At 41.7% G+C, this 144,179-nt stretch overlaps 7 protein-coding genes and 1 long non-coding RNA gene across 16 annotated transcripts in view; 4 read left to right on the top strand and 4 right to left on the bottom strand.

Annotated features, from left to right (window-relative positions):
• The window catches only part of LOC146695375 (max-interacting protein 1-like), a 7,731-nt gene extending 2,445 nt beyond the window's left edge, over positions 1-5,286 (top strand). The window contains exons 4-6 of the mRNA XM_085477483.1: positions 433-547; positions 3,123-3,294; positions 3,390-5,286. Coding sequence (XP_085333609.1) covers positions 433-547; positions 3,123-3,294; positions 3,390-3,553 — 451 coding nt within the window. The 3' untranslated portion in view covers positions 3,554-5,286. The remainder of the gene's footprint in view (positions 1-432; positions 548-3,122; positions 3,295-3,389) is intronic.
• Positions 5,287-5,587: 301 nt separating this feature from the next.
• Positions 5,588-11,594, bottom strand: smndc1 (survival motor neuron domain containing 1). The gene is made up of 6 exons (XM_085477484.1): positions 11,444-11,594; positions 10,971-11,090; positions 9,771-9,913; positions 9,148-9,309; positions 6,400-6,553; positions 5,588-6,224 (listed from the first exon to the last, which is right to left on the bottom strand). Exons 2-6 carry the CDS (start codon positions 11,088-11,090, stop codon positions 6,087-6,089), a joined length of 717 nt encoding a protein of 238 aa, XP_085333610.1. The 5' UTR covers positions 11,444-11,594; the 3' UTR covers positions 5,588-6,086.
• Positions 11,595-30,886: 19,292 nt separating this feature from the next.
• LOC146695373 (alpha-2A adrenergic receptor-like) lies at positions 30,887-34,119 on the top strand. Its single transcript, XM_085477481.1, has one exon. The coding sequence runs from the start codon at positions 31,454-31,456 to the stop codon at positions 32,648-32,650; it is 1,197 nt and encodes a 398-aa protein (XP_085333607.1). The 5' UTR covers positions 30,887-31,453; the 3' UTR covers positions 32,651-34,119.
• A 6,254-nt stretch (positions 34,120-40,373) lies between these two features.
• LOC146695372 (BCL2/adenovirus E1B 19 kDa protein-interacting protein 3-like) lies at positions 40,374-43,941 on the top strand. Its single transcript, XM_085477480.1, has 6 exons — positions 40,374-40,522; positions 40,923-41,094; positions 41,231-41,291; positions 41,560-41,666; positions 41,860-42,009; positions 43,434-43,941. The coding sequence occupies exons 1-6, from the start codon at positions 40,480-40,482 to the stop codon at positions 43,468-43,470; spliced, it is 570 nt and encodes a 189-aa protein (XP_085333606.1). The 5' UTR covers positions 40,374-40,479; the 3' UTR covers positions 43,471-43,941.
• A 47-nt stretch (positions 43,942-43,988) lies between these two features.
• On the bottom strand, positions 43,989-50,168 carry LOC146695371 (serine/threonine-protein phosphatase 2A 55 kDa regulatory subunit B delta isoform). Its single transcript, XM_085477479.1, has 10 exons — positions 49,983-50,168; positions 49,711-49,785; positions 49,106-49,203; positions 47,421-47,586; positions 47,224-47,336; positions 46,959-47,136; positions 46,676-46,840; positions 46,257-46,426; positions 45,836-45,927; positions 43,989-45,677 (listed from the first exon to the last, which is right to left on the bottom strand). The coding sequence occupies exons 1-10, from the start codon at positions 49,987-49,989 to the stop codon at positions 45,398-45,400; spliced, it is 1,344 nt and encodes a 447-aa protein (XP_085333605.1). The 5' UTR covers positions 49,990-50,168; the 3' UTR covers positions 43,989-45,397.
• Positions 50,169-57,906: 7,738 nt separating this feature from the next.
• LOC146695370 (uncharacterized) lies at positions 57,907-64,524 on the bottom strand. Its single transcript, XR_014923577.1, has 3 exons — positions 64,360-64,524; positions 62,622-62,757; positions 57,907-60,140 (listed from the first exon to the last, which is right to left on the bottom strand). It is a non-coding gene; the product is annotated as an uncharacterized LOC146695370 (long non-coding RNA).
• A 19-nt stretch (positions 64,525-64,543) lies between these two features.
• Positions 64,544-132,209, top strand: LOC146695369 (transcription factor COE3). Of its 8 annotated transcripts, none has more exons than XM_085477471.1 (16): positions 64,544-65,288; positions 65,578-65,734; positions 66,044-66,107; positions 66,388-66,443; positions 68,349-68,422; positions 70,099-70,167; positions 104,367-104,448; positions 106,432-106,573; positions 111,321-111,451; positions 111,596-111,722; positions 122,165-122,253; positions 127,282-127,347; positions 127,575-127,746; positions 128,115-128,300; positions 128,723-128,890; positions 130,158-132,209. In XM_085477471.1, the coding sequence occupies exons 1-16, from the start codon at positions 65,158-65,160 to the stop codon at positions 130,187-130,189; spliced, it is 1,746 nt and encodes a 581-aa protein (XP_085333597.1). In that variant the 5' UTR covers positions 64,544-65,157; the 3' UTR covers positions 130,190-132,209. The 8 variants fall into 8 exon arrangements, with proteins under 8 accessions (XP_085333597.1, XP_085333596.1, XP_085333599.1 ...); XM_085477470.1 differs by having other exon boundaries at positions 111,318-111,451; XM_085477473.1 differs by having other exon boundaries at positions 64,545-65,288; positions 106,432-106,549.
• Positions 132,210-139,741: 7,532 nt separating this feature from the next.
• The window catches only part of LOC146695368 (methylated-DNA--protein-cysteine methyltransferase-like), a 19,295-nt gene continuing 14,857 nt past the window's right edge, over positions 139,742-144,179 (bottom strand). For both annotated transcript variants that reach the window (XM_085477468.1, XM_085477469.1), the window contains exons 4-6: positions 143,035-143,174; positions 140,418-140,573; positions 139,742-140,314 (exon numbers count right to left, since the gene is read on the bottom strand). In XM_085477468.1, coding sequence (XP_085333594.1) covers positions 140,445-140,573; positions 143,035-143,174 — 269 coding nt within the window. In that variant the 3' untranslated portion in view covers positions 139,742-140,314; positions 140,418-140,444. The remainder of the gene's footprint in view (positions 140,315-140,417; positions 140,574-143,034; positions 143,175-144,179) is intronic.

Genomic DNA, 144,179 nt, shown 5'->3' with positions numbered 1-144,179 from the left:
CCATTTTTTTGAAAGGATAGTGAGTGTCCTTTGCCAGTTTCTGCATTCATTCAGACCACAGGCTCAGAGGCTTTGGTGGATCAGAAATAGAATATCAGGCTGACCTCGGCAGTTTTTAAATCTGGGACCAGACAGATCCATATTTAATTGTAAGGGAGTCAGATGGCATAGCTTATGAGCAAAAGGGATAAACAGATAAAGTGCCAGGATCCATTAACACTTACATCACTCATCATCCTGAATAGAATTGATGAGGAACAATCAAGTAGTTTTTGCTTTTTCTAATAAGATACAAATCAAATTGGATGAGGAGGTAATAATCTGACCGGATGAGGATCAGTGCAAATGAATAGATTACTGTGCAAATTCATCAGTCAGTTTTCTGTTCATGTATTATGTTGAATAATGCAGATTGCTCTATGTCATTTACAGGCGAGCACATCTTCGTCTGTGCTTGGAGAGGTTGAAGTCCCTCATTCCTCTGGGACCAGACTGCAGTCGGCATACCACTCTGGGACTGCTCAACAAGGCCAAAGCACATATCAAGGTGTGGTAGTCTAAGGGAGGAGTGTGGCGCTGTAATGGGACTAAGAGCTGATTTCCTCTCAAAAGTAGTAATGCAACCATACTGACATCAAGCTTTTTCTGCCTGACTGCCGACGTGTTAATAGTTTGGTTAATATCGTTTTGGGAAAGCAGCAGCAACAAGATAACCGTTTAGTCAACATGCCGAAAAAGGCCTTATTCACAGCAGGGGCTTTGACTTGTCGTAGCACGAAAAACACAGGTGATACTAATAACATAATGTGTCCCAGCAAGCCATAGCGGTGTGACGGCGAGCCAGCATGAACTGGCCTGAAATCAAACAGAACTGTCTGCTGTGTTTCTGCAAAGTGGTGAGATTCAAAGGCCTGGATACAGGCAAAGCGTGACTAAGAGCAGGACCCTGAAACCAAAGCAACTAAATTCAGTCATGGGTAATTATCAGTAAAAAAAAAGAATAATAAAAGAAAAAGAAAAGGCCTGTTGCTGTCAACAGCAGTGCCGGCATTCTGTTTACAGCAAATTGCTTTGTATATTGGCTCAAACAGGGGGAGAGAGCTGTGTTATTTCCAGCAGCCGCTGCAGGATGAAAAGGTTTGATTTTAATTGTAACTGACTCAGTTCAAACACTAGGAAAGGAGAAGATACGACTAGATAAACACAACATTTATCATAAACTGGCAATAAAGCAACGCTAAATGCTTGCGCGCTTATGGTTTACATGTAAAGTAGGGATTTTTCAAGCAGAGTCACTTTTCCCAGAACCCCGAGATGATTGGACCTTAAGGCAGCTGCTGTGTGGTTGTTTGAGTTTTTCTTCCCCTTTGAAAAAATCTCCCTGGGGATGTTTGCAGGGCTCACTTTTGCAAGGTTTTGAGCCTTGGTAAGTCTTTGATTAGAACTTGTGTCTTTAACACTGCAGGATAACATCAGAATGGGACACTTAACCTTGGACTTAGGAGCACTGCAGCTATCCTGCTATTAAAACTAGTTGACTGACTGAACTAAAAGAGACTTAAAGATTTCAAACATTCAATGCAATGGCTCCCCTGAGTACAGCAAGCAAACTCAGATCAAACTTTGGTGGAAAGATTGGTGCTGTTTTTTTGCCCCGTCTGTACAGTTTCCAGCTGTGAGCAACAGCTAAAGAATGACTAAAGGCTACAATATGAAAGCAATCCTGGCTTGGCAACAGACTCTGAGAGTTTATCACAGTCGGGGTTAGTGAGTAAAGTACCTAAGATGTCAGCTGTTGACTTTGGACTTGCCTGTTTCACATCCAGGAAATGAGGCTTTTGAATGCTGCTGCTTTGTATTTTTGGAACCAGGGGTTGTGCAGTACAATAAAAGGTGGAGCAGGTGCAGCCAATAATAAGCTCTGTTGAGCTGCAGAGAGAAAGGCTAGCACTACTGTCACTTATGTGGAGGCTCCATTATACCAAATTCAATTATACAAACACACAAGTCTATTTAAACGTTACTCAGAACTAGCAGGTCAAAAGTCTTACCCTTCATAATATAATACCACAAATACATTTTTGTCATATTTATGTAAAATGAAGCAGGTGTCACAGCCAAATAAATCTTTATTTATATTTCAAGCTAATATGTCCCAAATGCTTATTATCTTAACAATATAATAGGGGACATTACATGAAATGTAATACACAGCTTTTGCCAATAGGAAAAGCAGTCCTTTTTCAATGAATTACTTTCCCCCAAAATCACTGTTCATTTTACACATTCTGCCACTTGGAACTATAAATGTGCAGCTGTGGAGAAATTACATTAGTTTCAATGTACACATAAGCAGCAAATCTTGTTCAACTGCTGGTTTGTGTGCAAATTATCCAGACTGTGCTGCTATAGTTCCATACATGAGCTTTGATTCATGGGACAACTGGGCGTAATGACCGGGATTATGTGATCTTATATCCGTATAATTACAGAGGTTCATAATTGAATTTCAGGACTTTGGTTATTTCTTAGCTTAACAGCTACAATTGCAGTAAACAACTTAAAGTACACACATCCAACAAAAACTACTGGAAATCATAAGTGGACCTAAACTGGACTGGAGTCCAAGTTGGCGAAGGTTAAATGCATAAATTAAAACTAAGAGGGCCAAAAGCAAAACGCTCTTGTCCAAAGCAGGACGGGGTGACCTTTAGATTCATTTGTATAGCGAAGCTCATAAAATGAATTCTCTTCCTTCTCCATCCAGCCATATTTCACTTTTATCCACCACACACAGGCACCATCTATTCCCTTAGATCCCATCCAGCAACTTGCTGTCACTGTGTTAAATAATTTATTGGAAATATCGCATTTTACAGCAGCCATATATATGTACATATTACCACATTATCAACTCGCTGCATACATGAGAATTCTGCCATGCTTTCCATATTATGTTAAACATGAGGAACATTTACAGAGGTGTAGTGATAACGATATCTTTGAAAATGCTTTTTGAAAACACTGACTGGGATGGTTAAGAACCTCACAGATCGCCTGACATTGTTGTTAGGTTTCTGCATAATGCAGTACTTTTAATTCTTACTCGTGCCACTTTTTAGAAACTTGAAGAGATAGACCGGAGGAGTCAGCACCAGCTGGAGACCTTAGAGAGGGAGCAAAGGCACCTGCAGAGGCAGCTAGCTCTGCTGCAGACCCACGGAGAGTGGGAGCGCGTTCGTACGGACAGCCTGGGTTCCCGCATGGACTCTGATCGCTCAGAGTCTGACAGAGGTTAGTACTTGCACTAAAGGCTTCATTTCATTTCAAATGCAGAGACTGATTTGTATTCATTGGCTTTTTTTATGTGTCTGTGTGTGTTTGAGCAGAGGAAATTGAAGTTGATGTGGAAAGCACTGAGTTCTCCCATGGAGAAATGGACAGTGTAAGCACCAGTGGTGCAAGCGACCTGGATGACCATAGCAGCCGGCAGAGCTCCGCCAGTGATGAGGGCTACTCCACTTGCAGCCTGAAACTGGCCTTTTCTGCTTAAAGCACCAGCCTATACTTTCATTAAGCTGCAGTCTTTTATGGCTTTTACCTGTCAAAGTACCAGCCTACAGCTCCAGTCTCCCTTACCGTTTAGCTAATCTGTCATCAGAAGAACCAGCCCCTATCCTATCTTTACCTGACAAATGAAACATCTCCACCCAAGAACCAGCCTTAAGTTCAGCTCAAGTCTGAAAGTCTAAAACAGTCTCCTTCCAAAAACCAAGCGGCTCCAATTTACACAACCACAAATCTCCAGCAATATACGGTTTCCTTACTTTAAAAGATGACTTAATCAATCACCCGAATGTCCCTTTACCCATTACCAGCTTGAAGCCGCCATACCTGCACTTGATAGTGATCCTTTAGAGGACCCATGAATGCACCTGTGTCAAACACTAAAGGCTAAACTGTACCTTTAGTGAAGTTGATCCTCAGAAACCAGCAAAACAGACAAAAAATCCCAAATACCAGCTAGAAACTCACCATTGGGAACGTTCGCTCCATTGCCTTGTAAAAACAAAAAAAACATGGCCCTTTTTCTTTGGATAATGTATCCAGATAGCACTTCTTGTCTGTGTCCAAGTCAGAGGAAAGGGCTAAAATGTCTGCATTCCAAAATGTTTATCATACTTCTATAACCTCTGCTTTAGGACCCACCAACATCATCGATCCATGTGGCGTCCCTCTTCTTAAGTGACATACAGTCAGATACAGAGAGGTGGTGCAGTCCACCCTTGTTATTCTAATTTATTTTGCATATAATATTTATTTTTGGTATATTTAATTGTACTGTAGCTAGGTCTTGGTCATGCTTGAATGGGAAAAAAAAACCCTTGCTGTTAAATTCTTTTATTATTTTCTGTTTCTAAATGTTTACCAAACTTACATGATGTAAAATCCCCACTGAAGCAGTGCTAGTTTAATGCATTACTCGAAATGCTTTCACACTGTGCGTGAATTAAATTTTTTTTAGACAGTAATAAGCTATCCCGCACTTGTCCAAGCACAAAGCTCAAGCAATAATGCCTCTAGTTTTAATAGATCTTCAGTGTTGGCTGGGTTTAGCACATTATTCTGTCCGTCCAACTCCAAATTATAGTTTTCCACTTGCTCCAGCGGTAGTACCAGCTATTCATAATCAACAGTGAAATGATTGTAATGGACTCGAAACGCTATGGTGCATGTGTATTTGAATGTAGCCTTTCTAATCATGTTGTAATGTGCTTTGGATTGAGTCTTACAACCATGTGTGTAGCATGAACCACATAAACACCACAGATTTTGGTTTGTACTTCATTGTTTAACTTTTTTGTTTGTATCGTAGCAGAAAAAGCTAAAATCCTTGAAATCTGGAGACTTGATAATTTGATGTGTATTTGACGCAAAGAATTGCACTGCTGAGCTATTCAAATCCATGAAACCAAATGAGACCATTTATCTGCATTCTTCTGATCCAGTTTCTAAGTAGATCACCACCAAATTGTGTCTTAAAGTGGGTATATGACTCTTGCACCTGTAACCCCCAACATGTTTGGGAAACTATAAAATGCACTATGAAAATGACTTTTGTTAAGGAAGTACGTTGAAGCACACCCCCAGAATGTTTTTCTTGTGCTTAATCAGCCATCCAAGGTGACTTTTTTGCAAAACATGTGCTGCTGGTCCCCTGCTTTGTTACAGTTCCTGATAACTACCCTTGAAATCTTAATAAACCTCTACACAGAAAAACCCCAATCCTGTCTATTTTAATCCCTACTTTTAACGTTCAATAAAGTCATAAGAGTTGTATTAAAACAGAGCAAGTTTCACATGCAAGTCAGGTCTGTGGTGTAGCCAGTTTGCCAATGTTGAGCATCTAACATGAGAAAAGAGAAAAAAAATTAAAAAAAATCATGTTACTCAAATGAGAAAATCGGTTGTATTCACAGCTGCAACCTGATGTTGACGACATCGCTTTGCCACCACCTACAGGACCTGACGGGGCCACGACTAAAATACACTGCTGAGATGGTGAAATGATGTAAAGGATCAAATCTTTAAAAACTGAAAACAATGTTTATTTCACTGTTATATGTACATGAGGGAAAACTTAAATTCAGCCAACTCAAAATCAACACCATTATTAATTCAGACTTTCCTAGAACACGTTAATGTTTAAAATCCAGCCTCAAATGCAAAAACCACATCTACAGGCGCATGTTTATAAATAAAACAGATGGTATTTGGCCTCAGTGGACAAACCGCAAACTCTATGGTTTTTCTAAAACACCATTTCCTTTTCTTACATAATAGATGACCTTGCTCCAATGGAGGGCAAGTCCCTCATATGGATTGTATTTGTTGTGCCTAACAATAATAATAATAATAATAATAATATATATATATGAAACTACAACAATATTTCAAAACATTGGTGTGCAAGCACTTACTTTCAAAGCTTACTTTACTCGAGAAACTTAAATCATGTATAAACACAATGGAAAGCACTGATACAGCTAGTATACAGTGGACTATTATGTACAGGTCATATCAGGTCATTGTGGCATTAGATGTCTGACATTGTATTTGGACGTGTCATGGTACTGGGTCATAGGCTTGTCTGCAATACCACACGTTCCCACTCCCACCTTGCCGTTGACGCTTTCTGGAGATGCAAATATGCTCCTCTTCACCTAGAATAAACAAAAGCACATGGAAATCAACATTAGTAGCTGTTGCAACAATGTAGTACTGGAAAATTTGTATTAATTATGCATTACAAAGAACTTAACAGTAACCTATGGACACATGTCACTAGTTTCAAGCCGATATCTTGGTTTTCTAACACTAGCCTTAAAAATAACTTACCTGGCCTTTCTTGTTCTTTGAGTAGGCTTTGTTGTTGAACTGCTGCCACTTTGACTTTTGCTCCTCTCGTTCTTGCTCCAGCTCCTTCATCCTCTGTACCTTCTTCTGAGCTTTCTTCTTTTTATACTCCCTCTGCTCTGCTATCTGCTCTTTCCTAGAGAGAGAGAGAGAGAGAGAGAGAGAGAGAGAGAGAGAGAGAGAGAGAGAGAGAGAGAGAGAGAGAGAGAGAGAGAGACAGAGAGAGAGAGAGAGACAGAGAGAGAGAGAGAGAGAGTCAATACAGATTCCCCCGATTCTAATTTTCTTTCTCAGAATTGTAACTGCTGTAAATTAAGGGTTGTTTTCTCACTTTATTGAAAATAAAGTGCTCTGCTACTGGAAAGCGGTACAAAAAGAATTAACTGTGTTGCTGTACACCCAACTGAATCTGACAGATTTTACCTTACCAGCCAAAAGCAGGTGCAGCAGATCTATTCAGCAAAAGACTTTCAGATACTTGCATCATTTTACAATGTGCCTATAAATTTGCCTGGTAGCAGGACACTGTCCCTTTTCTTGTTTATATTCATCTCCACCATTTTCCTTTTAACAGCTTAAATCCCTTGCTCTTGCTGAGACTGCTGTCTTGTGGCTGGCTTTGAGTCCTTGATACTTTGAGCTACTTTCCCTCTGTTAATTTCTTTAGTGTCCACATTTAGCTGTCTGATTAGGTTTGTTGTTACAAAGGTTTTCACAGCGGTCTTTGGCAAACTTACTTCCAAGCTTTGTTAGCATATGGCTGTGACTGCAGAAGTGACTATTTGTCTGCGCTGCTGTGCGCAAGTTGTGTATGATTGAAGCAGACCAGTTCTTAATCAGCCATATGACCAATTAATGACGACTCCAGAACAAGAATACTGGAAATTTGCCAGTTCCGGTCCCTCGAATTTTAGCCCTCGTTTATAGAAACAATCTTATTTTTCTACTTTCTTCTTTATTAGTAGAGATTGATGTGTTTCTACTAATAAAGCTAATTGCTACAGATATATGCACTGTTTTAAACTGATGGTTAAATAAGAAACTTTTTTTCATGGATAATAGTAGAATTTCCTATTGTCTTCTTATAATAATAATAATAATAATAATAATAATAATAATAATAATGGTTTGCATTTATATAGCGCTTCTCTAGACACTCAAAGTGCTTTACAATTCCACTATTCATTCACTCTCTCATTCACACACTGATGGAGGCAAACCACAGTTGTAGCCACAGCTGCCCTGGGGCAGACTGACAGAAGTGAGGCTGCTATATCGCGTCATCGGCCCCTCTGGCCAACACCAGTAGGCGGTAGGGTGAAGTGTCTTGCCCAAGGACACAACAACCAGCTACAGACAGAGTTTGGGATCGAACCGGCAACCTTCCGGTTACAAGATGAGCTTCCAGACCCAACCCCCTGAACCACGGTCATTATCAGGGAATGATAATTCCCTGAACCACGGTCACCCCCGTCATCATCATCATCATCATCATCATTATTATTATCATCATCATCATCATCATCATCATCATCAATAATTAATTTTATCTGAAAAGGTAACATGTACAATATTAACAAAATGTTGCCATTCCAGGCATTGTACCAGAGTTAGCTTAAGCTAATTTGCATATGTAGTCCCACTTTACCCATTTTATAGACTAATTAGTGTGCGCAGGCCTCTGCTACCGATTTGTACTTGCACTTGTTTCTCATCCTGCTTTCAAAAACAACTGACTGGACCGCTTCAGTCCCACGGTCCAGTCAAGCGTCAACACTAATTGCCGCAGCTGCTTTAGGGCTGCTAAGCTATCATTTTAGGTTCCTATAATTTACTGTTAGCAGTTTGCTGCCCTTTTTCATTGCTCTGTACGGTTGATGCAAAAGTTACCCATAGCTTGATAGTAAAATTCTATTTTGTTTTTTCCTAACAAACTTTTTTTCTAATGGCGCTACATCCTTTTGTGTTAAGTAGCATGCAGTTAAGTTTAATTTTGTTATTTTCTTTTAATAAGATTAGCTAAACCAGACCTTCCCAAAGTGTGGGGCCCGGCGTGGTATGAAAAGGAAAAAAAACAAAACAACGCTTGGACACTGCTAGTACGGGGCGCCCACAGAAACGCAAAGCAGGAGATGAAGCATCGCTGAATATGTTTCCAAACCAACTTCATTCTTAGCCAAAGACTAGAAAATATGGTGAAGCATATCTACCCTTTCGTTTCACCTGCACAAGTGCTAAGGTAGGTCTCAACGGCAGAATTGGTTTCCCTTGCGTCGGGAGCACGCGCTGGGCTCTTCAAATCACAGACAAACAGTATCCCACATTCTTGATTTTTAGTTCACAAACACTTGTTGTAATGACTAACTACTCTGGACATTTTGGAGATGTTAGCTCTTTATACAGTAAAGTTACAGCGGGATACAAATAATATCAGGCTCATCCTGCCACGATTTGTTCCCCCTGTCTATTCTTGTAAAACAAAGGGGGGCCCAGCAAAAAAAAGTTTGGGAACCACTGAGCTAAGCTAAGTTCGGCTTCAATCACTTTGAGTTATGCAGCACCAATTCTTCAAAGTTCTTGTGTTGTTAGTTCTAAAGCTTTAAATCATTTAATTGTGTCTCAATTGTCCGTATGGTTGATTACAGTTGTTCCCATTCCTGTCCTTGATTTAAGTTCAGTTTTATATGCACAGAGTTTCATTGAGTGAGTTAGAGAAGAGTTTGTTCATACCTCGACTTTGGCTTCATACTCCCATCCTCCTCCAAAAGCTTTCCTTCCTCTACTGCCTTGAGGTTCTGTAGAGGAATCACTTCAGCATTCCCATATCCAGTGAAGGTAACGGCTGCAGTGCCGTTGTCTCGGTCTATCTCCTCAATCTCCGCTTCATAAATCCTGCAAAAAAATCCCGTCTGTAAGCAGGTGAGTATGAGCCAAATACGCCAGGTCTACTTTATAAGTAAAGCCTAAAACTAACATATAATCTGTCTGTTAAATACAACTACACATCTTACACCATTTTCCATTTTTACAATATATATTTATAAAAAAAAACTGTACACTTGTTTCCTTGAACATGGCTAAATGTGTGGATTTAAATCTAAAATTGTTGCTTATAATATTGTTTTTACAATGCTGTCCCATATCAGTATAAATAATCTCATTTCCTTGACTCACTGAACAAGTACAGTTGGAAATGTAGGTATTTGACATGTGCGACTAACATGCATCTACAAAAATAATAAAGTAAATAATAAAACAGCTACTACAAATCAGATGAGGGTTTAAATTGCAGCGCTATAAAAAGTATGTGGACACACATAATGTTTTCATTTAAAGAGGCTGCTGACACTCACTGTCCGTCCTGACTCCACATAGCCAGACACTTGTCTCCCACTTTCCAGCCATGCTTCACAGGAACTGTGTCCGAGCCACTTGTTTTGGCAACAGTCTCTGCCGGCTGTGAGGTCAGGAGGTCTTTTGTCAAATCAATGACTTCCTGCAAAATACATAAAAGGAAATCAGATTTTCATTCTCCATCAGAAAATATAGTTAACAGTAACAAGTCGCTGCAGTTGTAACAATAAAAAGAGAGTGACAGAAAGTGCAAAAGTATCATAATATAAATCACTGTGGCACGCCCCACAATTAAGGTTTAAAACATTAATCAGTTAAGGAAATCAAGCTCAACTGTAAAGACAGTCAGACAGAACTTTAAAACATTAAAATAGGAATAACACAAAATATTGTCTTTTGAAACATTTCAGTTTCCTACAAGTTGGAATGCATGCTATTGGTGTAATTTGTTAAATGGGATATTCTCCACATAGGATAAAACCTTATCAGGAGATCATCGGTTCTTTTCCACAACACAACATCAGTCCACACACTAGGGAGCGTCAAATTATTTTTTATATATATATATATATATATATATATATATATATATATATATATATATATATATATATATATATATATATATATATATATATATATATATCTCCGATGTTATTCCCGGGATCTGCTGGAGCCACTCGCCTAGCTTGGGAGTATGTATATATATATATATATACTCCCAAGCTAGGCGAGTGGCTCCAGCAGATCCCGGGAATAACATCGGAGATCTCTGTCCAGAAGAGCGCAGTCCTGGGAACAGCTAAGATACTGCGCAGGACCCTCAAGCTCCCAGGCCTCTGGTGGAGGACCCGAGCTTGAAGGATAAACCGCCCGCAGGGGCGTGCTGGGTGTTTTTGTTTGTGTGTGTGTGTGTGTATATATAGTAAGTATTATTGTAAGTATTTAAACTGTTGTAAATGACTTGTTGAACTATAATCTGTGAAACATCTCTCCTGAATGATAGCAAATAATTTTGAGTCAGAAACAACATTATACAAATTATTTTTTTTACACAGTGTTTTTTTTTTCATTTATTCAAAACTTATAAATAATTCATTTATGTTTTCGTTGTGTTACTTTAAAAGTAACAGCAACACATCACTTGCTCACCTTGCTTTAAAAGAAGCAATTGTCTACTATGAGTAAATTAAACAAACCTGTAAGTCTTTTTGGAGTTTAAGAAGGTCTTCATTGTCTGGATCAGTAGATAGAGCGACTTCAACTTGCTGCAGCTGGGCTTTGTAGTTGCTCAACTGTTTAACCAAGTCCTCCGACATCTGTGTTGACAAAACAGGGAAAATGGCTACTTGCGTTAGCACAAATCCTATAATTCAGTGACAAACGGAATAAATATGCGTGCTAGCCTGGATTAGGCATATGCCGAATGTACAAACTTCTAACGTAGGCTGTGTAAAACCCGTAACGAGTGAAAGCTGTGTCACAAAAATACTAAAGACCATGATTTACGTTTTGTCTCATATAGCATCCGCGCTAACATGGCGCTAAACGATTAGCAAGCAGGGTTCCCTTGGCCCTAAAATTGCGTAAATTTAACGTACGTCGGCTAATGCTAACTATAAGCGGCACACTGGTTGAGAGACAAAAATAACAGATTACTGTGTAATCTTACCTCAATATCAATACTCTTTGCCGATAAATATAGTAAGCATTCAACTCTAAACCTGATATCTTTGTTCAAAATGCCTGCTTAAAAAGAAAGAACAGTCCACTCTCTGTACTTCCGTCGCGGACAACCAGCCGGAAACACATTGAACACGCTCTCGCGATAACAGATGGGCTCTGATGTCGCCAGCGCCCCTAACGGTGGTAATAATATTGTCTCTTTGCATATTACAAGTGAACCATACCCTTATCCTATAGGATGAAGATTATAAAATAAAAGCTTAAATATTTTGGAGACTCCAAGGGTAAAACGATAAATCAAAAGATTGTTTAATTCAAATACGAATCAGGTCCACAACAGAAAAACTGAACTTCCTACAACTCACATACTATGTATTATGTAGGGATGCATTTTTGTAAAAAGTTTATATATGCTCATAATGGGCATGAATGTCACGATAATTTGTGGCTTTAAATCTTTGATATCTTTGATCAGTCCTTTTTCCAGAGTGGAATGATTCTGTTGATCCTAAAGACTTTAAAAAACAAAAACAATAATTGGCTGCACAAGTTTGAATTTCTCACATTCTTACAGCATTTCTCTAAACCAAATGGGGTCAAGATTATACACCCAGATTCAAAAATACAAGCAAACTCATTTAAATCCTTTAATAAGTGGTGCTCTGTTCTACAATATATTTTAACTTGACAAGGCCAAGCCCTATTAACCTTTTATTAGTGATCATGATTGACTAAAACTTGGTAGTTTCTGTTTGCCAGCATAAAAAGGATTTGTTTGACAGCATTCATTGGACAGAGCAATACTCAGAACAATGGTAAAGTCCAAGAAACTCAGTAAAGATCTAAGAAGGAGAATTGTAGATTTTTGCAAGTTGGGAAAGTCTCTTGGAGCCATTTGTAAATAACTGCAGATTTCAAGATCATCAATTCAGACAATTTTACAATTTTAAGTACAAGTTATTCAGCTCATGACCACTTTGCCAAGGTGTGGAAAATGGTTCAAATTGTCACCTCAGATGAGAGGAAATTGGTTAGACTGTTCAGGAATGACCCAGGAATCACCAAAGTTCAAGCCATGAGGTCAAACCTAAGAAAACTGTACCAGCTGTCAAGCATGGTGGTGTTACCATCATGCTCTGGGATAGTTTTGCTGCCAGTGGTAATGGTATATTGTGACTGGAATAATAAAAATGGGGACTACTTCCAAATTCTACAACTTTACCTCAAACCAACAGCTAGAGCGTTGAAACTTGGGCACAATTTGAGGGTTCCAAAAGGACAATGATCCCAAATACACATCAAAACTGGTTTAGATTGAGAATAGAATAGAATAGAATAGAATAGTCATTGAAGATGTACAACAAAATTGTGGGTGCTTTACACCAACTCTGATGAAACAAAATAAAGCTGGCTTCATTATTCTGACCTTCCCAAAGCCTATGGCTTTGGCTACTAAAAGCATCTGGTCGAGGTGCAACATCCTAAGAGACATTTAACCAGATATTAGACCATCATAGACGTTATGACGATGCAGATGTTAAATATTAATATTAACAATAATTCAGTGTCCAACAACCCTGTTAACAACCCTCAGGTCAGTGGATCAGAGTTTAATGGCCCATGTACATATTTATTGGCTTTTGAAAAAAAAGCTTGTATTTCTATATTTTTAAATATGAATGCAGTTTAGTTAACACAATATTTGATACTATTTCACTTTCATTGTGAGAAATGTTATGAACGCCTTGAGATTAATATGGTCTAATACAGTGGTTCTCAAACTGGTGGTGCTTGGGCTCTCTCTAATGGTATGCGGAAAAATCTCCAAAAAGAATTTTAAGATTAATTAATATACCATTGTGGAGGCATTGCACAACACACAAGAGTTCCTGAGGCTCTTCTGGGAGTCGACCAGAAAAACGTCTCCCCTCCCGGAGCGTGAGTCCTCTGTGAAGAGCACCCTTTCCTTATTGCCAGTGATCGTCTCTGCTACAGAGCGCTGGCAGGCTCATTTCCCTGTTTTAACCATCATTTTTAAATGGACAAAACTTCAGTCAAGAGAACTACTGATATAATCCATCCACAACACGAGGTTAATCATTAATATACTGCTGCATGGGCTGTAGTTACATTACAGGTTTTAAAAACTGAGCTTTAAAATGAATAGTGGTAATAAAAACCGAGAGAGGCCGACAGTGATCACTGATTGTTCAGATTAAATAGAAAAAGATACAAAGCATTAAAACATGTTAAAAACACAACAGCCTTAATAAACACAGAGCAGCTCGGACCCGCAAGCAGGTTTCATCACGTCATTGCTTAAAGATTGGATAACCCACCTGCTGTGAATGTTTTAATATTGTTGTTATTATTATCACTTGTCACGTCCTGTTTATGAAGGTTAAAATAATAACATTCATATAAGAAATATAACTGTCTCGTGTAAACTGTATATGGTGATAAATAAATAGGTCTATACTACTATACTACATATATTTTATGAGGTGGTACTCATTGTGAAAAGTTTGAGAACCACTGGTCTAATACACCCCATGCCCCCCTTTAGACTTACCCCTGTTTGCTGCAGGTATTGCTTCCATGGAAAATAGGAAGGCTACTGTATCATTTAAGCACCAGCCTGTTATCAGACTAAGTTAACAGTTCATGTGCATATTTTAATAACTGGAGGCTGCAGATTTTTCTCAGTGTAAAACAAAAGGAGCAGCTTTAAGTTTGTTGCTTTAAGTTTGTGCTTTGATGAAAGACTCCCGCTAGCTTTTTCCCAGTAAACGTTTTTATTGGTGATTACAGGAACTGCGTCGCTGTTTTGCAACTTTACAAACACGTTTTCTTTCACTCGACCTGAGCTCACCGTCTTGGTACCGGCCCCGCCCCTTTGCTCTTCGCGGTGTGTAGACAGACGCCAGCTCCACGTTCAACACGTTAAACTGTGCCAACGTCATCGTCACTGCTGCCGTTGTGTTATGAGTGTTTCGGTTAAAAACTGGCGGTTGTGTGGGCTTAATGCAGTCAGACCTTTTATTCACACGCTGCTCTTAACTACGTTTCTATTACAGCTCTGTTTTTAGTTACAAATGTCCCTGAAACGTTCGCGGTCGAGTTCCCATGGTAACAGTGGCGCGCTACCGAGCCGTGCATTAAACGAAGCAAAGAATTTGTGTGGACATTTCTTTACAATCGAATTATTCGAATTACTCGATGAACCGTTGCAGCCATAGTTCTTTTGTTTGCCATTTAACCGTCATTGAGTGGATTTTGTTTTTGTTGCACAATTCAGATCAGCTATGGTTGCAGACCATCTCCCTACAGTTGTATTTTTCAAAATCAAATCAAAATCAAATCACTTTTATTGTCACAGCACATGTGGAGGTACACTGGTACAGTACATGTGAGTGAAATTCTTGTGTGCGAGCTTCACCAGCAACAGAGGTGTGCAAAAACACAATAACATAAGAACAATCGAAATATAAGAATGGCCAAATCTGAGAGTAATATGAATAAATATATGTAGCCCTGGCTATATAAGTAGCTCATTATTTAAATTTGTTCATTAATATTGATAGTTAATTGCAAATGTTTAATGTGTTCAAGAATGTATACAAATGCCTGCAAAGTATGTGATGTGTGTTAGTTAAATGCACAACCTTTTTATTTGTATTTTGAGGTTTATGTCATTATTTTTGATATGGTATTGATATGTACTACAGCTCCAGTGAACCCTGAAGTAGTCTCAGATAGAGGGGTGGAAGTAAGTGGGGAGCCTTGTGCACTCTGCAGGAAGCGAGAGAGACGAGAGCTGAACAGTGTCGAGTGAACGCGGAGTTTAACAAAACACCATATTTCTGTCATTATTTTAAGGATGTGGAAATGTACATACATTCAATATCAGACTCCACCAAAAAAAAAAGGCTCTCAAAACAATTTATGTATGTGAATTTTTGCGTGTATTCTTATAATTGTTACCTTTTTCTTTTACCCCTGGTTTTGTGTGTTCATGTTCTGTTGTTTTGTATACTTCATCTGTTCGTATGTTGTATACTCATTGTTTGTTAAATAAAGTTTATAAAAAAACAAACAAAACTGAACGCAGAGTTCATAGAAGGGCGACCGACGTATTTTCGGGTTGACGGATAGTTAACCGGAGTCGAGAACTGTTGTACCCTACTGTGAGGTAAATGTGAATTTTGTCTGACACTTGAACCCAATGTTATTGTGTAAAACGGGCTAACTGCTAACCGCGACTAGCCGCTAACACAGCCACTAGCACAACTGCTAACATAGCCGCTAGCGTAGCCTAGCATATTCGCTAAGCTCTTGTTCTGCTCATCTAGGGTTTGAGAGTAACGAAATTTCTATTCTCTGTATGTCTTGTACATGTGGCAGAATTGACAAATAAAGTTGACTTGACTTGCTCTGTTTTTATTTATTAAGCTAATGCTAAGATTGAATGTTATCGCATGTGAACTGGCATTTAGCGGGGTTGTGTGATTCAGTTGGAGGAGACGGACGTCTTGCTGGCGTGTCAGAGAGGTCCCTTCTGCTGGTGTGCTGAAGTTATGTGTTCACGTGGGAGCACGTGGAAAGGACGACTGTGAGTGCTGCTGCCGCGGCCTGCTGGTAGCCGTGACACAGTTTCCCCGCTATCCCCTTGAACTGCCTGGAGGTGTGAGTACTGTTGTTTGCACGTGCTTTTTATTTTTACTGCTTGGCAACAAGTGAAGCGACCGGGGAGAGAAAGATGGCGGAATAAGCGGTTGTACAATCTGCGGGTCTGATTAAGAAACGTGATTTTGATGTCCTGTAAAATACTTTACTGACAAACTGTTACTCCAAAGGAAGTAGAACGCAAGCGAAACCCCCTGGAAGTTACTTTGACAGACCTTCAGGCAGACACAAAGATAAACTTAGAGCGATAAAAATGGCTAACCCCAAGCTAACAGGTAGCCTCTCCGACCATGATTACAACCTTGCTGCTAGTGATGGGCAGATGAAGCCCCATGAAGCACTGAAGCTTTTCATCCAATTGGTTCACCCCAACGCGAAGCTTCATGAAGCTTCATTTGCTCTAGCAGGACACCTACTGGACGTAAAAATAATAGCTGGCATGAATTTGAAGAGTGTGGCATTTTGCACACAGCCTGTAAATGTCAACAACAAAAGGAGTGTGTAAAACACCTATAGTGTAGTGATGGCAGTATACTGTGTATATTTATGCTGGCAGTATGGAAAATGATTATTTGCGGCAAAGTTCGAACCGCTTCATGAACCAGTCACGTGGTACAGCCGGGCAGCGAGGCTTCGGACGTCATCATTTTCAGCTCCTCCCATAAATGAAGCAAGCCTCGATACGCGCTTCGCGGAAACGCCCCCTCCATTACTCGACACACGCTCCGAAGCCTCGATACAGAACGTCCCATCACTACTTGCTGCTATGCGGGAAGCATGTGAGGATGAAGATATAGAAGAGATGGAACTTCAGAAAGAGATCGGAAGACCCATAGGTGACCACACTCCGTTACCAAGTCCCAATCCCAAAAAAATGAAAAGCAAAATAACTGAGAAGCAGGTGAGCATCGAGAATGTATATGAAGTTTTACTTGGCTTCACAAAGAGATGCGAGGAAAGGTTTGATTCGCTTGAAAAGAAGTTGGAAGCCTTCGAACAACGCATTGAAGTAAATACACAGGCGACCCACAAAAACAGAGAGGAAATTGACAAGCTGACGACGAAGGTGGAGTCGCTGATGAAGGAAAACAAAGAATTAAAGGAGAGCTGTCGGGAGAGTGCACGTTACCGCAGAAGATGGGACCTCAGAATTTTGGGTCTGACAGAGAAGGACAACGAGAATACACGTGAAACAGTGATCGGCATTCTAACAAGAGTGGTTCCTGTATCAGTGGAAAAACTACAGCTCATGGTTGATACAGTACACCGACTGGGGAAGAAAGACAATGCAGTGAGCAACAAGGTGCCAAGACCAATCACCATACAGTTCAGCATGAGGACGGCAAGGGATGAAGTATGGAGGAAATCCAAAGAGGCCAGGGTCTGCAAAGAACTGAACATAAAATTTAAAGAAGACTTCTCCAAAGAAGACCGTGAAGCTCGGATCAAGCTGTGGCCCAAGGTGCAGGAAGCTCGAAACAACGGCAAAAGAGCATTCCTAAAGGAGGGTTATGCAATAATAGACGGTAAAAGGATCGATCTGTGAGATGCACTTGAAGAAGTCACTACAAGTTAACCATAAAATGTGGGTATGTATGTGTGTATATATATGTTTATATATACATATCTGTTAAAAATACACAAATAAAAAATAGGAGAGGGTCAAAAAGCAAAGTCGTAGTTAAATGTGAGCTATACAGAGCTAAATTGCCGCATATAGAAAGGGGTAGTACTGTGATAGGGTCGGAGTACTGTTATGATTACATAGGTAGGACACTAGGCTTATTCCCGCTTCAAGCACTTTTTTTTCTTCTAGTAAGTGCCAAGGAAGCCGTTACTGTTCTTGTTTTGTATTTTGTTCTTGCGTTTTTTGTTTTTGTTTTTTGTTTATCTTATAGATGGCTGTTCTATTAAGTTCCTTAAATGTTCGAGGCTTAAAAAACAATGTCAAACGTAAGGCCATGTTTTTATTCTGCAAGGAAATTAAGGCAAACATTTTGTTTTTACAAGAAACACATTCTGGTAAGGAAGAGGAAACATTTTGGAAACATCAATGGGGAGATAGTATTCTTTATTCACATGGTACTACTCACTCAGCAGGAGTAATGATCTTATTCAACAAATTTGCAGGGAGAGTTATTGATCATAAAAGCGACGGAATGGGGCATTGGATCATGGTGTTGGTAGAAGTCTGTGAACAGAAAATTATTCTTATTAACGTGTATGGATACAATAACAGGTCGCTAAATAGAAATATGATGTCTAACTTAAGTAAATTAATTGCAAAGTGGAGTACTACATATGGTTCTACCCAGGTGATAATTGGAGGCGATTTTAACCTGGCTCCTAACTCATGGCTTGACAGACAACCACAAAGAGGAAATCAACCAGAACACGAAAGCATTATTTGTGACTTATGTACGACAACCAATATGATCGATTATTGGAGGATGACAAACCCAAATACGAAGAAATATACTTGGTTTAGTCCATCAAATAAAAACGTATGTTCAAGATTAGATTATTGGCTTGTCTCCCAAACAGTATCATCATATGTTACGAAATGTGAGACCCAGTCAACCCCACTTACTGATCATTGTCTGATAAGTCTCTTATTATCTCTACGTAAACAACAATGATCTGACAACATATGGAAATTTAACAATAGTTTATTACAAAACGAAGACTTCTGTAAACAAGTTAAAGAACTTAAATCAGAAATTAACAATATGAGCATGACTAATGTCAGTAAATGGGAATGGTTTAAATATAGTGTGAAACAATTAGCTATAGAAACGGGAAAGAAAGTGTCTGCCCTACGCGTATGTGAACAGAAAAATCTAATTGAACAAATTCATTTATTATGTGGTAAACCCTGTATGACTGCGGAAGAGTCAGAATGCTTACAATCTTTACAAAATAAGCTAGATGAGGTGTACTTGATTAAAGCTAAAGGAGCATATGTAAGGTCTAGAGCCAAGTGGATTGAGCATGGAGAAAAAAATTCATCTTATTTCTATAGTCTAGAGAAGCGTAGACAAACAAAGAAAAAAATAACTAAATTGAGTAAGGATGGTAGTATAATTGAGGAACCAAACAAAATAAGTGAGGAAATTAACATGTTCTATAGTAATCTGTATAAATCAAGAACTGAAAAAGAAAATGCAGATATCTTTTTTGATATGATTAAAGATCAGGTTAAAAAATTGGAAGAGGATGATAAAACATGGTTAGAAGAAGATTTGAAAATATCCGAATTAGATACAGCTCTAAAACAAATGAAAAATGGAAAATCGCCTGGAATTGATGGTTTAACGATTGAATTTTATAAAACCTTTTGGCAAGACATTAAAGATTTGTTATTTAATGGCTTTTTGGATTGTTTAAAAAATGAAGAACTATCCCCAACAATGAAAACAGGATTAATAACCTTATTACCCAAACCAAACAAAGATTTACAAATGCTAGACAATTGGAGACCCATAACACTTTTATGTAATGACTACAAATTATTAGCCTTAGTATATGCAAATAGGCTTAAAAGCGTCTTAACCAAATTGATTGATGAGTGCCAATCAGCGTTTATCAAAGGAAGGCAGATTCATAATAACATAAGATTAATATTAGATATGATTGACTATCGATCCTTTATTAATTCAGAAAGTTTAATACTATTTATTGACTTTTTTAAAGCATTTGATTCAATAGACCATAATTTTTGATTTAGATCTTTAGAACTTTTTGGATTTGGAAACAAATTTTGCAAAGTGATCAAACTGTTCTACAAGCAAATTTATAGTTATGTTTCGCTCAATCCAGGCATAACATCTAGGATAGACATATTCTGTGGAATTCGACAGGGTTGCCCAATTTCTCCAAAATAATTTATTCTTTGCACTCAATTAATGGCTTACCTCATTGTGAACCATTCAGACATCGAAGGAATAAACATTTTTGATATTGAACTGAAAATAAGTCAGTTTGCAGACGACACAGTAATATTTTTAAAGGATAAATCAATACTCGAGAAAGCATTGAATGTCATTTCAATTTTTTCTAAAGCTTCAGGCTTGTGTCTGAACCTAAAGAAGTGTGAACTTTTGCCACTTTATGATTGTTTGGAAAATAGCATGAGGACGATTCCAGTGAAAAATGAAGTTAAGTATCTAGGCATCTATTTAGACAAAGACATCAACACTAGAGAATCAAAAAACCTGAAAGACAAAATTGATGGCATGTCCAAAACACTAAATCATTGGTTGACGAGAGATATTAAAATTTTTGGACGCAATCTATTATCCAAATCAGAGGGCGTCTCAAAGATGGTTTATCCAGCATACTCACTATACATTACCCCGAAAAGTATTAAAAAGATTAACTCTATAATCTATCAATTCATTTGGCGCAATAAAACACATTACATTAAAAAATCACAACTTGTCAAAGATTACGCTAAAGGTGGTATAAAGTCAACTGATTTTCAATCAATGGTTGGAGTATTTAAAATAAACTGGATAAAAGCCTTCCTCTTGAAACCTGACTCCATATGGTTCCATATCCCAAAAAATATTTTCAAAAAGGTGGGAGGGTTGGATTTTCTCCTGAAATGTGATTTTGATATATTGAAGTTGCCTGTGAAACTGTCAGAATATCATAAGCAGGTCTTGTCTTATTGGAAGATGGTGTTTGCCCATAACTTTTCACCACATTGCTCCACCTTGTGGAATAACAGAACAATTACAATTAATAAGAAGTCATTGTTTATTAAAGAGTGGTTTGAAAAAAACACAATCTTCATAACAGACTTACTTGATGAAAGGGGTCAGTTTCTCTCAGTGGGTGTTTTTAAGGCTAAGTTTAACATTCAGTGTTCCCTTAGAGAATATGACAAGGTTTGTAAGGCAATCCCCTTACCTCTGTTGAGTTTGATTCAAGGTTATTTGTATTACTCTAAGGCACGAATTAGTCTACCTTCTTTACATCTAAACCAGATTCTTTTGCCGGATAAAAACTGTAATAATAAAACCATGAACAAGATATTTAAAAACAAATTATTTCACGACTTTAACAGTAACACAAAACTAAAAGGGAGTAATATTAAAATAACGAACAAATATACGCACTTTTTAAAATGGCCTATCCCCCCCCAAAGTCAAAGAAATGCAATTTAAAATAATTAATGGATATTACCCAGCAGCTGAAATGCTTAAAAAAAGGTTTGGGTTTGAGGTAGAGCCATGTGGATTTTGTTCACAAAAGGTGGAAAGTATTGATCATTTGTTTTTTTCCTGCTCAGTAACAACTGACTTTTGGCAAGATCTAGTAGACTGGTCGAGTATAAGAATAGAGGGGATGACCCCACTGACTCTAACACAAGTTTTATATAATAATGGTGATCCATCTAAGGAACTGTCCATGCTACACAAGGTGGTGATAATTATGGGCAAATACCACATACACAAATGCAAATGGCAAAGTAAAAGACCTTCCCTAACTGTATTGAAAATTGAATTAAAATCTTTTTTGTCATCTTTAGAATTACTGAGGGATTCATGTAAAGAGGCTGCTTTGATATGCGACAATGGGACTCAATCTCTATCCTTTTAATGATTGTGTTTTTGGTGTACTAAGTAAGCCACATGTATGTTAAAGTGTTCGCAGAAAGGAAACTGTTATATGTCATAAAAATGGCCTTCATATATTTATGTATATGTATATATGTGTTTTTGTTTTGTTTTTTTTCCGTTTGGTTTCTTATTCAACCTTTTCAAGATGTTGTTGCACTAATGTTGTCTCCCAATGAGAGATTGTAATATGTGCATAAATTTAATTAAAGTATGAAAAAACAAAACAAAAAAAAACAAAAAAAAAAAACAAGTGAAGCGACCATATTGTTTTAGGTCCAAACGCACCCTGTCACTACCCGATCCGTACCGGAAACCCGATCGGTACCCCGCATGCGCAAAAGGGGTCTACTTCCGGTCGTAGCGTTTTACGATAGTTATGGGTCAGAGTATCTGTTAAGATGTTAAGAATAACAAGTATATCTTAAAATGTTTGCAATAATGAAGCATTTCAGTACAATGTAGACAAAAACGAAAAATAAAAAGAAAGTTACGGATCAGGACTCTCCGATCCTTACTGCGCATGTGTAAAGTCTGACCGTACAAATCGGGTCTACCCGATCCGTACCGCGCATGTGCAGATGTTTTCTTCTTCTTCTGTATTTAGTATTTAGTATTTATTTATTTATTGTCATTGTCAAGAACAATGAAATTGCGTTTGGGGCTTCCATACAACCCAAAAAAAAGAAGAAAATAATAAATACCCCTTAAAACCCAAGTGTACATATTTAACCCAGTGTGACTCCAATGCAGTAAGACAATCCTTAGCAATAATGTTCGTAGAAATTCAGACAAAGACCTGAGAAACATGACAAAATACAACAATGCAACCCATTCAATATTATTGTACTGTGAGATATGATATCAGATATGATAGTTATCTATTTAAGAAAGAGGGGGGGGGCAGGAGGGGGAAGAGAATAAAGATATGATGCACCAATGCAGACCAGTTCATTGCTATTAAGAAGTTGGATATGGTTATTGTCCGTGAGAGGGGGGCAGAGAGTTCAGGAGCCTCACAGCCTGTGGATACAGGCTGTTGGCCAGTCTGGATGTTCTGGCCTGTATAGACCTGTACCTTCTCCCTGAGGGCAGCAGATGGAAAAGGTGGCGCGCAGGGTGATGTTGGTCCCGCAGGATACTGTGCACCCTCCTCAGACAGCGAGTGGGGAAGATATTACTGATCTCTGGCAGACTTGTTCCAATAATTCTGCCAGCTTCTTTCACCACCCGCTGGAGTGCTTGCTGATCGGCCTTGGTGCAGCTGGGGAACCACACTAGAAATCCATACGTCAGAACGCTGCTGATGGCACAGTTGTAGAAGTTCAACTTCAGAGATCTGGGAATGTGTGCGCTCCGCAGTCTCCTCAGGTAGTAGAGGCGCTGTTGGGCCTTCCGTACAACTGAGGTGATATGGTTGCCCCAGGACAGGTCCTCGGTCACAATTACCCCCAAGAATTTAAAACTGCTCACCCTCTCCACCGCCTCACTGCCAATGAAGAGAGGCAGATGGTTGTTATGACCCCTCTTCCGGAAATCTACAATGATCTCCTTGGTCTTTTTGGTGTTTAAGACCAAGTTATTGTCGTGGCACCATGACTCTAGTTGTTGCACCTCTGTCCTATAGTTTGTCTCATCATTGTTGGAGACACTGTGGTGTCATCTGCAAACTTAACAATGAGATTGGACGCGCAGGAGGAAATACAGTCATGGGTGAAGAGAGTGTATAGCAGAGGGCTCAGAACACACCCCTGAGGGGCACCGGTGTTGACCACAAGGGTGGAAGAGGTGTTCTTACCCACTCTGACACTCTGTCTACGGTTAGTGAGGAAGTCCACAATCCAGTTGCACAGAGAGGAGTTAAGTCCCAGTTGGTGGAGTTTGGGACGGAGTTTGTATGGCCGGATGGTATTAAAAGCCGAGCTGTAGTCTACAAAGAGGAGCCGTGCATAGGTGTTCCTGTGTTCCAAGTGCTTCAGTAATGTGTGCAGCACTGTGGCGATCGCATCCTCGGTTGACCGGTTCTCCCTGTATGCAAACTGGTGCGAGTCCAGGGATGGTGGAAAAGCAGCTCTGATGTGTTTAATGACCAGTCTCTCCAGGCATTTGGCGGGAATGGGGGTGAGTGCCACAGGTCTGAAATCGTTCAGACATGTGACATTTGACTGTTTTGGGATGGGAACGATGGTTGCTGCTTTGAAACAGGATGGTACCAGTGAACAGGACAGCGAGGTGTTATATATAGAGGTGAAGACGTCCGCCAGGTCCGCAGCACAGTCTTTTAGCACCCGGCCCAGCACTCCATCCGGCCCGGCCGCCTTCCTGGTGTTAATGCTCCGGAACACACGCCTCAGCTCATGAGTGCTCAGGACCGGAGCAGGGTCGGTTGAGGGGAGAGGGGACAGGACAGGGTCGGTGTTCTCCCTATCAAAACGGGCATAAAAGAGATTTAGATCCTCAGCCAGAGTAGAACTGTCGGCTGAGGGTGATGGTGTTCTTCTTTTGTAGTCCGTGATAGCCCTGATGCCCTCCCAGACCTGCCTTGGGTTTGTGTTGTTCTCAAACCTGGCCTCGATACGCCTCCTGTGCTGCTGCTTGGCAGTCTTGATGCCTCTTCTCAGGTTGGCCCTGGCAGCACTGTATGCCTCCTGGTCCCCGGATTTGAAAGCGTTGTTCCTTGTTCGAATAAGTTGTTGAACTCCGTGTGTCATCCAGGGTGGATTATTAGGGAACACACGGAATCGTTTCCAAGTTGTTACATTGTCCACACAGAAACAGATGTAGTCCAAGACAGTGGAGGTGTAACTGTCCAATGTGACACGATTGTCAGTGTCCTGCACCTTGAATACATCCCAGTCTGTGCAGTGGAAACAGTCCTGAAGCATCGGAATAGCATCCTGCGGCCATGTTCTCACGGTTTTGGTTGTAATCCCAGTGCTCTTGATCTTTTGTGTGTATATTGGGTGTAGCAGAAGGGAGAGATGGTCTGACAGACCCAGGTGGGGATAAGCCTGGGCTCTGTACGCATTCGCCATGTTGGTGTACACCTGGTCCAACGTTCTATCTCCTCTGGTAGCACACTTCACATTACGGTGGAAATTGTGAAGTACAGATTTCAGGTCCGCGTGGTTAAAATCCCCAGCCGCAATAAAGACACTGTCCGGGTGTGCTACCAGGCTGTTATTGATGCTGCTGCTCAATTGTGCTAACGCTAGCTTAGCATTAGCATCTGGTGGAATGTAAACAGCGCAGATGTAAACGGCAGAAAATTCCCGAGGGAGATAGAATGGACGGCACTTTAACACCAACAGTTCTACCTCTGTACTGCACAGTCTTTCCGTTACCGTGACGTTCATGCACCAAAGGTTGTTAATATAGATGCACAGCCCCCCGCCAGTCTTCTTACCCGAGTCCGCAGACCTGTCGGCTCGATAGGCGGTGCGGCCTGCTAGATCGATAGCCGCATCGGGAATGGCGCTGTCCAGCCAGGTTTCAGTGAAAATCATGCACGAACAGTTATTAAAAGTCCGTCAAGTGGCGATCTGCAGTCGTATTTCATCCAGTTTGTAACGGATTGAACGGGCGTTGGAGAGGAATATGATCGGGAGTGGTGGTTTAAACGGACTAGTCTTTAGCCGTGCCCACAGGCCTCCCCGCTTGCCTCTCTTCTGCCTCCGATCGCAACGTCTCCTCCTGCGGCTTGCTGTTGCGGGTAGCCCCGGGGGTTGCTTAACGATCTCCGGGGGGATGAGATACTCGGATGTTAGTTGAAGATCTCCACGGCTTAGTTGTAGTAGATCATCTCTGTTGTATTGAAGTAACCCCAGACTGTGTGAAATAATACACAGTACCACCAAAAGTGCAAAAGTGTAGGAGCTCCGGGCCGCTGCGTCTGTGCGCGCCGCCATCTTAAGCAATCTGTTCGTTTAATGGCAGTTTACTCCCCAGTGTACGAGGATACCGCCACCTGCTGACCGAGCGAATAAACCCTATTATAAACTGAATTATCGTCATTACAAACGTGTGTTAAATCTGATTTAGCGATAGTCGAGTGTGTTTATGCTTGTCTGTGAGGAGAGGATTGTTGGAATAGTGATGATGATGTGCGCTATCACTGTCAGTAAACACTTAATCTGGCTGATGAATCTACACGTGAGATATTACAAAGTCTGCATTATTAACTCTGTAATTAGGCGCCATTCTTCTTATTTTACGGCGCTGTTGCTCAATCGGGGGACGCTCTCTGTTGAGGAGAAAAGCATGAATTTCTTTGTATACGGATTATCCATTGTTTAAATGTCCCGGGCAGTCGAAAAGAAGGCAGAGCTGTTGAGAAATGCTAGGAGCTAACTGGGCGCTAACCGCATCATTCAAATATATTGAATGTCGCAAAGAGAGGAAGTGACGTAAGATTTGCGCATGCGGGGTACCGATCGGGTTTCCGGTACGGATCGGGTAGTGACACACCCGAGCCACGACTGCAACGAGGGGTTTGCTAGCAGAAAGACTGTAGCACTTGAGGTGTGTGTGTGTGTTTGGTGAGAGTGCATGTGGGCCCACAATATTAGTTGATTATTTTGTTTCTGTTGAGGTAGATACCTTACCATTGTTTAACAAACTTTATTGATTTTACTTATTTTCTTTTGTGTTGTTAATTAAGCATTCACTAAAGTGGAGTTAACTTTATAATTGACCTGCTTGTGTGTGATTTATTTCCATATAGTGTAGTTTTATTGCATATTTAATACCATAAGCATTAAAAAGGGAGTATCAATAGGAAAGTAACAACAGGAACCCAGGGCCCCTCTCAATAGAACGTGGGAGGGGTGTTACATATATGTACATTATAAGAGTGTATGCATTACTAAATGTGTATATGTATATCTACGTGTGTCAGCAGTCTGATGGCCTGATGGAAAAAGCTGTCTCTCAGTCTGCTGGTTCGGGACCAGATGCTGCAGAACCTCCTTCCATTATTTGTTTGAAAAGGAGTAGGCTGAAGTATTTACTTATTTGTCCCTACCCCCTCAAGTCTACTTGTCTTTGCGGCGTTGAGGGTGAGATGGTTGTCTTGACACCAGTGGGTCAGGGCGCTGACCTCCTCCCTGTAGGCCATCTCATCCCCTTTGGTGATAAGACCCACCACTGTAGTGTCGTCCGCAAACTTCACAATGATGTTGGAGTTGTTAGTGGCCATACAGTCGTAGGTGTAGAGTGAGTACAGGAGAGGGCTCAGTACACACCCCTGTGGAGCACCAGTGTTCAGTGTGATGGGGGATGAGGTGATGCTGCCCAGTCTGACCACTTGGCGTCTGTCAGACAGGAAGCTAAGGATCCAGCTGCAGAGGGAGCTGCTCAGTCCTAGATCCTGCAGTTTCCTGTCCAGCTTCGAGGGAACGATGGTATTGAATGCTGAGCTGTAATCTACAAAGAGCATTCTCACATACGTGTCTCTCTTCTCCAGGGTGAGAGGGTAGTATGTAGTGTCAGGGCTATGGCATCATCAGTGGACCTGTTGTGGCGATATGCAAATTGTAGAGGGTCCAGTGAGTCAGGTAGTGCAGAGCAAACGAAGTCCCTGATCAGCTTCTCGAAGCATTTGCTCACGATGGGGGTCAGGGCTACAGGTCACCAGTCGTTCAATGAGGAGATGGTGGAGGATTTGGGTACAGGGACGATGGTGGCCATTTTGAAGCAGGCTGGGACTACAGACAGAGAGAGGGAAAGGTTGAAGATGTGCGTAAACACTCCAGCCAGCTGAGCCGCGCATGACTTGAGGACGCGGCCGGGAATCCCGTCCGGACCAGTAGCTTTGCGTACGTTCACCTTCCCGAAGCACTTCCGCACATCCTCCTCAGACACAGTGTGCGCACTGACGTCATCCGCGGTGCGCACACTGTCCGGTCTCATGGTGTTCGCTGTGTCGAATCTAGCGTAGAATACGTTTAGATCCTCACACAGAGAGGCCGTGGTTTGCGGTATGCTGGTTTTCCCTCTAAAGTCTGTGATTGTGTTTAGTCCCTGCCACATACTACGAGGGTCGTTTTATTCTCATTTTTATTCTAATTGAATTGCTAAAAAAAAGACACAAAGCACGATCTCCTAAAAATGTTGTGGAAAATATATTATAATTATTATATTATCATTTTACTCTAAATTTAATTTAAACTCAAATTTATCTGGTCAGTATCAAAAATTGTGACTGTACATTAGAGCCTTTCCATTCTGGGTTTTTAAGAAAGAGTTCAAAACCAGAGAGAGGAGATGTGTTGTTTTAAGCAGTGATAAGAATGATCAAAATGTCTCTCAGTGTGTCACTTGCAGGTGAAGAGCAGACCTGGATCAATTTTCCATGTGCAGCAGTTGGAAGAAAATTATAGGTTAACACCGTTAGAAACACTCAGGCTGAGTTTTGGCTGAATTGTTTAACAGCTTAACTTCCATGCGTTTGTCACCCTGAGAAAACAAGCTCCAAGAATCTCTCCCTGAAGACAAGAAGTGCAGTTCCAGAACAACGACATGGATATAAAGAGCTCACAGCAGGCCAAGAGATGGCAGTATCCTGAGCAGTGAGAGGTCTACCAGCAGCAGTTGTGCAAAACAGCATCAGCATGGAGATAAAAACCATCATGGATGGATGGATGGATGGATGGATGGATGGATGGAGATATGCGTTTCCAATTAGCTGCAACTTCACTGTGCGTGAAGGGACCTTTGAGAAGACTTTCTGAGTGTGACATTTGACACTTTTGGAGCAAAATGGCAAGATGAGACAGTGGAAAACACAGGACAAAGCTGGAAGAGAACTGACTGCCACTGGTCTGACAATGAGTGGGGAGAGGAGTCCATAGTGGGGCAGGAGGATGCATGGAGGAAGGCTGTTTTAGTGTGGGAAACTGAAATTTGGGTTTAGGAAACTGGGAAGAAAAAACGACTGCCTTGCGTGGAGAATTGAAAAGTGTCTGGAGCACTGCAAAGAGGAGAGCAGGCCTGTACGATTGGAATTGAAAGCGCTACACAACACTTCGTCGGGAAACGATTGCAAGTGAGCTTCTCCACATTAAATGGGCTCTGGAAAAAGCCACTCATTTGGGACACAAAAGGTTCAGCGAGGTAATCCAGTCTAAATTCTTCTTTTTCTTTTTTTTGAAATGGCATCATATTGCTGGCACTAGAAACTTAATGTGACATGAGAGGTTCTGCTATCAGCAATTAAAAGAAAAAAAGGGGAACTGACTGGACTGACAAAAGCTTGACTGACTTGACACCAATGTGCAAGATTGCACCTCCACCCAGACAGTGACAATAGGGTGGATGTATGTATGTATGTTTCTTTTTCACAGGAGCAGAACTGTGACAGCAACATCCTTGGTAAATCCTAGGAACTCTGGGCCATGCCGACTTAACCTTTTAAATGCCACTTTCTGTGTCTTTGTGAATTTATCAGCAGTGTGTTATTCATGACCTTGTATTGCTTGCAATGCAGAGGTCACTGTGAGAAAGTGTGCATACAGATGCGCAGAGGAAGATCAGGGTTGGAATTAGGACTCTGTAAATGGCACAGACACCAGGAGCCATGACCGTGACTGGGGAATGACTGACAACAAAATGCTGTTTCACTCTGCCATGCATACTTTGATATTCTGGAGAGGGCCTTTCCTCTGTATCATTGTTGTTTCCATTTGCATGTGAGAGCTTAGATTGTGAGCATGATTAAAGATGACCAAAGGGTGGTGAGAGAACAGTGAAGTGAGGATACACAGTGTGAAACTCCTTTAAGTGTACAATAATGTTGATGTGATATACAGAATGTCAGGAAAGAAATTCTGTTATTAATGTGATTCTTAAGGTTTGATTTAAGAATCAAAGGGTGGGATTGTATACGAATTTCGTTTATTTATGTGTTAATCACATTATATTGTATAATGCCTTGGTGCCACTGAAATTTAGCATGTCTCACACTCGTGCAGTTAGACAGGGAGTGGGGGTCTGGTAAGGAAGTTGGGGGAAGCAGACAACTCCACGGGAAGAGTCTTTTGTCCCCTGTGGACTGTGGGAGGTAGCAAGGGAGTGTGAACCTTAAGGTGTGAAACAGCTGTGTACTGCCTTTTGTTCCTGAAGAAGGAGAGAGCAGTGGCTAACCGTCTGCCCCGCGATGATGCAGGCTCTCCACCAAGCTTGGTTTTCTATTCTTTGTGTTGATTAAAGAATGTTAGCTACCACTCACCGCTTGTCTGCAGGCTTTATTTAAATGGAAAAACTTCCACAACACCCCTCAACATTCAAACACATTTTAAATGTCTTCCTGAAAGCCTGACGAGCTAATCTTGAAGACTGCTTAAAGAAGAAAATTTGGAGAAAGTTTATTTTGTGTTGAAGAGCAAAAGTGGTCATACCAAAGATTGATTTTCATGCTCTTTAATTTATCTGTTTTTCCTTTAATGTTTTATTTTCATTTATAGCTACATGTTTCATTAAATGTCTGCATCTATTTCCCAAGCAAAACATCAGGAAGTGAGTGATGGCTCAAGACTTATCCATATCACAGGATAAAGAATTTAGCTGACAAACCTGCTTTTTGACATTTAACTATTGAAGCTGTTTAATCCAATCTAATGCCATGAATTACCTTGGGTTTGTGTGCACTTTTGTTTTCGAAAAACATAGCGAACTAAAAGTGAAACAAGTAATGCAGCTTGGTGAGCATGCTTGTGACTTAGTAAAGTAGTGCATACAGGTAGTGGGTAAAACCTGAACATAATCATCACATCAGTGTATCCTACCTGGTACACATAGGTTTAATAATTTATTAGACTGGGCTTGAAAATTTAGTGCTATTAGAAGAAAGTTACAAAAGGTTAAGCATTTAAGCTTTTTTCCTCAGCTCATTCACTCTGATTTTGATATCTTGTCATTATATATTTGAAAAAGAAAAAAAAAGATTCTATAAGCAGCTTTAATCGTCTCTAACAATCCAGATATTTTTCCTTTAAAACATCTCACCATCTGTTCATGGAACAGAAATGAAAAACCCAGTGTGTACTTTTAATCCATTCTAATTTAATTTAATAGACTACATATATTGTTTCTATAAATCAACAATATTATTATTGTCACGATCAGCCAGTGGTTTCATGGTCTTAGAACAACCCCCAATCTCTTGTTAAATGTCCAGTGTGAGATGAGCCCCGCCCATTCCAGCATCACAGATCCCCAGCGTCAGATAAGCCTATATAAAAGATGAGCTCCTCTTCAGCAGCACTAGACGAAAAGATCTGCCTGCAATATAAGTCTGTTTTACAAAACCTTCCAGGGGATTTAGCAGAAGCTTTTATTCTTGAAGGTTAGTGGATAAAGATTTTTTTTTAGTACTCTTAAAACTATCTTATGTGAAAAACAGGGAATAAATAGGTTCCCTTTATTTCTTTTACTGCTTGTTTGTCTTTTTAGTTTATATTTAAAAAAAAACCCAATTCTTGCTTTTTTTGGTCTCTATTTTTTAATTGACAAAGAGAAAAGAAGAATAGATATCTTTGAAGGAAACTCTTCCAGTGAACAAAATGAAAAGCCTCAACTCTGTGCCGTGTTCTTGAATGGATGCAATTAATAGACTGCTGGAGCACAGCTTCCAAGCCTCCTGACAGAGCCCCGTTCAGACCATACCATCGACACCACAGCTCACTCTGATGGGTTGTTTTATCTTCAACAGTGGAAATGTGACTTTGCCTGGGAGGAACCCTTATACTGTGCAGACCTCTGTGCCTCTAACAATCCTGGTGGGTATCCTTATCCTGCTAACACTGTTTGGTAATGTCATGGTAGTAATTGCTGTGATGACAAGCCGTGTCCTGAGAGCACCTCAGAACTTATTTTTAGTCTCTCTAGCATGTGCAGACATCCTGGTTGCCACTTTAGTGACGCCATTCTCTTTAGCGAATGAACTAATGGGTTATTGGTTCTTTGGGAAGGTATGGTGTGGAATCTACCTGGCTTTGGATGTTCTTTTCTGCACATCATCCATTGTTCATCTGTGTGCAATAAGCCTGGACAGATACTGGTCTGTCACACAAGCCATTGAGTATAACCTGAGAAGGACACCACTCAGGATTAAAGGCAAAGTCTGCTTAGTTTGGATACTGGCAGCTCTCATTTCATTTCCTCCGCTTATCACAGCGAAAAAGGACAAAACAGACAGTCTTGAATGTGACATTAATGGTGAGAAATGGTACATCATATTCTCCAGTTGTGCCTCCTTCTTTGTACCCTGTGTCATTATGATTACGGTGTATGTTAGAATCTACCAGATTGCCAAGAAAAGAACAAGAGCCCCACCTGGAGAAAGGCAAAGACACAATGGGAACTCAGAAGACCCAAAGTTCGGTTTGGACACGCTGGAGAGAAAAGACAGAGAACAGAGGGAGGTGAGAGGAGAAGACGGTAAAGAGGCTAATGAGCTTGATGTGGAGGAAGAACCCTCCTCTTCCGATGGGAATGAAACAATCCTATGTTCACTTACAAAGAAGAAGGCTATGAAAACAGCAAAAGTGACTCAGGTGAATCCCGGAGAAAGCGCTTCAAAACCACAGCCGGAGTCCCGCGAGAGAGGGAGAAGGTGGAAAGGAAGGCAGTACAGAGAGAGGCGCTTTACATTTGTTCTGGCTGTAGTCATGGGAGTGTTTGTTCTCTGCTGGTTCCCCTTTTTTTTCACGTACACGCTCACCGCTGTGTGTGACAAGTGCTGTGTGCCAGAGACCCTGTTCAAAATGTTCTTCTGGTTAGGTTACTGCAATAGCTCACTAAACCCCGTCATATACACTGTATTCAATAATGACTTCAGGAAATCTTTTAAAAAGATCCTTTGTAAAAGGGACAGAAGAGTGTAATAAATACTTTTATGCATTCATTTCGAACACTAAAGGGCGTTTGGTCATACATTTATCTGTAATTGTAACCTTTGAAAATATTAGACAATATTGAATATTTGAAAAAGAAAAGGGCATTTTTTCTGTTATATATTAATGTTTTATTGATACTAAGTGTTAGTTTTTGCGATATTAAATCATACTTAAATCCATGATGTGCATTTGCTACACAGCTCGTATTATATTTGGACAACCTGTGAGTTAAAGCTTTGATATTGTGAAGTTGTATCAATGTTGATGATGCACATTTTCTACGTGTGTATGCTGGTATACAGTATTTAAACTGATATCCTGTGTTTGTTTTTAGCTTCAAAGATAATAGCTTGTAGAAGACAGCAGAAGCATATTGCAACAGAGTCTGCTCAACATATGCAAAATTGTCCATGTTGGTAATACAAAGGCAGACATTTGGCTTAGACGTTACCACAATAAACATGCCACGGCTTCATCAACGTGACTGTTCATGGAGTAGCTGAAGAAAATGATTACTAGTGAAAATTATACATTACTGTAAATCCACAAGAATGTCAAAGGAGTCTAAATAAGCATATAAGTATTATGTTTGAACCTTAGTGATGCGCTCACAGCAGGCTGAAGGAATGCCACATCGATGCACATAAGCTTCTCTGTCTATGCCAATTGAATTAAAAACATAAACACATTTAAGAAATGTAGATAACTGTAAATGCTACAATATTGCCAATAAAAAAATGCATACTTTGTATAGTGCAATCAATAGCAGGAAGTCATAATAACAAGTTGCACCCAAAGGACGCTATCCCCACAGCACCAACTATTCTCAAACAACAAATGCATGAACAAGACAATTATATGAAGAGAAAATGATGCCTTGGAGGTACGGGTGGCAAAACAATATCTAATTCAGTTCATTGTGAATTATAGTCCTTCATATCAGGATATCATTAAATCCTTCCCCTGAGTCAAACAGAAGTCATGGAGCAATAGAAATATGATTGGCTCCTGCAAACACTGTGAAGTTAATATCCACACATGCTTATCAATGCGTTGTTATCCTACTTGGTGTGTTATCACCATTCATTGTCTTGTCGCTATTTAACCACACTTTTCAGAACAGTAAAACCTTTATTTATAGTTCTAATTCCAAGCCACTATCAGCCTGTGAACCTGACATAAAGTAAATAAGCCATCCATAATTGTTTTAACTTAGCAAACATTTCCACCCCCAGCCACCTCTCATACAACAGAGTGATTCCCATGGCTTGTTCTTTGGGACTCTGGTGTTTTGAGATTCCTGTGGTACACATGTGTGGGTTCAGCCATGTCTCAGAGTCTTAAAATACAGCATCCATTAGGAATGGCAAACTATCGACCTGACTGTCGAATGTTCCCACGAACAATTTGTCAAAAGGAATAAAATAAAAATACACTGTAATGGAAGCTTTGTGGTAATGAGGGTTTATTCGATATAAATCATAATTTCTAAAGGGTCTGCTATAACAGCCCTAATAAGAATAGATTATCTTTTGAAACATTTTGACAGGTATCTGCTTGTATTAGTAATACAAATAAACATAAAAAACTATTTAGTACTATAAAGTATTCAAAACAAATATTTCTACTGCTGCACATCAGTATGGTTTGAACGATGAAACTGCAGTGATTGCCGTCTGAATTCATCCTTTAATTAAAATAACAATTCTCCTGGAGTCTGCTGCTATGCTTGAGCAGCAGGATGCATAAATTACATTTTTAACACACTCACCAAGCAACAGAGAAATTAAATGCCAAGAGGCCCATAACATTACTAGGCCAAAAGATTAATGCAAAAGTAGAAGTCGTGAAGTATAACAAGAGTTATATGTAAATCACAAAAATACAGACAAATGTTGACTGCGTCAAATATAGCTGGATGTTTTTTCAACGTGCTGTGGGACTGACGGTTGGTTAGATAAATAAGCACTTACATTAGCTAATCTCAGTGTATGCACACAGAAGACCACTTGCACGGTCTGCAGAGAGAATGATTTATTTCCCTCTCTACAGGCCACAGAGCACCGCGATTTATGCATCTGACATCCTTTATAAGCTGCTTCTGGCGAAAGTTCTTACAACTTTCACGCAGCTCTCTGCTCAGCTTCCATCATTTTATTCTAATTTCTCCCCACTTACAACTCAATAAGTGCTCTTTAAAGCTGCTGGCCATGTATCTCAAAGGGGTCTAACTTAGAGACAATTAAAGAGCACTGAGAAAAGTGTGCATCTTGGATAAACAAGGACTGCCAAGGCAGGATTGCACAGAGTCAGAGAAACATCAAGGTCACACTAACAAGTTTAAGTCATAGCTGGTGATGAATAGAGTGTTTTTAATTGAATGTTGGGTCATTCATTATGGTTTGAGCACAATGCATCATGCACACTGGGGCATATAATACTTCCTCCCCCCTGAATTGATAAGGATGCAAGACAATCAAATTAGATTCTCTGGGATGTAAGCAGCAGGAGCCTCCTGTTTAATTTGCCTCATGATCTCACTGTGCTCACATTGCATCCAAAATAAATATTTCAGTCCCTAGTTTTCTGAATGTGTTTAATATTTTTAAGCATAATATTTCTAGCTGTCTAATTATGCAGAGGATGGCTGCATTTTTCTTTGCGAGAAATTATAAAATGATAACCCAACATAGTAGGAGGAAAATCAAAAATATGGACGTTTCTGCAATAGCTTTGCAGCCCAGTGTTTTCTGTTTTCCAAGACTGGTGTAATTAGAGACTATTTTTGATCTCCAGAAGAAAACCCCAGGGAAAAGAGGACCTCAACGAGGAATAAAGACAGCCAAAGTGCATGGATAATGTGAAGTTGAATAAATATTTCAAATATGGCAACAAATCAAAGTTCATTCTTTAGGTCGGCCAGCACAGTCTTTACTAATTCATGCTTTACTTTAATCATATTTACCTCCTGTTTGTATTGAGCTGCAGCAGAAAATCCCTGCTTAATTATTCATCAAAACCATCAGCAAATTCAGTTAATGCGAGTTTATTTCACAGTACCTGATGGTTAGATTGTAGTTACACAAAAGATACCTTATGCAAGTGCTACTTGAATGAGAAATATGAAAGCAGTCCTGCTTTTAACATTTATCTATTCAATTCAATTCAGTTTTATTTATACTGCGCCAAAAAACAACAACAGTTATCTCAAGGTCATTTATATTTTACAACAACACAAATAAAACAGAGAAAACCCCAACAATCATGTGACCCCCTATGAGCAAATGATTTGGCGACAGTGGGAAGTGCTCTTTAACAGGACGAAACCTTCAATAGAACCAGGCTCAAGAAGTGGCCCCTATGTTAGCATTTATCTCTGCATAAATGCTAAAAGCAGAGTATAGGTGAACACTTACTGCCAACACAATATGATGAGTAGAACTGTAGTTATACAGCAGTTTGTAAATGAGTCACATTTTTTGGGTCAACTCTTTGTCTTTCTTGGATAATAAAGAGCAACTTATTTTATTTTATGAACAACATGTGCTTGAAAGTACACTCTGAAGGAACTCTTTGGGTATGAGTGCGTGTGTGTGAGAGAGGATAAGAAGGGCAAATTGATGGAAAAGGTGAAAGAGTGAGCTTTTTAGGTCCTATTATTCTGACAAATTTGTGACCTCATAAATGAGAAATAATTTAATAAAAGTCTGAGTCTGAAAACAAGTTTGATTCTTTTGGTCAAGTCAAGCTGCTCTGCCTGCTGGGAAAGTGCCATCACCGTCTGCAGCACACCTTCATTGATACCGAGTGTAGCTCTTGCAAATTTCCTACTCCGGACATCATAATTCTTCCTGAGGCATCTTGTCCTGTCTGTAGTATTGATTGTATTCAATCCTTGTCTTCCGCCAGCACCATCATATGCTCCCGGATGATGTCATCAAACACACCCACAAACATATAAGTGAACTATGCAAACACCAACTCCCGATCAAGCTTGCAATAATTTCTGTCCTCATCACTCAGACACCCAACAATTAATCTCTGAATATGCTTCCAGTTACCATACACCAATACACTGGCATAACAAGGTGGATAGATGTGTGGCTGTATAGGCAAAGTCTCAGTCTCTACCTCATCTCTTTTTAAAAGGCTCTAAGACGACGAAGCAAACTGGCCACTTTATTACTTACACCTTACCAGTACTTGACTGGAGCCCCTTTTTGCCTTAAATCATTGTGGCACAGATTCAGCAAGGTGTTGTAAAGATTCCTCAGAATATTTGAGTTAATTTTGAAATTAGAGCATTGGGCAGTTGCTACAAATTTGCTAACTGGACATCCATGCTACAAATTTCCCACATAATTTCCGCCACATCCTAAAGCCACTCTTTTGGAGATCTGGTGACAGTGGAGGCCATTTGAGCAGTGTAAACAAATTGTCATGTTCAGGAAACCAGTCTAAGATGATATGAGCATTGTGACATGATGCATTATCCTGTTGGAAGCAGTCATTAGAAAATGAATGCACTGTGGTCATAAAGTGATGGACATTGTCACAAACAATACGCAGATATTCTTTGGTGTCACTGACAAGGCATTTTCACTCAGAAAACTAAAGCTCACTGGGAATTTTCTCTTTCAGACAATTCTCTGTGACCCTTAGAGATGGTTGTGTTGGAAAATCCCAGGAGATCAACCTGTTTCTGAAACACTCAGCTCAGCCGTCTTGCAACTTTCTCTGTTCAGTGTCACTTAAATCACCCTTCTTCCCCATCCTGATGCTTGGTTTAAGTTTAAGAGTTGCTTGATTTGCTACCTAGATAAAGAGCCATTGAGCGGGTGCACCTAATTGTTTAGTCTAAGTAAGTAATTTAGTGTAAATTACAGTATCTAATTGTGAAATAAAAACATGACAACATGCAGACAGAATGATGGCAATATCAGACAATAAAAATAATTGCCAAGGATCTCACGTAATATTTGAAGATTAGGTCCAAGTTAAATCCAGTTAAATATTAATGTCATTTACTAAAAATATTTTAAAGATAAAGCAAGAATAAAGCAAAATTTAATTCCAATTAGCTGAAATGTTTTTCCAGATGCTTTTTTCAAAATGTAACATTTATATGAAAAATAATGAATCTCTTCAACAGGATGTTGGAGTGGTCCATGCCTCGTCCAGTTATGAAGAGCTGCTTTAATCTGTCTAAAAAGAACATCATTGCTTTACTTTGACTGCTGCATAACAACACATTTGTAGTAAGTTATTACCACTGCAGTAATTTGTTAATACCATGTGACGTGGAATCAAATGAGCTAGTCTACTGGTCCCAGAGTAACTCCTGAGGATATTGAGATGAGTTTCATTCTCATTTCTCAAGCTTGGAAAAATCTAGACTGTACACTAAATATCTCTTAGATTCCAGAAAAGGTAAGGCATTGTGTTGAAGTATGTTTGGGAATTTTTAATATATATATACAAAATAACAAACAAAAAACAGTTAGAGTGGTGTTAGACGCAGCTGAACTCTTATGCTAACTAAGTAGCTAGCTAAATGCTGTGCGTAATGTAGGTATTTGGCTACAGCCTAAGATTTATAATGGGATATTTGTAAGTGCAAATCTGATACGAATGGATAAAGAAAATTATAGTTTCAGTCTGTAAAAAGCATGCATGGCTAACTCAATGAAAAAGCTTGTCTGTTTTGTTGTTGTTGTTGTTGTTTTTTTTTCAATTAAAGGATAACATAATATGCTATCTATATTAGATGCAATAGTTTTATTAATGTTTATAAATGTTTGCAATGCAAAGTATTGATTACAGAAAACTGTCTGGATAGTTTACATGGCAAAATTAGAAAAAAATGAACACACATTTATTTATTTATTTATTTATATGAAGTACAGTGTCTCACATTTTCAGGTCTCTTTAGTCTCTGAAAACGTTGCTTTGGCTTGTACAGCCTTAGAGTCTAATACAGTGTCTGTGGCCTGCAGTGTTGATAGCTGCTCTCCTTGATGGCAACAGTGGATCTCACAGGTACGTCTACAATAAACAGTTGTGTAGAGACTGTCTATTGGCTTGCAACCTGAGTGGAACGATGTGTTCCCTGTTTTTGTGCCACCAGGTATTATTGTTCATGCACTAGTGATAGGTTTTCTTATACCACAATTTATTAATACATTTGCAGTCTAGTTAATGCAAACAGGAATTTGGCTTTCTTCTACCCGGAAAGCAGTCCGTCTGATAGAAATGGCAGATTATCTACACAGATTAGTGATAGGTTTCCAGATACAAATTTCTGGTTTAATCGAATACCCAAAATTGGGACTTCCTTCCTCGGCTCTTTTGTGAATATTCCTTATATCTGTCTGTACACATTAGCTGATAAATCCAATTTATGCACTTTAATTTGGAAATATGTTTGAACTGAGTTTGAGGTTTGAGATATTTTTCTGTACTTTTAGCTGACATCTACATCTAGTAGAGCTCAATGTTAAAAAGATAAAAGGTGGAACATCACGAGCACCACAAACTGAAGCACCACTCACTGCATGCTTTTGCAAACTTCATTTCTCATAAGATATCAACTGTTTGGTAACATTTTTTAACAAAGTATTTTATCCGTGTTTTAAAATGATGTGGTAAACTGTGTAAACCTTTGCCTGCGAGGAAGCAGTACACTACCCATAATAATAAGCCCCCACAGTAATGCAATTTAGGAAGAATAATGAGCCAAACTAATTTCCATGTCCACAAACATAATTGTATTTGCAAGTCCCAAATTTGAGATTACAGATTTGGACTAGCCGGTTGAAGAAATTGTGAACAATACAGTATAATATATGTCTAGCTGTTCCCAAACAGCATGTTGTTATTCAGTTCTTGGTTGAAAGAAAAACTGTACAAACGAGTAAGCATTAATTTAATTAGGTTGCTAGACTATGGAACTGACACATAGTCATGCAAGAGTAAAGATCATTGATTATGAGTTTTACACTATGAAGTTGTGTAACTTTCAAGTTAGAATCTGACAACCTCCTACGAGCAGGTTAGCGACAGTGGGAAGGAAAAACTCCCATTTGGCAGGAACCGGCTGAGGGAGGGGCAGTCATCTGCCACGAGCAGTAGAGGGTGAGGGAAGGGAGACAAAACAAAAGGCATCCTATAGAAGAAAGCCGTAGACTAATTATAAAATGCAGATTGGTGTAGAAACACCTTCTGCAAAGCATGTGACTTTTTGGTGACTTGTAATTTTCCCTTTTGAGTATGGCATTATACCAGATGACCTTCTTCTGACTATAATAAAAAAGCCTTCACTTCATATACAAAGGGTAAAAGCCAGACTTTAGAAAAGTGCATATCCTGCAGAACAAGTCAAAATGTGGGACATTGTCTGAAGCTGTGGGATGGGGGGGGGGATCTGGTCATCCTAGTTATGACTGCCCTCTGCAGACAGATGTGTATAACTGCTGCAGTGAAGGTTAAACCAAAAATGTGAGACACAGTCAGCTGACATAAGCACATTTTCTCTGTAGCGCTGCTTGCATAACATTTTCACAAATAACTCGGATACGTGTTTATCGTGGTGGGTCATAAATCGTGTCCTTGTATGCGGGCGTGAACGCGCATGAGCAACACGCAGGGAGAGCGTGGCGCGCGTGCTCTCCTTTCCAAGCCAATCACATTTTAGATAAACACAATGTTGCGTCATTGTTATTGTGGTAGTTGGAGCTCCAGCTGCTTGCAGGCATTTCGCCACCATTTCGCTGATATATAGGCCTTTAAATCTGCGGAGACTGCATTATACCGCTGCAATGTCACTACCGGTGGACGCTTCCTCTGACGAAAGTCTGCAAGGTGAAGTATTTACGTCAAATATATATTTGCCAGTGTTGTTGTTAGCGGTAGACGATAGTTAAACACCACGACTAAAAACGTCACCTAGCCTGACCACGTGAAAAGCCAGTCGATAGGGGTGTTTGGCTAAATAGCGAGATTGAATCTCAACTCCACATTGATTTATATACCTATAAGACGTGTAGACACAGCTATACAGGGTAGGCCATGGTTCTAGTTAGTTATTAAGGCTAATCTGCAGTGTTGCCACGATGAAAATGCCTTCAAGCTAAAAACAGTCCTCATTTGTTTATTGTTCCTCTATGCGCAGAGACTGCATTCCTATCCTAGCCGAGATTGGCCTGTGATGTAGTACTGGATAACCAGGATTCATGTTTAAAGACTTTGCATTTGATTTAAGGTTCCTGGGTTGAGCTGCATTTCAGTGGGAATGGCTCCCAAAGTGCCAGTCAACAAGGAAGCCAGGAGCAAATTCCCTCATCCAGCCTGGCAGCTGACATGGAGAAAATGTTGCTAGAAGCACAGCACGAATCAGGCAGGAGCAGCTCCAGAGGAAGCTCTCAGTGCAACAGGTTGGTGGGGGTGGGCAGAAGGGGGAAGAGCAGTTCATGTTTTTCCTCTGTTTGTTGAGTAATATGAAGAAGTCGTGAGCTGAGTTTCCCTTATGTGTTTTCTTCTCCTTCTCCTTCTTGTTCTTCTTCACAACAGCCCACGCAGAGCACAGACCCCGCTTCTTCTGTGGAAAGGCTCAGAGGGGAATAGCTCACAGGTACATTAAGCCTTTCTCACAGCAGAAATTTGGACATGTTATAGCAGGCAAGGGAAAGTATTCTTAATTATTAAGGTCGTTCCACTTGAAGAGGTCCTTACTTAACAGCTGAGTCGGGCTTTTCCTGCTTAGACAAGTTGAAAACAATCTGTTTTCTTTATATATAGTTTTATGTTTATGCATTATTCATAACCTTGTTAAAGCTAAATGTATTGTGACATAATTTTATTATTATTATTATTTTAAATTATTTTTTCCCCCCTTTTAGTCAGATGAAGATTTCCAAGAGAGAATACGGGAAGTTGAGAACCTGATGAAGAAAAATGCTGACTGGATCTGGGACTGGTCTAGCCGACCTGAGAACAGTCCACCAAAGTAAGTAGTCATTTCACAATTAGAGATAATCTTTTACCCCAACTATAATTATTACATGCCATGATTTGTAATTGTGATTCATAGAATTTGGAATGATGTCTGTGTGAGCAAAGGTGCTGGTGTGACATTAAACTGGCACTCACTTGATTTTAATGTATTCAGAACAATGAAAAATTAATGTGTCGCTCTGTAGGGAGTTCCTGCTGAAGCACCCTAAGCGCTCAACCTCTCTCAGCATCAGGAAAACCAGCGTCATGAAGAAGGGAGGCTTTCTCTCTTCTGACTTTCTGAAGCTTTTCCTTCCATCATTTATCATTTCCCACATACTCGCTGTTGGCTTAGGGTAAGCAGCATCATTTAATCTTTAACTCAGGCAGTATGCAAAAACTAAAAACACTGTACGGGAACCTCTTGAGTTGCTGCAGAAACTGTTGACCCACTAGACCTGATGTTTTCTATTTTCACATAAATATTGGGATGATTTTACATGCACTTAAAAATGGTATTTGTAAATTAAATAATGACCAATCAATAATCTCTTAACATTTGCAGGATTTGCAGGGTAGAAAAACGACAGTGTCCTCACAACAAAACACTGAAATATATGTAAAAATAAAACAAACATAATGATGTTTAGAACAATGCCTGACTGGATAAACAGCAGTCCTGTTCAGTGTCTGACATTTAATAGGTTTAGGTAAGATACTCCCTGAAGTATATCAACTTCAGAATGACAGAGAATATAATTGTCTTTATTTAGGAGCCTGTGGTTATTATTCTATAGAGCATTATTTCAACACATCTTATTTTGGACTTTTATATTTAAAAAACGACCACATAAACTCACTGGCCACCTCATTAGTTACACCTTAAACAAATTGGTGGAAATGTTCTTCAGAGATTTTGGTCCATATCAGTGATGCTTCGCTGGTATGAAGGGGCCCAAAGTGTGCCAAGAAAATATCCACCATGCCATCACACTGCCACCACCACCAGCCTGAAAACTACAGGGTGGATCTTTCATGTTGTTTATAGCAAATTCTGTTTTATAACAAATGTTTTTCCAATTTCATTTTAATGTCCAGTTTTGATGAGCAAATGCAAATTAGCTGGAGAGGCAGCGCTTCTGCATACCTTGCTTGTAATGAGTTGCTATTTGAGTTACTGTTGCCTCGCCATCAGCTTGAGGCAGTTTGGCCATACTCCTCTGGCATCAATAAGGCATATTCAACCAGAGAACTGCTGTTCAAGTTTCTCTTTTTCAGGCCGTTTTCTGTAAACCCTAGAGATGGCTGTGTTGGAAAATCCTACTTGATCAGCAGAATATGAAACATTTAGATCAGCCTATCTGGCACCAATAGCCATGCCACGTTCAAATTCCTTTGAGTCACCTTCTCCATTCTGTTGCTCGATTTGAAATTCAGCAGGTCATCTGGACCATGTCTGCATGCCTTAAGCTAATCTGATGAACTCAGACTGCAATTCTAAAGTAAAAAAATAAATAAATGTTTGGAAAGTTTGGCTATATTCTATTCAACACAGTGAAAATGGCTTGAAATTAAAAAACGCTGTGGATGAAAAATGGCTCCAGGTAGCCCAGAGGGTTAATGCTTTGAGTTGCTGCCATTGGCTGAAAAGTTGTACCTAATTTGGTGGTCATTGAGTTTGCATTTTACCCGGTTAAAAAACTATTTCAGTAGATACATCTAGTTGTGTTTATGTTTTAAAGCAGCATCTTAATTTCTCTGTTTTCTTCTTTCCTGGTAGGATATATATTGGAAGGCGCCTAACACATCCTAAATAGGATCGTGGCGCTTGGCACTACCACATCAACGTCATGCAACCATCTTGGCATGAAAACGGGACCTTCTAATGATCAAAGGAAATATAGTAGCCATGTGACGTGGTCCTGTTGAATTCAGTGTTCCACATTTCCCACAGCAGTGTGGAGAGTTGAGGGATCAGTTATTGCTGTTTTTTGGGTGTAAAGCTCTGAACACAGCAGTGGCGTTTTCTTTTGATTGAACTCAAATCACTTTTTAAAAAAAATAAATAATGCAAGCAGTTTTTTAGAGGAGGCAGATGGCTCAAAGAAATTTAACTTGACTGTTTTATTTGTTTTGGGGAATCTTTAGATTAGTTGATGGCACTCGTTACTGATTGCTTAGTTGTGCAATGATAAATTGTGATTTTCAAAAAAGAACAAACAGCATAGAAATGGCACATGTTCATCATCAAAAAACATTAAAAGTGTGAAACGTATGCATGACCTTAACTGTGTTACAGTTGATTTAATTCACAATGATGCAGAGCAGGCGAACAGCAGATGAACACAATTAAAATTTTATTGAACTTTGGTCAAAATAATAAACAAGTGAATACATTGCCACCATGTTAGGAATCAATGGACAAAGACAATGCATTATGTGTTTGTTTTAATTCATCAGTATATTTTGTGTAGTCAACCTTCATTTCTGCGTTCACAACTACAGAGATAAGATCCACATTTGCAATATGCAGTTCAAATTTGGGTGACATCCCTAATAAATGAGTAAGGGCACATGTATGAGGCCTGTCTTAATGTCCTACTTATCTCATGATCCGGAGGCACTCTATCACAAACTGTATGGTGTGCAATTTCCTCCTCGGTGTTTTCATAGACAGCCACGTGTAGCAGCAGTATATGAGGACATAACTATAAAATAGGATTTACAAATAATGCACATGAGGTTTGTAAAACATTGGGGGACATAACTTGTAGCTGTCACTGATAGAAGTAGGTATTAAGGCTGCAGATTCCCTTTGTCCTGGACCCCATCTTGTGCAGTGTAGTTTCCAGCCTGCATCCTAAACATGAGCAAAAACTAGAACTTGAATCTCTTGACACAAACACGTTATAGGTTGTCTCCAACAGTGGTTCTCAAACTGGTAGCCCCGAATGGTATTTCCTTAACAAGGTTTTCTTGAGATCTGCTCAATAGACAGTGGTGTGAATGGAGATTTTTCCACCTCTCTACAACATAAAAACATGCAAAGCAATAAACATGTTTTAATACATACTTCTAAATTTAAAAACACGTCTGTAGATTTAGTTTCTTTTATTATGTGGATGACAAGGTGTACTTGAGTAGATACAGTCAGTGAAATTATGTCACCGTATTGACTGGGGTAAAATAAGAGAAGGGGGTGGGGTTTGGGGGGAGAAACATGTCCGCTTTTCCAAATTCATGGCCTTTTCCACCAGTTGTGTGGCCTGAATACATGACCAATGGGGGAATGTTACAGTTAGGCTTATTGGCCATTCATCCGTGCTTCAGAGGGCCCAAAAACTTTGAATTGATGATACAACCTTGACAAGACGTCATTTTTAAGTACTTCCAAGAGTTCTGTCGTTAAATTGTGAAATGAAGGCTTAAAATGTCAACACAAACACCAACGTTCAAGAGTTTGACCTCTAGGGAGTGCCGTTCTGTCAATTAGACCCGAACTGGGCTTTCTGGGTCAGGGGGGCATGTCGATTGCCCTGGTGCCAAAGGCAAAAACAACCTAAGCTCAGACTCAAAATAAAACAGGCCTATGGATCAACCTCCTGTGGCAAAAAAAGTAGACACGTGCTTTCAAATTCTTCACCAGGAGGACAACAAGGCTGTTTCTTCTTATACAGATAGACAAGTAGTAGGCTTAACTACACAGGTACGGTAAAAGCCCTATCCTCTGGAGCCCCAAATCTTCTAGTTGATTTTGTCCTGGAAAATGTACAAGTTGTTGGTGGCTGCCACAGCTATCACGTTATCTTTGGGGTGCCAGGCAGTGTGGAGGATCTTCTTGTTGAAGTCCAGGCTGTCCACGCTGATCTCGTCCTTCTTCCTCTTGCCACCGGTGGACACTTTACGTGGTTTAAGTGTGGCCCGTGGTTTGCTGCTCTCTCGGGATGCCTCCAGTGTGATGTCCCGCCGGGTGTTCCGGTCAAACATTCGAAAGAAGTTGTTGTAGGAGCCTGTCATGATGGCACTGCCGAAGAGAGTAAAAAAATTAACTCAATGTTTGAATTTGTTGCAGTAACACCAAAAGTTTGACCACCGATTGATATAACTTATAAGCCGGGAACAACATTTATAAAAACAGTAGTGAGTGAAATGCTTGTTCTTTGCAGCAGGAAGGATACATACCTGTCACTGCCATTCCAGCAGCACTCAAACTTGTCAAAGATGCAGTCGTTTTCATACAAAGAGCAAAGCTTACTGCGAAGATATTCATGGACCTGAAATGAAACAATGTAAAGGGAACTGTTCAAATCTTTATCTTACATAAAACATAGCCTTCTGCATATTTAATCCATGTTGCGAGGCTAACCGGTACCTATCAGCCTCCATTAGGAGTTTGCCTGTCATTTCTTGATAGACCATATCCCTATTTGGTTATTACTGACTTTAGGAAGTCTGAGTAAAATTCTGACGTATATCTGAAAAAGCACTATTTCAAGCCTTAATCAAAGTTGACTTTAAAAAAAAATAAAAACCAAGTCCCAGAAAAGATCACAAGTGTTAATGTGATTTAAAATTGAATCCCCAGAAAAGCATGTTTAAGCACCTGATACGTCTCCACTGGCCTGTTCTCCATGTTGAGGTCCCAAACTTTGACGGAGAGGTAGTCACGTGTCATCATATAGCGTCCGCTGTGACTGAACTTCACGTCTGAGATGGAGGAGATGATCTCAGAAAAAAAGGATCGGCTGCTGGGATCCTCTGGTTCCTCAAAGACTTAGAAAATAAAGGGAAAGGGCAAAGGGGGAAATCCTCAAATTCTTGTATAAATCTTATTAGCTCTTAATTGAATTACAGATCACGACAAAGAAATTAGATTAACAGGTAACAGATGCATCTTTGAAAAAACAAAAAAAACTAGACAAATTGTCAGACTAAGGTTAATTTCAGAAATCGCTGCACTTTCGAATTCTCTATTTTCCAGACAGACCGATGGCTTCACTACAATACGGTAGAAGTACTTACACTTTGAGTGCCTATCACAGAGCGCTGCCGCTCGCATGTCACACAGGCGGATGGTTCCTTTGCTACTGCTGTACACAAATACATTGCATTGATGTGGATGGCACTCAGCAGCTGTGATTACTTCTGTCAGTTCCTCCATGTTGGCGGGCTTGATGTCTACAATATCTGTTAGCACACTGTTAAGGAGCTAGCAGTCTTATATTTTACATTGATGCAATGCTATTAAAACTTTAAGACACATCTAAAAATCAGCTTTCTGATATATATATAAAAAAAAGGATACTAAAACTTCTGTCTGTGATTTCCAAGTGCCATAGATTTATTCTTAGGTCATCTGCAGAGAGGTAAGTTTCATGATCACTATTTACAGAAATGGAATTAATGTGATAGGTGTGCGCATTTGCAAAGATCCTCCGTGGGCTTGCTTCTACCATGAGATCCATTGGCATCAGTACTGGTACCTGAAATGTACAACAATCAATTTTAGAAAAGTTATCACATAGAGTCATGCTCAGAATGAGGCAGGTCTGAGGGACGGCTAAACACACCCGTAAAGAGGTGATTCTAAAGGGGTCTCTGAGTCGTCCGTCTTCGTCTTTCAGATTGTAACCTTCTGCTCGTTTATCTCTTTCACTAATTTTCCACAATTTGATAGTTTTATCTGGGGGGAAAAAGGAAAGGCTTTAGGAGAGGGAACATAGCGCTTCATTATCAACAAATAAGAAAAACAGAAAAAAGCTCTTACCGTTTGTTGAAAGTAGAAAGTGAGCAGCATTTTGTTGTGGTAGCCATCTTATTTTATTAATTTTTTCCTCGATTTCTAAACTTTTCAAATAATCAAATTCTGGCTCGTGACTCTGAAAAGTGCTATAGACGTTGTACTCCCCACGCAGGTGTGGACGATTCTTAGACTGAGGGGGAAAAGGCAACAAAAACAACACTGTAATCATGGTATTGTTTCTGGCATTAAAAAAAACCCCAAAACAACAGCAAAAAACCAAAAACAAACAAGATTTCATCATTACCTGTTCATATTTTTGCATAAATATGTAAAAGAAAGCTCATTACAGAAAATAGCACAATCAACAACAAGCAAAATAAATAAACAAAAAATACATTTTCGGCCACTCAGTTATTTACAAGTGGGTAACTCCTTATATTTGATTCTGCATAGTAGACATTAGTTGGTCTTCCTGAGACAACCCCAAAAACCCATAGACCAAGTACATGTATAAACTACTACACTGTGGAGCCACATGTAGATTTTTCACAACAGTTCCATTATGGAGTACTGATGTAAAACACTATGATCATGGCATTGTGCTTTTTGAAATGCCCTAAACAATGTTTAATAGCACATTTTCATTGTAACTTTACCATATTTTCCATAAATGTACACTCATCCCCCCTCCGATGCTGACGGTGGATCAAGGAGACCAGCGCTTATGCTGCAGGCCTGGATGTACTGTCTACATTGGCTGTCTCTCACCCTTTACCCACCCCTGTTGCTTGTCATGTGTTTCTTTGGTGTATTAAGAGTTTTTTCATGCGCTATGTGCAGAGGTGGTTTTTTTTCTGTTCTCAAACTGATCTCCCTGTTGGAGCTCAGTCTGGGGGGAGTTATTTTTTTCTCCTTATCTTTCCTCGTGTTGTGCATTTTCCATTGTTATACCTCTCTGGCCTATCTTCCCCATGTGATGTTTGTGTAATGTATGTATGGTCAGAAGGGTAAGACGGCGCTGGCAAAGGTCGGCAGCCTTAACCCAATTTCCTTCGGGGTCAACCTTCAGGATCAATAAAATCAATTCAATTTTATTGAATTGAATAAATATATGATTAAACTGAGAAAAACTAAGATAACACCTTCCCATGATAGTCTAGTACCTTAATATTTAACCTTAAAACCAAAATAAATATAATATCCAGTTTGAATACCACTCACACTTTGTTCCTAGCCAGTGTTTCTGCCAACTGTTTACTTCCTAAAATATGCATGCAGCCTTCAGTTCTTACATGTAGTTTTATTCCACATTACATTGTTCTGTGCTGTACGATGATGAATGCATCTTATGGTAAATGTGAGCATAACAAGACAAATTCATAGAAATTGTATTGTTGAAATGGATACAATAAACTTGGTCTTTTAGATGTAGTGTATCCCAGAGAGCTCATTCTGCTCATTTGGATGTTGCGTTTTCAGTGGGAGGCATTCATCCAAATGACTTCCTCAGTCTTAGCTGAGTGCAGGTTTCCCCAACCTTACAAACACTACATTTGCATGATGATCTAAACTGGTGCCACTGACTAACAATCCGCTGTAAGGTCAGTTTTATGATCATTAATATGCAAATACTGCTCAGAGAATATTTAATATCTATATACAACAACAGCTTCACTTCTGGAATGGTGTTACTGCTGTGTGATCCTTACCTCTTGTTCATGCTGAAATATCACTACTCTGCCTCCCTTGTCTCCAGTTGCCAGTAGCTCTCCAGAATAGTTGAACTCAACTGTTGAGATTATGTCAGCTGAAAAGACACAAATCGGTGTGAATCAGACCTCACAGCTCAGCTTCCGCACTGTAGTTGGGATGGCAGCTAGAATGCTACTGTGATGGGCTGCAGGCTAAGTCTGGTCCCACTGTTCTTATAGAAAATGTAAAATACCGATAACCACATAATATCACGTAGACCCATTAAGGTATGAATGAAAACAAGCATGATGTCACTCGACAATTTATGGACGCAGCACATTGACGTCACGGGCACGGTCGCTCCCCCTTTAATAGTTTAGCCACCAGCTAGCTCATAGCGAGCTAGCGACACACAGCAATCTACAAGGAAAGGGCGTTTGTGCAACTGATCCACAAACAGGTCTACACTAATCACGAGAGCAGTCTTGCAAAAAAGCACGCGCGTCCATCCGCCGTCAGCTCTCGTGCACCTCAAGTGAATCCCACAGACAACCATCATCAGACCACCTAGCTAGCTGCCCACCACTGTAGCCTAGCCGCCGAGCTAACGTTAGCCACATACCTTCCGCAACATCTTCATCTATCGCTCCTTTTACTTGAGAGAAACACCACTGAAAATCATTTCCTCCTGCAACTCCTGCAAAAAGAAACCAGGGTTAGTGTGATTCCGGCTCGCCCTTCATCGGGCGGTAATAATGACCTGACAGTGACACAGTTTGACAACTAGCAACTTAGCTTGCCAGCGCTAACGCTGGTTAGCCAAGTTGCAGATTCAGGCCATCACACACACCAAGTGAGGTGGATCCTTTTCCCTTCCTTTAAAAAGTAGCTTACCCGCCATTGCTTCATTTAGCAGCTCTTGTTGTACACAGCTTCCAATGCCTTATCAACCAGTGCGGCGCGCTCGGGGAGATAGATAGCATCCACAATCAGTGTGAAGACTCGGGTCCAGATCTGTCAAGACCACGGAAATTATCCGTGATTTTTTTTCTTCCAAAATGGCGCACAGTACATGGAGAAATGACGTCATGCACACATGCCACATCCTGACTCCATCCATCCTCCTGAGCATCATATCAGTAAATGTGCATTTTCACTGGATTTTATATCCACCCAGCTTTGTTTCGATGAATTGCATGTTTTACATATATGGTTATTGAGGAGTTTAAATTCTATTTAGCTGCCCACTAATAAGCAGGACAAATACAATTTACACATCCCCGCCTGGTTATTTTCACTGTGACTGAAATAAACAGCTACACATGCAAAAACAACTAAGAAAATCTACATTTTTTTCAGGCATATATCCACAGAGCAAATATGTTTAATTAAAATGATTTGCATAGCAGCCCATGAATAAGAGTTAAACACATTTTGTTTGCATGTTAAACGTTTTTTGACATTTAAATTTTTTTTTTTAATTTTTCATATTTTACATGCAAAGTGTGATTTTGAGTAAAGCGTCACTTTGAATTATAGTGACAACATGTAGCACCTCAGCCTGTATTGGATGGTCAATCGGTGACATCTAGCGGCAAAACTGAGAAAATTCAGTTTACTTCGCATCCACTATATAGTTTTCAGTCTTTATTTTAGTCTGTATCCTTTTCTATTGTTATATTTCTTTTTTTTGTGATCAACATTTTATTGATTTAAAACGGGGTGGGGGGGGGGGGGTACAGACATATACAGCACAACTGTAAACTGCAGTAGCAAAGCAAACATTAGCAAACAAGGCATAGGGACAGCAAAGAAAAGACACAAAAACACAAAGTTAAAACCAATTATTGCCTCTTCCAGGAGATAACTCTGGATGAGAAAATTTTCCAAGCGTCAACAGTCGTGGGTCGAGCTTTATTTAATTTTGCTGTGGTATGTTCAAAACCAATAACACGGATAAGACATCGTCTCCAGAATGATTCCATACAAATGTCAGGACAGAACCATTGCTTTGTAATAGTCTTCTTTGCGGATGTAAATCCAGCGAACAACATTTTGCATTGCATTTGTTTTAAGGAGATTTCAGAGGTATCATTAAGGAGACAAAGACCAGGATTGGGAACATAAAAAACTTCCAGTACCTCAGATAACACAGAGTTCACAAAGACCCAAAAATCGGATACCACAGGACAGTCCCAAAACATGTGCAAAAACGTGCCAGGTGATGAATCATTGCAGATGTGACAGTAATACGTAGCCTGTAGTTTCATCTGGAACCTCCTATAGGGCGTAATGTATGTTCTGTGTATGGTTTTGAAATGAATTAATTGATGCGCCAGGTTCTTAGAAGTCAAACTCAGATTAGACCACACTGTATCCCAGTCTATATTAACCTGTAGTTCTCCCAGTTCCCTGACCCAAATAGATTCAATGGGCAGGGACTTCATACCATGTTCAGCTAATTTGTTGTAGATTTTGGAAACAGAGGGTCTGCCAGATTTAGGCAGGATCCAGTCCAACATGGGATGAGAGGGAAGAGGAGAGTCCCAGGGGACACCGTATGCTTTTAAAGCTGATCTGAGCTGCAGATATACAAAGTAAGAAGATGCAGGAAGAGAAAAACGTGTCCTTAAGTCCTGAAATGAGCAAAGGCCTTGGGCGTTGAATAGATCATCAAAAAGGTTTATCCCGAGTGAGAACCAAGAGGGTTGAACAAATGGTCGGCTGCCACATAGTAATTTTAAATTATGCCAGAGTGGTGAGCTTTTACAAAATTTAACTGGAGCACCCAGCCGCCGTTCTATCTTCCTCCATACCTGTATAGAGTTGGCAATAATAGGTCCAAATTCGTTGTTGTTGTAGAGCGTATTGGCGGGAACATTAGCAAACAGAAGATCTTGTAGTCTATGCGGTGCTGCCTTGGCGGATTCGATCATTTTCCACGCAGTAGTAGTCTCTGGGTTGACCCACGTACTAAGCGCCCTGATTTGGAATGACCAGTAATAAAACTCAAAGTTTGGTACTGCCAGGCCACCAAACAATTTGGGCCGCTGCAATGTTGACAAACGTATCCTAGGCCTTTTGCCATTCCAAATAAATTTAGACACCGCAGAGTGTATGTCTTTAAAATAAGTTAGAGGAGGAGAGAGTGGCAACATAAAAAAAAGGAAATTAAGCCGTGGCAGTATGTTCATCTTTACTGTGTTGATTCTACCCTGAAGCGAAGTTTTTAAATTGTCCCATCTTTGAAAGTCGGATTTGATCTTATTTAGCATAGTAGTAAAATTCTCCTTGATTATCTTTGGAATACTATTATGAATTGAAATGCCCAGATAAGTAAAAGTGCTTTTGAGCTGAACACAACCGGGTAAGGAAACTTTCGTAGCTTTATCGTTCAAAGGCATCAAAGCAGATTTCGACCAGTTTATTTTGTAGCCAGATAGAGAGCTGAAATGGTCAAAGTTTTTAATCAATGGATGGATGGATGGACGTCTCATAGTTGTCCAAAAACAGAATAATATCATCCGCATATAGAGATATGATATGATTATGACCACCAATTCTTATGGGAGAAATCGTGGACTGTCTAATGGCTTGTGCTAAGGGCTCTAGAGAGAGGCAGAACAGGAGAGGAGAGAGAGGGCAACCCTGCCTCGTTCCACGCTGCAGCGTGAAAGGGGGAGAGACCAGGTCCCCTGTTAAGACACTAGCAAGAGGTGAGTGATATAGTGTTTGAATCATAGCAACAAATTTCTGCTTAAACCCAAAGTGTTTTAATACCATCCACATATAGTCCCACTCTAGCCTATCAAAGGCTTTTTCTGCATCAAGTGAAAATACTGCACATGGATTTTGATAGCTGTTAGCGGCATCTATGATGTGCAACAGCCGTCTTATGTTATCAGATGCAAGCCGCCCTCGGATAAATCCTGTCTGGTCTGCATTGACCAAAACATGGATAACTCTTTCCAGGCGTAATGCGAGAGCTTTTGCAAATACTTTAAGATCAGTTGTGAGCAGAGATTCTATTGTTATATTTCTTCACGAAGATAAAGGTAAAAAGAGTCTGACAAGTCCAGTGAAAACAAATGCAAGCCAGTGTTATTAGACAGAAGCCTGCCACTCAAAGAATCCAGAATTTAAATCTATGAGAGAATTTCACAACAATGTAAGTGAGCTTTTAAAATTAGTTTTATTGGCTAAAACTGGTAATTCTGCACATGCAATTTCAGTTTTCTATGACCAAACAAAGGTAACTTAGATAATGGTTCAAAGTATGTTAGGTTAATTTGATATTATTTCAAATACTCAGTGTGATTTTTTCAAGCTACAAAATAATGTTTTAGGTATTTTACACAGAACCAACAAAAAAATATGCTGTGTATTTATTTTTTAAATAGATTGTCTGCAGTGTGATGTAGTGCATACAGAAAAAAACTGCCGTAGATGATGTATTTTTTTTTAATTAAATACATATGGTGATATATATACACAGTTCAGTGGATAAATGCCAATAAGCAGATATGAAAAAGCATAGTCTAAAGCTTGTTTTTATTCAGCTATCATAGCGTGTGTTTTTGAAGCCAACTCATCACTTGCACTGACTTGAAGTTTGATTATATATATATATATATATATGTATTTTCCCCATAGTTTATATTTGGTTTTTGCAGCTGCACATTGTCCAGGAGGTGGCAAGAGAATAAAAACGATGTACCCTCGAAGACCTGGGCCAAATCCCACCAAAACCTTCTCCCAAGCTACACATCGTCTCATCACTCACGCAGAGTCCCACGGGAAGAAGCAGAGCAGAGGCCTGGAGGTTAGGAAGACTCTCTCACTCCCTCACTCTCTTTCTCAGTACACCTATATATCTATATTTAACTATCTATACAGGTACAGACATATCTATATATTTGTCTGTAGAGATATTTATACAGATATAGCATAAAATTAAATGTTCTTATAAGGTGTTGGGTCAACACCTGCCACCAGAACAACTGCAGTACTCCTTGGCATTGATTCTGAAAGTTTCTGGAATGCTACCAGAGGAAATACTTTGATCTATCTATCTATCTATCTATCTATCTATCTATCTATCTATCTATCTATCTATCTATCTATCTATCTATCTATCTATCTATCTATCTATCTATCTATCTATCTATCTATCTATCTATCTATCTATCTATCTATCTATCTATCTATCTACAAGGACTGCATTGCACTTTTCTTGCTCACTCAGTTTAACATTATTCCACATATGAATACATAATGGGTGTAATTTATGCATTTTCTGAAAGTGCTGTCTGAAATGCAGTTGACTAATGTCAGTTTACCAGAGAAACTCTACAGCACCAGCTTGTGTATTGATCTCATTTGCAGTTAGTAGATGTGAGGGCATTTAGCTTTAAATTAACAAAAGATGGTCCACCAGTGTTTCATAAAACCATCATTATTTTAACAACCGCTTAAACCTTTTAAAACACCCTTGACTTCTACGTGTCGAGCCCTGTGCACCAAATGGGTTTGTTGTGTTTTGTACTTTGATTGCTTAAATGTTTGACTAAGTGGACCACTGTGTCAGTCATTACTTTATGAATACAGTACAAACACATCATGATTTGAAAGCAGTAGGTGTGTGGGTGTAGACGCCACACTGATGTCCAAATCAGAATGAAAAATAGGGCTTTTAAAAAATTAAAGAAAATGCTGAATGGCGATTTTTCGTTAATTTAAAATGTCTCTTTATAACGTGTTATACATTGAATTAAACAAAACTGCTGTCCCGATAAGACTGCATTATTAAAAGCAAGCAGTTTCTGTTCACCATCATTGCGTGAACATGTAATGCCCGAATGCAGCCTAATTTATGATTTAATAAACTGTACAGCTTAATCGTTGTGTGCATTCGAAATGTTCACGTTTGTACGAGTCGAGCGTTGTGGCTGTGACTATGTGTGTGAGTGTGCTGCCGTGCCGTAGCTTCATCAGGTATAAGGAGAGGTGTTGACTTTATTCCGAGCCTCCAGTAACACCACTGACTCTGATAGTTCCCCATCCCTGTGGGAATTCATTATAAGACAGCTAGAGGCTGCTTGTGGATGGTTACTGTGCTGCCCGTATGTTAACTTGTCGCTATCGCGCAAGGCAAACATGTGGTGCAGCTGCTTTCTCTGGCTGTGGGCAACCTGGAGAGATTGATTGGTGAGCCTTCTGTTTTATCCAGGATCAGGGCCACATTCAGTAGACATGGTGCCTCCGGAGAAGCAGCCATTTTCCCCAGAAAATATGGCTCATTACCAGCACAGACAAAATGAAGGTATATTGACTTTTTAACATCTTACAACACACCTATTCCTGGCCCGTTTAACAAAAAGCGTTTGTTATCCTGGAAATCTTTACTTCATCTTATTCCCATGTTACTGAATACAAAACCAGCGCTGATTTCAACATGAGCTAATCATGCCCAGGTTTAGTTTGCCAAAAATCACACACATCGCAGCTACTATCCTCACCTATTTCTCTTTGAATTTACACACACAGTCATGAACATAAATACCCATGCACATTCATTTTTGCCCGGCACGCACAAACATACCCTTCCCCCACATTTGGTCAATCAGACAGTTTTTAACACAAACCATTGGCCAGTGGATGTGTCTGCTCTGCTCAGGGGCATAAGCTCTGTCCAGACCCTGAGTCCTAACACACACACACTCTCGCTCTCACTCAAACACACACTCTCACACACAAACAGCAAAAGACAAACACAATCAATTATTCAAGACTCTTGTTTTGGCTCATGTGTTTTTTCTTATTATTTCTGTTCTGTTGTCTCTATAGTATCCTCTGGCAACCTAACAGCCAGGAGGCCAGATGAGTGAGATATGAGGCCTGATGACTTGAGGTCTGTGTATGTCTTTGTAATTTAGATGGCAGAGTATAATTTGCATGCACAGCCTTCAACATCGTCTCATTGTCTGAAGGAGATTATCCTTGCGGCTTGCCACAGCCGCGGGTTGTCAAAGACCTGGCTTCTAAGACAAACCTTTGTCTCCTTGTTTATTTCCCCTATGAGTGGAAATTTTCAGTGTGGTCATTTAGTGTAGCTGAAACTCACACTGAAGCACACAAGCGATCAGTGAAAACAGTACACCATCCTTTATCATAATCACAAGTAGCCCTTAAGCCCTGTACCTTTGCATGTACGCTGCAGTATGTAGTGTATGTTTTACATACAGGGACTGTCATTCTTCAGTGTGCAAATTTGTGCACTAGATGGCACTATGGCACTTATTATTCAGTGCCAACAGATCATTTCCATTTTGGAGGGGGTGTGTGTGCGTGTGCGTTGGTGACAAAAGTGATGATCACAAACAGCTTGTTTTCCCAGACACGATGTTAATGCTATCATTAAGAACCCCATACCCACTCTTTTTTATTTATTAACTCTTTTGACCTTTAAGCAGAAAACACTTGTTGTTGTGCATAAATCTTATGTGAAGTATTTTTGAAAAATACAAAACCGGACTAGTGTTGTTGACTAAAGTTTGTGTCTGCTCTAACTTGACACATTCAGAGATTTTTTTTCTTCTTAGGGCTCAATTGAGCGTCAAACAACTCTCCTGAAACAATCAAAACAGGAAAGAAGCACATTGTAGAGATGTATTATATGTGAATCCTTGCTGCGATGATGTCCTTGTAAGAGATCGTATTGTAAATAAGATGGGTTAAATTGCACTTGTAGCTTCCTTTCAAATAGTCAGGCTACTCTCGAGGGGAGACAAGAGAGCGCTGCAGACTCTACCTCTAATAACGCTAGACAATGAGATCCCAGCTCATAACATAGGCCTCCACTATATAGAACAAGTAGTGGGGGCTTAGCAGCTAATAAAGTGGCAAGTCTTCAAATCCATGTCAGAAGAGCAGAGTGCCACGGGGACCTTTCATAACACTTGTATGTGCAGGTTCCAGTGCAGTGTAAAGGTTACACATCCACATTGTACTGATCTAACCTGATGAATTGCCTTAAGCCTCACAAATTTCAAGGCTGTGTTTTTTATTTAAAGAAGCAGAACTGAATAATTCTCCCACTCTCTAAAAGCTGACAGGTGAAGACAAGAGTGCGGAATGAATGTTTGAGATGCAATACAAAATCGACTGTGTGCACTCTTCCTTATTAAAGCGCACGAAGCAGCAACACATTTAAAACTGTTCAGTTTAATTTGAATTTGCTTTTGTTTTATATCTGATAAGCGTGTTGTCGACAGAGGTAATTTTGCTTTTCAGAATTATAATACACATCGGTTTTGTTAATTGAATCATGCTGCCCTTTGAGTTCACAAAACACGGGCTCAGTAATTAGCCTTGATTGCCTGGTCTGTGTTTCAGAAATTGTCGCTCCCGCTTTCTCTCTAGTGAACCTGTCCTTCACTTGAGCACAGACACTCCTTCAGCATTTCCACCCACTTTGTTTGTGAGTCTTTGATCCACAGTATTCCAGTTAAAGTTACACCCATGTGCTGCAAGTTGAAACTTTCAGTATTGTTGCTCAGGGGAACCTTATACCCGTGGCGCCTTCTGCTTTTGTCCTTCCCTTTAGCAACAGAACTCTCCTATGGTCCTGGACAAAAGACTACTCACGACACCATTTTATGATCTCTGTGATGATACTGTTTCCTTCTCCTGCTTGCACGTTGGCTTGGTCTGCCCATTATAATCCAAAATGTTTATGTCAGGAAACATCATTTGGGACTCTCCCGAGAGACAATTGTTGATTTGGAGTAAGGGATGAGAAACTATAAAAGAGACGCCCTTTATTCTGAGAAAGAAAACCAATCAGTATTTTCTCCATATTCACAATAACATAAAAGTATGAAAAAACAGATGCTGCCAAGTTCATAATTGAATCATAAAACCAAAACTCTAATTTATGTTTTTCTCTTTTTTCCAATTATATTGCTTCAGCTGGACTACACTATACAGCAATTATCAGACTGAGGATGATTGCGTTTGTGCACATACGTAGCATGCATATGAATTTACTTTTGTGTCGAGTTACACATGCATGCTAAGTATAATTGACGCAACATTAAAAAACATTTTCCATAACAACAACACAATCTGGCGCGTGAAACACTTAAAGGCAAGACCAACAAATACAGTATATGAAAGTAGAGAGTAAAGTGCTGCGATGTCTTGCCTCTCCAGTCTGTCTAATCACTATGTGAGTGAAACATTCATGGTACACTAGATCAGTTCAATATTTAATTTCTCAACAAAGACTACATGATGGAACAGATGCTCAAACTTTGTATGTTTCTCAGGAGAGCAAAACTCACTTTCATGCAGCTATTGAGTACAGAGATTCTGATTGTGTACAGGCTTTGTGTTGACTTCTTTTGGGCTCTTCACCTATGCACTAAATGTACAGTGATGGCTAAGAAGATGCTCAAACATATTAAGTGTGCACAGTGAGTCAGTGTTCAAACCACAGACTGAATACATCAATTGTTTACATCCAGGGGCACTGGAAAACTCATGCGTGGAAGCACATTAGCGATGCACCAAGGTTGCCCTTTGCCTTTATGTCACATTTCAAGTGAAAATTTGACTTGGCATGTTTACATAGGATTTCTTCATCTCCCTTTTAAACCCCTATGGGCAAGCTGAAGGTGAGGGGAACTAAGATTATTATCCCCCGTTTCTCTGAGGAGCTTTTCTTTATGCACACCCTCACAGATGTCGACATTTGGTTAGGCGGTGTACATAGAAGCCCCAGATTATCTAGCGCTCCAGGAAGTCTGTTTAGCTAAAGTTAGGAGTGGTTACTTTCCTGCACCTTTTTAATTTGCTCTGGTGTTTTGTAAGCTAGAGACCCCGCTACTTAGTCATACATCTGTGTTAAACGGGATTCAGGAGAAAAATATCGGTGATTGAAAATTGCTGTCCATTCAAAAACCAGGTCTTAGTTGTACTGATGTTCACATCAATAAGCTCCACTTGTGCAGATGTAGACCTAGTCACGGGAAGCGTAACAGATGGTGTACTATATGTCATAATGCTATAAAATCCAACAGGAATTGACAATTGAAATCCCACCCCAGAGTTTGCCTCTTTTAGCTTTGGCATAATCTTCTCAGGATTTCAATTGCAAAGTCAAAGAGAATAGTCTAGCACATGGGGACTAGTTATCTGGGGCAAATACGGTCTAAGGTTGACAATGCAAAGGCTATGTTTATGTGCATCACACTTGCTATACTGAATGTTTCCCAGAGTGCAAGAACATCCTCCCCTGAATTCTATTCCTCTTCCCACGTCCCAGTGCTGCCGTGGAAAGTAGGCCAAGTGAGCACCAGGGCGTTGCTTTTTTAAGATGATCAGTTTGTCAGTGTGTTTTTGTGTGTGCTCAGGACGGCTATTCATGTGGCTTGACTCTGTAGAACAAAGACCAGCATTATACAATTTGCAGCACTTCCAATAGCAAGGAAAAGGGAGAGGTTGGAAAATAGGGACAGGACAAGTGTGGATGAAACAAAGACAAAATCTGGCTTGTACTCTAATTCATTTACTTCCTCTTTTCCACCTCTTTGTTGCAGCAAAAAGGTCCCTTGCCAGTAACACTCCTCTGCAGGATCATACTGTACTCTGGCTGGCATGGATTATTTTTAGCTATTGCTGTGCAGCTTTCACCTTGACTCCCTCTGTCTTGACATCATAATTAACATTTCTGTTAATAGTAACACAGTCCGATATTAATAATCTGACTAAAATCAAAATGCATTTGTAGACTTGCCAGTTGCCATCAAATATGTATCTCCTTTATAATGGCAGCCCCTAAAGGAGAAAAACGAATTAGAGGCACTGATGCAACATGTTGAAAATATATATTTTGATGTAAGTAACTTGAGAATTATTAGTCTCTTGTGGGTGAGGTAGTATCACTGTGAGTTGGCAACACCTCCATCCTGGGGTCAACAGGCAAATTAAAGGTCTCTGGAGTACTGAGGGAAAGGCTGCTGCCTCTTTGGTCATGCATGCACAGGCGCTCTAAAAAAAATAAGAAAAAAAAGGAACAAGGTTAAAGCTGATGCCTCCTCTTTTGGAGGCCACTTTCCCCGATGCAACATGTGCCCACATCATACTTACTGATGAGGGTTTTTTTTTTTTTAAACTGACCTTTAAAGTCGGATTTTTGCACCCATTTTTCTGAGTGTCACAGTCTGTTTGGCAGTAGGGCGCCTATATATTAAGTTAATATGTTCCGATTTAGAGCTGCATAATCAAATTTGCCTCACTTCCATCATCGCCACTGAGAAATGTGAGGCGGCGTGATAACTTTTTTTTTTTAAATAAAGAATTTTAGATAGGCCTACAAAACAGTGATGGACACAATCAAGACCAGGGCTGTGTTAAGAGCGAAGGTATCCTGGGTATTTGGTCATGTGTATTTTGGTCTAAATTTCCAGGGGATATTTTAGATGTTAATAGCCCTGAAGTGGTCTCGGTTTCTTATTTAATTTCTCTCGCCTTCTTTAAATGTAATTCGCCCACAGACTGCGCCGCGAGGCTCTAAACCGCGCAGAAACTCTCTCATCATTTCCACAGCAGAATGGAAATGCAAATTGTGCGCACGGGCAATGCCCTTGACAGAACTCACCACTGCACACAATTAACATGAACACTCTGACAGAAGTTAGTGACGAAACGTGAGGTCACACCAGCACATTGTCAAATAATGTTTATTTCAGACACACAATAAACACATCAGAAATAATAATAATAATAATAATAATAATAATAATAATAATAATAATAATACATAAAAAACGTTCTTTCCTTAATTTTTTTAGCCCTTCAAATATCTGTTATTTTTTCTTATTCTAGTGTGCGAGATGACAAAGAAAAATAAAAATTTTTTTTTTATTATTTTAAAAATAATTCTGTTGCTTTTTAAAATAGTACCTGAATTTGAAAAAAGAAAATGTAGCTCGTGGGGCAGTGGGGAAGCAGTTACATATAAACCAAACTTGAGATTTTGCTATCTTGTCACTGAACAACACAGCTGCCTCATATCGACTCCATGATCTCAAGTGTAACCAACGAGGGGCGCTGTCCGTCTATTAGCTCCAACTTGACACGAACAGCCTTCATGATTGATCTCATCACTCTTGGCCGTTTGATTTTTTTTCTAACTACAATAATTAAAAAATATCGTGAAAACCATGTTTTAATATGAGATATCGAATTTTAGGCGTGCATTTATTAGGCCGATAAGTTGTAATAACTAAAGTTTGCACTGAAGGTTTTTTTTTTATATATATGTGATGCGGAATCAAGCTATTTGGTAATTTAATTAAAACTGATGGGGGAAACTGATATAAGTGATGTGTATTTTTTTCCTCCCTACTCATGAGAAAATTGTCAACGCACAAGCATCAGCTGGAGTTAATCTTTTCTAATTCAGCTACAAGTGACAGAAATTTTAAACAAAGGCTGTAGGCTGAAGCTCCCTAAATTAGTTTTCTTTGCGCGGTGTAACTTAAATTTCAACTTCAAATATTTTCACAAAATATTGTAGCTCTAAACAACGGAACAGGCGATGTTAGCTGTAAACAGTAAGTGGGCTGATTGCCTATTTGTTCCGTATGGAATTTGGAATAATGCCTAACTGTGGGCGTACTTGATAAATATTTAATCGAAAAAAAGAAGAAGAAGGAGAAGGGGGAAAAAGATCACTTTAAAACAACCTCTGCGATAAAGCCGTGAGGAAACTTGCTTGGTGGGTGCTAATAAAATTTCCTTCACTTCGCTTTTTAGCAATCAATCCATTAGGAAACAATGCAGGTGAGCATAATGAAAGTGTTGTCCCAATAAAGTGCATCGATGGACAGCTGGGCAGCGGCCGGCTGATTGACTTTGCCTTGACATCTGGGAGGCCCGCTGGCCCCTGGCACGCGTATAGGCTGATGTCGCCATTTACATGCAAATTTAAGGAGATCATGAGGGCCTCGCCCCGTAAATTCACACACACACACATAGACACACGCACACAAAAAAGAAGACGTCACCCTCGTCCCGTCGAGACGGGAGGTCTTCTAAAGTCACCCTGTAACATTTTTTTTTGAGTGGAAACCACGCGTCCCGAGGAGTTTGGTTTTATATCAGTGGTCAGGTCCAAATCTTTGGGGGTTCACTCATTGTGATCACTGAATAGAAAGAGTGAGATAACAGGGCCCCCGTGTTATCAGCCGGTCATTTATACGAGCATTCAGGCTGGCTTAATGCGGCCAAGATGAAATAGTTTGCAATTGTTTCCCCTTCTCTGTCACCCATCACTTACCTCTAGCACGCTGTTGAAAAAAGTGGATTTAAAAAAAATCTCTTAAGGAGAGTGGGGGAGGGGGTGGGTAATAAAAAGAAAATGTGACTGAGATGGTCTAATTCCACGCCCGTGCAAAGTTTTCATGCATGCAACCACTAAAACAAACGGGGATCAACATTTCTTTTATTTTGATGCTAACATTTCACCTAATGATGGAGAGCGCATTTTCCACGGTGTAAGCCCACCACGCAGATGATCCCACAGAATGAGCTGAGACGGATTCAGGCTCCGCGCCTCAGTGTGTGGAGCAGCTGACTCCCTCTCTCCACGTCCAGATGGCTCCTGCACACAGATTTGCATTCATTTTCCTTTAATATCTTCTGAAATAGCGGGGCAGCTGCATTTGTTGTCAAATACGGTTTAAAACTCCCTTTCAGGACAGCATCGTTACCTACGTGACGGGTGTGGAGATCCATTTTCCCTCTCCAGTCAACAGTATCAGATCTAAGAGGATTTGTCTCAAAGTCTCCTAATTTGATAATCAGATTTAAATCGCCTCGGTGCGTGTAATCAGGGGTTAAGTTCTAATAAGCGACTTGAAACTGTGCAAAAAGCACAGTGAGTTCTGTGCAAAAAAGATATTTGCAATCTCGGTAGAACAGACAAAACATTTGCAGCACGCGTCTCGATTTGTTTCATCTAAGGGGGAAAAATACAATTAACAAAGAGCACCCATTTGATTTCATTCTCATATCCTCCCCTCCCCACAAATTTAAACTTTGAGTTCTCTAAAAAAAATAAAAAATAAAAACAAAAATAAAAAGTTTAAAAAAAAATCTACAACCTGGTTTTGTAACTGGGCAATTTGGCAATAGATTGTGTAGAGGTGAAAGCAACAGCTTATAATTCACTTATCTTTGGCAGCAGCTATTAACCCTCTGCACCAGCTAGATAGATTGCTCAGGATATAGCACACATCTCTCTTCCTCGCACCCTCCCCTCTCTCCTTCATCCTCTCCCCCCTTTCACCACTAATGAACCGAATTGCTTGCTTGTCCCTCTCGGACGGAGTCGGACATGTAGGCAGTTGGCTCTTTAAAAATGATTAAGATGTTTCTGATTATTAGGTACATGGCGTGCATTAAATGCGGAAGACATAGAACCATGGATTTCCCGAAGTTTGTTTAATGTCATGAGACACCGACTCTGATTTTTAATCTATAAAAGAGGTCAAAAGACCTGACTTTATCTGCAGTAAATGGCACCGCGATGTGACTGATTTGTTTTGACATTAATAACAAAGATGCTGAAAAACTCCGTCTGATTTCCAAACTTTGCTCCCTTTTTTGGATTTTGTGCGCAAAAACTAAAACATAAAAAAAAAAAAACCTGCCCGACTGCCCCAGCGAAACAAATGAGTCAAATACCTGTTGTTAAAAAAAATGATCAATGAAAAGTTAATGTAAATTAAAATATTTATAATCATGTGTGATTTTATGATTTCCGCGTTGTGTTAATTACACCTTAATTACAATAACATAACCCACAGCACGCGATCACAATACGAAATAGAATATATATCAATTTTATGAAGAAGCATAATCTGCTCTTATTGAAATATGATTTATGGCCTTTAATCTCACAGACACTGAGATGCTTTCGATACGTCAGTGAACAAACAGTCTCATCAAGTCAATTTGTAATGGTGTTAACAAATTTAATCGAATAAATATATGAAATGCTATTAATTTTAATCCATTATAATAAAACTAATCACGGAAATTGCAATCGGTAGGCCAGCTAAAAATAATAAGCACTGAATTCCGAATAATTGTTATGTATTATTATTATGATTATTTTATTATTATTATTATTTTCCTCCTCATTATGTGTGATGGTTACACCCGGTTGAATTTTCCATATCATTAAAAAAATCAAACTCACCACATATAGGGCCTAAGCAAGAGGAAAAGTGGAGCGAATGAGTGTTCTCAAGCTGCTGCACTATAGGGCTGTACCCGTACAGTGGAGCGCCACTGCCTGACAGGAACCGTCAGAGCTCCATATATGGTCAAAACCACGCCCCTTCAGCGTCATATTCTGACAGCGCCTCTCCCGTGGGTTTAGAGTTTTGGCTCCCGGGAAAGATTTCAGTCCTCGGGGAAAGAGGGCTTAGTTTTGCATGTTCCCATCCATCCTGCACGACGCGAAAGGGCCCCTTATCCACCTCTCCTGTGTACTAGGAACACCTCCACTGGTGATCAGCCTTTGCCTGTGTTTGTCTTGTGGAGAAGCAGCAGCACCTTTTCAGGAGTGGGTTTTTTATTCAACAAGAAGTCCTGAAGGTTTTGGATGCGGTGCTTCAGGGATGTGGGCACTTTGAGAGCAGCATCACCCACAAACACAAACAACTGCCATCGATTTTTCTGTGAATAGCACAAAAAAAAAAAGAAAAAGAAAAAAAAAACAGAGGAACAATAGCAACACAAAAAAATCTTGTCTATTGAACAATTCACTTTTCCAGTCTGTGGATACCGCTCTAACTAAGTACAGCACTTTGAGAATTGTTCACATCGGACGGACTGAAGAGGGAGGCAAGACCTGTGGACCGGGTTTTCCCTCGCAAGTCTGAATCGGCTCTCGCTACTTATCCCGTGAAAAAAAAAACCCTGAAGGATAACACGCTTGGACGTTTATTTGCCTAATTTCGCAGGAGGCTCTTTTTCACGCAAATTGTCCTAAATGTTTGGGATTCAGGAAACTATACCGCGGGGTGGGACGACGATGAAGGAGGAACCGCTGGGTGGACTGAACTCGGTCCGCTCCTGGATGCACACAGCTGGGGTGGTGGATGCAAACACAGCCGCCCAAAGGTACGCATGCCAAAAAGCATCTGATTTTTCTCACGCATTCCCTCCTCATCATATCGACCCCTCAATCCCCTGAATACTCTGTATCAATTACGGTCTCCCAATAAATGCCCCCCCTTCGGCTTTCCCTTCTTTCATTACATCAGATTACCCATTATTGTGACAAATCAAGAAATCTCCCCCGTACTCAAGCGTGCTTCTGCATCTCCAATGTTTCCATCAGCTTCTCCATCATCTAGTATCCCCGGTGTCCGGTGCTTAACCGAGATGGTCTCTTGTTTTCTCCCCGCAGCGGTGTCGGCTTGGCACGGGCACATTATGAAAAGCAGCCCCCTTCCAACCTCAGAAAATCCAATTTTTTCCATTTCGTCCTGGCGCTGTATGACAGACAGGGTCAGCCCGTGGAGATCGAAAGGACAGCTTTTGTGGACTTTGTGGAGAAAGAAAAAGTAAGCGGTGTATTTTAGAATACATGCACCTCTCTACATAATCAGCACATGTATCGAAATTATGTACTCAGAAATGGGCAATGGGTTACTAAGGGGAAGTCACGTGTAATATTGATTTTCTTTAAAAAGAAAAAAAGGAAAAAAGGAAAAATTCAATTCCTTGATGACAGAGGGTCATTTTAGCATCTAAAGCCGTTTCTCTTCTTTAGCACCAAAACTCTGAATTTATTTTTAAACGCATAGACATGTGGTGGTGATGGGCAGTTGTTTTTCTGATTGCTGATTTTCACAAACTGTTGTTTTCTGCAGGAACCAACCAGTGAAAAAACTAACAATGGGATACATTACAAACTACAGTTATTGTACAGTAACGGTGAGTGAAACTGTCTTTAATATTTTTAAAAACATGTGAAAATCTATCAGTGAGTTTGTCTGTGTGCGTAAAACCACATGTAATAATAATAATAATAATAATAATAATAATAATAATAATATTATAAAATTATAATCACTATCTGAACTCTTAGATTTTAATGAAAAGTTTTTTTTTCTTTTTTCTCTTTTTTTGAGGGTTTTATTATTATTTATTTTCATAAATTCATTACCCACAATTCCTTAAAAATGTAAAAGTGCTCCTCTTTTTCTCTCCCCAGGCGTCAGAACAGAACAGGATCTTTACATACGGTTAATCGATTCCATGACGAAGCAGGTAAGCTGCTGCTGTTACACTTGTTTCTGCGCACAGTGCAAACTCCACGGTTCACAAGTGGGGGAGGAAAAAAACATTTAAAAAAAGCCAAACAAAATCTTAACATGGCGTGTAAATCGTCACCCCTGAGATACATAGACACACTTCTCGGTTTTCTAAAAAAAAAAAAAAAAAAAAAAATCTGCTTGCAAAATGCAGTTGTGGCACAAAATAAAAATCAAATTACAGATGGAATCAGAAGAGACAGCTTCCATTTTGACTGTTTACGTTTGACCATATCATATTGCAAGACCCTAAAGTCAATTTCTCTTCGCCAGAGTTGAGTCTTTTTTTTTGTAGGTTCAGTTTGTCCAGCATTAAAATTTAAACACTACCTCTGCTCCATATGATCCGATTTGACTTTTCCTGCAAAGAGTCAGAGGTGACGGTCTAAACATTTTTTTAAAAAAAATTGCTTTAAATGTTATATTTATAAAAATAGACATTTAAAAAATTCTGCTCAGGTGTAAACACGTGAATGGCTTTCATAGCGTAAAAATAAACCCCCAAAAATGCTTATGAGTATTTTTTTTGTTTTTTTTTAGATTACCGAACTTAATTATGATTAGGGAAAATAAAATTAGACGCCACGCTTTCGTCTCTCCATATCGTGTTGTATTATTAAACAGAGGATTTAGCTAGAGCCTCAGCCTCCTGAATAGAGCCGTGAAGCCTGGACCACTGGTCACAGACAACATTCCTGTGCGAATGATCCGAGTCAATGACGCAGAACAAGCAATTTATGGATTTCTGTTTCTACAGCTGCAAATAGCCACATAAATCAAACCAATATAGATAATCGCCTGGTTCCCCCGAAAAAAAGAAGAGAGGGGAGGAAAAAAACCCCACAGCAGGTCAAGTAGGACAGCTTTTAGAAGCGAGAGAGAGTGATGCGACCTGGTTCAGATATGTCACTTTTTCAAAGTCATTCTTTCCTGTTGGCATAAAGAGAGTCAGGGGCAAAAAATACAAATTTCATTCTAGGCAAACAGAACGTAAAAATTAAATGCAACCTATCAGGTTTTTTTTTTTTTTAATTATATATATATATATATGTAGATTTTTTTGGCATTATGTGCAATATTTTCTTTATAATTTGTTGCTTTGCTTTGCATTTACACTCGGTGCCGGTTCAGCGTACGAGGGAGTAAAGTGTCTATCCTTAGAAATGGTAGAAGGAGGGAGGGATCGAGGGAGGGAGAGAAGAGCGGCAGAACTGATAGCTCCACGCCATCTGTTTCAGCCAATGCTCAAAAATTACTCAACCGTACCGCCAGACACCGCTTTTTATCCACAGAAAGATCATTGTTAGCGGCTCAAAATAAACAACAGATTGCCCATTAACACTTTCCCCCAAATATCCCCAGATTATAAGCATATTGATGACACTTCTATTGGATCTCTCCTTATGAAAATCCCTCTGTCTCCCCCCCTCTCTCTCTTCCTCTGTCTGTCTGTGCCACATATTATCCAGATTAATAAAAAATACAGTTTATGATTATTATTAAATATATGGATTGCTACTTTTATTTTTATATAAATTTTTACTATTGCTGCCACAAAAATGTAGAAGCAGTTGATATTTGTGCATTTTTTAATAGTTAAATTTAGACAGTCATTTATGTTTATAGAAATCAGTATAATTTACAGCACAGGGGAATGCTGGGATTATTTGAACCACATTTCCTATTCAGTATTTGGTCTCATCTGTTATATTGTGTTGCTCTAACATCACGTGTGTTCATGCCCTGATTTATTTTGTTAAACAGTAGCCTAATTATTTGCCAGTTCAAGAGTTTTCTTGATGTGTGTGTTGAAAACGACGGCTGTGTTTTCACTTTATTTCCATCTCATTTTGTTTCAAAGGCCATAGTTTATGAGGGTCAAGACAAGAATCCAGAAATGTGCAGAGTTCTTCTTACTCATGAAATTATGTGCAGGTAAGCGTTATTTTCCTGCTCTGTCCATTTTGCAGATTCAAGCAAAAAGTAATTCCCTCCCCTTCAATAAGTTTTGACACTCATGATGTGATGCAGCGAGCCAAAACTGTCCTGTGGTCCTTCAGCAGCCACAGAGCGAGAGAGAGCTGCTGTCATTTCTAACTTTGATATGATGTGATTCAACTTTGATATGAATATGACAGTGAAAATGAACTGTCTTTTCCAGTGACGGGGAACTGAATGTGTAATAAACACTCAGTGACAAAGTACATAAGTTGTGGTTTTGTTTTTTTTAATCTTTTAGTTTGTTTTTATATTTTAAGAATTATATATCAGCATGCCAGGGACAATGTGTCTTCTGTTATGCATTAATGCTGCATGCTATGCATCTTTTTTTTTTTTGTACTCAATTCTCAGTTGATCCCACCTGTCAACAATGATCAGCAAGCCTTTTAGTGTCATTTAACCACATAAATCTCCACTCATATTGCGCTGCTATTCAGCGGTGTCATTGATACTAAAAGGAAAAACGCCTTTTGTTGTTATTGTTGAGCTCAGCATGAGCTTTGTGAACATTGAATTCGGATACTGTCGGTTAACCGCTCCTTTGTTGCACCGGTGCATTGTTCAAGTTACTGGTTGAGAGCAAGTGCAGCATGAGAGCTGAGAATGATTTGTCTTTTTCCATGCATAAACTCATCACTCACGCTCAATTTATACAAGCATCCATCACTTATTTGTGACACATTGAATATGGTCGTGCTCGAGAGGTAATATATTTTTTTTTCCAAAGGGAAGTGCATTTTGCTGCTGAATAAAACAACTACTACAACTGCTGCCTATTATCACATAAGAAGATATACATAATGAGAATATTCTTTTGATATATTATCTAATTAAAGCATATTTTATTTTAGCCGTGTAATAAACTAGTTTTTGAATTATATATTTTTTCTCAGTACTTTGCAGCCATAAAACACTTTTTTATTATTGCTTCTAGAAAGTCATGTAAATCAGGGATATTTAAATAGCGTGTGCTTGACTGACAGTAGCTTTGCACAAAATCTTTGTTTTCCCTTTTCTGCACCATATGGCATAAATCAATCTTATTCACATATGTTTATATGTTTTCATTTCAAATGGAAGCTGGGATGATGTATTTGTTTATTTTTGCTGTTTTTTTTTTTTCCAGTCCCAATCAAAGAAGTGAAAGGCAGCTAGCTATAGGCTTAGGGAGGAGATGGTTGAAACATGTGGTGGAAGATAGATTAGTGCTTTTGAGGCCATAATTGATAAATGCCCCGCAGAAATATTGGTTGAGGGTGGCACCTTGCATCTCCCTCAGAAATAGCAGCTTGGCAATTAGAGGTAAACAAAAGCTGAAGCTGTGAAAAGTGACTCCCCTGCCTCCTGGCCCAATCCCCACTCCCCTCCCCTCCAACACTAAGCCAAACAACACAACATGTTGTTTTCACCATTTTTATCAGCCATCAGCATCAATGGAAAGGATAGATTGAGTGAAGGAAATCTCATGGTAATTTTTACCCCCCATATCAAAAGCACTCAGATACGCGTAATACATGCATGTTTTTTTTTTTTTGTGCATTATTTATTTATTTGTATTTATTGTGCAAAGTATCGCTTGCCCTGTAACACACTTTTCTATGTTTTTGTAGCCGATGCTGTGACAAGAAAAGCTGTGGAAACAGGAACGAGACTCCCTCAGACCCAGTGATCATTGACAGGTAGGCCGTGTGCAGCTTTTTCCTTTTCTGTGTTTGCGAACAGGGAATGAGTAAGTGAATGAGTGAGCGTCAGACTGACTAAATGCATGAGTGACTGAGTGGATGAGCAGGCACACGGATGAGCTAGTGAACAAATTAGTCCCCTCCCGCTGTACCAGACGGCCCAGTTGGGCTGACTTGCATCTTACAGCCCACAGTGTGGGAACTGTGGGTGACTCTGTGTGAGTGGCTGAGGGGTGTCTTTCCCAAGTACCTGTGCACTGAGGGGCGGTCACCACCTGGATAGGGTTTGTTCAGTCACAGGTGGTTCAATCACTAGAGGATCATGCTGGGAATACACCTAATTAGCTTAGGCAACTTCGCATTTATTTGGCTGGCTTCCTTTCTTTGTTTATGACAGTGATGCTTACACTGTCAATAGTTGTTTTTCATTGACTGTTTCCTTCGTTCAAGTTAGCTGTGAGCTAGGTGCCATTAAAGCTTTGTTTTAGGAGGGATAAACATTTTATGTCTGCTGTTTTGTTCTGCACCTTCAGGCTAGTTATCTGCCACTTTTATATTACCTTCATCACTTTATAAAGTGGGAGAATAAATGGCCTTCTTCCAGGCGTTGACATTTTCCCTCACACTGTGAAACTATAGGTCTTGGTCAATGTGAATATGTTTAGGTTGGTGGTACGAGGGTGTGCGCGCTTATGTGCTTATGTGTGTTCGGTGGCTATAGAGGTGAGGTAGGGGGTGTAGTTTGAGCGTCGATCTCAATGTAACTCTCACCACGTAGTAGGGAGAGACAGCAATGCTAATGTTTGACTAGCTGGAATCACTGTTTGCTTAGTGGAGAATGCCTGGTATCTGACAGAGGGGACAACTCTCTTATTAGTAATCAAATAGGGCTGAGCAGTTGTTGCTGCCACTCCACTCCAGCGGCTTCTCATGCATCAGGAAGTAGGAGCTGGCTGCCCTGGGAGCCTGGATGGATTACCAGAGCTACTGCTGTCTGAAGTCAAGCTCACAAAGACACACATGTAGATAAACGCAGATGCACACTCAGACAAGGACACAAACGCAGACAGACAGACACCCACACACACGCATGCACATCCTCAAACACACACGCGTGCTGCTTGTATGTCGTTCATGCTGTTGCTGTGGCTGAATGTATCTCAATGCAAGTACAAGAAAACTATTGAGGGTTTTTTTAGGGCATCGTAAGAGTATAGCTTTTTCCTTTTTTTTTCTCGCCGGATTGCAAGGATTTCTTAATTCATTAGTCAGGTGCATTTGTTCCTTACAATAGTGACAGCGATAGTGCAAACATTAACATATAACTTGAGACGTCTACGTCTCCTGATTTCCGCCGCTTTCATGTTTGCTTTGTGCTGCTCTGCTGCCTTTTACTGTTTAGAGTTTCGCACGCCATTGTTCTTCAATCTGCGGGACAAAACATGTAACTTAAGTACAATAAGCAAAATGAATGCATGGAGAATTAAAGTCAAGAAGAGGGGTGGGAAAAAAAGAACAGGGAAGAAAGAAGCGGATGGATATTGTAAGCTCAACTGGCTCAGGGAGGGCTCGGATTTTCATTGTGACGAGTCTGAATAGGAGTAGAGTATCCCTTTCCTTGCACAATGAGCAGCTCTGTTGAAACACAAAAGCATATGTTCCTCATTAGACCCTCCCATTGTCTCCATGTCGTAACTATGAGCCCGTCAGCTCACCCTAACAGACCCACACAGGTTCCCAGTGACTGAAGGAGGCTCGCAGAGAGGGGTGCTTGTGAAAGGTTGCAGGGTTTAGCAAGAGTTACGGACACGGCCAGAGCACACTGTAGGCTTGCTATGTAAGCTTATTTACTGCAATTACTTGACTTTTCCCGCTGTGCATATGGGTAAGCTTTTCTGTTAAAGCTTCCATGTTTTACAGCCATTTCTGTTACATCTGTCATTTTCTCATGCACATCATTACAGGCACCTGTGCTGCGGTCGCTGCTGGCAGAAACTGATTATTTCCAATTGAGTAGAACATAGTTGAGTGACATAAACCTAGAGGAGAGGTTTGATTGTTGAATCAGGCACGTCTCATCTGTCTACAATTACAGTATGAAAACCAGCTAGCACTGCCACATTTCCCAGAGAAACAGTAGCATGGCCGAACCTTAAGAAACAGATTTGGAGTGAATCATTGATGGCGTTCATTCTCTGTAACATTTTCCCAGATGGTAAGAGGGGAAAGCGCACACAGCTAGCTGGCATCTAGCAAGACATTAACTGGCATTCCCATGGATCTGGCATATCCAACGGAGTTTGGGAAACTTATCATTCCAAATGTGTCCTATTTTCCTGCGGTCAAGCCAGACATCTGTTTACCCTATTTTCTCTCAGAGTTTTGATACAGATTTTCACTCAGATTTTTGAAGAGGAAGGATTCTCTTTAAAAAAAAAAAAAAAGTTGGTTAGATATAGGCCCAACAGCTGTCACAAAGTTTCAGCACTGCTTGGTCTTTAAATATTTCAGCACTTACATTTGATGCCCTTGCATAATTCATATTAATTTTTGGATGAAGAAAGGCCCTATTTTTGCTGCATTTGGGTGGGTTTATATGTGCTACTAAAGTTTCAGTGTCTTTTGCAAAAGTCAGTTTGTATTTTGCTCTACAAATTCACTGTTAAGAGCATGAGCACTCTTTTTCCTTTCTTCAGACATCAAACCAGAAACTAAAAAAAAAAAAAAAAGTAAGTCAGTCCGTGCTTGTTAAATAAAGGAAACAGCCACTAATTGTAGCATTGTTGCTATGATCGCATAGCTGTACACTTTGCTATGTCTCATTTATAAATCCAGCAGTGCTACAGTTGTCACATTTATAAGTTAATGGTCCTTTAAAGTAAGTGGGAGTGTAGGCTGATTTAACTGGTAATTTAAGTCTTTAGAAATATAGTGATGAGGCACCCAATATCTGATTAGATGGTTTTCCCATTTACAGTACACGTATAGCCAAACATAACTCAATTTACGGTGACTCCTCTGGTTGGGTATCTGCCTTCACTCTCTTGCATATTGACTTTGTCCTCTCTTGTGTGAAAGATTAGATACATTGTTCCGGCTTACACATGGATTTTGTAATAAGACGGCACATGTTGTTGAAAGAGGAGAGAAAATGACTCATTCTGACTGTCAGGGTTCAAAGGTCACATTTTACACAGGGATCTCGAGCAATTTATGCAAGTAGCATTGAAACAGACAAGCGGCAAATGTGTGTATGAATTTGGATTTTTTTTAAGGTGTGTGAGTTTACGCTGCCATTCACCAACAGATTCTGGACCATATCTAAACATGTCAGCTTCATTTATTCCAGCGGCTACGGCCCTCCCTTTCACTTCCTGTCACAAAGGTCAAAGAGCACTGACCTTTGGAGTGCAGCCCAGCCACTGAATAATTCATGACATTGACTTGTTTTTTCCCCTTATTTTTCCCCTTGTCTCTTTCTTTCTCTCTCTTTTTTTTTTGGTCAGCACACATGGTTGTGCTGTGGGAGGCTTTTATTCATTTAGCTCATTTATAAAGGCCTCACCGCACCTGTTCGTGTGTTAATGCAATTAAATTTTTGCCTAATGTAGATTTTGCTTAGCTTTCTGTTATGTCCCTCATTAGTGAGCCTGTATTTTCTAAATGACTTTGCGTTATCGTTCATTTGTGGAACACCTACGAGGTCATTTCCCAGAGTGCACTTGACTTGTTGTCAAGTTGTTTACCAGAAACAAAAGACCGCAGCCTTAGAACGTCTCGCATGTGGTTCCCTCGGCCTTCTAAGAAACAAATCGGAAAATTTGTGCGCTCCCATCTGGTTTGTGCAAAACCGTGATTACCTCCAAAAGCTGAACAAATGCCAGTATTTATAAGGTCAGCCCTTTATGTGGAAATGTGATGTAAATGAGAATCAGCGAAAGGGGACATTAAGCAAAATTAAATTCATTGTCTCCTTTAATGTCATTTACATTTTTGGCTAAGCCCTGGACTGTCAAAGAGGATTTCTAAAACCATTTTAATTGCACATCAGCATTGGAAAAGAGGGTGTGTTTTCACTGAGCGGCTGACTTGATAACCTGCAAAGAGAAGTCTGTTTATGAAGTGCCTAAATGACATGTTTTCACTGCATCTGCAGAGGGGCAATTAAGATGGCACTCGGTAGGTAGTGTTAATCTAACACCATCCCACCATCCATAATGAAAATGATGCAGTGGATAGGGTCACTGTTGTTTTGATTTAGAGTTGATTGCTGCAGGTGTTACTTTTATTTCTCTTTTTAACATTATACCACTGAGCTGTGGGCTCTTTAGATTTTACAGTGAGTCATTTAAAGCTGTTAACATGTATAGGAAATGCTCTGTTATTATATTTACACACGCATGCAAACACCTGCAAATGTCTTATTATTTGCGGCTTAATAAAATATCCATCTTGCTGTTGGATTTATGGCTGTGTTTGGTGTAATTCGTGTGACAGATGTGAGTTTTTCACGCCCATTGAGAAATGGGAGAATAAACTGGCCACCCCTGCCTAAGTCGACGTGATGTTTGAGTGAAGCCTGTCTCCTCCCGAGCCAGAGTAGGAAGAGCAGGAAGTGTTGAGAGTGAAAGCTGTACTTGGCAGCCCTCCTTTGGCTTGCACTTGCCGAGAAATGAAACCCAGACCCTCTCTGCAGCCCCAGAGCCAGAACCTCCTTCCCAGTGCTCCAACATCCAGGATTGGGTAATACTGTTCACTAAGCAAAACATTACCTCAAATTATACTCGCCCTGTTTTCTATTCCCTCCTCCCTCATGTCGGTTTTATCGCAGTTTGTAAATGTCAAGACACGTACAAAGACGCACAGTATAAATGATATTTTCCAAATTATGCTCACATGTTTGGGTTCACATGAGTGGCGGCTGAATGTAACGTGGTGCCTGACGTTCCCGAGGGAGACCCACCTCACTAGGGTAGGATTCCCCAGTGGCATCAGCTAATGGCAAGACTTGACAACAGCAGAGAAGCCGGGGGTGTTGTGTTTTACTAGCGCTGAGCAGGGGTGATGACTTTAACATGTGTGCAGAGAAAGACGGAGATGTTTGTGTGGCGTGTGTGCATGTGTTTTGTGTGTGTACCTGCATCTCTGAGTGTGTGCACACACTCGCGTGTGTGTGTGTGTGTGTGTGTGTGTGCTGTGCTAAAGAGAGAGGTGTGCAGTACGAAAGTGGCGCGGGCCAACAGAGCGACGGATTCGGCTCCAGCTTGACGGCAGTGAAAGACGAAACATGGTTCCACATGTGTTGAGAAAGAGCAGTCCATCTGTCCATTGAGACAACCCCTCCCCCCCTCCAACCCCACCCCCCTTCTCTTTCCCTCTTTCCTTCTCTTCCTCTCTCCTTCTCTAGCTGCCCGAACCACCCACCCCCTCCACTTTTTACTCCCCTGGTTCACTGCTGACAGAAACAAGGCCAGAGCTGGGGTGATGGGATGAATGCTGGGCCAAGAGCAACACTGGACCTTGTATACACACAGTTACACACACACACACACACACACACACACACACACACACACACACACACACACACACACACACACACACACACACACACACACAAGCCGAAGAGGAGTAAGAAAAGGTTATCAAAGATTTTATATTTATTTATTCACTTGTTTTTTTGTTTTTTTTTGGTGTATGTCTTTATATGTTGTTAAAGTTTGCCATCTTTATTCGCCGACTTGTTTTTCCATAGTTTTCATGTCCAGCTGCGGAGCGATCATTTATTTTGATATTATGAGCGAAAACACTCTATCGAGATTTATTCACTGTTCCCCGACACACTGCTGCAATAAGCCACCGTGGTGAAAATCCTACATTATTGAAATTAAATCTGAGGTAAATAAAACATGCCACTCTTTCTCAAATATTTAGCAGCTCTCCTTTATAATTAAACTTTGTAGCTGTTGTGATGATGTTGTTTGGTTCCTTAAAGCATTAATGACGCAAGATCTTTGTCGAACAGCTCCCGATTCTGTGAATCACATTTAGGTCACTCAGACCTATGTGTGTGTGTTTTTTTTTCTTTTTCCTTTTTTGTGCTATTTTTTCAGTTGAAAAAGAGTCTCCTTTCTTTCTCTTGGCATGTTCTTACTCCCATTCAATCCTTATTAGGTTTCCCCTAATTGTCAAACAAACTGTTGGGTCAACCTCAGTCGTATCTGGCCGTAAAACAGCACATTAGGCCCTGGTGAGGGATATATGTGGTATTTCATCGGAGACGGAGTAATGCTGGGGTTTTATGGTTAAGTACCAGTTCACGCCCACGCCATTTGTTTCGCATTAGAGTGGAGGTTTTGTAAATCAGATCAATATGTTCGCTGAGATGTGATTCCATGTTGGGATCTCCCGAGTCGTTCTTTCCTCAAGTATTTTTCTTAGGGGACTGGTTGTCGATGCACACTCCTCTGCTCCCCCTCCCTGCCCATCCTTCCTTTTTTCCCTACCTCTGTCAGTCCCTCCCTCCACCACCGCCGCAATCTTTTTCCATTTTCTGAATGTAGCAATTTGTAGTGTGACACAGGCTAGATTAGGATGGGAAGCAGTCTGAAGATTTCATCGGACATGGTCCTGCTCCCGCTGGTGTGAGGTCACAGGACAAAGATGGGGGGAATTCAGGGATAGGGTCATCAGTTACCTCGGGGAAACGAGCTGGTCTGCTGGCTGCTCTGTTGGCCCCAGGGGTGCCTGGGATGTATCGGAGGAGAAGCCCCAGAGAAAGAACCCTGAACCAGTGTCATTTATTAAAAGTGACAAGTTATTTCTAACTATAGCTCTGTTTTTATTGTTTTACAATGCTGTCATTTGGAACAGTGCCTCTCTGTTCAGGAATCACAAACAAGTGATGAATGAACCAGGTGACCAGCTTTTTTACCATACACACATGCTCGATGCTCCTCTGCAACACAAGCGCGCTGTTAAATGATATTTTGTGTCTCATTTCTGTGGTAAATTAAACAAATGTGCAGGTTTAATAAAGATCGACCCCGTGATAAGTGTACTAAAAACATTTCACCATGCACCAGATTTTCCTGCAGGACATTTGTTCAGTAAATTAATAACAGCTTACAGTATGCATCTCAGCTTGACCTCTGCATAATCAGTACCAGGAGTTCTGCAGAATATGACCACACTGTGAGGTGTGTGTGTGCACAGAGAGTAGATATTCAGCTTTTACTGTTTCAGTTGTTTTTCTATTCTGGGTTTTATTTATAAAAATCATAAAGTTCACAGTAATAATGGCATATTTTTTTAGTGTTTGACCAAAGCTCTTCATTGAGGGTCACTGAGGTACTCTGCTCCCCATCTTTTTTTTTACTGCCTGCCCCAACTGCGTTAATGATATATGACAGAAATTTCCTTGTGCTGGTTCAGTGGCAAGAAAGGTCCTGGCTAGTCTATATCAATCCATCTGACTTATGTTCCCATGTCTTGAATTACCGCTTGATGGAAACCTGCTGTGGGCTTCTCTTGCCAATTGAAATCAGATCTCCTCCACAGCCTGGTGTGATATTGATCCATATTCAACACCCAGGCTGCAGATCGATCAGTATTGATTTACAATAAAAAACACTCCTCTGCTTGTTCAGCACTGCGATCGATACTTTAAAGTAAAGGGGGGGAAAAAAATTTAAAAAGAAGAAAAACAGGGCTGTTCTTTCTACCATGCAGCGACCAGCTGGAATATATTAAAAAATATATATGAAGAGATGTTTCATTTCATTAGAGGAGTGCGAGTTTAAGTGACCAAACCTTGACCACGCCAGCAACCGGCAACCACGTCTGCAGTGAACAATGATCCTCTCCTGCTCATGTGAGACAAACCAATAAAAATGGTTTAACAGGATGACACTTCTATAAGGACTCATTTATTGAAGGAGGTGTGTCTGTTTCTGAATTAGTGGCACATCTGCACTGCAGTGGGGAGTGCTAAAACTGTCATATCAAATCTTTCAGAAAATTGAAATGGAATGCTAAAAGTGGTGGATCGCTTGAGCTTGATTTCAGCGTGTTAACACGATGACATGATTTCCTGCGGTTTGATATTAATTCATGTCTCATTCTCTATCCCACCCGCACACACACGCTGGGCCCCTGCCTTCCACACGGTCATCATTAGGACCCAATACAACACCGAACACACTGGAACAGACTAACAGGACCTATTGAGCTCCATCCAGATCCACTTTCCTCCCTGTCACATCTTAGTCCTAATCTCTCGGACTTCCTCTTCTCTGCCAAATAACTGTTCCCATCCAGCAGGTCCCAGCTTTGGCCCGGGCTGCCAACATCTGAAAGTTATTATCCCCAATCTCTGACATCCAGGAGTTTACAGTTATATAATGATGGGGAAAACCACATGTCCCCAGAGGCAGAGAACATTTTTGAGATGCCTCCCCATCTGTTTTGGGGGAGCTGCCCATTTTGGGCCAAACTCAGAATGGCAAGCAGGCAGATATTTTTTGTAATCTTTTATTTTCGACCACTGGAACAGGCCAGTCTGGGAGTCATTATATGGGGTGATAAAGCAAATCCAATTGGGTCAGGTTCCCCTCCACACAGTGCTGGTGGCACCAGCTCTCCCTGCCTCACTGCTCGTCTGACTGTGTAAGTGGTGGTTGTTTGTTTGTCCTAGGGAGGCTGGGCTGGGGACTAATGCAAGCCCCGGGGCCAGCCAGGTCGGAGGCGACGGTAAACCCGAGCTGCCTGGTGCAGCAGTGCTCCCTCGCTGCTGGCTCGGCCTTGTTTGGACTGCAGCTCCGGTTTGCTTTCTTAGAGGGAAGTTGAGCCTCCGTAATCACTGAACCTTTCGCTCGGGTGGGGAGTGTAGCTGAGACCAGAGGGAGCGATGACATAGGTCCACAGCGGCCCGGCCTGGTCCACCCCTGCTGCTCTTAGCATATTTATTTTCTCTTCTCATTGTATGGTTTAAGTCACACATATTATGTTCGGACTTTATGCACGTGCATAGGCACTCAGATGGGATAAGGTGCATAGTGCAAAGCTGTAGGCTTTGTTTTTACTAATAATGCCAGGGATTAGTGACTTGCTGACCTCAGTGTAATCTTTATTAGTCTATTAACCGCATAGTCTAGCTATGAAGCCTGATTGGAGAAGAGCCGTACTGACATACAGCTCAGGCTAGCAAGAATCACCTGCTATTCTTAAGTTGACACTATTTTAGATTATAGCTACATAAATGTATGTGTCTGCTAAAGTGTTTCAAAATTTTACAGATTTAGATCATTTAAGACCTCCACACTGCCCCCTGGGCACCCCTCAAAAATGTTTTATTCAGCATCACCACTCTGTTCTGTTTTGTTACGTTATTGAAATGGGTTGTCGAGTCGAATAGAGTCAACCTGGTGCGCCAATCTCATTGTAGCCAGTGGAGAGTGAAAGCCATCTCTGCAGCGTAGGCTCACCAGAACACACACAGAGATTGGACAAGGGGGGCAGCGAGAGCGAGAGTGCGTCCTCCAGATGGAGATCCCAGATATGGGGGAAAATGTCCGGGCCATTTTCCAGGGTTTCCATAATGGGAATCTACCCCTTGCTTGGTTATTAAGTTGTGCACACAAGGCGGAGAGAGATGGAGAGGAGAGGAGATAAGGGCAGGCGAGACGAGAGATGGACAACCTACGTGCCGTCACCTCTCTATTGTAAGTGTCAAGCAGACCCTGTTGGAGAAATCGCAGGTCATGTGGACAGATGATTGTCAAAGCTCCACGTTGATATAAAGCTTTGCGATTTTCTTTGAGCAGCTAAGGTGCATTAGATTTGTTTTTGTTTTTTGGGGGGGGAGAGGGAGAAAGTACGAGGTTCAGGTCAGGAAGGTCAGATCTGGGGGTCAAAGGGTCACAGCCTGTTTGGTACCTGAGTAACCTCACATGGCTAAGCCATTTCTCAAGCTCCCTGAAATGATGGCGGGGTGCAGAGAGGAGGGGTAAGTTGAAGGGGTGGGCAGGAGAGTGATCTATCAGCGGCAGCAGGAGACATGCAGACAGCATGGCAGCTACTGCAGCTAAACAGAGTGAGACAGATAGGCAGAAGTCTCTCATACGTAACACCAGGAGCTTTAAGAAGACAGCACTGAGTGTTATGGATGCTTGACATTGACCTCTTATACACAGAGTGTGTATTTATCAAGGTTGTAGGACAACGGTGTATTTGTTTGTAAATTATTTAGTTCACTGGGTGAAATGCTGTTTTCCTCACATAAAACTTGCCACTTTTGTAAGATAAGAACAATCGGTTTCTAGCCTCCCTTTTGTGCTTCTTGTCAACCTTTTTTTCTACAAGGCTTAGAATTTAGGTGATCATATTTTGAACACTGTCACTTCTATCAAGTCAAATCTACTTTAAAAAGAGGGGAGGAGAAAAAAAAAAGCTCTGAAGCTTACATTTTTCTCGAAGAGAAATATTTGTGTACAGATAGGCCTGTCATTCTGTGAAACAGCATTCATGATTCTTTTATTGGTGCTCAGCCATCACCCCCTCTCTTCCTCAGTGGAAAAAAGGCTAGTCTACAAAGTGGCTTTTTGTCGTTTGAGAGAAGTAAACTTCATCAGGTCGACGGCGAGGTGTGCTTCACATGTCACTCAGTCGAGCTCCCTCCTAATGAAATGCTGCATACAGATTTCTGCCTGCGGGCTCAGGGGGATAAGACCGTGGTAACAGAATGAAACAAACCCCTTCCCATTCCCTTCACTCACACACAAACACAGACACACATGCAAAACACACATCCACAAACACACATTCATGCCGTCGTATACACACACACACACTCTTGCTGGAGAGCATCCATGTGAGGAGATCCAAATCTGCAATTTATTCAAATATTGATATTTCTACTTGTCAGGAGAAAGGTGCCTTGAAATTTCCTCTGAGTACTCCTGTCAAAAAAATAGCAGGAAATATGTCAGATAATTCATAAATGGAGTTCAGCGCTGCAAAGTCAGTTGGGAACAGCAAAATATATATATGCTTGTCAATGAAGAATAGGAGCAATATTACAGAGCCTGCTGCTCATTCTTCCATCATGTCAAGCAAACAGCTTTTGCAGGCCCAAGTGTATGTTTCACAGTCTGTGTGTGTATTTGTGTATATGCATGTATATTTGTATATGTCCTCGTGTACGTACATGTGTATGTATATTTATGCATGTGAATATGTTTGTGCTTAGGCTGTGTTGTGACTCCCACTTAGATCTGTTTGTTATCTTTTTCCATCAAGACACTCCATTTCCCGCCCTGATGCAGCCAATGGGAATATGTCCTTTTTTTTCTCTCGCAGAGGTCCGTAACCGGACGCTGGCCTCCATGTGGTTTGAATTAGGGCCCCCGAAACTGTGAAGGACGCCTCGAATGACGTGAGGCACTTGCAGACCAAATTCCATTCTGCTGAATGGTGGAGAAAAGAACTCTCCGGAATCCTCCGAGATTTTTTGGCTCGGGCACGTCAGCGATTAAAACAGGGCGGAAACCAATAACTCAATGAATCATGGGGCAACGTCCCATGAAATCTTTCACTGCTCTGTCACACCCTCGTGCAAACCCGAATCAACTCAAACTCTGCTGATTAGTCGTTTTTTTTTCTTAAGTGGAAAAAAAAATAGACAAAAGTCTTGTTCTTTTCTTCTGCTCACTGAACAGAACTTCGACAGTTTGAGCAGAAAAGGCACGTCTCTCCCTTGCCTCCCTTTTTTCCTTCACCTTCGTCCCATTTTTTGACAAAGTGTGTGCTCACCGATGATGCATCGCTTGACCACGTTGTGCCAAGGCAAGACAGAATAGGACTCCACATATCTCCTGTGGTCATGTGATGCCATAGTTCATAGCAGTTGATGAGATGCAGTTTGGCACAGCTTGGGACCCATCTGGGAGATGCAGATACGCAGACATGAGAAGTATTTTACAGCAATGCATCTGCGCGCTTGAAGAGCTATTTAGCATATGCTGCTATACAAGAGAATTTGCTTTGCTGTTGCCAGCTGCAGATTAGTCCTCATTTCTCAAAAATCCGACAGAACAGCTGATCCGTAGTCACAAACAGCATTGAGTGCTGTCCAAAAACTAATACATGTTAATATTTTGCTTAACTACATCAGTGCTGTCTCCAATCATAAAATAAATCAAGGAAAAGCAAAGTGTAATTTCGGTTTTCCTCGTATCAACAATAACAGTGTCAAGCGGTGCAGTAGTGCTGCTGCCTGCACTGGCCGTTTTGTTTCTGTTAGCTCCAGCAGAAGTCAGAGCCCATGCTGCTGCTCTAACTCAAGTGGCTGATATGTTAGGCCATCTAGGGCATGGCAGGCGGTTGACAGTCCATGCAGCCTGTCTACCCACAGGACATCTCCACATAGTGTGTCCACAGTGGGGCCAGTGCTGTCATCTGGGCCCACTATGGACCACTGCTCTGCTGACAGTGAGAGGGTAAACGTTTACCACCTCAATCCCCCATTAACTCGGTGAAGGCACTTCGATCCTCTGTGAAAATAATGATATTGATTGGAGCTTGGCTCTACAAACGAAACGGTTGCAACTAAAAGAGGGATGGGCCCTTGCATTAGAATATGGGATTTTCGAGGATAAAAGAGTGTTTGGATCTTGTTATATTTTTCCTCTCCTCCATCTCCCTCAAGCTTTCCCCCCACCTCCTCGTTTCCTCTCTTTCTGCATTTTTATGTGTGTGCATGTAGTGTGAGAGCCTGTGCGTCTCCTAAGATTACCCTCCGCTATCCCCGCAATCAAACAACAAATGACAACATCATTGCTCAGGCCTTTCAAAATACAACACAAAAAGTGTGTTGTAGCTACATTAACTTGCAACAACCCCCTAATAGACCCTTGTGGGTTTTGTATCTCTCCCCCTTCTCTCTCCTCTCTTCTCTCTGCTAGGCTGTCACATATCCACCCCCCTCACAGTGTGAGCCTCCGAGCCCCGGTGGAGATCAGGAGCTCCCTGTCGGAGGTGCTTTGTCACGTAGCCCAGGGAGCGTGGAACTCACCCAGAGCTGTTGAACAAACACAAGCACAGGGGCTGTCAATAGCAGCTCCGCAAACTAATTGCCTGTCAAATGAACCACCCTCGTTAAGCTGCCCTCACACACACACACACGCATATGCACACACTTGCGTGCGCTGTGACATTCATGCGCTCACACACGCATGCACACACACCCGCACACAAAGCCGATTTGATTCAAAGAGTAGTGATACCTTGTTAGAAGAAAAGACACACGAGTGGCACTTCTCTGTTTGCCGTCTTGTTTCTTCAATCGTTACCAGCGTGTGTAGTGCAGTCACCGTGAGATTGCCTTTTTGTTATTATTAAAGGGAACATAGCATTGTATAGTATAGCTGATGTAATCCGAAGGCATTCCACGCACCCTACAGTATATCAGCTGGTGTAATATTTCTGTTTTTTAAACCACTCATTAGATGGTAGCAGAGCTCCATACGCCAAATGTTATTGTTTTTGTGTTTGTTTTGCTTCTTTTTTTTTTTTTTTTCTGTAGTCATTAGGCGGTAGCAGTGGAGTGCCCAGCGCCTTGTCTGGGTGCCTGTAACAGTGCTGTCGGATTGACACAGCTGGGGAGAGCAGCTTGAGGCTGCACGCTCAGGAATACACAGGGGTGTTCAAAGCCCCTCTCTGAATCCTGATCAGAGCGCTGCCCCGGCCAACTGATGGCCTATTAAATATACATGCGCAGAGGTCAGAGCTGGAGGTCCCGGCTTCCTCCCAGCCATGTGCACTTAAGCGGAAGGGCTGGGCAACAATAAAAACCTCCTCTCTCTCCAGCGAGCTCTCCCCTGACACCCTCACCTCCAGTGTGTACGTCAAGTACAGTGCTCACCTAGCGCTATATTACAACTGCCTTTGTGAAAAGGCCAAATGATGCATTTTTTACATGGTTATTATATATTTATATTCAATAACACCAAGGACCACTCTTGTGTCTGTCTGTCTCCTGTTATTTTTCCATTGTCACTGATAAATAGCCTTGCTCACTACAAGCATACAGACAGTCGGAAGTGATTCCATATCCACGGTCTTTGTAGACTGAGACAAGGAGGTAGAGGGAAGAGCCCCGTAATGGCTAGTCATGATTAACATATTCAGAGTGACACTCTCTCTGTGTTCGTTCGTTAAGCCTGGTCTGTCTGACTAATGAAGTGGAGCGGCAGTTTATCAATTAATCCAGCGCTGAGCCATTTGTGCTGGGGATATTGCTCGTGCTGGGCGTCACAGTGATCCAGTTTGGTGCCCTTTAACCCCTGTGAGTGTCCAACAAGGCAGGACTGCGCGACAATGACAGCAAGACACACAAGTCCACAACTGGAGGTCTTCTAAACAGGATTTGTGCCTGCTGCTTGTCAGCAAAATGCAGAGGAGCGAGTGTGGATTTATTGGGTAATAGGATCATGAAAACAGATCTCTACAAACTAACAGTGGAGGTTTTCAGCATTCTCAGACTTCGCATAGATCATAGCAAACAACTTAGTGCTGTCTCTATTAAAGCAAGCCCTCCCCTGCCATTATCTTTCCCCCCACTGCTCCTTCCTCCATTTCACATTGTTTGTGTTCATTAAGACATGGGCGACCTGCCTTATCCACACATCAGACCAAGCTCTCAAGAGTAATTGCAATGGTCTCGCAGAGGATAATGTGGTTTAAACTCAGTATAGCCTGTCTATTAGGAGAGACATGATGGCAACCACAAATAATAAAGAACTATTTATTCCTCTCTCTGTGACGCTAACTAGGTAACATATCAAGCCAGCGCCGCTAAGGGTCTCTCTTACTGTCAGAAATGGCACCCTTCATCCATTCCCAGTGGCCCTCGCCTCGACATCTTTGCTCTTCATTTTCTACATGAGCTTGGTCATAAATGCACACACACCTCATATATATTTGATAGTTAATATTTATCCTCACTAGGGAAGTGCACTTTACATGTGGTAACATACGATTACCTGCAATTCTTATAGCAAAGCAACAAAATCGATATGGATATATAATTCATGACACAGAGGCTATCAGTTTTTATGGCTCTCTATCCAGGCTCATTAAAGTTTTATCGTAATTGACTGCAAGCAAGAGTTTTTAAGGCATGTTTCTCCCTCACTTTCTAACTTTAATAATTAAGTAAAGTTTAATTGGTTGTATTTTGAAGCACCTAGTGGATGATAGGAGTCTCCCAAATTCAGAAGCATGAATTATAGAGTGATATGTTATGCATTAACCTGTCAGTTAGTTCATTTGTTAAGGCAGAAAAGTATGGTCCCAACCCCCCGAATCACATCCAGAAATCGAATAACTGGCTGGGCCCTTCAAAAAATTCCTTTTTATGTCTCTCATTGCTGTGTTAATGTAGTGACATGATGCTGTCACTCAGAATGCTCCCATCAACCGCCAGCCCCGAATCGACTCCCCTGATTGGTGGTCAACTTGTTCTCTTGAAGGGAGATTGACAGACGGAAAATTGCACTCTCAGATTTCACCCTTCATTCGTTGCAGTTGTTCTTCCACTCGTCAACTCTCCGCCATGCCTGAGACAGACAGAGGCTTTATCCATTAGCTGCTGGCTTGGCGGGTGGGTGGGCAGATTGAGGCGGGATGGAGGAGGAGATGGGGGTAGGAAGACAATCCTACATTTGAGCACTCTGAGGGAAAATCAATCATGTCATCATAAGTGAGAAGTATGGATGAATTTCATCAGCTGGTTCCTGTCCTGTTCACGCCACTGGCTTTCTGACTGGCCTGTCCCTCTGATTGGCTTTCTCAGTGACCCTTAAATCCGAAAAGGGAGAAGATTTTGAAAACACTTTAATAAGAGAAATCGGACAGCAGTTTCAGGGTTACAATTTCCCACTTTGCCTGCTGCTACACTGTGGGAAACCTCAAGTGGTTTCTCTTGACAAAGTGGTAATAGATTTACCATATGATTCTGGGCCAAACCAGCATTAGGCAGTTGTGTAAGAAAATGTTTCTCAACTATTTTCCGTCCACAGCAGATATGATGAAGTGTTACAAAGGGCACCGTCACTCTGCCACTGAAAATGTATTTTATAATTTCCCCCATCATCTCGCAAGGTCACCAATGAGCACTAAAAGCACCATAGGTACAGGGTGTGAAGCAATCAAAAATGGATGAAAATGAAGACATGGGAATCACAGATGAGAAATTGACAGCCGTTTACAGCCTTGTTGTTGATGTGAGTGACAGAGTGAGGGAGAAAGTGAGAGGGAAAGAGTGAGAAGGAGTGAGGGGGGAAAGGGAGAGTTAAAGTGGTGATAAATTTAATGGAAAAATCAAATACAAAACAAATTCATTCCTCTAAACTTGATGCTTCACTCGTTCTTTTCTTGGCCTGTGCTAAGCCTTAGAATAAACTGTCACTCCTTATCGATCGCATCTGAATTGTTACCGAGATTTCTGAAAAGTAGTCTTGACACACACCCCGCGAATAGTAATCTTGGGAGATGAGAACATCCAGAGTGAACAGCTAACACCCCTGACTTAAAATAAAAGAGGCTTTTCTTTTCTCCCCTCTTCAAATCCGAGCTAATACACTTTGGTGAATTACAAATTCAGTGATAAATATGCTCCGGTGAAAGAGGTGCCCTTGCTGGATTTTATTGTCTTTGCCGGTAACTCGGAATGCCAGGGGTAGAGGGGGCGGGGTGGGGGGGGGGGGGGGGGGGTGGAGGCTTACTATTTTGTCATGGGGGTTGTTTATGAACAGCAACTGAGCATGAAATGTTTGTACACGATTTGTTTGCCATTTGTGATGGAGATGACATGATCAAAAAATCAATTCACTTCACATTTGATTTCCAGCGCGCGGTTAAATGACTGCTGTCGACAGCATCCACTGAAATTCATGTATCATGGTATGGTTCATTATATTCTGATGGTGTATTAATTATGGCTATAGATAGAGAGCTCTGCTGTGAGCGGTAGCCTAGCTGCTGTGTGCCAGGGGGAGCTAGCCTGAGGAGGAAAGCTACGCTTGTATCCACTCATCCCTCAGCTGACAGGCCTGCTCCAGGAGAAAAGGATTTCTCCGGATTGAGTGCCATTTTCTCTTCTTTAACAAGGAAATTAGTGTGTAAAGGAGATCTGTCAGGATAAAGTGCAGCTTGACTGCTGCCGCCCTCCCCTCCTCTCTGTCTTCCTTTCGCGCCCTCCTCTCTCTTTTTCCTCCATCCTGTAGCTTGCTCTCCACCTCTCTCTTGCTTTCCCTCTTTCTTTCTGCCTCAATCCCGTCTTTCTTTTTCTTTTCCTTCTCCCCCACTCAATGGCTCCCTCAGGGGATCTTCCTTGAGCATTAGCAGAACACATCCAATGTCCCAGCTACATGATTTCATGATATGATTTGTACCGGGGATTTGCAATAATCCGCAAATAAAGTTGAAAGTGAATGACTCTCAATAAGAGACGCAGACAAGCAAAACCAAACCTTTTAAGATTTTCTTTATCTTTAATGGCATGAAAAATGAATTTGTTTTACATTAGATCACAACAATTTAGCAGTGGCCCGGGTATATTGTTTTGTCTTTGGCTTTTATGATCATGATTAATTCCCGCGCAGAAATCTCAGTGATATACAGAATACATTATTCGCTCATTTAAATGTGCAGCTCCTCTGCAGCTGCAGAAAACTCGGTAGCTCATTACACATTACCAATGTATGCCTGGGAGTTGGAGTAGGCATGTTTCTCACTTGTAGTCAAAGATGTGGTATCTGGCGCTTCAGCGGGATGTCATGAATTGACGATGCGAATAAACTCTGGTGTCATCTCCACAACACCTGCTTCATTCAACTCTTGTTAGTCCATTCGACATTAGTGAGAACTAACTTTTTTACCTTGAGTAGATGGACAGGGATGAGCCCCACTGGCACATTTTAATAAGTCTGCTTCAAAGGTGTAGGGTGTGAAAAAAAATCAAAACATCCTGGGTTAATTTGAAATGTATTCTGCATCTGTGATGGGAAACAGCCTCACAGGTAAGTAAGGGAGACAATTAGGGAATATCCGTAAGTGCAGGCGCTGCATACTAAAAAACGCAAATCACTATTTCCCCATCTGGCCCCTACTGTGCCGAGAACTGCAGCTGAGGTCCGATTTCACCCGTCAATCACGGCCTCCTCGCTGTGGGGTGTGTGTCCTGGTGAGAGAGCCTACCCCCAAGTCATTAGCACACACAGTCAAACTGTACTGAGAACTGCCCTGCACCGCTCTGCTCTGCACCACGGTTTAAATATCCCCAGCCTGTGACAGGATCAGTTTAGCGATCTGTAGGATTGATCTCCTCTTTAAAGTTTTGCCTGAGGCGACTCTAATTGGGAACGAGGCTGCCTCCCACTCCCCTCACTCCCTTAACTGTCAGTCTTGGCTTTGTTTACTGAGGACATGCCCAAACCTATTTACTCAATAATGAGGAGACGTGGTGGGGATGCTGCTGATCACATTGAGGCCCCCAGCGGGACTTCTGCATGCTGGGAAGGGCGGGAACATCAGTTTAGACTTTTTGAGCTAGTAAAAGTTAGCCTACGCCGTCACTATAATGTAGTATAGTGGATATTTTTTCATCTCTTGTTTTCTCATCTGGCGCTCATTCCTTGATTTGCAAAGCACTTGTCTACCTTTGGGAATTTATTGTTTTTTCCCTGTCATGCCATGCAGATAACTAAAATAGAACTGCATTTAAAAGGCCTGAGCACATAAGTGGTACCATTTCAGACTTATATAGTGATCACCATATGTTTTCTGCCATCTAGAAAGGATTAAAGCAGGCCAAAAGCCCACTCGAAACATATGAGGTATCGCCTGTGTCTTACCGTGGCGGAGACTATTCATGATTGGAGTGCTCTGGCCCATTGGGCCTTTTCCCCATCTCTTGTAGTGGATTCCTTAGATTCTCTCTCTCATTTAGGTTGTTTTCATTTGCAATGAATGACAAAGGCTTTGGTGTGGATGGCGAGGCCATGGAGTCCATTGATGCCCATTGGGATTATGAATGATGAAGTGGAGAAGCTGCCGCTATCAGAGGGACACAACACTGCTCTTAATAGAAAAGCATTTAGAAAGGCAGCAGGGAGGAGGTGATGGTGCTGGGGGCTTTCTGACACTCCACTGATAAGAGGCAGCTCTTCAGAGGTGGTAGTGTGTACAATGAAACACGCTGATGGGGATACAATGACACACATGTTGCGTCTGACAGGCGCATGATTTAGACGTGGTACTAAGAGGAAAAAACAAACAAACCCCGGACCACACAACAGAGAGTTTCATGACGTGACACCGGCGGCACAGACTTTTCTTGCGAGTCTGCCTGTGCGTGTTTCTACTTATTGGTTTGATTTGAGAGAAAACGCATCGTCATTACTCATAGCCGAACTTGACAGATTGAAGAGGGACATGGAAAGGAAGAGAGGAGTTAGTAGTGTAGTGGCACGGGAGTGAAAGAGAGATATGCAGAAAGGGAGAGCTGTCAGTTTGAGGAATGAGCTTGATAAGAGGAAGGGACTCGGCAGATGGGCAGAAGAAACCAGCAGCACACTTCTCAATTAAACATGTAAATACCAAAAGCAGGCAGCGACGGAGAAGGGAAAGTTAAATAAACACAGCACCGTGCTGTGATTACAAGCTCAAAACACCACCACCTTTGCCACTTTTTCAGTTCTTGCAACTCCAGGGAACTCTTTAATCCCGCTAAACTTCTGCTTTAACATGTTATATATTTCCTCCTTCTCCCCCCCCTCCTTTTCGGTTTTATCACCTCCTGTGGCTAAATTGATTCATGCAGAGTCAAATTCTTTGGGAAGTTGCACGCCCACCAGGAAATCATGATATAGATCTAATTGAGCTATTCATCCATTTACTTTGCCCTTTGTTATAATTTCTCTATTTTAATATTTTTCTAATAATCTTTGTCCATTATTTTTACATACATGCCCCCCTCTCCAACTCCTCCCCCGGTGCGCACCCTGCTGCGAACTACAGGGAGTATTTTAAATACTTCTGTAGGCAGTGTCCCTGACATTAATAACAATGAGCTTGGCATAACCACAGTACATTCTTAGGGTAGATTCACAGTTTGACATTCAGTCCAGATGCTATCGCGGGAGCCTTAGTGTTTAAGACCGCAGCAAAGACAGACATCTGTCACTTGTTACCTTTGAAGTGAATAAGAGAGGGATGCAGAAAAACACAGTGGACAAAAGGCCATTCTGACCACAGACCCTCAGTGTTTACAAACGGAAAGAGAGAGTGACAGGAGAAACTCAAGATGAATGGATCACTGCTGTTGATCTCTCCTCCTCATTCCATGTGCTAAGTTATTCCGTGGCTGCTACCCCAGTGGGGGGTGTAGGGAAACAGGAAGTTGAGAGAGGCAGGCAGAGGCAGACAGAATGCCTCAAGGACTCTGGAGGAGCAGAGCTCTTCTGCCTGCATGGGAAAAAAAACTCCCTAACAACTTACTGTACACTTCTCTAACCTGAGGTACCTAACATTACAAATGTGAACATAATCCACATTTTAATGAGTAGATGATGCTATATTAAGGCAATATTTGCAATAGTGTTGATGTTGAAACAAGCACGTCTATTGCATTAGCTGTTACTTGTGTTGGGGCTAAGATTTAAAGTGTAAAGAAATGTATTTCTACAATTATTAGAACAATGGCCGTATTCATTTATCTTCTGTCATGTCTCCTTAGACCTGTTTCTATTTCAGGTTGCACGTCAAGTGAGAGCAGCTATATCTGGCTGGCAATTAAGCTGGTCCTGCCTCCCCTTGATGCTTGATTAGTCCGATTGATGGAGGAGGCCATATGTGGCGGTGTCAAAACTTGGCAGCCGGTCTCCATCCTCTCAAATGAGAGGCAGGCAATAAAGAGGCAGGCTGCCCAGAGTGGGTGCATGTATGCGAGGCCTGCAGCGCCATGATTTGGGCCCCCTGATATGTAGTATTTTCTCCGGAGGTCTTCGGGGCGCTGACCACTCCAGCCAAGTTCTCGTCGGGGCAGAGGTGGCCACCGGCTAGGCGTGTCACTGTACCGAGCCCTCTGGGGGCACAAGCTCCAGGCAAAGTGTGGGGGGTGTTGTGTGTGGGGTGGAGAGGAGTGGTAGATTGTGGGGGGGTTAGAAAGCTGAAAGATATGGCCCTCTTCCCAATCTCGCTCGGAGACAACAAAAAGGGAATGCTTGAGAAGGGGAAGCAGCGGGAGGAGAGCACAAAGACAAAGGCGCGGGCAAGGTCAGTCTAGCTAATGGGCCTGAGCCGTAGGCTGCCTGGGGCTAGGCACACTTCTGTTCTCTCTCACACACTGGGCCTTCAAAGACCCTTCAGTCCACCCCTCTCCTTCTCTCCTCTCCCTTCCCTCCATCTCTTCCACTCCTCTTTTTCTCGTTTCCCCACTTCCACTGGTGACAATTCCTCCCTTCAAAAGGTTCTGCACAGGTGCCTTTTAAGACACATTATCCACGAAACACCTCGGAAATACTCGCTTACACGCCGTATCAACAATTGTGATGTTAATGAGTGACATTTCCCCAATTAGAAATAATTTCACAAGGCCAATCCAAAATGACGGAGAAGGCGTTTTCTTTGTAAGCTAAGAAGATGCGTAATTCTCCGAGTGTATCCGCTGTCACCGGGCGTCATTAGATCCAAGGTGGGTCCCTGGAAGTGCTAAGAGGAACTGTTGGAAATGAGGAGGAGGTGGAGTGTTGTTGTCAGGTTGGCTGGCTGGCGTTGCTTGGCTCCACTCGAGGGCTCCTTTAATGTGCAGCGGAGTAGAATAAGTGAGTGGCTGTGGGCACCAGCTGAGCTCACTCTCGTCTTCGCCTGGTAGCTGAGGGGTGAGCCGCTGCCACCTGACACTGGGCACACAGCTCAGGGCTCCTCTTGGCAACGTGGCACAGCACACATGTCCCCTCATTTGGATGGAGATTCAGACACAACACACAAAAGCTTTACCCCCCCGGCCCTCCTCCTCCTCCTCCCTTCCCTCCCTCGCTCACTCACACAGTCTCTCTTTTCCCCTCCTGTTTTTTTTTCTCCCCTTCCTTTAGTTTTTGACAGCATCGTAATAATCTGGGTATCTTCTTGATCATGCCCCATGTTTTTTTTTCCCTTTCCTCCTCATCTTCTCAGAGACGAGTTTGAAATTGCCTGCGTCAGGACTTTGCTAATTAAAGTCATACTTTCAAAAATGCCATAATAACTGTTAATTAGCTTGATGCTATTTTCAGCATAATTTGCTAATTAGTGGAAAACCTGTACAGCGTTTCTCTCTAATTACAGTATGGCTCCGCACGGCGCATCTGTGCCTTGACTCCAAATGATACCATTACAAAGTCCCGTATTACGCATTCTCTCAAAACAGTTAATTGCCTCCACAGATAGTGAGATACTTCAGTCAGCTGATTTTTATGGTAATAAATGGACAGGCACAGACACAAACCACCCTGGTTCATATTTATGAAATATGAAAAAGGAAAACAACCTCCTTATGAGATGCATGGTGTTACTTTGGAATATAATCTGGCTGGTTCTGTGATGATTTTGTGCGCTCATGCGTTGAGTTGCTGAGACTTTTAATGAAGTTTGATTTATTCTTTATTATAATCTTGTGAACAAGTAAGTCATAACATTGTCATTAAAGCAAAATATGTAGCGGGTAACAGCATAAACAATATGTAAGGTAATGGCAATGGCTCTGATGGATTGTACTTTCCATGTAAATACTAGAAGCAACATAATGTGGCCATGCCACAGCTTATTACTGAGAATGTAAGTACCTTGTCGTCCCGCCACTTATTTTCATGTAGCCTAGCAAGGGGAGAGAATTATGGACATGACCACAGGTTGACCCTAATACATGTGTATACCAGACACAAATTATGACTCATTAAGTGTGGTGAGGAGCATGATTGGCATGACCTCTGAACTCAGGACGTCAGCTGTGCCCATCCTCCGCTTTGCCCTGCTTTTGACAGCCACCAGTCTGACAGGGCTAGCAGCGGAGCTGGCTAATTAATGCACCACTTCAGAGACCCTTTCATTTATGGCTTCTGAAAGGCATTATTAAATTAATTAAACCACCAAGAGTTAGTCATTATGAAATCAGGAGGTTTACATGGATGACAGCGTTTATGAATTAAACATCCCCAAAGTTCCTCGCAGGAGATACCCCGAGCTGCATGCGGGTACCTAGCGCGACAGATGTTTGCCCCCCTTCTCCTCAAGCTAACCTGTATTGCAAGCGATTTAGGTCTCATTTGGGGGTTTGAAAACTAAAGGCAGGAGAGAAAGAGGTTCAGGATAGCTAATGAGCAGAGAAAGAGAGGGGAAAAGGAGGTCACTAGCTCTGTTCATCTGTAGACAGTACAGATGGTTGTTTTTTATACAATACAACAATGGCGTACATCAATTTGTTGATCGCTAATAGATAGCTACTCTCAGATGAATTGCAGACTGGAATCAGTTGTCTGTGGGCTTTAGCTGTGAACTCAACATTTATAGCCTCAAAACATTTAGAAAAGCTGTATGCTGTTTTTAACTCATCATGTGATGTGAAAACTACAAATGGTTCACGAGATAAATCCCATAAACTTGGGCTTAGCTGGAGAGCAGAGGGCAGAGATGAGTAGCTCACTCAGGAGCCTTGACGATAGACTCCTTTTCATCTGCGGACTGAGATTCACAGATTATCTCAAGAGGCTCTCTATCTCTGTCCTCGTCTCTATTTCTCTTTTTCTGTTGCACCCTCCCCTTCTCGCCCCTCGATTCAGGAAGTTTGCCAGCTACTGTCTTTGTTTACAATGCCAAGGGAAAATGTCAGAGCCGTTGAGAAAAATATCCTTAGAATCTTTTTTTTTTCATCTTCTTAATCTAACAGTTTACTGAACTTGATAAGTGTCCTATCAACATGCTAATCAAATTACTTCGGAACCAAAATTGACAGTTTTCATTAATTATACAAGATTATTCTAATTGCAATTCAAATTTATTCATTCCGAACAGAAGGTATTCAGTAATATTTTACAAAATTTGCATATTAAATGGAGGGAGTTGTGCATTATGCATGGTAATGTATGCACAGTTTCTTATTTTTAACTTCACGGCCATATGTGGTGTCGTTGTAGGAGCAGGTGAAAAGTCTAAGTGTGTTTAATTTGCTTGACAAACATTCGGCTGGAGCTTGTCAAGGGGAGTATTGTGAATGCCAATCTTTATTCCCTCTTTATTGATTACCCCAAACTCTAAACATCTGGAGGTAAATGGCACTGAGAGAGATGAACTGAATCATGGGATTAGTACCTTCAATGACTGAATCACTATCAATTACTTCAATAGCATAATTCAAGTGTACTGCATAAAAGCCACAGTACCTTGGTTTGAGCCAGGATTAATATTGCAATTTAACGTAACAATGGAAGCATGGGAATGATATGGATGGCATCCAACTTTTTTACATTGATGTCATAAAGCTAATGCCGTTATCTAAATACCAATGTATTTAATTCCTAATTTAGGCTTTGTTTGTAGAATGAAAAGGCTCAACGCATTAGGCGCATGTTTTAAAAAGGTAATGGATTCTGTGAGTAAAACAACCTTATTTATTCACTGAGACGCAAAACCCCCAATTTGCTCTTTGTTTTTATTTCCTAGAGCGGGCAGTGAAGTGCAAACAGCTTACTGGGAAGCTGTTTACTACTGTATATGACAAAGAGTGCGTGTGCATGTGTGTGCGCGCGAGCGTGTGTGTGTGTTAGTTTACGGGGAAGGGGGTGGCTCTTCCAACTCCACAGGCAAGGTCTTGTGTTGTAATGTAAGCGTAATAATTATCAAACAGCATCGGGGGCTCTGGGTATGGGCTTTAGCAGGGGGAGAGCATGTTTGATATGTAGAATCAGCTCATAGTGCATCCATAGAGGGTGACTAAATCGCACGGTTCATGGATCACATTAGTATTGCTCTGCATCCACCCTCGCACTATAGGTGATTTCCATTTAGACACACATTTCCACATGAAGATAAATATGACTTGAATCGTAATTTCCCTGAAGTAAATATAATACAAATACAACATAATACAGTGTCAGGCCAGGCAGGCTAATAGATTACTAGCGTGTTTTCCATTTGTATGGTAAGTGGTGAACCTAGGTGGTGGTCTGGCGAGTAACAAATTGAATGTTTAATCCATCTCAGTGCAGATTGAGGGTATCAGAAAGATCGGTAGTCGTGCGAGTTCTCTCGTGACTGCTAGTATATTAGATATTTTTACTCTTTAGGGGTTTTAGGAATGTTGCTGGATTAACAAAAGGTGTAAAGTGGTAGATAAATTCAATTTCTTATCTTTTCTGAAGTCATCTGTTATTTTTCAAACGGGTATTTGGATTTGACATGCAGTCTTGCAGTCACTCACTGGTGTAATCTCTGATGTTGGATTGCAATAACACTAGCTCTGTTTGAGTTAAATACTTATACGCTTTTTTATGACTTTCAATTACAGAATTTAATATTGCACTTTATGTGGAGCATTGAATTATTAACTGAAACCTCTCTTACCACTTGACACTCACTATTCAGGCTTCTTCCTTATATGCTATCGAGATCTTTGCGGGGAAACCGTGACAAATATGTGAAAGATACACGCCCTTAATGTTACCAAACATTCTCTGAGTACATATTTAATTCTTTAATAAATGTTTGCTCTGGCATTTTGGAGAAGCTAGATTAGCGTCGACTGCACGGCGTCTCATATAAGTGTGACAAATTGATATTTTTATATAGCTTAATCTGTTTACTATGATGTTTATGCGAGGAATTATTACAAACTAATTAAAGAAATCACTTTGATATAATTAGTCAGATTTCAGGAAGCTCATTAGTAGTAATTTGCATGAAAAATAAGCCCTGTAGTGGTGCTTAGACCCAGCTATCCGATCTGTGTTTTATCTGGTTACACATCAACCCCCATTGTTTGTTGTTTGAGGCTGTCTGAAGTGGCCCACAATATTTTCAGTCATTGCCCTGAGAAGCGGTGGGGTATCTTTCAACAAATTCCTCCCCTAAAGCAAGTCAACCTGTATGTGGAAGCAGACACACGCCTCTGTGTACATAAGGCAGGAGGAGTGAGCGGCAAAACACTGTCTATTTATCTGTCAGGTTCCTGACAAAGAACTGAGCTGACAAGTATGGGTTTCCCTCAGCAGAGCAGGGGGGCTTTATTCACCGTACTTACATGCCCAGTCTATGCCCAGAGACTCATGTTATTTGCAAATCACACTCTTTGAAAATTCACAAACGGGGCGAGACATGCCACGCTATGAGTTTGTCAGCTGCCTTCACAACAGCTAGCTATATCGCTAACAGTGTGCGTTTCGGTAAGGAAGCAGCTTTCTCTTAGCATTTGCCTCGCTGTCACTTTTTCCAACACATGCGTTCCTTGTGTCTTCATGCTTGGGGTCTCTCCTCCCTCAGAGGGTTGCCATCTTCCCTTTGGACTGACAAAACGCCCACGCTGAAATATGAAAAAAAAAAAAGAGAGGGAGGAAAAAGGAAAAGAGATTCCTGGAATTACATCATTTTCTGCTGAAGCAGTTTCTCCACAAACCTGTGTGCAGATTTCCTCACATTTAAAGGATGATTAAGAAAAAAAAGTTGCCTTAATTTTTTCTTCCTCCTTTAAAAGATACCTGGCCTATCTTAGGCTTTGGGGTTGAAAATGCTGATACAAAAACAGGACCTGTTTATTCTTTATACCCTTTTCCCACCATCGGCGAAATCCTTCCCTAAACATCCGGACAGAGAAGCACTTGTGTGGCGCTGATGTCACAGACCTACCTGGCCTCCCTCTCACAAAAGCTAAGGTATCATTAGCTAGGCCCACACAATGGCCATTCAACCAAGCCACTGTGGTCCTCAGGACTCTGGAACAATGTTATTTTTTGTCTCAGAATTATAAGGACAGAGTTTTGCAGGAAACCTGACAGACAAAACCTTTTAGAGGTAAATGCTCCAGGCGGCTTTTGGGTTTAATCTTTTCCCATTAGCATTTTACCCCCCCCCCCCCCCCCCACACTCACACACACACACATACACACACACACACACACACACACACACACACACACACACATACACACCACCACCACCACCTCCACCCCCTCTATGCTCACACACAAAGACCATATTTACAGGGTCAAAAGTAAAGGCTCTGGGTCTCTGGAGACTGCTTTTTCTGTAGATCTTTCCTATATATTTGCAACACTTTTTAGAATTTATTTAGCTAATGGATTTTACTCGGGCTCCTGGGTAGCTCACTAAAATCTTAAATGTGTATTTGTTTGTGGTGAATTGTTTTTTTCTTTTCCATAACAGAATAAGAACACGGATAAATGAATATAACACACCCCTTAACTAAATATCGTGCCAAATTTTACACATGCGCACGAGAATATTAAAAATTATTAAGCCATAAAAGCGGGGGTTTATATAATAGAATTGTTTTTTGTCAACAATGCAACAGCTATGCCATGGGTTCATATGTGCTACCTTTGTGTGTGTGTGTGTTTGGTCTCATGTGTGCGCGTGTGCACATTCACTTACGCTCGTGTGTGCACGTGTGAGTGTGTATGTGTGTGTGACTCCATGTGTGTGATTCATTCCAGGGCAGTTTTAGTCCTTATAAAATATTCATTTTGGTTGTGCAGGGCCCTGTAATTGCCATCTCTCACCCTGAATTATTTATACCTCGCACAGACTGACAAAGCTTTGCCATACGGCCCCAGATGAATCAGAAAGCAGCCATCTCTGCTGCCAACAGCACTGGGCTTTCACACAAATATGGCAGCCACGTCTCTCTGCCTGGCCTCTCTTAATTTGACATTTTCTTTTTCCCCCTGTCTTTGTCCTAGGTGCACAGAAAGGTTACCTGTTAGCTTTAAGCACCGACCCGCTCTCTGTCTTTCTATCTTTATACCCCCCACCACCTACATGACAGTCCACAGTGGGTGTTTTTTTTTAAACTCTTCTGAGAATGCGTTAATGTGGTGCCGATGTCGCAGCCTCATGTTTCATGATGGCTTACCAGTTTTGACAGCCACTTTAGATGTATGTATTATACATTAGTAATAATACAATGCCGAAATACACTTGCATACATTTGAGCATGCATGGGCAGACAGCAAAACCACTGACTCACTGACCTATATGTTACACACAAACAAACGCTCATATACATACGCATGCAAATTAGCCCCTGCTGGCCTGCTGGGTCCAGCAAGGCTTTCTGTAAATGGTCAAAGCCCCCCTGCCGGCCTTGCCTGTACAGATGTGTTCCTCTCCGTCTTGCCTGGGTCTGATCACTCCAAGGTGCCACAGGAGAGAGACGGCGGCGGTGTATGGCTCTCATTGTAAACCCGCTCTGGGGCCTTCCAGAACCCCACGTCCAACACCCTAAATACTACTATTCACCCTGGCCAGTTACTCCAACATATGCTTATCTTCCATCTCACTAGTGCAGGGAGGTGCTGACTGGTATTTCCTCAAGGCCTCAAGCTCCAACGCTGACCAGTAATCAAAGCACCATATTTCTCCTCCTGCAGAAAAATAACCTGGAGATACCTCTATGCCGTCCAGCTGGTGAGCAGAGTAAATATTCCTCAGGGCTGTATTGTGGATGTACGTGATTATTTTTGTAATGTCAGCCACCTCATGAGGAACACTCAGACTGTCACGGTCATTATCAGTAATCATCATCACATTTCTGTGGTGCTTATGATTAAGTAAAATCTAGGAGTTCCAGTTTGGATGTAGATGATGCCGGCACTATAGCAGCAACCAGTGTTTTATTCGTTTTTACAACAGGGCCGTGCAAGACAAAACAACGCAGAATTATTTATGTTTTGTGTCTTATTATATTGTGTTCAAAGTCCTAGTAGAGAAAAAGCTGTATTCAGAGTAAAACAAAGAACAGCGTGCAACAGTACACAGCCTCAGCAGTATCTTGATGTGAGGGGATGGGAGAGGCAGAGAGAAAGCTTGGGGCTAAACATGCAGTATGTGGCGGGCTGGAGCTAAAAGCTGCATAAAGCACACAGCCTTAGTCCACTGTTAGCAAGTGATGGATAGTTAGCAGGAGCTTCGAGTCTTCGTCTAATCTGTTACAGTAAACCTGTGCCAAAGCCTGAAGGGAATCAGTGGGGGCTGGCTAGGAGTGGGTTTGACGTGAAACCATTTGTGAAGACGAGCGATTCTCTTAAGTAAGAAACTAACAGTGTCCAGTGAGGGAGAGGGATAGTTAGAGAGCGAGAGAGACAGGAGGTGAGGAGAATGAGTGAGAGTGCGAGAGAGGGAGAGAAGGAGGAAGAGATACAATAATGAGTCCTGTAGCCATGGAGTAAATGAAGAGGGATTGACAGAGTGAGGGATCCTCAAGTGAAATAATGTCAATGCCACTCTGCCCATTAGAGAGAAAGGGGGATGGTGGAGGAGAGGGTAAAGAGGGATGAATGGAGGGACACAGCTACATCTTACGGTGCAGAGGAAGCACATAAATTATTTGTGACACCCTCACAACACACATACCACCAACAAAAATATGAAATATGAAACAACAAAATGAACTGACAATAGCAGCAGGAAAAAATAAAGAAATGAAAACAAAAAAGGCCTTGGAAATACCCAATAAATTCTTTGAGACACGTTGTTGGGATATTTGATGCCGAACAATAATAATCACAGTGACATCTGCCTTGCTGCTCTCGGAGGAGACGGGCAGAGCCCATGAGTGGAAGGGGTTAATCTTCCAAACCCAATAAGGTTGGATAGTGAGGCACTTGTTCCCCGATAAAGAAGTGATAGGATCTGTGGGTCTGGTCCCTTGGCGCTTGTACAGGGGTAGAGCAAATATTGTTAATGTGCTGTGGTTTACTTCAGCTAAGGCGAGAAAAACAGCTCTGCTTGACGAGAGAAGACAGTGGCAAACATGAATACGACGGGAATGGCCACGGAGCTCAGTTCACCCTCCCAGGGACTTAACTGGCACATATATCCAAGCCCACTCAGTTGCATAAATAAGTGTTCGGGAAGATTAAGATCTATAAGTGTCTCTATTTCTCGTTTTACCTGCTCCGCCTTGTCACAACAGGGATCTGAATGCAGTTCAGTGAAGTGCCTAATAACTGGAGCAGTAGGTAGGGAAGGCAGGAGGCTTGACATTAAGACCCTGGCGTTTTGGAAATCCGATACGCTATTGACCCGTGTACTACTATCTCAGCGTAGAGATCTGGTGTCAGCAGATTGTAGTCTGGTGTTGGGAACCGTTTTCTTACAGGGCTCCTGTAACAGGGGCCCATTGAGTCTGGGAGGCAGCTGGGGCCTGATGGGCTGGAGCTGGGTGGTGATCGATACTCACCGCCCTGCAACGGATGACCTCACTGTCATGGCTGCCGGCTGTGGACACTGCATGCTAGTCATTAGTGCCGGGGCACCAATCAGGAGCTTAGAGTTGTCAATACCTGACTCTTACAGAAACCATGGCCATCTGTCAGTGTATTGTGTAGCAGCCTAAGTAAATATGGGCAAGCTCTTTTGAACAATAAGAACAAGGTGTACTATTAGAGAACGGAAAATATATCCTCATGTAAGCAACTAAAGAAACTGGTGGGTGAAAACACGTTTTAAAAAAAGCTGACTTTTTTTTGTAAGTCATAAAAAAATCCGAAAAAGAAATGGATGAAAAAAATGTGAATGAAATTGACAGGACAGCGAGCCTCCACTGTCGATAGAGCCTTCTTAATAATATAACATTATCCTTATTTGCCCTCTTCACTCAAATCAAAGGAATGGACATTTATGCATGAGTGACATCAACCCGGCAATTAAGTTGGTCATTTAAACGAGAGAGGGCCTTCCTCACCTCGCCTGTTTGTTTTTTTCCCCCCTCTCCCTCTCTTCTTTTTTTCCTATTCCTCTTCTGTTTGATGATGGGAGAGGGTGAGCTAGAATTAGGGCGATGGGTCTTCCTTTGAGTGTCAGCCTAAAATGATCAGAGTAAAGATAAGAGGGTCTAGCAGCCCTCAAATCAGTCAAAGTGCCAAAGTCGGCCTTTTTCTCCTCAATTACCGGGTCTGTGAAGCCAGGGAGTGGAAGGCGCAGAGCCTGCTGCATTACTAAAGAGACAATCTATTTCCCCTTTGACCAGAGGGAGAGAAATCATTATGGCATGATTAGTAGCTTCAGCAGTGGGCGAGCATGGAGGTACTACAGGAGAATCGTATTAATTGCCTTAGACCAAGGCATGAGCAGGATTGTTTTAATGTTGATTTGTGGACCTGTATGACTAGCTGTCGGAGATAAAAGCTGATGTCAGGTCTTAGTTATACTGGCAGACTTCGGGCATGCAGACAGAGAGGGTTGATGTCAGAATGAGCTTCTGTGGCTACACTGAAAGTCTTTCTCTATATGCCTGTCAATGTCTTCCTCTTTGTCTTCCTTCACACTTCGTAGTTTTCCTCTACGCCTCCCTCTTTCCTTCCCTCTACTCCTCTCTTTCTCTCAGATGGACTACACCCCAGCCCACCCCACCCCTTCCCATACACCCTTTCTCTCTCTCGCTCTCCTCCAACTGATAGCTGCCTTGGCCGATTATTTCATCCAGTGCGGTCCACTGAGAGCCTCCTCTCCCGGCTTTGGAAGAGCTTTAATTAGCCATGTTAATATCCCCTTCATTGGCCTTAATATCACTCAACACCTTCCTCCATCTCAGCGGCCACCAGGGTCCCCCTGTCCTGTCAGAACAGCTGATTATTGAGAAGGATAGCTTTAATCAAACCTAATTGCAGTTCATTCTTTCTCTCTATCCCCCTTTGCCCTCCATTGCCAACATCTAATGGCAGCGACGACTTGATATCCCATTAAAAAACAATTAAACAACCTCCTTTTGTCTCTGTGCGTGCCAAAACACCAGCACAAACTTCTGTAGATATTTAAGAAGTAAAAGAGAGAGAGAGGGGCCTTGTCTTAATTGCTCTCCTTTTCACCAAGGACCAATTTGCACTGTGCTCATGGAGAATCTTAACCAACTCAAATGTAATGGATGCTATAGCGCTGCCACTGCTGTGGACTATGAAAATTAAGCTTATCTTTTTAGGAGAGAAATTGTGCTTAATTGCCTTCATAACAGTAAACATAAAGGAGCTACTTTATGATAGCGTGGGCACTCAATTTCTTGTGTTTATTGTTTCTTAACTTTTGGTTTTGCTGTAGTGGGAACAGTATGTAAAAGCATTAAAGTATCCCAGAAAAGAGACAAGACTAACTCTGAAAGTAATGTGTTTCTTTTATGAAGTCAATGCATTGCTTGGGAAATATATTCTATCTCTTGCTTTGACATAAATTGTTTACCAACCGGTGATGGATGTACGTGCGCATGCCTGCACGCACATATGCATGTAGATGTGTGCACACGCGCACACAAATACGCACCACCCGCCTTGCCCAATCTATATGAGAGGCGACAGACAAATAAAAGTCGTATTTCAGGTCTGCTTTCCGCAGATGTCTGCTGCTCTACATTATGGCTCTTTGGGGAAATAAAAACAGGGTCAGGGAATTAGAGTACATAATGGTCATTTTGATGATCAGCCAACAGATGCAACCCGAAAACACAGTGAACACAATCAAGCGAAATGCACTAATGACAAGTCAGGTTTTTTATGGCCTCACCACACACCGACAGGCAATCAGCATTCTGGCATGGGTTAAAACGTCTTTTATTGATGTCCAAGCCAAAGCTTCTTGGATGTGGAGTGAAAATATTTTCTCACCTCTCCTCTCCCTCCTGGGCCCTCCGCGAAGCACAAGGTATAGGAGTCTATCGAAGAACGCTTCTAAATGACCAGTGCATGTGTTAATGTGGCCGGGGTTAGAAGGGTCATTTCAGACTCTGATTTATGGCTTGGCCAGGATCCCACTGGGCGAACGAGAAGTCTTAAGTGTTGTGAAAGCGTCCTCGCAGGCCACACAAGCCACTGTATTTAGCTGAATGAAATGTCCGTGCAATCTATGGTGCAATCTATGGTAATCCAATGAGCCGCTGCAATTCTGTGAGTCAAGTTAGTATTACAATGAAAACCGCAGTATTGCATATAGTAATGCTAGTGCAATGTGATGAAAAATAAATATCACAGCACTGTATTTATAAAGAATCGGAGAAAGCAAAGGCGCAATCAGTCATGATTCTGTGGGGAGAATTTGCAAAAACAACAAGTCGATTTCATTGTTTATTCTGTGTGGTTGTGTGGGATTTTACACAATGGGCTACATCTGAGATAATTTCTCTTATTGGTCTTGTTTTTAGTTTTCCTCTCTTTAACTATTTGATGTCTGTAAAGCCTCATCTGATATAGAACTCTCAGTACGAGGGCTTATCAATAAATTCAGCAAGACCTGAGAAGGCGGCTTACAAACTAAGCAAGCCCAGATCTCACTCAGACGTGACATTTGTTCAGAGACGATTAGCCAGGTTGTAATTTGTGGCATAATTGCCTCACCCACCCACAAGAACATGGGTGTGTGTATGTGTGTCTGTCTGTGCGCGTGTGTGTGTGTGTGTGTGGCATACGGTGGTCCCAGGAGTGTCCGCCTAATTGCCTGACAGGACTATAAGTTTTGTGGCGCGCTCTCACCTTGTTAGGTCCTTTATCCCTGATGCTCTTCAAACAAGACCTGGTCACAGGTGGGCCTCATTTGCTTCCCTATTGAACAGGAGAACTTTAATTGCACAGGGGGTGTCCTGGGATTAAAGCGGTGGGTGGAATATCAAGTGACTTCCTATATGTTAGTGGCAGATGGGAGTTGGGAAAGACCCGTGAACTCAGGTGAGAGGATGAGATCACAAACAGCTCTAGATTTTGAAAGAATAATAAAGAGTGCGACTTCTCAAACCGAGATACCGTGATGCTCACACGGTGAATGAATGAATGTGGAAAATGGGTGTGCTTGAGAAATCCTGTTGAAATATTCTGTCACCTCGCCAGCTAAAATTCCAGCTTCAAAAGTATAATTAATATTTTTGCTTTTTCTTTTCTGCTCTCTCACAGATTCTTCCTAAAGTTCTTTCTCAAGTGCAATCAGAACTGTCTGAAGAATGCAGGGAATCCACGAGACATGCGCAGATTCCAGGTGACTGAAATCTATTTCACACATATGCTCTATTTCTGTCCCTGTCTTTCACTGTCTCGCTCTCTTTTTGCAGACACGCACGCTCTCACACACACAGGTGTGCAAATGCACAGCCACAGCTGCTCCACTATACTAAGTCACACTGACACAGATTCACATATGAATACATTTTTATTATTGGCACTGAAGGAGGCAAAAACCAGGCAAAGAGAGAGAGAGAGGGATTTTGTGTCCTGTGTGCTCTTGGACAGAATATTTATTAGGGAATACCATCTGACACAAATAAGGATATAGGATTTAAGAGTGCCATCAATTGTGTCCCTGACAGCTTTCTGAGCCTCTGCACAGAGGGGAGGACGATCCAACCAAATGTAACAACAGTGTTAACTCACGAACTGTCTGGCAGCGGAAACGCATACCTTCTTGCACACGCATATCTGCAAGCACGCCCACAGGCAGACACACACACATAGACATATAGATAGATGGGATACACGCTAGGAACCCTTGCATATATGTTTATCCACATATGCATGTACTTTATGTCAAAACCATGCTTTTAAAAAAAATAAGAAAACATTATTGTAAGCTAACAAAATACTGCCAGTTAAAATACATTTTACCGTCTCTTAACTCAGTCTTATCTAAAGTGTCAAATAGTTAAGCCTTCAAATGATTGACTCCCTGTTGTTCCATTTGTCTACCTATCCTACTCAGCAGCCCACATCACCACAAGCAGCCCACTAGGTCAAGGTGAGACAGTGAGAGTTTAGTGTGATTTGTCCTATCAGGGTAACGACAGCCTACAGGAGGGCGGCCGTCACTGGCAGCACTGTTTTGTGATAGACACATAAGCCAGCATCCTCCAGGAGGAAGCCCAGATATGAAACAGACAAGACAGGGTGTCCCCTCCTGATGTCACTACCATCAGACCTCCCCTGCCTCTTCAAATCTTCCCTCAGGCTGAATGTGGACTGATGCGTGACAGCCACCTCTCACTCCTATATGTCAAAAGGAATGCAAGAACTTTTTGCATCACTCTTTTTGTGTAACTATATTATTTTCCCAAAACAGAAGATGTTTTTACTTTTTATTATCATCGATTGCCTTTATTCCAGCAGTTAGTATGTCATTTGCCCTAAATAGATTTCCCAGATGTGCCACCGTAGGTGTTTCTCTGGCTAAAGTTGTGTATTCTGCATGCCTTCCACTCTTCTTATTACCCCAAAACCAGCTGGAGGCCAGAAAGGGCCCAATCCATCATCCTCAGCTTGGCCCAGCTCTGAACCTGCTCACAAGAATGGAGCTCTTTCACTTCCCCTTCTCTCCCCTCCTCTCCCTATACCCCCACCTACCCCAAACCAACCAAAAAAAGCACCCCCCTAAATTCCACTGCTACACCGAGGTCACTTACCGGCGAAGCAAACCTGAGAGGGGCTCTCTGTTTCCGGCTCAGAAACACTTTGGCCATTCACATGTGGCTCACTGTTTGGAATGTGGTAGCCAAAAAAACAACAACAAAAATAAGCATTATGAAATATGGAGTATGGCTTGGAATTTGATCCTAGTAAAATGTTTGCTGAGAGATGGGATAGAGCACTGTTCAGTTGCTAATGACTCCAGTAATATTTTAAAAGGGAGGCCTTCCATCCTCAAAGAGATGGACAAGCTGATCAATAATACCGAGCTTCGCCTATGATGACAGTTGGTAGAGTGGGTAAACGGAAATGGTATTTTAGTGATTGAAATGTCAATTAGCTGTACACAAATGCACGACAGTAAAAAGAAAAAAGGAAATGGCAGGGAGGGGAGGTTGATGTAATGTGATCTGTCCAAAGAGGACAACCAATTCATGAGCTTTAGCACCTGGACACAACAAACTATTCATACATCCCTCAGAATGTCCCTAAACCTTTACCAAAATGTACTATTATCACCTTCAAACTTGCTCAATGACATGTTTTGCTTTAATTCCTCTCGCAGGTTGTCGTATCGACGACCGTCAATGTGGACGGCCATGTCTTGGCTGTCTCTGACAACATGTTTGTACACAACAATTCCAAGCATGGGCGAAGGGCTCGCAGACTCGACCCTTCAGAAGGTACGCCTCCTTATCTGGAGAATGGTAGGCACATTTTTACATCTTATAATTTGCTACGCTCCTTTTTCTCATAGTTTCTTTCAGACATCCTCCCATTTTTTTCCTCCCAGATCACACACCTAGTTGCTTCTAGTTGCTTAGAAGCTTTCGTTCCTCCATCACTTTCATTTTTTTTCACTTTTTAAGTTGCTTTTGGCCTCACTCATACCTGCTGTTATGTCTTGATTGGAAGCAACATGCATTAGTCAGTGTTTATCATTTCAGTATCGCCAGCGAAGATGATAATACTCGGACTAATTCACTCTTTTAAAATGTTATACTACTTCCAGTCTCCTTACGCACCTACATTTGTCTTAAAAGCCAATGTGAAACATGATCAAATTGCTGAAGAATTTGGCTGTGAGGTCAATTTCCTGCCACTGGGTTCTGCAGTTTTAGCTGTGAGAGAACTGAAACAGGGGGAGGAAGGAGAAAGACAGAAAAGAGGGGGGAGGTAAGGGGGGTTGCTTGTGTGTGTGTGTGTGTGTGTGTGTGTGTGTGTGTGTGTGTGTGTGTGTGTGTGTGTGTGAAACAGAGAGAAAGAGAGAGGAGGAGAGAAGGGGTGTGGGGGGTGGCCTATGAGAAAAACAGAACTTACTGTTTTTCTTCCAACTGATTCCATATGATAGACTGATTGCCTTCTCAGCCAAAAGAGAGAAAAGTAGGACCACCAAACCATGGGAAATCCAAAAAGTAAAATGCACTAAACATAACCTTCTGACCCTTGTGGCCTCCGCTTGCAGATGGGAGCACACACAGCTGAAAGACTGCAAGGAAAAAAAGAAAAGAAAGAAAAGTTAACTGACTTAGCCCAATTGTGCAAATTGCTTATTTTCAGATTTCAAGGGCCAATTATGGCTGGGCAAACAGTTTATATACACCACTGACTAAAACAAGCTTCTCTACACATTAATGGGCATTAATGGTTCTATCACCAAAAGCAAATGTAATGTTTAATACAACAACGACTAATACAAAAAAAAAGAAAAAAAAAAAGACCAGACAATTAATATATCTCAGTGCTCTCCAGTCCTAGTGGGGGAAAAGCTAATCTATTTGTTTTTGTCTTTATTAATGACTCCTCTACTGGAGAACAAAATCAAATAATTAAAGTCCTGCCCGGAGCACCAAAGTCATTATGTTCCCTGACGTTCTGTTTGTGTGTTTCACGTTTATGACACGATAGGTGTGGATCGCCTAGCAACCAGTTTCTTAATGAGGAGAGCAATTAAAGAGGTTGAGCCCTCGCCTCCATGTTCCCCCGCTCCCATGGGACCCCCTGCGTTGTGTGTGTGTGTGCGTGTGTGCACGCTCGTGTTCTTTACAGGTTACCCTAACCCATCCTTTTTTATTCTACCCTTCACCACACTCTTCAAAGCAGCAGAGTGACGCCCCGTAAAGCAAGAAAAGAAGCCATTGTCAACCGCCCAGTTGAACATGTCTTTGTCTAATAACTTTAATACACCTTCCCTCTGCTTAACTGTGTGTGCTCACACAAGTTGAGATTTGTTTTTTCTCTTTTTTCCCCCCTCCCTCCCTCTTAGGCTCGGCTCCATAACAAACTAATTTAACATGCATCAACTGCGATTGCTCACTTTGTTTGCGTCACCTTTAACAAACAGAAATGTGACACATGAAAAAAGGAGAGCCGGTCATAAAATGTAATTCCAGCCATGTCCTCCACACTGCTTTGACAACTAGCAGGCAGACAGCATGCTTTAAATTAGTAACACATTCTTCCTTGGGAGTTCACTGGGCGAGAAGCCTTAGATATGTGACTGGCTGACTGACTGTGTGGCTGAAACACAGAGGCATCCTTCCTCTCGGCTCACACCGCACTTGCACGACTGCCTCGCATTGATCAAGAAGTGCTGCCCCCTGTTGGCACAGAGGGGCCACAGCCTGTGGATGACAGACTGAATCTCGCCATGTGACATTTTTGTTCACTTGTGTGTACTGTCACACAACAAGCATATTATGCATTCAGACATGGATGTTCTTTGTGGCTGCCTGTCACTCAAACATGTATAGATTCAGGCTCAAAGGTGCATAAACATGCTCACAAATAGCTGAGTCTTTCACACAGAACACCCCCCCCCCCACACACACACACAGACACACACGAACAACCAGCACTGACACACACAGAATTTCTCTCTCTCTCTCTCTTTCTCACTTACTCAGACACACTCGCGCACACACACGTTCCTTAGCTCAGTTCCACCATTATAGAGCCCCAGACAATATAGGAGACTCAGCATAGAGCCTGCAGCGCCTGCCTCATTTGCATGCCAAGTGGCTGTAATGCTGTTAGGGTTTATGCAATAAAGACAAGTGAATCCAGACTGCTGGGCCTAAGAGGAAGAAAGAGAAGGAGAAAAGAAGGGGGGAAAAAGGAGAGGAGGAAAGGAGAAAGAGAAGGAGAGAGTATGAGAGAGAGAGGCTGAGAGTGAGCGAGAGAGAAAGAGAGAGAGAGAGAGTCAAAGGGAACAGATGGCCCAGGGAGAGGTAAAAGGTATAATCCCATCAGCTGCACTATCAACCGACCATCTGGACATCCCACAGCACAATTACAACACATTTCAGCAGGCAGAACAAAGGACGGCTTCACGGGGCCACATCAGACCTGTTTGAGTGTCACAATACTAGAGCTAGGACCTCCTCCGCTCAGATCTTGGATCCGTTTTGACGTCCTCCGCGGCTAACCCTAACCAGAAACGACAAAGATTAGAGCAGATCCCAGATCAGCACCCCGCGATCAATTCACAGCGAAGGCGATCTTGGAAAAAAAAAAGTCAAGCAAACAAACAAAAATGGACAAGGGTAACGTTTTAGCAAACAGAGAGAGAGAGACAAAAGAGCCCCCAAAACAAGCCATGACATATGAATTCAAATTCAGTGAATTTCCTCAGCTGTAGCCCAAAGTTTGCAAAAGACTTAGTGGTGCAACACTCAGAGCGGCAGGGCGGCTCTTTGCATCCTCATCCGTCCACTCCTCATGATGCCTATCATCTGCTGAGGGGGCATTGTGCGTGTCTGTCATCAGATCGCCTGCGCTGACTGTGTAATCCACTTCGCCACGGTCCCCATTCAGCACATGCTTCCCTCTCTGTCTGTGCATTGAGACATATGCAAATTTTTAGGCAGAAGGGTGGACGGCTTAGGGCCTCAGTCGCTGCCTCACCATGGGTCCTTCTGCGTGTGGGAGGGGGCACTGGGATTTCCGAGGTAGTGCGTCTGCGTGTGTGTGGTTTTGTGTGCGTGCGTGCGTGCGTGATTGTGTGTGCGTGTCGCAGGTTCCAGGCTGCAGCTGCCCCCCAACAGTCACCGTCACCATCAGGCCCTCTTCTTGCCTCCTCCTCCTTCCTGCCCCCCTCGCTCTCTCATCCCCAAAGTCAATTTGTTTACAGTAATTTTGAAGGGTGAATTATTTGCTGTAATCGTCCGCACTGATGAAGGTCAGGCCCTTAGAGGGGGCCCAGCATGCCCATAGAGGGTTGGTCCTCTTTCAGACGCTCTGCTTCGCAATTAAGGAAAGCAAATGTCACTCCTCCAGGCCTCACAAATGAAAATCTGTACGAGGTGATTAGCATGAAGTCAACAGCGCCTGTTAAAGTCAGATTCCCTGTAGTACCAATGTGTGTGTGTGCACTTTATGGGCACGGAGAGAGAGCAAACATGACCTGAACAGACCCAACAGCAAGGCAAACAAAGGGAGATGTCTTGTCTGAGGTGATCCATACAACAATGGCTGACTGTGATTTACTTACTGGATGGAAAGGATAATAGAGGTTTAGAAGTGAGCTTGTAAAGGGGAGAGAAAAAAAAGGAACTTGCAAAATAGTTGCTCGTATTTTGAGGAAAAGGGAAAACATGCACAATTCATAGTGTGTTAAAAGATATTGATGGAAATAGATTAAATTTGATATTGCTATTTTATGGCTAGCTGTCATGCTATTTCTGTTGTAAACACAGTGTTGTGCTGAGCACCATATTAAGGTAATGCATCAAATGACAGTGAATGTGAGGCACCAGATCACTCAAATTAGATTATAATAACAACCCAGACTGTTGATGAATGGCAGAGCTACGTAGCAGAAGTCATGCCAGATGAAAAGCATTGTAATAAACAATATGAAATGGATTGAATCGATCACAAAAAGAGAGAAAAAAAAAACACAATCTGAATAATTCATGAGTGCATTTCACGTTATGAAACCTGAAACTACGCTCACCGCCTGCACTGTACTGCACATGAAGAACAAAGGTAATGAAATAACATGAACCAGCAAAGCTTTAGCTTGTCATTTCCACTTTAACAGCCTGTATTCTTGACTCATTTAAGATGTGTTCAACTTTGAAATTTTACTGTACATGCGGGTGCATGCTTAATCAATTCTGATAGCTACATTTGCCCTGACACATAATTTGCTCCATCAAATCATTTTCCTGGTGAGCCTGGCGTTTAGCCTTTGTGAAGTGGACCATTTGAAGGGTCTGCTTAACTACATCTCTCCAGCGCACTGATAAATGATTTTGATTCTCGTGCCTTAAAGGACAAATCCATCATTTTTTTTCCAGGGGCAATTTCCATGATATGTCTTTTGTGAGAGAGATATGGAGGGCTCAACGTAGAGGTGGCGCAGTAATGTGTCTGAGTGGAAGGAGACGTGAGGCCTAGTGCTGAAGCTTAGGTGCTGAATTTGCTCTTCTCTTTGTCTTGGATAAGCAGCCACCCCATGCATCAAGGCTATCAGTCCCAGTGAGGGATGGACCACTGGAGGTGCCACTGTCATCCTCATAGGGGACAACTTCTTCGATGGCCTACAAGTTGTGTTCGGCACCATGCTTGTATGGAGTGAGGTACGATGTAGAATTTCACATTTTATACTCAATTGAAACCCATCCACAATATTAGAATAATAATTATTAAGACAAACTTTCTAGCAAGTAATGACCGCTTATACCCCTTTTTTCTTTTGCTTTTTTTAAATCTCTGTGATCCAGCTCATAACTCCCCACGCCATCCGCGTCCAGACTCCACCTCGGCACATTCCCGGTGTTGTGGAAGTAACGCTGTCCTACAAGTCCAAGCAGTTCTGCAAAGGCGCCCCTGGAAGATTCGTCTATACCGGTGAGTCAAAACTTCCTCCACCCTGCTCTCCCTTTTTCTACAGGCTTATTCATGTACCCCCGCTTTTCCCCCTTCCTTCTGGATGGAGCCCCCAGCCTTAAGTCCAGGCACTAATAATGAACTAACCGTCCGACTTGCTGAATGTTGAATGTGTGAGATTTGCACTGCTCGTGAAAAGCTGTTGTGGAGGGGGGCGACTACAAGTGCAACTCGATCCCTCTCTGACCTGCCACCATACAAGGTCGTTGCCAAGCTCTGTTAGAATCAAGCTGTCAGGAAAGTTATTTCTGCCAGTTCTCTTTATCTGTTATTTAGTGAGACAGATAATGCTTTCTGCTAATGAGCCAATTTTTTATAAGCCAAAATGTGATTTCTTTTTTTTTCTTACAATAAATCAGATTAGAAAAGCCATATCTACTGTAGGTTAAGTGCACACATATATCTGGTTATTCTCATGTATGCTGAACATGAATTCATAGGAGAGAATTAACGGCAAAGAGGGAGAGATATGTACGTGAGAGAGAAGGGGAGTGTGTGTGTCACACTCTAAGTAAAGGATCTGATTATCTTGGCTAACAGAAGGAAGTGGTGGTCTTATCTGTCATCATTGGTGAGGAGACAGAGGTTCTGGGGGTCAGAGCCTGTCTGACCTGGAAGCCTCTGACTGTTCCAACTCTGATGGGCAGAATGAAATGGGGGTGCGTCAAGGCACTCACACTTCCCCCTGCACTCCCAAGCCTCCAAGCACAACCCTGGCCTTGCTACGCTCAAGGCCAGGGTTGTGCAGCCCCCCCCCCAACTCCCTCACCCAAAATCCCCATCCAGACCCCTCCATCCTGGGGCAGCTGTTTCTCATCAAGTCCCCCCTCCCACTTCTAAAATCTCCAGCACCACCACCTCCACCACCACCCCCAACCACCCGTCCCCTTCTCCTCCAACCATGCAGTCTGGCCCAGCTCTCCTGCATTTAACCTCCCTAGCAGGAGCAGAGCAGAGGCCAACAAGGCACTGGGATAATGAAAGTGTATGTGTGTATTTGTATGAGAGTGAGTGAGGGGGAAATGTGTGTGTATGTGTGTACATGTGTTACTGTGCAGCCCTGAGAAGGTGTATAAGTTAAGACATTAATGGCTTCTATAGCACCCTAGTGAAAGTGCCAGGTCCCTTAAGAACAGACCCCATTAGTCACAGAGGCTAAGCGGATTGGGATGATTACCATCAGGTTTTACTGGGGAAACGTGTCCCCTTCTCCCTATCTTTGTTGTTTTTTTTCCCACCATTCTTCTTTTCTGTCTTCCCTGGGTTCCTACTCACTTCCAGTTAGTATAAAGATACAATTACCCCTCGAGGCAACGGTGGTACAATTGATTAGTGTGGTGAATTAAAAGAGAAAGTCACCAATAGACAGGTCTGGCTCCTCTGCTCTGCTATTCCCTATGTGGCTTACCCTGATTGTACAGGGGTTGACGCTTGAGAGAACGAAACCGTTATAAGAGCAGAATGCATAACGCTAGAAAAAGATATCACTGCTTCCACACGTACAGTAGGTAAAAGGATGTTAGCTACATCTCTCGGACATTAAAATGACAATTGGCTGATGCATTGAGTGTAAGAGAGCAGATATTGTATTTAAGAATGAAACTCATTTCCAGCTATAGCTTTTCTTTCTGTTTCTGACTCTTGAGCAAATGGCACTTCATTTGCAAATAGATTTGGAGTTATAATAGCACATTACATGGGCTGAAAAGGGCATGTAGTGACACAGTGCTGTCTAAAAGGCACAGAAAGGCACGGTGTCATATTGGAGAGCACCGTGTGCATATCAAAGGTCTAGTTATCAAAGCATATGGCTTCAAGCATGACTTGAGAGCACGGCTTGAGAGGAGTGCCTTTTTAGACTTTTTTTTTATGTTGACTCTTCTTGCACCACCACCCTAATTGTGGAAATTTAACTCGCTCAATTTAAGAAATTATCACAAATTACCAAGAGTCAACACAGAGGAGACTGCAGTCAATTCGAACAGCAGAGGGACATGTCCTCACTCGGGTTAGCACCCTGGAACGGCTCCAAAACTCACAATCCATTCTCAGAAAGAGAGCACGGTGTAGTATATGTCAAATAATCCTGTTGGCATCGACTCTTGAATGTTTAAAACACTAATGAGACAAACAGACATACTATATAAAACTTGAGAAGCCTGCAGTTTACCGACTGCTTTAAATAGCTTATATCCGTTCTTTAAGTGGCACATTTTTAAAGGAATGACTTGTTGCCTATTTTGATGTTTTACAGTCTATACCTTTTACCTTCTAAAAAGCTTGTCGTCCCTTGGAGCTTGCTGATTTGTCCTCTGTCTAATCCATATATTGGTTATCTATTGGTCAGGACAGGACTGGTAGAACCAGCTGTCAGCAAGGTTGTAGAAAATCAAAAGGAGAAAGTCCTGGCTGTATCTGAGTCAATACTGTATTATACTTTTCACTTTATTAAACCCTAAAACCTGTACGTGCGGGCCAGATTAAATATTTCTAAACCAAAAGGTCTCAATTTTCTGGCCTCATTTGCAGCATTTTCACCTTTTTATTGCATACTTACATAAGTGTATGAAAGAGTAAATCATAAATAAAAACTTGAGTGTACAATTCATCCAATTTAAGCTCCTAATTGCATCAGAGCTTTTGGTTTTCTATCTTGGCCAAGTTTCCACGAGTGCTCCCCTCCAGGGGCAACGATGCGGGCTCTTGGTAATATGGTTCTGCAAGCAGTCCTAACACACTCAGCCACTATTTATCCTAATCAGTGACATCCACATAACCAGGATTGCTTAAAATGAACCCCTTCCGCGCCCCAGAAAACGCACATTTACCGGGACCCCATTTGTCATGGGTAAATTGAGGGTCAGTAAACTTCGCCTGTATCCTCCAGTGGGGATCCAGGACATGCATCATAACGTTAGGAGAGAATGATTGGCGAAGGCGAGCTGTCACACATTTGTCAGGGGGAAGGGAACATTATTTGCTAATTTCCCAAGCTGGGCACTGACAGGGTGCTTCGTCTTCAGACCTTTGGTGACCAGCATGGCTTCGCAGCTATTAGTACAAGTCAAGTGTTTTTTCTTTTTCTTTTTTCTCCCTTCACTGTAAAGCGGCAGTAATAAGAGCCATTCGTTCGACCTCACAAGACTGCAGCACACACTGGGTGAAGGATTTTTGGATGAAGCGGATGCCCCCATACAGTGTTCTGTTCTTGCCAGGCCTTAGTTGTGGCCAGACAGCCTTGAGGGCTGATGGATCACAAACTTTCCTCGTCAAGGTGACGCTATCGACTCCACTGCACCAAAATCTGACAAAATGGGTATGAGGCAGTCATTCATCAACATAAGGACAAAGGGGTCATGTGTGCTTCACTCAATACTGGTGGAGCTCAAGAAATGTCAACCTTGTAAGGGATGGAAAAGGGAGATGTTGATAGTGCAGAAGTAAGGGTTCTTTGTAAATACACTTCCACTAAAGCTTCCTGCTTTATGAAAGTCAAACTATTTAATGCCAGTCTCCAACATGTATGCACCCACACTGAGCTGACAACCTCTATGCACAAATCAGAGATATAAATAGTGAAGTCCACTTCTCAAATCCAAAATTAAACCCACTTAATGTTCTGCTCTTAGAAAGAGGAACACAGTGTTACAGCGGTGGACCCTAAAAAAAAGGGAAAAATTAAACAAACAAATGCAGACGTCTTTATCAAAGCACATCAGATAGGGTCCTGTGCTGACCAGCTCGTGAATTGTCCCTATCCTTGCGTCTCCTCTCCGCCCTGCCGTCACTTTGAAGTTCCAGACTTAGAAGCTGATCAGATGAGGCGCTTCCTTTTCATTTCCTGTCCTGATGGGTTGGGTTTGGTACTCGGTTGGTTGCTGGTCAGCGACGGGGTGTGGCCTACAGCAAAGATATGCTATAATCAAAGGCATTCAAGGAGGTATGTAAACAGATCTGCTTTTGAGGAGCTCTTTGAAACACACACGCCAAATGACTTCATATTTCCGCACCCTTTAAAGCCACTCCGCACAACATTTGTGATATTTCTAAAAAAGGCTGATTTAAAGGAGGAAAAAGAAAATCCCCCTGCAGTATGAACTGCTACAATGAGAAAAGATGACATAGGCATTTATAAATGTCACTGCCACAGTCACGTGGGTTGTAACCAGTTGGCACAACAGTTTTAGCATGTGTCAAAGCATGTTATCCACTAGCCATATCCCCATACCTACCTGTCTCATTACAACTCTGGTATTTAGCACCAGCTCCACGGGAGTGGAGCAGACACTCATTGCCAAGTTAGATGGGCCTGGTTTGAAGGCCTTGTGAGCTTGTGTGGAGCACGACAAGGTTCCACGGAGGAAGGTCCTTGTGTCCAATTAGAGGGCTGACGTGACACGTGCTCGCACTCCCCCACTGTCAGGCAGCTTGTCAGGTAGGCTTTGAGAAGCACACTGTGGCATTATTCCACAGCGTGTTATCAGCAAGTGACCTGTGAAATCCAGCTCCAGGAAATTGATTGAAATAAGCACTTGCAGTTGAGCATGTATTTTCCCCCATTACATCTCTCTGTGAAATGCATTGTGGTTATCTTTCATGAGAAAAATTAAAGCATAGGTGCGTGCTTTTTTTCCTCCCAGTAAGGATGGTATTCATTGATTTAATTTTAATTGGACCCACTTTTTGTCCCACAGTATCGTTAGAGGTCTGTTTTGTAATAGCTCTTAAAATGGATTGTCCTCACGAAGTCACAGCATCAGTCCTCTGCCACGGGAAAGATAGACACAGGAGGCAGGGAGGGGGGCTCTTGATAGACGAGGATCTTTCCCTCCTCCTCTTTTTTTCTCTACCTCCTCTTCTTGCCCCATTTTCAGTATGATCTGCACCCAACGGGCTTTAAAAGAACTCCAGCCTCCCGCCCCCTCCTCTGCCGCATTTTGATTGAAATTCATCGGCAAGTTTATTGAGAAATGAATGAGGGAGGCAGCACGGTATTGACTTTGAGAGGAAAACACAACTCATCTTGAATGAGGGGGAAAATGCGGCCGTAATTTAGCCGTCATCGATCTGTGCCCCGTCCATGTATTGATCTTCATTTTACAATATTAATTTGCGCTTGCAATCAGCTGTGAAGGGAACCCATTTGATTTCTGTTGGCCGGTAATGTGTGAAAGTCCGCTGACGTCCTCAGAGAAGTGGCACAAGTACTTTAGATGTCATCTAAGAGGATTGAACAGGTGTCTTCGGCCCTTTCTAATAATACCACCGATATGAAGGGAGTCTGGAATTATGGATGGGCAATCTGTAACATTGCTCCCTTTTAAGCGTGTTAATTACATTTTATCTGTTGCAGGAGCAATATCTGCTGGAGACTGTAACTGTCTGGGTTTTTTTCATCTGTATTGGCTCAAAGTTCATGAAATTTCAATGAACATTGATCTGTCTCCATTGATTTATCTTAACTGCAGATCTTTGAAATTTTAATTTCCTGTTCATCTTGAGACTGCTGGAGATGGAATCACTGAGTGATAACTGGCTGCAGTGGATGGAGATGATATGGTCAGTGTTAACACAGATGAGGTTTGCTTTGCGTGGGTTTGCTGTGAAAATTTCAATTTGCCTTGGTTTGGTGTTGGTTGATTTTTTTTTTTAAGATGGTCTGCATGCGTATTTTCTGCTCTCAACACTGGAACACATTTATACTGAGGAGCAGCAGCATGACTTCTGAATATCACGCCTTCCTTGTACGCACAGGAGTCCGTTTTAATTCCTTAACGCAACGCTGTGAAGATATACGCTCGTCCTACGTCCGCAGCTGTTGAATATTGACGAGAAGAGGTCGTTATGTGTGTTGATGCTGTTGTGAACTGCATCCATCTAACAGACTGCAGGTGCCTAGAAGGCTTCAGTTAGACTGTTTGACAAGTCACAAATGCAATAACACTTGAATGAACTTCTGCCTGTGCTGTTTATCTGTCTCCCCCTTTCCAACTCCCACTCCACCTCTAATTTGTGTTAAGGGGAAAGAAAAAAATAACTGCTCAATGGTGTAGGAGGAGTGGAGATAAGCTCGAAGCAGTTAAGTATAATTAGCGAAAGTAATAGCTGGCAAATGGCAACAAGGCTAGGTTTTTATCTCCTGGAAAGATAGAGTTATCGTAATAAGCTGTAATGGCTGGCAGGAATGCTAGTACACTGTGCGAGCTTCCATTCAGGCTCATAGACTTAACAAGGAACAATTTCCTTTAAATTTACTGCTTTGCTCAAACATTTCCCTATGTTTTTACCTCGATACTGTAAGCCAATACAAGTGTTCAATCCGCTTTCATATGGACTGTGGGCACACTGTGCTGTATCGCCATGTAAGCACTTCTGGCTGCCAGAGACGGCCATGTTACAGTGTTCTTGTAGAGCGGTTACTCATGTCCTATTTCTAGAGAACATGGAGAAGGAGCAGCGGACCACACTCAGATGCCATGTACACGCCATCCACTCTACATTTTAAGTAAAGTGGCTCGACTGAGGCGGCTAAAGGAGCTCTCAGAGAAAATGTGTTAGTGGCATGAAAGGGTGGCAGATTAAGGCATCAGATCAAAATAAGATTGGGAATTGCACATTCCAGGCAGAGGAATCTCACTGAAGGCCTGCCATGCATGCCCATGCGCATGCGTGATATTCAAAATTGGAAATGATATGGTCACAGCTGCACACCGAGTCATGCATTCCATTTCTTCATATTCTGAAACATGATCATTCACTCTCTGGAGAGAGAAAATTACTGAAATATTCATAAAAATGTTCTTCCAAACCTTCGTGAAGGGGAAGCACACTCTTTATCACGTCTGTTCTTTCGTCACTTACCATGCTAATTTTGCTCACATATGGCAATAAATCCTTTTGTTATCAGCTGTTTAACTTGAAACGTATTCGCCGTCGCTTTGTTGTCTCATTATATTTGTAAAATTTGTATCACGACAGAAATTAAACCCCGGGCCATCGCTGTGTATATAAGACAGGCAGGGAAAGAGAAAAAAAGAGATATAATTGAACAAAACACGTAACCTGTCTAAATCTGAGCCGAAAATGAGAGAAAATGAAAATTCTATTAGTCTCTAATGTTCCCTCTGCCACCTCCCAACATCCCCCCCGCATGTGCTCTTCATCTCTCCTGCAAAGTATTCAAATGCAAGCCCTGCCTTACCTCCCCGTGTCTCTTTTTCTCTAATTATCCATGAGGTCAGTAAGCAAAATGGGGAAGAAGCCAGGAGATCAATACAAATTATCCCTGAGCAAACCAGTGCTGACAGTTTGAATTGCAGCATATGTTTACCCAAAATCAGGCAATTTATCTTAATATCAGGCGAGTAATGCAGCAGGGGTGAGAGGTCACACAATCTCTCCACCTCATAATTACCCGCCTCTAAAACAGGAAAGTGGTATTGATTGGCCGCGGGCCGGGAAGCGGGCGTGACTGGAACGTGCCAGCGACCCCCCCCCCCCACCCCGTATCATACCTCCTCCAGTCCCCCGCCGCCCCCCCCCCTCGGCTAGACTCCCCACCCAATTCAGGATTTATGGGATGTGTGTGGAGGGTTTCATGTTTCCTTGCAGCGATTGAGAAGCCTTACAAGGAGGGGTAAGGAGGAGGTTAGGGGGAGGGGGGCATGCTTTGTCCACACCCTCATCCCACCTCTCTCTCCATATTGTACTGGAAGGAGCAAACAAATTCTGGCATGCATCGAGTCATGCCGGGGCATCACAGAGCTGCTCTTTAGAAGAGAGTAAAGTTTACGACAGAGTGTGAAGTTGGAACATAATGATGTGTCAAGGATTAAAAAAGACATGAGGTGAAGAGGTGGGGCTGCTGTCAATGTGTGTGGTGTGAGGAAAAGTAAGGCGAGTAGTCCCAATGATTCTTGTAAAAGCTCAGCACATGAAAGAAAATCTTTGCCTGAAAGAAAAAATGTGAGGCGCAATGCAACGACTGCACTCATAACACATTTATTGTCTAGATTGAATATAAGTGCTCAGTATATATCATCAGCAGCTCTTACAGGATTATTGACATTGTCTGTGTCTGTCTGCACTAGTGTACATGCTATGACTACAAAACTGTCAACTCATCAACTGACAGCACCGTTTAGCGCTAATGCAAGTCTCCATCAGCTGTCAAAAGCATTTGCATGAAATCAATAGCAGATGGCGGTCCGTGTCACCAATTTCATTATGCCGGGGTTGTTACAAAGATCATCTCCATGATAGATGAGATGGTGACATGTCGACATGTAGAGATCATGCCTGACGCTTGGACGACAACTGCAGGCGATTCTGCCAGGTGTTAAACCATGACGGAGAAAACTTTACATCTAATATCGGTTTAGTTCGAGGCGTTTCGATTCCTCCATATTTAGAAGTGTAATAAACTGTGAAAGCTGTCGACAAAATCCAGCATAAACCACATTTCAAGGATTAAGGAGACCCTACCCTCCAAAACATGCATTTACAGGAGGGCATCATTATCATTGGAGAGGCACATCAAACAGAACACCTCTCCCAACCTAGGTCTTGTCCTGTACTGTACGTCTCTCCGGCTGTGTTCCCAGCATGCCTGGCGGGTTGTGTAGGCCCCAACTGAGGCAGAGGACAGGAGAGCGTGATGTATCACCCTGAGAGAGCCCACTGACAGCCTCTGATGATGGATGGCCTGATTATGGAGTGCTTTTTACACATACACAATTTACATCACACTGAGCAGCAGGGTCTGGCAGGGCTGCCGTGCACATACACTCTCTCTCTGCCGGCCATATGCACTCACATCTACACACTCGTGTGTGTACACATGCACACATGTACAGGACTGCCAGAGTGCATAGATAAGAAGGGGAAGGGGGGTGGAAATAACAAAAGAAAGGGGGCAAATTCCTTGCTATAGCCTTGTCATGTACGATCAATACGGCAGATCAATCCTTTATTAAGGAGAAGATGGCTTTCCCTCACATTCTATGGCAGACCTTTGTCGTTTCGGGACGCATGATGACATGTCAAATCAGATTTCCAGCAGTGTATGTTGTTGTGGCATGGGTTTATTCAGGTGTGTCCAGCCTATGAGGCTGAATATCACTGTATTTGTAAGCCAGATCCTTGCTATCGATTATCACCCTGCATTGTCCATGCTTGAACACATAACTGCTCCACTTGAGCACGGTTGAGCTAGCAATTACTGTATTTGAGTTTTAGCACAAGTGGTGTGTTCGATTATAAGTATGTGTGTGAGTAACATAAGTATGCGTGAGTAGGTACAGTATGCCTTATGGGTGTGTTTCGGGGTTGTGCATGTGTATCTGATGTACAAAAGAAAGAATGAGAAACATAAATGTTCCTTTTCCTGCCCTGACTCCCTGGCTTGTGCTCCAGTGGCCCTGCCTGCCTCTATGTGCGTGTGTGTGTTTGTGGGGGGGGGGTTGCTTGCTTTCACATTCTCTGGTGTTCAGCGGGTTCAGCGAGCTGTGCGGTGTTAATGCTGAAATTACATGCTGAGTAATGAGTGATGGGCCAAATTACAGGCTGAACAATGAATAGAGGCAGGCAGCTCTTATTAGTCTCCATAGAAAGCCATTGATTTATGAAGCGCCTTGCTCGGTGGAGTTACTCTCCTGAAAATGATATCTACATTGAGAAGTGATGTTCTCTATTAAGTTGTTCCTTCCCCCTTTACACTGCTCTCCTCCTTTCTTCCACTCCTCCCCTCCTTCTCTCCTCTGCCCTGCCTCCCTCGCCTTGTCCTGCCTATGAGTGTACACATGATTGTTTAGAATCAGGCGGAGCTGTAAGGAAACCTTCAATTACCCATTAGGACTGTCAGACATAAAACGCCCTGCTCTCACCAAAGTCTGGGTTATGATTCATTTACTTTGTGCCTCTGATTCATCGCCCAATATGCTTCATGCCCCAGATTACTATTTGAGGGGTGGGAGAGATTAATGGCTCCATGGGATCTGCTGCCGTATTTCACACGGCCAGTGTTGCAGTACAGTTGGTGCAGAAGGGTGAAATGACGGCAACTTACACTAGATCAATGTGTGGACAGCCTTTCACAGATTATTAAGGCTCTGTTAGATTAAAAGACCGCCGTTATGTAGTTTGCTTTAGTCAATATTCTCAAGCAGATAAAAAGGGGGAGGGCCCCTCTGAAGAATCCTCAGACTGATGTAGGTCATCATGGCTTTTAATGGAATAGCACTTAGTGGCACAAGTGTCAGAGGAACTTGTGTCGTATAAAACACTGTCTGGCCCTTGAGGTTTGGATTTGGAAATGACTATTTTACTGTAAACTCTAACTCATTTCTCAATTAGTTTAGCCCCCACAACGCTCTAATTTTCACCTTCTCTCGTCTTTTTTTCAGCCCTGAATGAGCCAACCATCGACTATGGGTTCCAGAGGCTGCAGAAAGTCATCCCCAGACACCCCGGCGACCCTGAGAGGTTACCAAAGGTCAGTACAGTGTCTCTGCTGCACTGAAAACCAAAAGAACCATAATGACACAGAGCGGTCTGGGTTATAATTCTTCGACAAATAAACAAAACAACATTACAACCAAGCAGAGCAGTATGACCCAAAACTCTAACAGATTTTCTTCACATATGTGGCTTACCCACTAACCAGCGTGGTAATGCTATTGGTTTTGTGTGTGGAGAGAGGCGTAAACTCTCTGTGTGGTAAAATAGCTCAATCAGGCGTTTTCCTCTCCAGTAGTCTGTGGAGATGGTAATCTGGTCAGAAACGACGTCTGCACCCTCATTACCCCACTCATGTTTTCCTTTCATTTTCTGCAGCTCGATTTGGTTTAATCTTTTGTTTACAGAACCCTGTGCCGTAAACCCCCTAGTCTTACTGCGGCTAATAGACAAAGACTGCATGTTATTATGCTTTGGCTTTCTTATTGTTTTCTTTTGAACCTTGGTGAAGGAGTTGAAAGCCACATCAGTTTTATACACACCGGTGTGGCACATAAAGACACTGGCATATTGAAAGACCTGAGCACGAAAACTTGGGTGCAAACAGTGAGAAAAAAACCCTCCCCTGCAGAACCGCTTTGATTCTTTTATTCTTTTTCTCCCCTTTGATTCTTGCGCTCTTTCCATTTCCGATTGATAAAATCTATCTGTGTGTTTTCACTAATTGCTACCCTGCCAGTAACCATTTTGATGACTGACGTTCCAGATGTGTCAAGTGTAATAATATGACTGATTAGTACTTTCAAAACCCCTCGGCACGCAGTAAAGTGGAGGCCACCTCAGAGTTTTAATAATACTGTAAAACCTTTAAAGACCTTATCTATTAAATCCCAGCATGCTACACCGCAATATCATTAATGTCCAACGGACAATTTAATAAAGAACAGACTGTGTGGTAGCTATAGACATTTGACCAAGGCAATGTGGAGAAATGGAACATCACAGCTAGTCCCTGGTTCAGTATATGAAGTGTTTCAATTAGACCCAGTCCCTGTGGAGACAGGAAACAACACCTAGACATGAAATGTTACTCTAATTTCAACTGTAAACGTAGACCAAAAGGTAAAGTACACTTACCCTTTCATATCCACATGACTCGTTCTATCTCCGCAGGCATCACAGGTCAGTCTAGCTGCACTGTTTTTATTTTATAAAGTCACCCAGTGTCTTTGTGAAATCCACATCTTGTGAACAAAGAGAGCAACAGTGTTTAACACAGCTTTATTACAGAGAAACCCTCCTCCCTTTTTCCCTTTCTTTTCTTTCGCTTCTTTTTTTCCTTGAATACAAAGTGTTGTTGGCTCTGAGACAGATTTTGACACTGAACCCAAGATTAGTTTCCTGGGTGTGCGCATACTTAATATAGCATGGTCTCCCAGCCTTTGCATGAAACAATCACAGAGTGAGATGAAACCCTGCACTTCCAATAAACAACATAAATATTTGATTTGCTCTCTAATGGACCCAAATATGGGGTTCAGGGGGCATGTAAATGATCCCACCAAGTGATTCGTCATTGTTAAGCTTGCCATCTGAGGGTCAGCTCTCGGGGTCAAAAGCACATTCCCAATAAAACAGCCCGCGGCGGGCCGAGGCTGGCATGTACATTTGGAATGAGAACAGAAACGGCATATAGAGAACAGCCATTACAGGGTGCAGGTGAGGTAGGGAGACTCTATAAAAAGAAGATAAAGCTGGAGGACGCGCGGTGTGCATTAGCAGAAAGGCAAATCGACACCAAGCCCACTCACCACCTCTACTCCCCCCTCCCATGACTTCACCCTCCAGTTGATAATATTACTCCACTATTGATTTCCACCAGCCTTCTCCCTGGGACCAGTAAGACACGTGGTAATTGTAAGGAGACAGAAAGCCAATATGGGAGTGCTCATGGATAGCAAGGGATGCACGCTAATATTGTTGCTACACAGAGAAAAAAGGGGGGAAGCTGCCTCTGATTGAAGTTTACCTCGTAATTCTAAGACAACATCGTAGATGACAGTCTGACCCTGTGGGAGGAGTGGAGATATAAAAATTCAATGCAAAGTCCAGGGTGAATATGAAAGTAATAAGTGTGAGCAGTCAAGTGATGAGAAAGGAGATTGGTTTGCGGGCATTGCGTTAAGTGAAGAGAGACTTTGGAATTCACCCTCCCTTTTAAGATCTTGTTATAAAACAATTTTCTATTCATAATATAAAAAAGACAATTTATAATACCATTTTGTGCCCTCTGGCAGTAATGGACAAATAGACTGGATATCACATTATATCACACTCAATTTCTCTCTTCTGTAACAAATTAGATTCATTATGAAATTAAAAGTGGAAACTCAATATTGTTTTATTATTAAGCTGATTGCTTTGGATTCTTTTCTTTCCTCCCAAAATGAGCATAAGCCCATTCTTTTCCAATTCTTTGTGTAATCCACAAGGAGAAAATATTACAAATGTGTTCATGTCAAGCAATTACCCATGTATTTAAATGAATCTCTCTTCCTGTGCTCTTTGAAGTACCTTCATCTAATGGCCCTATGCTTCTAAATGCATTCATTACCTCAGGCTAGAGCTAACAGAGTAATTGCCTTACAGTTTTATAATGGCATTAGCACTCCAAGCTACATAACCTAGGCCCTTTTTTATTAACTGTGATAATATAAATACAACATCCATGTTAATCTACTGCTTGAAGAATCACATTTGGGCCATTTTAGACCACATCTCCTTATTGTTAGATATTTTTTATAACACATCATTTGATATGGCTTCCCCCACCCCCCACCCCCTGGTCGCCTTTTTTCTCAGCAATAACATAAAACGGCTCCTAAATCTTAGGTGATCTGTTATCTGAGCAGTCCCATTTAGACAGTTGCGGAACACGAGACCTTTATGCAAAGCATGGCAAACAATAGAAGGAATCTGTCACGCATTTGTCACAGAACAACAGAAATCATTTGAAGCCTTTAATTGTTTCAATTTAACATGGTGTGTTCTGATATGTCTCCATGACAAGAAAGCCAATTACACTTATGCTGGAGCAGTATTGAGATTTACATGGAAATGCCCTCAGAACACTATTCCGTGTTAATCGTATTCACAGCGTGAGCTGATACGCATGGAAGCGTCTCGTCAGAAGAAAACAAACTTCTTCCTTGATTGGGTGCAGCACTTCTCATCATCCTCGGATATGACTAGGTTGCCACTTAAGCATAGCCCTGCGAGTCAACTTGGTTAGTTAAGACACCACGCGGTAAACGACAGATTAAGGATGAGAGGCAATATCGTTTTCCTCCCTCCTTTTTCCAAGCTCTCCTTATGTCACTGCTGCAAAGTACCATATGGACAAGGAGGGAGAGGACGTTTTACAGAGAATGAAACATGGCTTGCAAACGCGACAGTCTTAATTGCTTTAATTGTTGTTTAAAATTGAGAGCCATGTAGGAGATCTTGAAATATGATAGAATAGATTATTGGTAATTATTAACTGCAGACAAAAAGAAAGAAAACCACTTTATCTCACTCAGCAAGAGAGAGAGAAATCTGTTCTGCCTGATGAGAACACATCAAGACAGCTGGTCCTCTCATTTAGTCTACCTGCCTCACGACAACCATAATTCTTTATTTGTATGCAAACTAGATGCATGCAACGTTGAGCATACACACCAATTTCAGAGGTAAATGCCCATTCTAAGAGCCACCCATCCGGTAACTTGGGGTGGATTAAGCGATATGTTTCTATAAGAGAGCATGGCATACGCTGGAAGTGGCTTCTACAGTGATTCATCTTGATAAATCAAGGACTGTGGTAGATATGCTCCTCTGGATGAAAGGGCCCATACACACGCTCCATACACACTACATACGCTGTGCCTTGGAAATGCAGGCCAAGTCTTGGAGGCCGCTGTTTGAAGGCGCGAAGGCTGTGTTTACATTCATTTATGGCAGCTGCCGTCTTAATCCCACACTGCTATTGCCAAGTGATGGAACACTTCAGACAAATTACCGGGGCCCGCAAAAGAAAACACAGCGAATGTGGGAAGAAAACAAGCGCCATCTGAGATGTTTCTGGTGACAGATTTGCATTGCTTTTAACCAGGGTTCTAACAGCACAGGCGACAAATCTCTGCTCTACAGCAGGTGACAACAAGCGAGCGTTTTAAAACACACGCGAGAGCCGTGTCTGCAACTTGCCTTTGTCAGATTATATGCACTCTAAAAGGAGGAGAGGATTTTTCATTGAGCATATTGCCTTCTGTATTATAGAAAACAAAGAGAGCAGCCTGGTTGCTTGAGAGGGATTTAATTGTAAGTGCTGAATTCAAAGAGCAGATAAAGATACACAAACGGGCCAAACCCCACCTTGCTGAAAGCCCGAAAGAGAGTGGGGGGGAACGGGATCCGGGGCCAACTCATTTTCAGTGTTAAGAGCCAAAGCAACACAGCTAATCCGCATTGTCAAGCGGGGGCAAGCATGCAGACATGGATAAGACCACATCCTGAGCATCCGTGTCCCCAAGGCACAAGCACCCAGCTCTTGCTGGATGGGAAGTCATTTGTGAAGTCCTTTGCAACAGCCAGTCAAAGAGGTTAATTGAAAAATTCCTTAATGTCATTACAACAGAACTAGATTAACCCAGAGCTAATTCACTTTATTGTTCTGAAGAGAGGGGACTCAGCGGTGAACTCTGGAGCAAACGTGAAGCCCAGAATCAGGGGTGAGGTGTTGTTTTTAAAGGACTATGCCAGTTTAATTAAGATAGGGAACATTATTCACTGCTCTGCATGGTTGGAAGGAGTAAAATGGTAGTGCCATATAAATGCAGCTCTAGTGCCTCTTAAATCAAGGTGGCTTTTATTTAGTGTTTGAATATGTAAACATTTCTAAAGCTCCCCGCGACCCTGCTGCGCAATGTTGCTTTTGATATTTTCTGTTACTGTACGTACCACTGGGCTCTCCAATGTAATCTCTTTAGGTTTTAACATTTACTCCCACTGCTTTCCTCATCAGGAGGTGTTACTGAAGAGGGCGGCTGATCTCGTTGAAGCCCTGTATGGAATGCCTCACAACAATCAGGTCCGTGTCCACACAGCTAATTTAAGCATGCTTGTACCTCTGCTAAGTAAGAAACAATTTAGTATCACCAAAGGGTATTTTTACCACTATATCTGGAACAATGTAGGCTACGTGCATTGTGAGTTAACCATATAGTCATGAACCATGCATCAAAGAAAAAGCACAGCTATAAAGAAAAAGCAAAAAACAACAACATAAATAACAAAACCTTCCCCTGTGCTTCTCAGGAGATCATTCTGAAGAGGGCAGCTGACATCGCAGAGGCCCTGTACAGCGTTCCCCGCAACCACAACCAGATCCCCTCTCTCGCTAACACAGCCTCCCACGGCATGATGGGAGTCAACTCCTTCAGCAGCCAACTAGCAGTCAATGTGTCTGAGTCACAAGGAAATGACCAAGGTATGAGATTTTGGATACGGCTCTGCAATTCAGGTGGGTTTCCAAAGTGGGGTGCGGGGACCTGGAGGTGGGCCCTTGAGGGTATTCCAAGGGGTTTGCAGGAAAATGAGAAATAGTTACATTTCCCTCCTTTTTCTTATTAAAGTAAGAAAATTGAACAGGAATTATGTCTGAACGCTGGGTTTTTTTAAAAAAAGGGTCCAATTAACGTGTCAAGTTCTCTTCTTATTAAACTAGCATCCGCAGCATGCGTTAATATAAAAATTTTACTGCAACAGCAAAACTCCATTGTTTTTTTTTACTGTAATTAGCAAACACTCCACATACATTAAAAAAATATCCCTCTCCTTTTTTCTTGTGTTGTTCAGTGGGTTACAGCCGGAACACCAGCAGCGTGTCCCCCAGGGGCTACATCTCCAGCAGCACCCCACAGCAGTCGAGCTACAACACCGTCAGCAACAGCATGAATGGCTACGGCAATGCCGGTATGAACCTGGGAGTGCCAAGCTCCCCTGGGTTCCTCAACGGATCCTCTGCCAACTCCCCATATGGAAGTGAGTAGCTTGCCACTATCGCACGCTGTAGTAGCACTAAGCTGCTGCTGATTTAATTCCAGCTCCCACATTCGTTTTCACTTCTATGAATCATTTCTGACGGGGGTTTATAAAATTACCGATGGTGATAATATATTACCAGTTATTCACGGGGGCTTGTTTAGTTTTAGCACTTTGGAGAACTTGCGCGCAGCTTAGAATCAAAGAAATATTCATTTTGTCTTTCACCGTTTGCCACCTGTGTTTGTTCAACTGGGCAAGATGTTGATGGTAGGGGCCTGTGAGTACTGATCGTGTATCCCCCCTGGCAGTAATACTATCCCAGCCTTACCTTAACTGCCCTCTCCCTCTTGAGCACTACTCACAGCACGTTCTCACTCTTACCCTCCCTCCTTTCCTTTCCTTCCCTATCGTCTCCACAGTTAAACAAAAGAGCGCCTTCGCCCCTGTGGTCCGACCCCAGGCCTCCCCACCCCCCTCCTGCACCAGCGCCAACGGCAACGGACTGCAAGGTGAGCCCCCCTCACCCCCTCATCCCTTCCCTACGGACTACTGGTCAGATACCGCTGCTCAGGCCTCTGTCCGGTTTGGTGAGGGATTAATCATTACAAATATATGCATTTTGACAGGCCAATTTACACCTTTCAGTTTACATTCAGACGCACACACTCACACAGAGCATGCCTTTGCACACACGCACAAGCGTAGGAGCGCAAGCTTCATCCCGCGTCTTCGCCAACATTCACACAAACATACATCCTTGTTGCCCTTTCATACAAATGATCCCCTCTGATGTCGCAGGAAAAGACCTTCCCAGAATTGTTTTAGTAATTATGTTTATTAGGTTTTGTGCATGTGTCATGACCAACATGATTGCTTTGAAAACAAGCTTAGCCGTAGTGTGTGCCCCAAGATTAATAACATTGGGCTTAATGAAGTGGGAAATTAAAGTTCATCTTGCTACACGTTCATACTTATTAATACATGTTGTGCAGAAATTAATGAGCAATGCCTTGCCATCATCTGCGCTGGCAAACTTAAAAGCATTTCAACCATGACTCTACAAATATACTCAGAGCAATATAATAATATATCATCCCAGCACTTCACTAGTCGCCTAATTGTTAAAACGTGTGAAAATACTGAATATATAAACTCTCAGGGTGAGGTACAGTTGCTAATGATATCCTAAGCAGATGGTCTCGGTAAAATAACGGAAGCTACCTTTGATCTTGCCTAATCTCTCTTGGATAATGACGCAGAGGCATAACTTGGGGAATGGGGAAACGTAGGACTAATGTGCCGCTCGGTGTTGGAGAGTCAAGGATAAAGAAGAGATGACGGGAGGAAAGGAAGTGATAGGACTGAATTTGCGGAGAGGAGAGTCTGGGTGTCTGGTACTGTAGCATTGTGGCATTGTGGGAAGTGACCGTGTTGTTGCTCTGCCGTCATCACGGCTGTGTCTCCTGGGAGTCTGGGCCAGTGTTTGCTATTACCCCAATGCCAGGAGAAATATCACACATAGCAGGACTGGCGTGCTGGGGGCTGAAATGTCAGAGCAGGAGGGAGGTTTTCAAACTCTCCCCGTTAGGAGGACACGCAGCAGCAGGCTGGCGGACACGGCAAACACTCAGAGGCTCATACGCAAACAGGCACATTAAGGCTTACATTCACGCACTTGCGCACTGTCAGATGGCCACACACGCACACGCACACGCACACACACACACACACACACACACACACGCCATGCATGCACTAAATTACAACACTTTAATAGTTTTTCATACTTATATCCATACCTGCTTTAGCCTAATAAACTAATCTCCGTTACCTTTCTCTCTTTTTTGTCCCCAGCCATGTCCGGCCTAGTTGTCCCTCCAATGTAAATGCACTTTCGTCATCTCAAGCACCAGTCTACCCACTACCACTTCACAGGGCACCCCCTCAGCACACTGCAAAAGGCTGGTGCAATGTATAGTCCACCGCTTGTTCTGTTTTTGAAGACGAAGAAAAAAAAAAAGAAAGAAAAGAAAGACTTTTTTTTTTTTTAAATTTTCATTGACTTTCACAGCCTGCAGAAAAAAAAGGATTTCATGATGAACAATATTTTTTTTCTGTGGGATTTTTTTTTGTTTATTCCCCCACCCTCCTCCCATTTTATCACCCTTGAAGAGGACACAGGATGATGAAGTGTTTATTTTGTATACCTGTCGGGTTGCGCTTTGGTCTCGGATTTGTCCAATCAACCACACGCTCAATACTGGAAGGGACTCTGTGGACTCACCATCTGGTTGTAAAGTAAAAACACTGATGTACAGTACATTTGCCAATGAACTTGTTTGCCTCAGAAATTGTTTTCTGTTTCAACTCTCTTTTAATAGATTCACAACAGTTGTGTGTCTTTATAATGTGACTTTTTTGTATTTTTATGTGTGAGAAAAATACACAGGGGCCAAGACAGTTTGAATTTCAACTGGAAAATATATGAGATATATAATGTAGAAAATCGATCATAAAAGTACAACAAATACGAGTAAAAAGGGGCAGGGCTGGGTGGGTAACGTTGTATCATGTTTCATTCCTGCATTTTAACTTAAATTTTGTAATTTATTGTAGCTAGAAATCATCTTCAAAAGTAAAAAAAAATCCTCTTTGATTCAACAAGCACACTGATGTGTACAAAACACTGCTCTGTTGATGAATATGATGTACTTCCATGTCTAGAGCTTCCTTTTAAGCAAGTGTGTTTTGCCATGTTTTTCAACTTTTTTGCTAGCACTGTATATTAATGCATTCCTAGGCTACTGTGAAGTCTGTTTCTTGTTGATGAGGAGCAGTCTCCCCCCCCTAGCTCCAACTCCCTTATGTGTTTTATATGTGGTAAAAAAAAAAATTGTAGACTATTGTGATATTGCCAAACGTGTGCTAAATATTTATACATCTGTCTTTTTCATGTTCTTTTAGATCAACAAAAAAGAAAAAAAAAAGAAAAAAAACCCCAAAACTAAATTACAATCCATTGACAATGTAGGACTATAGTAGTTCATTGTCATATTTCTGTTCCAATACACACTTGCGCTCACTGAGGGAAATTTTGTAACATATCAACTATAAATAATGTATTTATCTCTGAAATTTTGTATATTGCTTTTCATTATGTATGTATTAATCGTCATGCCCTTAATATAGTGATGCAGCACAGATAATTCAGCCAAGAACTGTTGCCTTCATTTGTTTTTCTTTTTGTATTTGATGAAATGCAATGTGCATATATTTCATGTGTATCCTCAAAATTTGTGTTACTCCGTCAAGACTCTCTGTCCATTTTTTAAAGGGGAAGTCAAACTTCATTGTTTATTTTTGTATTGATTTTAAATTATCTATACAGACCATTTTGGAGAAAACTTTGTTGGTTGTATTGTCAAATAAATTGTTTGTGACCCATATGATAGTTGTTAAGATCCAATAGAGACTAATGTGCATGAGGGACAACCTTGGAGATAAAAAAAAAACACTCCATCTGTGGTTGTATTTTTTTCTGTTTTGTAGAATGTATAGAAGTCATTTTTACTCACCACTTATGACTCTGCCACATAGCTTACTTGTGTTTACAGGGAAGACAAATTTAAAACTGTTCAACATTTGGAATGGAAACAGAAATGAATAAGCGATGTTTTATTAAAATTTTCAGTAAAAACACAATAGCTACTCAACTGTGGACTTCTTCAGTTTGAAGTACAGTTTGGCTGGCAGACAAACTGACAATCAGGAACAAGAAAAAGACAGTAGAAACTTCTGAGGACAAACCTGTGATTCGTCTGTAAGATGTAGTGTTTAGACATTGCTATAGAGATAATTGTTTGACACCTGTGGAAAAAGTGTAACATCCATAAAAGATGAAAACTGCTCTTTACTCATATTCTTTCAGCAAAGCACTCTGACATTGTGACATATTCCTACTGGTCTTTGTATCAGCATATCCTGCATCTGTGGTGCTTCAAAGGTTCATTGTAGCCATTCATAAACAGTGCAAGCTTTTTATTCAAAACACCCCAAATGGGGCTCATTCAAATCCCTCATTTCATTGCATTAAGCCACCTAGTTAATAAAGAATCAATACATTGAAAGAGCAAGGTTATCCTTTGTCTATAAGGGCTGGTATCGTTTTGAACCTCTTATAGTTAGAGCGTTGAAAGGGGGCCGTGGTGAAATCTATACTCATCAAGTGGGTCAAACAGAAGGATAGAAGTGTTTGAGGGAAGAATAGTGGTTCTCCTTAAAAACAACTGAGCATCTTATCTGCCATCCTGAGTGGTCGCGGGGAGCAGGTCGCAAAATGTCAATTTCTCATCAAGGCAACATTGTCCGAGGCCACCTCTGCCATAAATGCACAATTAAGCGCCAATCAGCATATCGCAGCTTATTATGTCAAACAGCATGCGCAGATCTGGCAGCACCGGAGATAGCCCAGGAGCTGCTGATAGCGCAAAGGACAGATACGCTAAAAAGAGCTATTTAATTTTCAGCCGCCTTGTTCTTTAAATCATTCCCTCGATAATCCAGCGCGTCTGATAACAACAGCCACACAGATACACAGGTTTGGATCCATCTCCTGCGCACCGCCGTGTCTTATTATTTTAAAAAAATGTTAGGACAAACAGCACATTTCTTTAGAAACCAAACCAAGCAAAAACAGCCAAAGAAAGAAAAATACTGAGGGTAAAAGTGCAATCAAAGAAAAAAAAAAAAGACAAGTTTAGTTTTGAGCGCTCTGAAGCCTGGCAGGCGAGCTCGAGGTACAGTATATTGTCTCAGCAGGTTTCCCTGTACCCAACAATCAGCCACTGGCTCTGCCACAACATTCAATCATCGTGAGAGCCTCTTTTATTGGAGAACTCTAATGGCTACCCTCCACCATGATCTTAATGTGTGCATTAAATATTTATAAATCCTGGGTCAATAATGCCCCACATCCAAAGCCTGACAGACCCCCACCATACCATGTGGCTGCCTCGCTCTCAAACACAAGCAAAGGTGAAGGGGTCACGCAATCAAAAGAGAGCGAGGTTCACCGCATCCATATGTTGCCACTCTTATCAAGACTTTCCTCGGTACTGGTTATCTGTCAAAGGAAAGAAATATTGAAAGCAATATCGATCTTAACTGGCCTCGTGTTGCCGAGGGCCACTCTTCAAACATCTGCTTGTGCATTGTTATATTTCAAAAAAAAAAAACCCTTTCGATAATATAAGCCTGAGCAGTAATATTGAACATCTCTTTGTGACGCGGGCCGCTCAAGCGTGACTAATAACTGCGTTATTAACAAGCATCACTTGAGATTTTTACAAGTTGATACGCAGTATACGTACTAAACATTTCTTCACTGGCGTGGGGTTAATTGCGCCGCCTGGCAACTACACGAGTGACTCAGTTTGTTTTGTTTTTTTCCCCTCTCTCTCTCTCCTTCCTTTTCTTTTTAACGTGACTATATCCAGGCTGCGCTCCTGTGCTGTTCAGGTGAAAGATTGTGCTCTGGTGATAGCGCACACAAAAGAGCGACCGGACAATAAGCCAGTCAATGGAGAGCTCCAGTTGAAAGAGCCACAATGGCCGTGCATGCTGGGAATTGGGCTGGATGATATAAAGGAATGAAACCTTCACTGAGGCCGTGGAGGACAAGCTTTCAGAAAAGAGGTTTTGTTTGCTCTTTATCAATCTGCCGTTTCCCATGAGAAAAAACAATTCAAACTGACCTTAAAAAGGGAATATTACCTTACGTATCCGCTCTCTATGTAACTCTTATTGAGGCTTATACGTTCACTCTTAATGCATTATCCCACATTGATGTGGTAATGCGAACATGGGCACAGTACCCGGACGGGTCGTAAAACAAAAAGCTGGACGCTAGATTTTTTTGCTTTGTTTTATCTTCTCTGCTTGATGGGCAGTGCTGAGAAGTACTTTTTTAAGGATTTGCTCTTGGACAGACAGGATTTGTGAAGCCGCTGAGTGATGTGTTTTGTGGAGGGGAAAAAAAAGTCTCTGCAACTCCCGTGAAGTTCACACATGAGTGGGAAGCTGCCTCTTCCACTCATAAAAGCCGCACTACTGCAGATCACAACTCGGAGATGACAATAACTCAAAATAGGGAGTGTGACCTTTTATGAACGATTTGAAATTTGAATCAAAACTGGGAATCTGACCCACATTAGCGCCGTCTCCCGTCTGTAAATCTGTACATCAGATAAGACACTGCTCCCCTGCTACTGTACACTGGGAGTCAGCTTTGGAAGGAAAACTCTAGATCCTCACAAAGATTTCCACTTCACTCACTGCAGTCAAGAAGGATGAGCAAAGTATCCCAGTGCTTCAAAATCCATTAAACTTGTATTTGGGTGTCATTTGATACTTCATCAATGTTTCAGTACATTTCAAACCCACAAATGCAGGATTTACCCGCGGTAGAAATAGAGCATTCACCGTACTTTCCTTCCATGAACTTCACCTAGCCCAAAAATTACACTATAAAGATTGCCTGGTCAGGGAGTGCTAGGCTGCAGTGATAAAATAATATCACTTGAACAGTATTTTTCTGCCACAGTCTCCACCACATAGAGCTCCTTTCATAGCACTCCTCTGTAGTGCTTTGTCCAGTAGTTCTGGATATGATATCATCTATTAATAATGTATTGGCAATGGATTACATAAAAAGGGAGCAGAAATAACATCCAATATTCATGCCCCCTGAGCTTGACTGTGTCCAATCCGTTTGGCCCATAAAACCTTAGCCCCATTTCCATATCCGCTGTGGGTCACAACAGGTCTGCCGCACAAAGGCTCACAGAACAGCTCGACTCAGGAAAAGGGCAGTAAAAATCGGGTGGATTTCTGAACCCTTATGAAACAGCCACCCTTTGGAAAAAAACGTGAAAAAAGCCCTTTTCCGATTTCAGCGGCTGTGAAAAACCTGGTACTGTATTTCCCTCTTTAATTGTCCCACTTGAGAAATTGACGTGCCTCTGAAACATGGCATGAATCTCACAGTTATTGCAGTCCCCTTGGCAGGGAATGTTGATACAACATCTGCATGCTATAGAAAGTAATGGAAGTAGCAGAGGTGGCAGCTGCAACTCTACAGGAAGTGTGCCATTTTCAGGCAGCGCTGCTGTGAGAACCACTAACTGCCAGCCTGGTCTTGCAGGCAGCTCTGATTGCCAGGACACTATGACAAACACGCAGGGGCTGGGAGTGTTGCATCCTGGGGGATGACAGCTTCTGTTTGATTGTCAATAAGGCTCATTAGCAGAAAAAATGGAGAATGTGAAAAGAGATTAAATGACTTGAGACAGGGTCCCCCTCATGTTTCATTACAGAGGATTTATCAGAGCCTTTATTTCATCAATTGAACCAAAAAAAAGGGAAAAAAGGAAAGAATATCACTCACTTCTTCCCTCCGAAAAAAAGCAGCGAGTAGTTAAATTTATATTGATAAAAATTTGGTCATTTCAGATATTGTAACAGACTCGACGAATGCTAATGAAGCCCTTCCGCACCTTACATAAACCTCTTTCCTCCTGCTCTGAGCGCCTCTCATCTTAAGAACAGTGGCGGATGTTTCCCTCCATCTTAGGGAGGAACGGCCAACAAAGCAGCGTGTAAGGGCCTTTCCCTGAAGAGTCCTTGTCACGCCGCGCCAAACCTCTGTGATTATCGTTGTTTTTGCAGAGAGTGTCCATGCCTGCCAATACCGCTGTTCCATAAATGAATTTGGCCCCTCGTCAACGAATTACCTAACACGCAGAACTGTGTATGTGTCACATCCAATTCCAACTCACCGGCTTTGGTGGTGTGTGTCAGCTGGAGGACTTAATCATCAATCGTCAATCATAATAAGCGAAGCACATTGATAGGGATTCTTTTTTCCCGCAACTACACAGTTAAATAAAAGTGTAAAGGGAGAAGTTAAAGCTGACCTTGTTAAATTGGGACCGCGATTTATATTCCTAATTTAGTGTATGGATTAATTAGTCTTGGCAAGTGTGTGTATATCAGTTTTCATGTGGCACAGCTTAGAGTTATATCTACTTGATCAAATCATTGCTCGCTTTCATAGGAAAGTCTGGAATGATATCTATCAGTCTTATCTTGATGTTTTTACTCAGAACAGGCTTCGCATATTTTTTCGTGGCGTACTTTTAATTAATACTTAATCGGACAGTTTTTAAAAAGGACTTTTTCAGCATTAGTCGCTAATCAATACCCCCCATCTCACATAATACAAATTTAATCACTGTGACCTGTTATAAGGCCTTAACGCAGCCACACATGCGTCCACGTGTTACATGCAAACTGGCAACGCGGGTTTTTCTCATAAGTCGAGGAATCTGGCTCATATTTTCCCTCTCGCTGATCCAATGCACTCCTCTCCCTCGTCATATAGATCGGAGTCTGCAGGGGCCAGAGGCGCTGACAGAGCCCAGATGCTCCCAGTCTGTCTGGGGGACTGGGGAGACTGGTGCCATGGGGTCCTGGAGCCTCTGAAGTGCCGCCCCCTCCGTCAACATGACCAAGGCTAGACCTGCACTTTCTCCAGGCTGAGACACTCTCCTTACCACTCTGACAGCCACCCGGCACAGTCACAGATTGATACATAGAGGGATACACGCTCACAGGCCCCCGCTCTCACGTAATGTATGGCCGTTCATCAGCCGTTCCTAATTAGAGACCCCCAGACCGACGCTCGAGTTCACGAGGTTACGATGACATGCTGATACAAGGTTACAAACGCGCGCGCACTCGCATGCTGATACCGCTCAGGGTTTCTTTTACGTTCTCATTTAATCCGGCTCCATCTCATCAACACTGTTTTAAACTTGCTCGTGTTGAGAGGAGTCTCTTTGTTCTAAAGAAACGAGAAAGAAAGAAAAAAAAAATAGACGGCGCACCATACGAATCCTCTGTCCCCTCGCTTTCTCTCTCAAAACACAAAGATCATTACAAGAGCATCAAAGTATGCCATGTTTGAAACGATATTTCTCTTTGTAGTCGTGGCATAGCATGGAGTGTGTTGGTATTAGATGCTGCTGTGGCAGCTGTCGTGGCTGGCTGTGTGGTGCCTCGGTGTCAGGGCCTCTGAGGCCAGGCTGTCCCGGCAGACAGACAGAGGGGGAGGAAACCTGATAGTGCAGCCAAGCCCCAGTCTAATGTCTGTCTATCCAGCTATCTATCCCTGCGTCTATCTCTGACTCACTGTTGGACATTGCCTATCTGCATGCCGGATACTCCTTCTGTGTTCCCAGGAACAGAGCACGGCTGGCAGCTGAGTTACACATTCCAAAAAGTCTTACTTTTATTCATTTTAAACATACAAACTTCTCTGGAAGGATAAAAGCAGCTGTTTATCGATCACCGAAGCGGCTGCAGAATTAACTTGCGCAGAGTCCCCACTAAGCTTGCGCCTCGTACCAAGGGGTGCAGGTTGCGATAACATTAGAATTATGAGCCGACATGTATGAAGAGAAGGAGATGGAAGCACAGAGTGTGTTTGTATTTGATGTGGGGGCAGAAAATTGTTCTATAATGAGGAGGGGTGCCAGGATATGAGATGGGAAGTAGGGAGTTGGAGACAGGATATAAGTTATGAGAGGGAAACTAATGTTAGGAAATGCAGAGGCTGTTGTTGTTGTGGTGCTATAAGCCAAAACGTACCTTACCACTATTGGCCATGATTAATACAGCCCGGCCAGGTCAAAACCCTGCGCTACCGCTACGGATGCCACCAACCATATCCTCGCTCTTTCTGGGGCTCAAATGAGTGTGTGTCGTATCTGAGGGAGAGAGTGTGTGTGAGGGGGTTAATAAATGTTGAATCAAACGCCGCACGAGACACTCACACTCCTTAAGGGTTGCCCATTAGCGGTGTGTGGGTGCATGGGGAGTTTATCAGTGTCTGGGTGATTTATGAAGTCAGACTCAATATCATCCACTTCACCCACACACATATGGACATACACATGTGCGCACACCAACATGCAAGGCCACATGCTCACGCACACATGCACTTATATAGTCTTTCTCTATGAAATGGAGGCAGATATTAGGCCAAAATTAAAGGTTTCACAGAGATTAACAGTGCGGATGATGAGATCGTCTCAGCGTCTTTTAATCTAATTCCTTTTTATCTCTGAGCCAGCGTGATGTGGAAGAGGTATGCAAGGTGAAAGCACAACAACAAAACAATACAGATGTAATAATAACAACACTGTTACCGATAAATGCTAAAATATCTCAAAAGTGTAAAACTGGACAAAATAAAAGGTGCGAATTATTTTTAGGAGACTCCTTAGGTACCTCCGCAAATTACACGGCCAATTACTGGCAGCATGTCAGAAGCTTTGATGCTGGACTTGTTTTTTAACATCAACCACAGCACTCTACAGACATCAGTATCTCTGGTTGCTAAATTCATAGCATTCCATAGAATTTACTTAGCCACAAGCAAAAAAAGGAGGGTGCTTACAGTGCACTTCAGAGTACGCCTGGCTTAAATGGGACCCCTTGTGGCTGTGTCACAGCTCCCTTCGTTAGGGGGCTGACTGTAGCCTGTAGTCACCACAGGCATCATTAGCCCTCTGTGAAACCACAGACTGAGTCTCATTCTTCATCTGCCTGTCTGCTGCCTCAACATTTACGCTGCGATGGTGCTCCAATGGCAGAGTAAGTGAGTCCAGCAGCACGGCAAGACAGCCACACGGAGCTGATCGGATAAGAAATTCAAAAATGCAGCAAAGTTCAAATGTATTCAGTGAGAGGGCCACTTGAATTGGTTCTGCAAAGGTTAGAGCTGAGGTTATTTTTGGAGGGTGGATTATTAGGCTACCTGGGCTGAACAGAAGAGGAATAACTATGGGCAAGTAAGGGTCACTCTGGAGTTTCACCAGAGAGTGAGGAGAATCACGAATTTAAGGGGAAAAGGATAAACTGTCACTGTTACAAATATCACTGCGAGAAAACGCCGAAAATAAAACTAAAGGGCAAATTCAATTAAAGTAACAGATTTTTCTAAATGCACCTCCGCTGCTGCTGCCCTCTCCATATGGTGTTTTTTTTTTAAGAAGGAAAAAAGATATCCCAAAGGGGTGAAATAATGTTGTGGTGAAATTTGTATTTTTTTAAAGAAAGGATATAAACATTTAAATTACAGTTTAAACGCTCAGGATGAATTCAAGGTTGAAATGTTGATTTCTGTTTCCCGTTCTGTACTGCCCTCTAATGGAAAACACCCCTCAGAAATAAAAAAGAAGGAGCTGTGACATACAGAGCAGCAGCAAGGAGAGAGACGTACAGCATAATTAATCATGAGCTGAACTGAGTGAATGCTACATGAAATCACTTTTTAAATTAAACGCAATTAAAATGATGAAAAGACGGGATTTTGTCAGTTTGAGACAGATTTATTTAAACATGTCTAACGCAACAAAAGTACAGTATAAAATGCATAGGACAACTCTCCACTCGAGGTGGATTATAAGGCGAGAGCAAACAATGAGATCTAAATGAAGACAAAACAAATGCCTCACTACAAAGCTTTGTAGCCGTAAAATTCAGAGCCTTTATCACTGGATGTTGAACAAAGCATTCACTTGGCAGGAAATTAAAAAACCAACGAGAGGTACAAAGACTAATTCTGCTTAGGAAAAAAAATAACAACAACAACAATGCAAGAGACATATTTTTAAGGGAATAATAATTCTTTAGAAAAACCATTCCAAGCACTATCTGGCAAACGCAACGGAGACCCACGGGAGCATATGTTTGTAATTCCTACTGTTCTCTGTTTAAGTTATTTTTGTACATTCTAATTCTGCAACAACTCTGTATCACATTAACTATGCAGCATCTCTATTCTTAGATTAAAAAAAAAAGGATTATAAACTGAATATTTACAAGTTACTCCAGTTGTTCCACGGTGTGTGCCAAGCAAGGAAAACTTTATGGCCCTGTTTTGTGTTCTGAAAAGAAAAGAAAAAAAAGAGACAAGAATAATAATAAAAAAAAACCCTGGCCTTGTGAGTGTGTATATATATATGTGTGTGTGTGCGTGTGTGCACTGACTGAAGGACAGTTGGGCTCTGTCATGCTTTAGCTTTCCCCTCCCTGCCTCTCATGGGTGAGCAGCCATTGTTTGAGATGGTTGCCCTTGCCGCTCATGTACGGCCCACTCTGTCCACTGCTAGAAATGACTCTGTGACAAGGAATGAGGAGAGGAACCTGGCACAGACAGAGAGAGAGACGGGGATTTAATAAACATGTGCAATTTTACAAATATTAGAATTTGTAGGACCAAGTCCCACTTTTAAAATGTGTTTTTTTAATAAAAAGTAACTACTTCATTTTTACATTTGGTCAGAATTATGGGGAAAAAAGGACATTTTTCACTAAACTTTAGAAATTTAAATACCTAAAAGCTATGATGTGGAGGAACAAAAAATAATATATGAGTAAGACAGGAACGCAGATTAGACCGCTGGAAAAAAATCAAATACTTATTCTCAGGTTGACATTTATTGTCACAGCACCACAATAGTTGCAAGTGCTGATAGTAGATATGTATTATGTATGAAAGAATCTCTGATTTAGCACATAAACGATGTGACTTAAAAGTAACCAACGTGCAGGAAATATGAACTGCTTTTGTTTTTGTAGCACTTTTTATATTCATGCACTGCATGAAAACAAAGTGCCACACCAGAAGTGTCTGGTTTGATCCTGCACAAATCCACATTCAGGGTGATGGCTCAGTCTTTGGGTATAAATGTTTGTTACTCTTTAATAGTGAAAAGCAAAGAAGCAATCAAAAATTAATGGGCAAAAACACCAGCAGGATGAATATTCAATCGAGAGGGTGTCAACATTAAGATCTGATAACCCTGTGATCATTAAAAAGAGGAAGTCGGTGGAGCGTTTACTCTTGTTGCAGATGACTGCCAGGGGGGTCCCGAGTTCTTTGTAAACTAAATGGCTGGAGAAAGATTAAACAAGCAAGCCTAAAACACTTCGATCATTGTGAATTCAGAACAAGAAGAGTGGCAATGGTTGGGAATGAATCACAGCAATTATTTCTTTTAAAATATTCTTAATGTTGCCCTCATTTTGTTCTTGTTATACTAACCGGAAAGGCAACACAACCGTCGCTGCATTGCGACTGTATTTCTCCAATGTAACTGTGTTAGGCTGACGTGACGGTTGCACCTCCAGCCTTTTATATGAAAACTGAACAATCCATCATTAAACCCACTCCCATATCAACAGCAATAAAACTTTCCGAGCCCCAGATTAACCTTGCAGACAGAGAAATACTGCTCGAGTATTCAGATCAATACTGTTCCCCGGGTTTGGAGGGAGAGCAGGGTACCCTCAAGGCCTTCGGATCTGCCTCTTCACTTGGGGGGGAAAAGAGCACTACACCAGGCTTATCAATACTCAAATCCTGGTGAAGAAGAAGTGCCACAGAGAGGGGAGGATCGATTGAGCACACTGAGCTTTTCACAGCTGAAGCCTGAGTGGAGCAGTGCTACTGACAAGTAATTGACACTGACAATCTGACTCTGGATCTGAATCAGGAGCTGATGGCTCAGGCTCCCAGCCTCCTGGACGAGAGGAAAGAAATGTCTGTAAAACATACTGATGCTAAATCGGAGCGGTATTATACAGCCATCTAGCAGCAATGCCACTGGCTAATGCAATGTATAAAGTACACAGAGAATCCAGAGGACACTATTAATTAGTTTATCTACATTTTATTCTGGGTTATAAATTGAGCGCTCTCATTATAAATAACTTTTTGTCCCCACCCAACATCAATTACAACATGCTGGGAGACCCAGCACTAAGACGAGGATGCACACAAGCACATATGAGGGAGAACATCTCACTGGCTGCACTGCTGCTGTACAAGAAGTGCTCTCTGCCTCACAGAGCACACCGGTGGTGCCCACAGCACTACATGGGCAGAGTTAAACAGGCTTTGATCAAAGGGTTTGATCAAAAGAAGACACACCACTTGCCCTCTAGCCCTCCATTTTGTACACAGTGGATTCATGGGCAAAATGATGCGGGCCAGGTTTCTTACAAGAAGCGGAGATTTGCAGCGAACATCTACAGTAAAGACTTGAGAGAACAGGAACAAAAGGTGTGGGCTTAAAATTGTGCTGTAGGTAGACTTTCCCTCCTCAGCTGTGCTCAGAGGGAGGTGTTTATTTCGCCATCGCACGTACTCGAACACGCCTACAGTTTAGATTACATATCATGCATCGGGGAAAACTTTTTAAAATGCATTTTACTGGAAAACTTCAGTCGTGCACACGAGTTAGGAAACTAGGAGAGACAATACCTCACCAGGAAATGACCTCAAATGTGATCTTTGCCTATTTTATGTATTCTGTCATTTTTTCATGCATTTGTACAAAATGAATTACTACCCAATAAATATTATAGTTCACAGCAATCTGCTTCCACGTATTAATACAACATATAAACTAAGAATAATTTAAAATTACTTTTCTGTTAAAGGGCAAATTCACCGAAAAACTAATCATAATTAATCTTGCATGTGTTAAATACTGAAGTCGCTAATAAAGTTAAAAAAAAAAATACAAACCGTTACTTTACCTGTCTGACTAAATAAAGTAAGCAAGACAGAAGCCTGTCAATCAATGTCAATCATACTCACCGGATTCTTCCTCATAGCCCCTCCCACCGCCCGCACCGCTCTGGGGTTTCCCGCCATCTCGGCGAGGCGTTTGTATGAAACCGTCTTTCCGAACGTCACATCTCTCAGAAGTACCTGCAGCACGCGGCTGGTGAATGAATCTTTGCCAGAAAGCAAGAGGACGGAAGAGTGACAGAAAGACGGGAAAGGAGAAGGGGGGAAGAGAGAGTTCCTCATTTAATCAATCAAACTCAAACAGCCAGCCGAGAGGCTGATAACATGAAGGAACTTTAAACATGTGTTATATTTTTTTAAACTCTCTGCTGTTTTTAATTAAAAAGCCAACGTTTGACTCATTAATGCATTTTCACCTATTGGTGAACACTATAATGTCCATCCTGGCTCCCTACAATTCCATCTTTTTTCTTCTTTCCATCTTTACACTGCTCATTATGCACCTAAACACAGAGAAGTCCCTCAATTTGACCTTAGAACTAGTATTAACATGCTACAGAAGCTGACGTGAGAAAATTATTCCTATGGCAGAAAAATCTAGGTTATGCTTTGAAAGGTCACAGCTAAAATTAAAAAAGTTCGCTCCTTCATTTAAAAGGATTAAGAGAGGCCAAAAAGACTGCAAATCTGCTCCAGATTTTTAATAATAATAATTTGAATGTTGCACACCATTTGTGGCAGCGGGATGACTTTGAGGTTAATCAGACCAATTTGTCCTTTTAATTGCTTTCTATTCAGAGTAGATTCATTATATCATCTTCACTTAAATGGCAGAATTCTTCAAATCATCCACAGCTTAACCAACCACATTAACGGCTTTGATTTCATTAGCACTTTAGCAGTAGCATTATCTTTTCTTCTTTTTTTTTCTGGATTACCAGGCGGTGACTGAGAGGCATGTTTGTCTAGCTCTGATTGCTGAAGAAAAGTATTTGAGGCATCTCAAAAACCTTAAGACGCCGATGCACCGAGGTTGTGCAGAAAGCACAAAACACTCTTTTTCTGCACTGAGAACAAGATGAGGAACAATGGTCTCGTTATCAAGAGGGGGTGAATTTCTTCTAGTATATACATGTACTCAGTCATGAAAATTCAATTAGTGATCTCCCATTCTCTCTCATTTATATGGTCTAAGAGAGCACATGACAAGT

This window comes from Copadichromis virginalis, linkage group LG13 (assembly GCF_057382275.1).
Source record: "Copadichromis virginalis isolate Kocher_CV1m ecotype Utaka linkage group LG13, C_Virginalis_male_GT1.1, whole genome shotgun sequence".
NCBI classification, from domain to species: Eukaryota; Metazoa; Chordata; class Actinopteri; order Cichliformes; family Cichlidae; genus Copadichromis; species Copadichromis virginalis.
The sequence above is the reverse complement of the archived record's forward strand: the minus strand, read 5'-3'. Positions and strand labels throughout refer to the sequence as shown.

Bases quoted from the DNA above. Each gene is read 5' to 3' on its own strand.
- smndc1 (XM_085477484.1), bottom strand. From the start codon at position 11,090: ATGTCGGAGGACTTGGTTAAACAGTTGAGCAACTACAAAGCCCAGCTG. The intron at 6,554-9,147 runs GTATGAACAAAC...CTCTCTCTCTAG, and splicing joins AGTATGAAGCCAAAGTCGAG to GAAAGAGCAGATAGCAGAGC. The intron at 6,225-6,399 runs GTAAGTTATTTT...TGTTTATTCTAG, and splicing joins CAAAGAACAAGAAAGGCCAG to GTGAAGAGGAGCATATTTGC.
- LOC146695373 (XM_085477481.1), top strand. From the start codon at position 31,454: ATGGGTTGTTTTATCTTCAACAGTGGAAATGTGACTTTGCCTGGGAGG.
- LOC146695372 (XM_085477480.1), top strand. From the start codon at position 40,480: ATGTCACTACCGGTGGACGCTTCCTCTGACGAAAGTCTGCAAG. The intron at 41,667-41,859 runs GTAAGTAGTCAT...GTCGCTCTGTAG, and splicing joins CCTGAGAACAGTCCACCAAA to GGAGTTCCTGCTGAAGCACC. The intron at 42,010-43,433 runs GTAAGCAGCATC...CTTTCCTGGTAG, and splicing joins ATACTCGCTGTTGGCTTAGG to GATATATATTGGAAGGCGCC.
- LOC146695371 (XM_085477479.1), bottom strand. The intron at 47,587-49,105 runs GTAAGGATCACA...TTTCCCCCTCAG, and splicing joins TATTTCAGCATGAACAAGAG to TCTAAGAATCGTCCACACCT. The intron at 45,928-46,256 runs GTGCTTAAACAT...GTTTCATTTCAG, and splicing joins GGCCAGTGGAGACGTATCAG to GTCCATGAATATCTTCGCAG.
- LOC146695369 (XM_085477470.1), top strand. From the start codon at position 65,158: ATGTTTGGGATTCAGGAAACTATACCGCGGGGTGGGACGACGATGAAG. The intron at 106,574-111,317 runs GTAGGCACATTT...GTCTTGGATAAG, and splicing joins GCCTCCTTATCTGGAGAATG to CAGCCACCCCATGCATCAAG. The intron at 127,747-128,114 runs GTATGAGATTTT...TGTGTTGTTCAG, and splicing joins GTCACAAGGAAATGACCAAG to TGGGTTACAGCCGGAACACC.